The 123078-nt window shown below is 40.4% G+C and overlaps 9 protein-coding genes and 1 long non-coding RNA gene across 17 annotated transcripts in view; 6 read left to right on the forward strand and 4 right to left on the reverse strand.

The window, feature by feature from the left end:
- The first annotated feature begins 22299 nt into the window (after window positions 1-22299).
- Window positions 22300-24115, forward strand: LOC104936003 (transmembrane protein 69). Of its 4 annotated transcripts, XM_027290449.1 has the most exons (4): window positions 22441-22772; window positions 23157-23201; window positions 23309-23406; window positions 23503-24115. In XM_027290449.1, exons 1-4 carry the CDS (start codon window positions 22608-22610, stop codon window positions 24086-24088), a joined length of 894 nt encoding a protein of 297 aa, XP_027146250.1. In that variant the 5' UTR covers window positions 22441-22607; the 3' UTR covers window positions 24089-24115. The 4 variants fall into 4 exon arrangements, with proteins under 4 accessions (XP_010750237.3, XP_027146250.1, XP_019117331.2 ...); XM_010751935.3 differs by lacking the exon at window positions 22441-22772 and adding an exon at window positions 22300-22430 and having other exon boundaries at window positions 23309-24113; XM_019261786.2 differs by having other exon boundaries at window positions 22442-22772; window positions 23309-24115.
- An 858-nt stretch (window positions 24116-24973) lies between these two features.
- On the reverse strand, window positions 24974-35875 carry slc25a24 (solute carrier family 25 member 24). Its single transcript, XM_010751926.3, has 10 exons — window positions 35381-35875; window positions 33848-33974; window positions 33621-33708; window positions 31076-31187; window positions 28328-28486; window positions 27948-28100; window positions 27647-27754; window positions 26944-27111; window positions 26701-26851; window positions 24974-26081 (listed from the first exon to the last, which is right to left on the reverse strand). Exons 1-10 carry the CDS (start codon window positions 35561-35563, stop codon window positions 25900-25902), a joined length of 1431 nt encoding a protein of 476 aa, XP_010750228.1. The 5' UTR covers window positions 35564-35875; the 3' UTR covers window positions 24974-25899.
- A 2072-nt stretch (window positions 35876-37947) lies between these two features.
- Window positions 37948-54820, forward strand: LOC104935996 (protein FAM102B). 2 transcript variants are annotated; one of them, XM_010751927.3, is made up of 11 exons: window positions 37948-38248; window positions 42145-42265; window positions 42931-42960; window positions 43354-43470; window positions 43936-43982; window positions 44970-45064; window positions 47333-47434; window positions 48825-49056; window positions 50209-50345; window positions 50872-50941; window positions 52882-54820. In XM_010751927.3, the coding sequence occupies exons 1-11, from the start codon at window positions 38103-38105 to the stop codon at window positions 52922-52924; spliced, it is 1140 nt and encodes a 379-aa protein (XP_010750229.1). In that variant the 5' UTR covers window positions 37948-38102; the 3' UTR covers window positions 52925-54820. The 2 variants fall into 2 exon arrangements, with proteins under 2 accessions (XP_010750229.1, XP_019117336.1); XM_019261791.2 differs by having other exon boundaries at window positions 47336-47434.
- A 1370-nt stretch (window positions 54821-56190) lies between these two features.
- Window positions 56191-61463, reverse strand: henmt1 (HEN methyltransferase 1). Of its 3 annotated transcripts, none has more exons than XM_027290405.1 (9): window positions 61336-61463; window positions 60953-61065; window positions 60526-60660; window positions 60212-60394; window positions 59695-59881; window positions 58371-58488; window positions 58053-58188; window positions 57659-57810; window positions 56191-56483 (listed from the first exon to the last, which is right to left on the reverse strand). In XM_027290405.1, exons 1-9 carry the CDS (start codon window positions 61417-61419, stop codon window positions 56377-56379), a joined length of 1215 nt encoding a protein of 404 aa, XP_027146206.1. In that variant the 5' UTR covers window positions 61420-61463; the 3' UTR covers window positions 56191-56376. The 3 variants fall into 3 exon arrangements, with proteins under 3 accessions (XP_027146206.1, XP_027146205.1, XP_027146204.1); XM_027290404.1 differs by having other exon boundaries at window positions 58053-58185; window positions 58284-58488; XM_027290403.1 differs by having other exon boundaries at window positions 58284-58488.
- Window positions 61464-62424: 961 nt separating this feature from the next.
- tm4sf4 (transmembrane 4 L six family member 4) lies at window positions 62425-66485 on the reverse strand. The gene is made up of 5 exons (XM_027289921.1): window positions 65977-66485; window positions 64608-64697; window positions 63604-63749; window positions 63090-63276; window positions 62425-62926 (listed from the first exon to the last, which is right to left on the reverse strand). The coding sequence occupies exons 1-5, from the start codon at window positions 66148-66150 to the stop codon at window positions 62909-62911; spliced, it is 615 nt and encodes a 204-aa protein (XP_027145722.1). The 5' UTR covers window positions 66151-66485; the 3' UTR covers window positions 62425-62908.
- Window positions 66486-67623: 1138 nt separating this feature from the next.
- Window positions 67624-80595, forward strand: LOC104935999 (glutathione hydrolase-like YwrD proenzyme). The gene is made up of 12 exons (XM_027290377.1): window positions 67624-67873; window positions 69497-69650; window positions 69732-69885; window positions 71237-71443; window positions 72943-73095; window positions 73174-73261; window positions 74223-74394; window positions 75956-76112; window positions 76467-76649; window positions 76732-76816; window positions 77135-77230; window positions 78522-80595. The coding sequence occupies exons 1-12, from the start codon at window positions 67774-67776 to the stop codon at window positions 78665-78667; spliced, it is 1695 nt and encodes a 564-aa protein (XP_027146178.1). The 5' UTR covers window positions 67624-67773; the 3' UTR covers window positions 78668-80595.
- A 1241-nt stretch (window positions 80596-81836) lies between these two features.
- Window positions 81837-89695, forward strand: tm4sf18 (transmembrane 4 L six family member 18). The gene is made up of 4 exons (XM_010751933.3): window positions 81837-82205; window positions 86112-86180; window positions 87149-87291; window positions 88315-89695. The coding sequence occupies exons 1-4, from the start codon at window positions 82026-82028 to the stop codon at window positions 88511-88513; spliced, it is 591 nt and encodes a 196-aa protein (XP_010750235.1). The 5' UTR covers window positions 81837-82025; the 3' UTR covers window positions 88514-89695.
- Window positions 89696-90835: 1140 nt separating this feature from the next.
- Window positions 90836-101283, forward strand: cp (ceruloplasmin). The gene is made up of 24 exons (XM_019261795.2): window positions 90836-91145; window positions 92391-92635; window positions 92735-92947; window positions 93540-93713; window positions 93839-93930; window positions 94268-94430; window positions 94562-94700; window positions 94798-94937; window positions 95098-95238; window positions 95357-95401; window positions 95500-95714; window positions 96901-97051; window positions 97166-97378; window positions 97822-98026; window positions 99016-99155; window positions 99293-99421; window positions 99521-99627; window positions 99725-99780; window positions 99978-100049; window positions 100398-100489; window positions 100616-100755; window positions 100829-100885; window positions 101016-101121; window positions 101218-101283. Exons 1-24 carry the CDS (start codon window positions 90985-90987, stop codon window positions 101226-101228), a joined length of 3207 nt encoding a protein of 1068 aa, XP_019117340.2. The 5' UTR covers window positions 90836-90984; the 3' UTR covers window positions 101229-101283.
- Window positions 101284-109313: 8030 nt separating this feature from the next.
- Window positions 109314-111742, forward strand: LOC104927290 (cystinosin). Its single transcript, XM_027290207.1, is given in 11 exon segments — window positions 109314-109322; window positions 109516-109595; window positions 109597-109650; window positions 109997-110096; window positions 110333-110452; window positions 110635-110652; window positions 110654-110722; window positions 110725-110808; window positions 110934-111051; window positions 111380-111396; window positions 111398-111742. Coding segments are annotated over 11 exon segments (831 nt in total). The 3' UTR covers window positions 111560-111742.
- Window positions 111743-120068: 8326 nt separating this feature from the next.
- Window positions 120069-123078, reverse strand: part of LOC113747950 (uncharacterized) — a 7234-nt gene continuing 4224 nt past the window's right edge. The window contains exons 2-3 of one of the 2 annotated variants that reach the window (XR_003464015.1): window positions 122088-122249; window positions 120069-121969 (exon numbers count right to left, since the gene is read on the reverse strand). This is a non-coding gene — a long non-coding RNA (uncharacterized LOC113747950). Of the gene's footprint in view, window positions 122250-123078 lie in introns of both variants that reach the window. The other variant, XR_003464014.1, reaches the window with a different exon arrangement.

Below are 123078 nucleotides of genomic sequence, written 5' to 3' on the forward strand. Positions count from 1 at the left end.
AATTTATTAGGTGTTCCGTGACAATATGCGTGTGAACCCTGGCCTCCTGTTCTGACTGCGCCAGCAGGACCAGGTCCAGAATAGGGCGGATTCCTCTTCCCCCCCATTTGGGAACGAGGAAATATCTGGAGTAAAAACCTGACAGACACTGTTCGGGAGATACGACAGAAGTGGGTCTTCTTTCTAACAGAGAGAGGATTTCCTACTGTAAGATTCAAGCTAATTCTCCCTGTGCTCGTGACTGTATTACGCCGGAGAAACGGGGAGGGACAGCGGCGAATTGCGTAACACCCATGGTGAAGCTGCGGTTGTTTTCCAATCCTCCCACTTGAGAGAAAGAGGAAAAGCGCATTGCAGCCCCTGCTCTATCACGGGAGGTCCCGACAGCGGAGCTGTGGCGCCCCCTTGCGGTAGAGCGGGGAAATAACCCCTGGGCATCGCCGCCAGAGCGCCTGTCGCTCTGCTCCCTGGGAATGGTGATGCCCATCCCGGGGGCAGAGCCGCAGAGGGCTCGGTGGCCACACTGCTTATAGACATGGTATTTTTGTTCATTTTAGCTTTTTTTGCTATCTCCACCCTCGGCTCGTGGCCTGGCTGTGACAGATTTCTTTTTATTTTCACACGTTTGGGGACATGTGTGTATGTGTGTGCTTGTGGACATTTTGCTCGGGGCGCAACAGCGCAAACCTCCAAGGTGATGTCTCTCCTCCCACGGACCGGCTCTGGGGTGGGCAGCGGCGGCGTGGGACGCACACGAAAAAGCCAGAATGGATGCTGTACCCAGAGAGAGGAAGGCTGTCAGGCCGCTCTCTTCTTTTTCCTCCCTTGGGGGACCGAGGCCGCGGCGGCCGGGGGCGGTGGCGGGACTGCAGTCGGGGCGGGAGATTTTCTGTGCCAGCCGGCTCAGCTGGCTAGCCGGCACCTAGTCAAAGAAAACAATTAATACTGCCAAGGACCACAAGGCTCACACGTGACCTCAAGTAACCTAAGGATAGAAAATTCCATAACAGGGGTCCTGCTCGTCAGCGGATGCCCCAAACAGTTCTGCCTGATAGGCAGTGAGGATGGAGAGAGCGCTGAGAGCCCTGGCCGAAAGGGCGGCTGCCTTATACGCCCTCTCGGCCAGTGCAGACTGGAACCGCTCGGGCTTGGTTGGCAGCATTGGACGCCTGGAGGAGGCCGCAGATAGCTGGCTCGTGCTGCCCGGGCAGAGATGCGCAGCTACGGGGGCTTCCACCGGAGGCATCGAGAGGAGACCCTGGGCTTCCATTGCCTCGCAGTCGAGGGATGCTGCGCCCGGGATGGGGCTCCTCTTGCTGTACGGGCAGTTTTGGACGGCTCGGCCAGCAACTCGGGGAAGACAGGGAGAAGCTGTTTTACCATACTACGGCCCAGGGGGAGCCGCTTGCCTTCGTAGTGGGACCGGGTGGGCTCCGCTACTGCAACCGGCCAGGGGACCTCCAGCTTCTCTGTCGCATGTTTGCACGTACTGAGCAGGTCCACATGGAGGGAGGGAGCTGGAGAGCTCACCCCGCCTTCCTCCCTGTTGGTAGACTCGGGCAGCTTCGGCTTTTCAGCCAGGGCTGGGGCCACGAAGGTGTCGTCTTCCTCGTCTTCCTGGGCGGCCCAGTCGTAGCCAGTCTCCGAAACTTCCCCGGCCATGACCTCGTCTTGCTCCGCGGCTGCGCCTAGATCAGCGGTGGGGAGAAACGGGTCACGGTCCACGAGGCTAGCTTGGCGGGCTAGCCCGCGTCTGAGGCTCTTGACCGTGAACACTTTGCAGTGTCCACAGGACCTGGGAATTTCGAGGGCTAACCTGGCGTGGTCAACCTCCAGGCAGGTACTGTACACCGGGTGGGTGTCCCTCCCTGAAATTTTATTCCCGCAGCAACAGAGCCGAGAGTCTCCTCTGGTGTGAGGATTTTTAGTGGTCTCCATTTTTCTGTTTGCTAGTGGAGAAAAGGGTTGTGGCTAGCTGGTGTGCTAGCTTAGCTCGACCGACTCGAACATCCGTGGAGGGGAGCTGTTACGACCATAAAAGGGTATGAAAGAAGTAACATAGAACCCAGCTTTTTAAAGGTTATTAACAAAAGTAGTTTATTAAATGAAAGTTCAGATTGTCTTTTTAACAAAAGGAGGAGAGGCAAAAAGGGGAACGAAGGGCGAGCGGGTGCTGTCAAAAGAACAAACAAATATAACAAAAGGAGAACTCTAACAGAGGGCCTGTTACTTTTCTACAAGAACCAAAACGAAAAAAAGAAAAGCCTCACTATCTAACACTAATTTCCTAATAAAAAAACACACACCCAAACAGCACCCCTGAACTAATGTTACTAACAACCAAAATCCTCTAGGTGAGATCAGTGCTGCGACTAAACTAATCCCTGCCCAGTCCCAAACCAAAATTACCACCTCCTCACCAATTTCAAAACACACGGTTAACCAGTAGCACGGGGCGAGCTCATTCTATTGCACACACAATAAGCCGCCACGTGCTCTCGCCGCGGCTGCTTAAATGTCCTCGTGGGACTCGAGCATTGGTCTACTGGCCGAGGATGCGGAGGACGCTGCAGCCAATCCTGGTCCTCTCTGCTCGGAGGTCGGCGCCGTCAGGACCCAACCCCTCACCAGCGCCCGCCGACCTGCATTTACATAAAGCAAACACCCACACACCACCATATGGCCGGCGAAACGGTGGCGGCCGTAACACCCCTCCCCTTAAGACCAAAAAAATATACATTTTTTTTTTTTTTTTTGGTACACACAGAATAACATCTTTCTTTTCCCGAGATATTACTCGCTCCTGTTCAAAATCTCGACAACGTATCCGCCAACACGTTGTCCACCCCCTTTTTGTGTTGAATATCGATGTTAAATTCTTGCATAATTAGTGCCCATCTCATTAGCCGCTGGTTGTGGTTATACATGCTCGCCAGGAAAACCAGGGGATTATGATCGGTGAACACTAGCACTGGCAGCGGACTGGAACCAACGTAGACCTCAAAATGCTGGAGAGCCAATAACAACGCTAGGGTCTCTTTCTCGATGGTTGAATAACCTAGCTGGTGCTTCAGGAATTTGCGGGAAAAGTAGCACACCGGGTGATCCACCCCATCACTCCCTGACTGCAGCAGGACCGCCCCCACGCCCACCCCGCTAGCATCTACCTCGAGCTTAAACGGTTGAGAGGAGTCTGGGGCAGCGAGCACCGGGGCATGACTCAGAAGAGCCTTCACACTCTCAAACGCATGCTGACATTCAGGGGACCACACAAAGTTTACCTTTGGGCTAACTAGCCTAGTCAAAGGATGAGCAACTGACGAAAAGTTCCTACAGAAGCTTCTGTAGTATCCGGACATGCCTAAGAATCTGCGGAGGGCTTTTCGCGTGGTCGGGGCTGGACAGTCCAATATGGCCGAGACCTTGGCCTCTATGGGCCGTACCTGCCCCTGACCCACCTCCCTTCCCAAGTAGGTGACAGAAGCTTTCCCAAATTCACACTTGGCTAAGTTTAAGGTAAGCGTCGCTGCAGCCAGCCTGGTGAACACCTTTTCTAAAGTCAGTAGATGCTCCTCCCAAGTAACAGAATACACAATCAGGTCATCTAGATAGGCATTACAGTTTTCTACCCCGGCCAAAACAACATTAACCAGCCTCTGGAAAGTGGCGGGGGCGTTACACATGCCAAATGCCATCACGGTGTACTGCAGGAAGCGATCGGGAGTGACAAAAGCAGAGATTTCTGAAGCCCGTTTGGTTAACGGCACCTGCCAATAACCCTTGAGCAGATCCAGCTTGCTCACAAATCTCGAGGGACCCAGATTGTCAATACAATCCTCCATCCGGGGGAGAGGATATGAATCGGAGACAGTCACAGCATTGACTTTACGAAAGTCTGTGATGAAACGCGGGGACCCGTCAGATTTGGCCTCTAGTAAACAGGGGGAGCTCCAAGGACTTGAACTAGGCTTGGCTAACCCATGTTGTACCAAGTACTCTGTCTCTTTCCTCATTAACTCACGCTTTACCGGATTCGCACGATAGGGGTGTTGTTTTATCGGCCTGGCATCCTTCACCTCAATATCGTGCTCTAGAACAGTGGTTTGCGTGGGAACATCGCTAAACAGACAAGAGAACCGACCGATTAATTCAATTATGCCCTGTTGTTGTTCCCCCGACAAGTGAGCCAGGTGCACGGGTAATGCCTTCAACATTTCGGAGTTAGCTAAACGGGCACTTTGGTGAGAAGGAGGACACAGCTTTAATCCATCATCACAGTCAGAGTGACCCGGAGTTTCACTTACAATTACTGCCGAGATGCCAGCCACAGGTTTGGAGGGGCTCTCCGGAGTCGCAACCCCGGTCCTGCTGATATACTGTTTCAGCATGTTTACATGGCATACACGCGTTTTTCGCCGTCTCTCCGGAGTACCAATAACATAATCAGTATCACTTAGTCGCTTCTGTATTTCAAATGGCCCAGAAAATCTAGCGGACAAAGCCGAGCCAGGAATGGGCAACAACGCCAGGACTTTATCGCCTACTTGGAGCTGACGGGACACGGCCGAACGATCATACCGACGCTTCATCACAGACTGAGCGGTGGAGAGAGACTCCTTCGCCAGGGTATTAGCCCTGTGTAGCCGCTCACGGAATTGACTGACATACTCCAACACATTTTCTTCGTGTGAGTCTTCGGGAGACATAAACTTTTCCTGCAGCAGCTTAAGTGGGCCGCGGAGCGTGTGCCCAAAGACGAGCTCTGCCGGACTAAACCCCAAAGACTCCTGAATAGCCTCCCTCGCTGCAAAAAGTACAAAAGGAATCCCCTCATCCCAACTTTTGTCAGTTTCAAGGCAGTATTTACCAAGCATGGATTTAAGTGTCTGATGCCACCGCTCCAACGCGCCCTGACTCTCCGGATGATACGCGCTAGAGACTGCATGTTTTATATGTAGCGTTTTGAGCACCTGTCGGAACAGTTTGGACTGGAAGTTTGTACCTTGGTCGGACTGAACTACCCGCGGGAGACCAAAAGTAGAAAAAAACTTCGTTAGGGCCTTTACAACCGAACCCGCAGTTATTTTACGCAGCGGGATGGCCTCAGGGAAACGAGTGGCAGCGCACATCAGGGTGAGTAAATATTGATTTCCTCCCTTTGTTCGGGGCAAGGGGCCGACACAGTCTATTATTACACGTTCAAAAGGGGCACCTATGACGGGGATGGGATGCAGTGGTGCCGGAGGAATAGGCTGATTTGGCTTACCCGTAATTTGGCAGACGTGACAGCTGCGGCAATATTTACTGACATCAGTCTTCAAGCCTGGCCAAAAGAAATATTTCAAAATGAGGGAGTAGGTTTTAGTGATCCCTAAATGTCCCGACCATCGACTTTCATGGGCTACAGACAGTATGTGTGAGCGATAAGCGACAGGTACCACAATTTGAGACACACTATGCCACTCGGCACCGCTAGTGACAGGGGAGCACCATTTGCGCATGAGTACTCCGTTATCCACTACATAAGACACATTTACATCACCGGCTTCAGAGGCACTTTCCACCTTCGAGAAACATGTTTTAAGCGTTGGGTCAGCTCTTTGTGCGGCACTCAGACGCGCACGCGTAAAGGGAAGCGGCTGGCTCTCCGGATCCAGCTTGACCGGACCGGCAGAGCGCACCTGTTCAGGGCCACGTTCTGGGGGAGACGGAGCCGTTATCTCCGTCTCCTTTTGCCCACTACCTTCATCCGAAAAGGCTGACATAAGAAAACTATCTGATAATCCCACCTCCGGATTTTTAAGCGCCTGCGCCCGCGTAACTACACAGACCGGGAACACATCACAATCAGTGTGTGTTTGCACTTCACCGGCCGCTGGACTAGTGAGGGAATCCAGCACCTCTAAAGCAGGCATCACTTTTCCCCCAGCTATGTCATTTCCCAGCAAAAACTCAATACCATCAATGGGTAATTCGGTACATACCGCAACAGAAAAGAAACCCGTCACCAACTCAGACTTCAGGTGCACGCGGTGCACCGGTCGGGGCGCATATCCCATTTCAATTCCCCGCAGCACAGTACCGTACCCGCAGGATGATTTATCAGTAAAAGGGAGAGCCGAAGCGAGGATCACTGACTGCGAACCACCCGTATCTCGCAGTATACGGACAGGGCGCTGATCCGCCGGCTCGCCACTTAATGAGACCAAACCCTCGAATATAAACGGCGTGAAACAGCCATCACAGTCCTTTTTCTCTGATACTACACCCGTCCTCCCCTCCTGCCGAATTAAACCCACTCCTTTCGGCTGGGGTTTACCTTGAGGACCCGGCTGCTGTTCCTTCCTTTTTAACATTATACAATTAGCTATGATGTGGCCCGGCTTTCGGCAATAAAAACATTCCCGGTCCTCCTTTTTGGTACCTGGCCCCTCAGATGCACCATTCGGCCGGGGCCGAATAACGCGCGACACCTCTACTGGAGCAGACGAGTACAGAGTTTTATGTGTCAGCACAAACTCATCAGCTAGTACCGCCGCGGAGGACAACGAAATGGCTTTCTGTTCATTTAAGTACGTTACTATTCGCTCAGGCAGGCACTTCTTAAAGTCTTCCAGTAATAGTAACTCCCGTAATGAAGCGTAGTCATTAGCGTTACAGGCGGCAACCCATTTATCAAACAGCGTGCCCTTCTCACGGGCAAACTCCACAAATGTACTCTGTTTTGATTTCTGGAGGTTTCTGAATCGCTGGCGGTAGGCTTCAGGGACCAACTCGTAGGCTCTTAATATTGCAGACTTTACCGATTCATAACTCAAGCTCTCCTCTAAGGAGAGCGCCGACATAACCTCCTGTGCCTTGCCGTGTAACTTACACTGAAGCAACAGTGGCCACACATCAACGGGCCACTGCAGCGCAGAGGCTATCCGTTCAAAGGCACTAAAGTAGCTGTCCACTTCGGTTTCCCGAAAAAGAGGCACCAAAGCAATATGCTTACTCATATCAAATTGTCTTAGTGAACTGGTGGAGGGAGGGAACGTACCTGGCACAGCACCGGCGGCGTCACGCAGCGCGTGCGCCTCCAGCTCCAGCTGACGCAGCCTCACTGCTTTGTCAGCCTCGATTTCCAGCTTTCTTATTTCGAGCTGGTATTGCAGCTGAGCTTGTGCCTGTCGATCCTGGGCCTCTAGTTGGAGACGGGCAATGCGGACCTTCACCCTCGCCTCGTCCCTAGACCCCGAGCTAACCGAGGAGAGAGGATCATAGCGGGGCAGAGTTACACGGTTTCGTCCTTCAGCCGCGGCCACCTGGTCCTGCTCTCCTCCTCCCGCAGCTACAGCACCTGGGCTCAACCTCAGGCTTTGGGTCACCTCGTTACTGAGGGCGCCCTCCTCGACATAGCACGCAGTTCAGCCGTCTCTGGTGCCACCAGACTCCCCTTTCCACCAAGTTTCTGACGACAGCCTTTTAGCTCCTTTACCAACTGCTCCTCAATAAGGGAAAACCAAAGTGAGTGCATTTGTGCCAAATCACACTTCTTAAATATCATTTGGCTGAGCGACGGGTTGGTCAAAAAACCTCTATATACTAAAGGTCCGCCATCTTTTAAAAACACCACAAAAACCACAACAACATCTGAAAATTTCAAATAATATTCTTTTGTTTCTCGGGTAATTTTTAATAGATCCCGGCCGAGCCCCCATTTATGTTACGACCCATATCAAAGGGTATGAAGAAAGTAACATAGAACCCAGATTTTTAAAGGTTATTAACAAAAGTAGTTTATTAAATGAAAGTTCAGATTGTCTTTTTAACAAAAGGAGGAGAGGCAAAAAAGGGAACGAAGGGCGAGCGGGTGCTGTCAAAAGAACAAACAAATATAACAAAAGGAGAACTCTAACAGAGCCTATTACTTTCTAACAAGAACCAAAACGAAAAAAGAAAAGCCTCACTATCTAACACTAATTTCCTAATAACAAAACACACATCCAAACAGCACCCCTGAACTAATGTCGCTAACAGCCAAAATACTCTCGGTGTGATCAGTGCTACGACTAAACTAATCCCTGCCCAGTCCCAAACCAAAATTACAAACTCCTCACCAATTTCGAAATACACGGTTAACCAGAAAGAACGAGGCGAGCTCATCACTGCTACACACAAAATAAGCCGCCACGATGCTCTCGCTGCAGCTGTTTAAATGTCCTCTTGGGGCTCGAGCATTGGTCCACTGGCAGAGGATGCGGAGGACGCTGCAGCCAATCCTGGTCCTGGTCCTCACCAGCGCCCACCGACCTGCATTTACATAAAGGAGACACCCCCACACACACATATACGCCGGGGCGAAACGGTGGCGGCCGTAACAGGAGCCGAGAGGAATTCCGCCGTGGAGGGGTCGGAAAAGAATACCTAGAAATGCTTCAAGTGAATTCCTAAACACATATATAAATAACACAAATATCCTGGACATATGGAGGATGATGAACCCCTCAGGTCGGGACTATTCATTTTATTCACCTGTGCATAATTCTTACAGTTGGATAGACTACTTCCTAGTTGACGCCAAACTGACACCGTTTGTAGTGGATGTTCGGTATCACAGTATTGTGATCTCAGATCATAGCCCACTTTACTTTTCAGTATGTCACTATCACTGTATTTTGAGATGAATGATATTCCAGAGACCTCTCCCTCCACTCTTTGGGAGGTGTTTAAAGCCTATATTAGAGGTAGCATAATTTCATTTGAAGCATCAAGGAGAAAAGTGAACATGTCCAAATTTTAAGACCTGGAAGGACAGATCAAAGCACTGGATCAGGAAAATGCTCGATCCCCATCTACAACTCTACACAGAAAAATAACAACATTGAAATATGAATACAATCAAATCATGTCTGTGAAAATAAGTAAAGAATTCCTGTATACCAGACAAAGGTTCTTTGAATTTGGGGATAAAGCACATAAATTACTAGCTCGTCAGCTCAGAAAAATGGAGAATGATAGGACAATACATAAGGTAAAAGCTTCTGACAACACAATACTCACAAAATCTAAAGATATTAATAACAGGTGTAGGTTCCTACTTAGCGAAGCCATGAGCTTGACGCTCTCCTCCCACGTTATCCACTTTTACGGAAGAACAAGAAAAACTCCACATGATCCACTTCGTTTCTTTTAGCGTTTTACTCCAAAAAAATAAGGCAAGATACAACAATCCAACATTATGAAAAACAAAAAAGGCAAGAGCCAAAAAAGGGCAGAATGCAGAGTCTAAAACTGAGTGAGGGAGAGAGAGAGAGAGAGAGAGAGAGAGAGGTCAAAAAACTGTGTGGCTCCCCTCCAAGCTTCTGTTTGCAGCTGCTGCTCATATGACCGTGCTTTAAACATGCAAAACACAGACCTTTGCCCCTCAAGAAACCAATCTTGTCTTTATGTTGCTTGCTCTTAAATTTCTTGCAAACTGTGAGACTGTGTTGCTCTCCATTACAATAAACACAAGGTTTGCTGAAACCATCGACTGAGACAGGTTGTGTTTTTGCTGTCTGTTTTTCATTTTCTGTCTTGGGGGGGCTCAACAACTGTTGTGAACACTTTCCTTGACTTGAGTGTTTCTGCATATTGTGGTTTCGTTTTTTGTTTTACAGGCTCTTTCGTGTTTATCGTATTTTCTCTTATGGTTCCATAGATTGGGTGCAGAAGATACTTAACTTGCTGATTCACAAAGACCACAAGGTCCTTGAACTTGACTCTTTTCTTTGTTCTTTCTTGCAGGTCGCAAGCAAACTTCCTCCAAGATTCCTTGAGCTTGTATGGAAGTATATTTGCCAGTGCCTTTATGTTAGCTGTGTTGTCCAAGTCTTCCATGTAGCTGATATCTGTCATTGTGTTAGAGCAGCCTGTTAGGAATAGTGCAAAGGATTGAAGAGAAGCACCATCTTCTGGCTTAATTGTGGGCCAGTCCAAAGCTTCCTTTATGTATGCTTCTGCTATCTTGAAGTCGTCTCCAAAGAACTCTTTCAACATTTGTTTTGCTTTAGCATATCCTGCTGAAGACTCCATGTGCATGCAGCTCTTAACCAACTCGTGGTTGTCCTGTTGTGTACTGAAGCAAAAATTGAAGACGATCACGATTGTCACTTGTGCGGCCTTCAATTCCATGTTCAATGGCTCTAATAAAGGATTTGTATTCCAGTGGGTCTCCTTTAAATGTTGGGATGGTGAGATCAGGAAGTAGCGAAGCTTTGTGACTCCTCACAAGATACTCTGTGACGTTGGCTTGCTGAGAGATGGCTTGGCAAAGCCCATCAAGCACTGGTCCCTGTGGCTCTTTAATTTCAGTCTTTGGCGCGGATGTAGCCAGCTGAGCCGTTGCTGCTGAAGCATTTTGTTTAACCCTGGGCGTTGATAACGTGGGTCTTGGTGGTTGAAGAGTGGGTTTTGTGTCTGTTTGACCGTTATCATCAACCTTAACTGCGCTACCATTTGGTTGTGTGTTCTCATATTTTTGTAAAACCTCCATTTTAGCGTCAGACTCAGCCAGTGCGGTTTGCATAGCATGCATTTACTTTCTAGCCTTTATTGAAGCTTCCATTCTTTTTTGTTGGGCTTCAAACTCTGCTTGAAGTTGAACCTCTTCCTGTTCTATGGCCAGTTTCTCCCGTAACGCTGCAGCCTTTGCTCTTAATGATGCTTGTTCCATTTCCGCCTTTAATCTGACTGAAGACACTGATGAACGTGAACTTCCACTCCGTGATGTAACTTTACTTTGACCACTAGTGGACACTTTTGTGGATGTAGACCTGCTGTATGCAGGTGTAACCTGTCTGTCACACTCTTCAGCCTGCTCAACACACTTCAAAACCTCTTTCATCCAATCCTCACATTTCCAGAAAAAGTCATCCATTGATTTATTCTTTGGATCAAACCAGTTACTTTGATCTCCCACATATTCCTCCTCATTCATTAATTTCTGAATGCCAGAATTAAGCTCCAAAAATTCTTGATGCAAGCCACTGAAGTCAACACGGAGCTTATTTTTTACAGTGTCAACATTTGCATCATCTTCCATTAATTGTTCAATGTTATTTTTTAATCTAGTTATCTGGGAGAGCTTGTATCTGCGTGCCTGGAACTGTCTGGATATCTGTTCCTCTATGGCCATCTCAGTCATCTTTACTGTCCGCTTTCCACCATCTTGTTCATCCATAACAAAGTATTGTTTCCACTTTTAATCAAAAAAGAAGCCGAAGCACCATAGAGTCTGACTTCGTTATTCAACAACGATCCCTTTTTTTTTTACTCACGCGTCGGCGAGTAGACTCGCATCCATTTACGATCCGACGCCAGGCCGTTGATTTCCCTCTTCCGCTTGTCACTTGTTCCTTCTCAAAAGTCTCCGTGCCTTGTCAGGCTGTTCCACGTTCCATAAATCCACGAAGGGCAAGTTTTTTGACTAATGTAGGTTCCTACTTAGCGAAGCCATGAGCTTGATGCTCTCCTCCCACGTTATCCACTTTTACGGAAGAACAAGAAAAACTCCACACGATCCACTTCGTTTCTTTTAGCGTTTTACTCCAAAAAAAATAAGGCAAGATACAACAATCCAACATTATGAAAAACAAAAAAGGCAAGAGCCAAAAAAGGGCAGAATGCGGAGTCTAAAACTGAGTGAGGGAGAGAGAGAGAGAGAGAGAGAGAGGTCAAAAAACTGTGTGGCTCCCCTCCATGACACAGACCTGACTACCTGTTTTACGTCAGCAACGTAAACATACACCTACTCCTCCGCATTAAAGATTATATGTGTAATTTTTTAAGCCTACAAACATCCACGTATTTTTAAGTGAAACAAATTAAATACTAACTTATTAATATGAACTGTCCACCTGTAAATAATGTTCCTTTTATCAAAATTAACAACAATCTTTTTTCACATGTCAACTTAAATTATTATTCAAACATTTATCAACAAAAAACAGCATTCAGGCTCCTACAACAGGTTCCTTGAATTTTACAAAGGCTTGTATACTTCTAAATCTACCTCAGGGCCTGAGATTGTTAATACTTAATGGAGCTCACTATCAAAGAGGTTCAGTCTGCTATTGCCTCGTTAAAAGGTAATAAATCACCAGGTCCTGACGGACTCCCTGGAGAATTATATAAAACGTATGGTGAAAAGTTATCTCCTTATTTACTAAAGGTATACAAACACGCTCAGGAAAGCGGTGCTCTACCACCGACTTTAGCTGAGGCTGTGATCACGGTAATTCATAAGAAAGGGAAAGATCCACAGGAAGTAGGTGCCTATCGCCCTATTTCACCCCTGAATGTTGACGGGAAGCTATTTGCCAAAATACTTGCTAACAGACTGAGCCCCCTGCTGGAGAAGTTTGTTCACCCAAACCAGACGGGTTTTGTTCCTAACAGAAACTCTACTTTCAATCTGAGACGCCTCTTTAATATCATGTACACAAGAAGAGAACCGCACTCTAAATCTTGTCATACTCGCGCTTGATGCCGAAAAGGCGTTTGATCAGTTTAAGTGGCAATACTTATTTGAAGTTCTCAGTAGATTCAATCTCGGAGATGGTTTTTTGTCACTAATTAAACTTATCTACAGAAACCCTACAGCCCAAATTCTAACCAACCGAACACTATCCTCCCCGGTTAAGTTATGTAGGGGGACGAGGCAGGGATGCCTCCTCTCCACTTTAATCTTTGCTCTTGCTATTGAGCCGTTGGCTCAAAGTATCAGGCTCAACCCTCAGATACATGGATACACCACTAAAGAAACAATTAGTAAAATATCATTGTATGCAGATGATATTCTTCTTTATGTAACACGTCCACAAATGACTATTCCAGCACTTTTAGATAACTAAAAGATAACTGTCTTAATGCCAGTTTACACGGATGACCTGGCATTCTTGATTAACCTCCCATTTAAAATCTCCTCCAAAAAATGTACTTATCTAGGCATTGAAGTGACAAGACAGTATACTTCTCTCTTTCAGCAAAATTTTCCTCCTTTAATAGCAAAACTGCACTCTAGGTTAGTGTTTTGGGATGCTCTCCCAATCTCGATGATTGGAAGAATAAATGCGATTAAGATGGTCTTTCTCCCACAGTTATTATATCTGTTTCAAAATATCCCAATATTCCTTAGAAAAACATTTTTTAAACAATTAGCCCTTTTCTGTGGGGACATAAAGCTCCCAGAATAGGTAAGAAATATATCTGCAGGCCTGAATCTGCAGGAGGATTAGAACTACCAATTTTTTTGTTTTACTACTGGGCCTCGGCGATTAAGAATTTCATTTTCTGGCTAAATACCACAAAGTCTCCACCTAATTGGCTACTGATGTTTTCTCAATAACAGCAGAAATTTGGATTGGAAAATAATAACTTTTTTCAATATCTGCAAATCAGGGACTATATACGTAGTCATCAGGGGGATTTTCAGACTAAATCAAAAACTTTTATGGATGACTGCCTAAAGCTGTCAATAAATTAACCTAAGTTAATAACACGTATCTATAATATTCTCCTGTTATCAAGTCCCTTCCCTGCCGATATGCATAGACGCAAGTGGGAGAAAGAATTTGGCGAACCGATCACGGATGATCTATGGGACATGGGAGAGAGCCCTTGAGAAGATCAACACCTGTTCACACAGTGCAAGACACTGTCTTATTCAGTTTAAAATTATACATATGTTCCACTTCTCAAAGGAAAAATTACATAATATATATCCAGAAGTATCACCTCTATGCGATAAATGTAAATCTTCTATTGCAACCCATCTTCATAGCTATGCCCTATGCCCCAAAATCTACTCTTTCTGGTCTGGTGTTTTTAATATAATGTCCGAGGTTATGTTTGTGATAAAGCCAGAACCCTTACTTATTATTCTTGGGGTGTCTGAAGCCTTTAAAAAATTAAACAAAGCACAATATTGTCTTATAATAGCGAAGAAAATGATTCTTACGTTATGGAAGAGTGTAAACACACCAACATCTAAGATGTGGCTAGAAGAATTAACTAATACACTCCATCTGGAAAGAATAAGATATGTTCTAGAAGACAGACTCCAACATTTTGACGTAACTTGGCGACCTTTTTTACACTACCTTGCTAATACAAATCCAACTTAAAATTCGGTCTCATATATGTATAGCGGAGTTCCCGTGATATTTCTCAGGCGGGTCTTCTCTAGGGGAAGGGGGGGTGGTTTTCTGTCAACCTGCTATGTTCTGTTTCTGTTATTTCTGTGTATGTGTTCTGTAATTATTCTGTTCGTATGTTTGTATTATAAATGCCCAATAAAAATACATGGGATAAAAATATGGGTCACATGGCACTGTTTTTTAGCGTAATGGGTTATGTTATGGAATTTTCTATCCTTAGTAGTTGAGGCCACGTGTGAGCCTTAAGGTCCTCGGCAGTATTAATTGTTTGTCTTTGACTAGGTGCCACCATATCTCAACACTGTGGTGGCCAGGGTCGAAGAGGCCTGTTGCTGCCTTCCTAGTCATAATAGATAGCTTGTTGTTGCCGTTCCAATCTGCGTAAGCGGACATCTGTGTCCCCAGACTAGAATATGTTGACAATAACACCTCCAAGAGTAAAGACATTCTCTTTGACTAATTCGGGGGCGTATAGTATTTGGGGTGTGCTCTTTGGGTTTAAAGTATATCCACCATCATGAGTTCTTTAGAATGCGAGACCGACTCAAGCACTTCAGGTGTACTTTGAGAGTGTTTCTAGTTCTCCTTGGCCAAGCGTCAATAAATAATACAGCATGAGACATCAGAGGCTCCTGAACACTTTCTTCCCTCCTGACCTCACCATGGACCTTTGACTTCAGCAATTTCTCCACAACAGGTTAAGCGGCCACCCCGTGTGTAAGAGGCTATAGTCCTTGCTGCAGCTGGCCCCGGTTCGAATCCCGCATTGGACGGCCATTTACTGCGTGTCACTCCCCCTCTCTCTGCCCCCTGCTTCCTGCCTATCTTTAGCTGTACTATCATTAAAGGCATAAAAGGCCAAAAAATAATCTTTAAAAAAAAAAAGAAAAAAGAAGGGTTCAAGCTTTGACTGGCATAGATAATGGGCCTCACCTTTGGATCTTGTTCTTGTGACAATGTGGGTCACATGGCACTGTTTTTTAGCTTTGGTAACACTGAAGCTCAAGCCCCCCTGGCCTCCCCTGCTGCCTGTTTGCTGCTTCAGCAGCCCCGTGGGAAAACCAAGCCAAATAGGTTGCTGTCCACCAGCGGGTTCTTTATTTGTTGACATGACAGGTACCGAAGACCTTCTTACTACAACTCCTAGTCATCAGGTGACAGCTTTTGCCCATAGGTGTCCTGGTAAACATGAATCACCCTCTGTTTGAAAATGGTGTTTGCTTTAACCAATCTATGACAAGCACAAAGGTCTAATAACAAAGCACCACTCAGGTTTCATAGTCACATGAGGGAAATCATCTAATTTTGGGGGGAGCAATGGCAACAACCCAACACCTCTCACCATGGACAACTCTGGAAAAGGAGTGAGTCCTGCCCCTCTCCACGATTTTGCTTCTCAACCTAGTACCATGCATACAGGTGGTGTGGCACGGTGGTGCTGTGATGAGCTGGTGACTTGTCCAGACTGTACACCCCCCATGTCAGCTTTGATAGGCTCCAGCACCACCTTCACCTCATGAGGCTACAGATAATGGATGGATGTCTTGTTCTTGCTTTAAATTTTACTTTTTTTATACTGGTTGAAGTAATAGAATACCAGAGTCGACCACACATACAAGCTCACAGCACCCAAAAATTATACTTTGAGTTGTATCAAATACCATGCACAAAAGGAAAAATGTTCTCAGACATTCACGGGAGTAGCAGAAGTAGCATTTATGAACAGAAAGTCATCAGTGAAAGGTTGTATTATACGCTCAGTACATTACATTATAGTAAAACAAATACAAAGGAAAAATCCTAAACACGAGAATTGTAAGTATGTCAAAAATATTAGACAAAACTGATCTCTTCTGTTTTGTTTTATATTATTGATAGAAGGGACACTGACATGGAGAACAAGCCAGGAAATAAAGCACTGAGTACGAATTCTCAAGCTGTGTGCACAATCATTTTTCTTTCTCCATTACACCTCTCGGCCGTATTAGTTTTACCCTATGGTCTTGTGATGAAAGTATTCATTCGGCCTTTACAACAACAATTTCACAGCAGTGTTTTTAGCACTATATGCCTTGACCACTGAGAACAAAATAGAAATGTTATAATTTTACTGACAACAAATCTGCGGATGAGGACTAACGTCTCTTTTTTACATACAAAAAGGATGCCTCTGTGAATGTGCAGATTTAATAACTGTTCTAAAGTTATTGAATATGGAAAAAATTACTGCCAAAATTAATTTCAAATGTATAGTGTTTCACATGTGAATATATATATATTTTTACACATTACACTGTGCCTTAATTGTCTTTATTAAACCGAGTAGTTGACAAAAACAAATAAATAAATGTACAACATCGATTCGACTGAATTTACCTCCATAAAAGTCAGTACATCTGTACAGTACAGACGCTAATTATCTTGACATTACAGTAAGTTGGCCTCATGGGAACCTGGCTGCAGTATCTGAAGGGTGACAATGAGTTTAATCGCTTTTCTAAACCAGGGATAAAAAAAAGCATAAATCAGAGGATTAAAACTGGAGTTACAATAGAACAGCCAAATTTGAGCTGATGAAATTTCACCCGAGGTGTCCTGTCCTGCAAAAGAAGAACTGTAGTATGGACAGAGACAAAGTATAAATACAAGAAGGATAATACCAAGAGTTCTAGCAGCCCTTAGCTCAGATTTCTTTACAATCATAATATTTAATTTGACAGCTGAAATTTGAGACCGTGTGACACGTGCCTGTGACACAGCCACCACAAACACTCTCATATACATAAGTATGATCACAGTAACAGGTCCAAAAAAGGTTAGAACCAAATCTACGGCCCCTGAAATGTAGTTTATGATAAGATATGTACAGTCTTGATGGCAGGAATTAGACAAATCTATGTTAGACAAGTTATCTTTCAGTATTATAAAGTTGTAGACAACAGAACAGAACCAGCAGAGAGACACACAGACGTTAACTCTGTTTGGTGTTATCATGGTGGAATAGTGTAGAGGGTAACATATAGCCACATAGCGGTCCACTGATATGAGCACCATGTTCCCAACAGAGGCAGAGGTGAGGATGAAGCTCAGCAGGTATGAAAGAGCACATGTGATTTTACTCCACGGTCTGCAGAAATAAACAGCAAAACCTGGAAATGGCATCACTGTGAGGCCCACGAGCAAGTCTGACACAGCCAGGGAGAGGAGGATCAGATTTGTTGGGGTGTGAAGTTTCCTGGAGGGGGAGAATATGATCAGCACCACATATTCAGTACAAATGAGTACCAATAACAGCAATTATTGTGAGAATACACAACATGGAAAGAAACATTTAACCAAATAAAACTCAATCAATTACATCCACACTACAGTGTCATCATGACTACTGCTATTGTTTTTGCATAAAATAGCAAAGAACAAACATCCATGTATCAAACTCATACACACTATTAACTGTTTGTTAAAAAAAAAAAATGTCTGTGCCTGAAGTGAGAGATGGAGATGATGACCAACAAGTTGAGCATCACAGTGAGCACAGTGATGCAGTACAGCAGTGTTTTGATGAGTATGACCGTGGGAGTACCAGACTTTGAACTGCAGGTGTTGTTGAGTGGAGGGATGCAGTGATCGGCTGCTTCCCGCTTCTCTAACACCATCACAGATAGTGGTTGCAGATCTGAGAGCTACAGAGATCCAGTTGCCATCTATTCATCTTTCTTTAGAAGATGAGATTTATTTCTTATCTTCTCCATTTCCATCATCTTTCCTCTTGCTCTCCCCCTTCCTCCTCCTCTTGACCCTCTCCACACACCCTCCCATGAGCTTGTTTTTCCCCCAGCTCCTCATCAACCCTTACGTTTCATCATTCACTCCATTTTTATCACCCCTCTTGCTTTTGAGTATTTTAAATGTAATATTTCAGTGCTGTGAGAACATAAAGTTTTTAATTCACCTCCACTGTTTTGGTGTGGAGACAAAACTCTCAGAAACAACTCAACTCAACTTTATTTATTTATATAGCACCTTTCATACAGAATTGTAGCTCAAAGTGCTTCACAGAGCAGAGTAAAAACAGAAATAGACAACAACTAACAGTTCTTAAGGCAACTGAGCAGTTGCATGAAAAACTAGAGATTAGAAGAAGAGTAAAACGCATAAAACTACAACAATGAAACAAATAAGAAAGAAATTAAGACCTATAGGGTACAAAGCATAATTTAAGAACTGTTGCACTAAAAGTAGATACAACCTGTACAGTAAATAAGCACCAGAGATAAAAGTAACAGGGAATGATCAGCAGTGAAACAACTACCACAAACATGAGTTAAATAAAACCAGAATTATCTGTCATATATGGATGGATTCACTTGAATTAAAGCAGTTTCAATCAATATTTTTACGTAAACAAAAAATTGGCACTTCAAGAGAGACCCCAGAACTAACAGTGATGAGTGATGGGTGATGTCTTGGGGTCTGTTGAGATGGACTGTGTGTGGATATACAGTATGTGGTGCTATGCTTAAAAGGCTTTAGCATGGTCCAATAAACCTGCTGCCACTGGTTGGTCTCATGCAATAGTGCAACTGAATACACTACTCCACTTCTGGCAGGGTATATACACGGCTTGCAGTGTGTGTGTGTGTGTGTGTGTAACACAGGGGCCTTGGTGGGAGTGATCCTGAAGGTAGACCAGCTGGTGTTCTTCCAAGTGGTTATCTATCACCTTGGAATCATGTTTCTCCTTCTGTATTTGTATGTCTGTCTACGTCCTCTCCCTGGCACAGCTGGATGCTACCTGGGGGTGTCTCTGGTGCTCTTGGATCCACCAGTTGACTCCTGCTCCATCATATTCCTCAACATTGAAATCGGAGGAAGTCCAATGGACGCTGGGGCTCTGCTTATACAGAGACTCACCAGTTGAGAGATGGATGGTGGTATTATCATTGATGGAAAGTTTAGGAGGTCAATCCAGCCAGTTGCTCTTGACATCAGGCGGAAGAGTGTACAGCAGGTCATGCATAGTCCTGTTGAATTGTTCACTTTAGGCAATCAGGCAATGTTAGCTGCTGGACCATCTCTCTAGACCATCCGCAACATGAATATGATCCCACTGCACTGCTGCAATGTCCCTTGCTATAGGCATTAGCAAAGCCTCCTTGTCTTGTTGATGCTGCTGTCTTGGGAGCCTGCTGCAGAAAGAACTACAGTTCTGGGCAGAGCACACTCAAGGACATCATTGCACTGCTTGAAAAGGGCATCAACATTTTATTGAATCTGCACATTCACAGAGGCATCCTTTTTGTATGTAAAAAAGAGACGTTAGTCCTCATCCGCAACATTTTACAGTATAACTGAAGGCTGACAACTCTGCTACCCACTGCTGATCAGTGGTACCCAACTTAGCTGTGTCCAAATGACTTAGTGGATTGTTGTCAGTCCACACAATACAGCGTTGTTCTCACAGCAGGTCGAGATCACATTTTCTCAGAAAGGTTCAAGCTTTGACTGGCATAGGAAATGGGCCTCACCTTTGGATCTTGTTCTTGTGACAATGTGGGTCACATGGCACTGTTTTTTAGCTTTGGTAACACTGAAGCTCAAGCCCCCCTGGCCTCCCCTGCTGCCTGTTTGCTGCTTCAGCAGCCCCGTGGGAAAACCAAGCCAAAAAGGTTGCTGTCCACCAGCGGGTTCTTCGGTTGTTGACATGACAGGTACCGAAGACCTTCTTACTACAACTCCTAGTCATCAGGTGACAGCTTTTGCCCATAGGTGTCCTGGTAAACATGAATCACCCTCTGTTTGAAAATGGTGTTTGCTTTAACCAATCTATGACAAGCACAAAGGTCTAATAACAAAGCACCACTCAGGTTTCATAGTCACATGAGGGAAATCATCTAATTTTGGGGGGAGAGCAGTGGCAACAACCCAACACCTCTCAACACCCAACACAACTCTGGAAAAGGAGTGAGTCCTGCCCCTCTCCACAATTTTGCTTCTCAACCTAGTACCATGCATACAGGTGGTGTGGCACGGTGGTGCTGTGATGAGCTGGTGACTTGTCCAGACTGTACACCCCCCATGTCAGCTTTGATAGGCTCCAGCACCACCTTCACCTCATGAGGCTACAGATAATGGATGGATGTCTTGTTCTTGCTTTAAATTTTACTTTTTTGTACTGGTTGAAGTAATAGAATACCAGAGTCGACCACACATACAAGCTCACAGCACCCAAAAATTATACTGTGCAAATACCATGCACAAAAGGAAAAATGTTGCCCTCTTCTGCCCCACTTCTTTTGCTTTGATCAAAGATTTTGCATATTGTTTTTGAGATACAACCTTTCCAAACTATTACATCACATTTTGATGAAGAGCACTGTACGGTGTGTTTATGTTGAAAGGTGTTTTCTTAACACCTTTAATTGGAGACATGCCCCTGTGGTTTGAGACATTATTGTTTGTCAAGGTGTGAACAAGCTGGCCCATTATTTTTTAGTATAATGGCTGTTTCTCAGTTTAGGGAATATATACCCTCAGGTGTCTGTCAGTTTAGTCAGGGCAGCACAGTACTGATCAATGTACATCCAAATCTGTTTGTATCTCCTCTCTTGAAGGTAAATATAGGTTTTCTCAAGGTGCTCTGGCACATGTACATAGACGAAAAAAAGAAAAAAAAGAAAAGTCCCCTACATCATCAACATCAACCAAAAGAACGGGAAAAAAAAGAAAACAAGCATTAAAGTTCAGATATTGTTATATTTCATAGATTTTGTAGCTGTACAGTTCTTGGGCCTTTTTACAGAAACTTCCTCTGTCTGTGTCTTATTCTGATTTAGGATGACGTTACAGAAACATGTCTCCTAAAATTATCTCAGGATTTGAATTTAGCCGATAATATCCTAACTGAATATAAAAATAATTTGAATTTAGCCGATAATATCCTAACTGAATATAAAAATATGATATTTATTATGCTAAATTAATTTTTTGTCATTGGCAACTGAGAAATTCATGGATTCATGCATTCATTCTTTAAGCTACACTACAACTGGTTCACCCATTAACAATAAAAACTGATTAAAACATGAAATGAATACGTAGAATGCCTCAAAATCATATCAAATACACATATCAAACCTTAGTTATAGTTGTGGTGTTTCAAAGTGGGGTTGTAGCTGTACTTATAGTTACAGTAGAGAAGTAGAGGAAAAATATATTTTTGCCACATAAAAAGACTCATCTAAAAAAAATCAATATCTGTTTAAGTGTACACCATATTAAGAATATTTTCATGCTTAACTTTGCTGTCAGGCAACTGTTATGGAATTTTCTATCCTTAGGCTACACATGGTCACGTGTGGGCCTTGAGGTCCTCAGCAGTATTAATTGTTTGTCTTTGACTAGGTGCCACCATATCTCAACACTGTGGTGTCCAGGGTCGAGGAGACCTGTTGCTGCATTCCTAGTCATAATAGATAGCTAATTGTTGACGTTCCATTAGCATGAACAGACAACAGTGTCTCCAGACTAGAATATGCTGACAATAACACCTCCAAGGGTAAAGACATTCTCTGTGACTAATTCTGGGCGTATAGTATTTGTGGTGTTATCTTTGGGTTTAAAGTTTATCCACCATCATAAGTTCGTCAGAATGCGAGACCTACTCGGGCACTTCTGATGAACTTTGAGAGTGTCTCTAATTCTCCTTGGCCAAGCGTCAATAAATAATACAGCATGAGACATCAGAGGCTCCTGAACACTTTCTTCCCTCCTGGCCTCAAAATTGACCTCCACAACAATAATGAATATTTTATTCCATTCCTTGAAGAAAAATAGAATAATTAAATAATAATAAATAAATAGTAAACACATTTATATATATTAATATATATATATATATAATATATATTATATATATATAATATATATATATATATATATATAAATATATAATATATATAATATATATTATTAATATATATAATAAAATAAAAAAAAAAAAGAAAAAAAAAAAAAAAAAAAAAAAAAAAAAAAAAATCCACCTAATCATACATAATAGTATATAGATAGCTACTATGATGATGATGATGATGATTCTATTTGTTGTAGTGGAACTGTCGTTCAGGTCGCCTCTTGGCGAACACGGAAGGAATACGCTGCGCACCGACGTGTCTTGCAGCTCCTGCTGGGTGACCCCGGGATGAACTACAAAGTGTGTAGTCTGACGGGATCAGCCTGAAAACAGAGGTACTGACTGTGTCTGCGTTTCTCTGTAGCTAAGTGCTAAGACATGCTCAGCTGCTGTTGACTCAGTAACGGTCTGTTGTTGTAACATCGTCCTCAGTCTGTGCAGCATGAGACAAGCAGCCTGAGCTGTGCAGCTGTTTCTCTGTCTGCTGCAGAGACTGTCAGGTGTTGTTATAGATGCAGAGAGGAATCTTGAACATGAACCTAGTAAAGACAGGTTTGACTGGTTTGTGCTCCGGGTTCAAGATCCGCCTGCCCTGGTCCAGTCTAAACACTGACTGTACACCTGAGCAGGTTTCCTCTGAAGACTGGAGCTGCTGTTTGTTCCTGATGCATCTTCATGTGCGTTAGATTCAGTTTATTTGGGAGGTCAGCAGAGAAAATATTTGTCTAAAAACATTATCAGTTTCATCACCATTCACATTCAATTCCTTTATTATTGATTTTCAGTGCTGAGATGATCATCAAATGATTGATCAGTCAGTAGACAGAAAATCTGCTTTATCTGTGACTCTTCATTAACAGTTCGCCTTCTTATGTATAATAGGAAATGGAATATGTTTTACATTTCAGCCAAATGACTGATCAGAAAATAACCAGATGACTTATTTATTATGTCAGTAATCTTTAGATGCAGCTCTAATCCATATTTAAATTAGCTTTTCATGTCAGTTAACCTTTAAGTGATTTTGCTAACCTGATCTCTGCTTACTTTGTATTTATCAGATGCTCTCTGTTATATTCAGAAAAGGCAACTTTACAGCACAGAAGGTAACAACTTGCCATCTTTGAGAGCTCTTTTGCTCATATTGATTGGTATGAATTTATCATTTTAAGACTAGAATGTGTTTTAAATTTTCCTATGAATGTCTTTTTAGGTGTGCCATTGGGCAGCTCCTTCACAAAAATGCTGGACATCAGCCCTAACCGGAGCTTCTGATGGTGGATCCAGCTTCCTGCAGACCGGCTGGGCTACGACAGCTAAGCATCCGTCTTCAGAAAGGGCCGATGGACGAGTAAAACATCCTGCTGTCGTTGGTTTCAGGAGGATTGGCCTCCTCCAGAGGACCCAGACTCATGCAGCTCTAGTGAGGAACCAACACTTACACTCTTCTGCTGTCAGGCTGAAGAAGCGACCACAGGCTGAACCTCTTCCCAGAGAACTGGATCTGCTGCGCTATGACATGAAGGACTTGTGGAAAAGTCCCAAACCTGCTCTGTACCTGGGGTTTGCAGGACTTATCCCCTTTGTCACTCCCACTCTGTTCATGGCTCTGACTGAGAGCTACTGTCCAGAGTTGGCCTATGCTCAGTTAGCTTACAGCGCCTCCATTGTCTCCTTCCTGGGTGGTGCTCGTTGGGGATTCGCTCTTCCTGAGAGCAGCCCAGCAAAACCTGACTGGTTGAACCTAGCTAATAGTGTGGTTCCCTCCTTGTTAGCTTGGGTGACCATGCTGATGAGCGACAGCATCATCTCTGCAGGCACCATGGCTATCATGGCACATGGAATCGCGCTGCATTATGATCTGTCTCTGCTGCCCACTTACCCCAGCTGGTTGAAAGCCCTGCGAGCTGTCCTGACCATTGTGGCGTTCTTTTCTCTTCTTGGTACTCTCGCAATCCATGGAATATACCCAGAGAAGAAGATATTCGACTAATAAAATATTTGATAAAAAAAATAAAGACCCAAGTTTTTATTTTGATGATCATATTTTAACGATCATCAGATTAGAATTAACAACTAATGGGCACTTATGTTCCATAAACCGGGTACAAGAAGTTATAATACTGGCTCTATAGAAGTGCATAGTGTTTCTTCTTAAGGTATGGGAACTGACTTTGCAAGCTTCTCTGGCAGATTGTTCCAAAGTGTTGGGGCCTTGGTTTCATCCTAAACCCTAAAATGGCTTTTAACACGCTGCCAGAGGATCCCAGTGTGCATCCTGGCTCACAGGGAGATAAAGTCAGAAATATAGGGAGGGGTCTGGCCTTTAAAGTAAGTACAATAATTTTATTATCAATTAATTGATTTCTGGTTTATAGTCCACTTTGTCGACAATGTCACAAGAACCAAAAATGATTTTGATTTACCAAAAATCCAAAGGATTAACACTTATTATTACTTAGTATTTTTGCTTGACTTTAGTCATTTAGAATTCAAAATCATTATATAAAAATAATTTCGGAGTGATTCAGCAGGAACTAAGCAGGCGGAAAACAATGTTCTTTAAGCTCCTTGTTCAGTTCAACACTACAAATTAGCAGAGCCACTGTTACTGTGTCCTTTGACATGTCCAGGATCAGACAGTTCCAGTTAGGAGTATTAAACATCACTGGGGAAAAGGTATTACGTAAGATCTAAAGTGGAGTAATCTCTACTTAAAGCCTCCAGGGGTCAAATGCAACAGCACAGGCTCGAGTGAAAGCCTGTACATTGGTTTATAGAACAAGTTGTCAGGCTTTGGGATCACAACTGGCTCATTACACATACACATTTATAACAAATTGAATATATATTCAACCACAGTAAACACAAAAACATGTCACTTTTGTATTCAAATGTTTTATTATAGTAAACACCAGCATCTATTTAAACAAATATTGGAAAGAAAGGCAACAAACAGTGGAGGGTGGATAAGGCACATTACTCCCCAAAGTCACTGAAAAGGTGCATTAATTATGTCCTATGTAAATGAGACCCTTGTGGAAGCAACAACACTGCGGTGAAACCAAATTTCCAAAAGGACATACCGGTGTCAACAAAACAATGTGAATCACCTGAAGTATAAATTCAGTATTGCACTTCTAATTTCTAAGTGAAAAAGCTCCCCACTTACAAAGTGCATATTAATAATTTGTTATATTATTATATTTTATAAGTGGATTTTCTACTTTTGATAAAGGCGGCAAACAACATTTGTTATTCCACATGAACAGAACATGACATATTTCTGATGCAGTGACATAACAGAATCCATACTCGAAAAGCCTTGTATAAAAATGTTGACATTTCTTTCCAAAGCAACAATTAAACAAAACAAATCTGTTTTCAAATCAAAATGAACCTCTACAAGTGTTTTTGGTTTTCATACTCTTAGTTTGCATCTTTTTTGGTTGAATCATGTGACCCAACCTGGCCCTAACACTGAATGTGTACTTAAATCTGCGTGTGTATCCAAAAATGCAGGTTTGACAAACAACATGCAGTTGGAAACATCATAGAAGTCTGATTATCATGAGCCCTATGTGAGTACTGCAGAATTTTGTAAACTTTCTTTTTTATAATGGCTCGACAGTTAAGCCAAAGTCCTGCAGTCACTTCTACAATGGCTCCATCTGCACCGGTTTGAGTCCTGACTTTGGTGTCTCACAGGTAAACAAATTCTTTACAAGATAGTTTGAAATAGAACAAAATGTTGCACATCCTCTCACACTCTCGCAGACACGTACAGTCAGAGACAACTGCTGCCTACTTTTGAATACCCAAGCCAGACCGCATGTACTCATACACCACATAGCTGATGCTGACAGCCGGTATGACCTTCATGAAATTGGGCAGGATACCGCGGTAAAGTCCAAAAAAGCCTTCCTTTTCCACAATCTTCTTCACCATCAGGTTCATGGACAGCTGCTCTGAGCCCTCAATAGAAGCTGTGAAAAAAATAAATAAAAAATAAAAGCAATGTGAAAAGGCAAAAGAAAGTTGAACCACTAGATTCTTGACAAAAGGTGACACACCAGTGTCAGGGAATGATGTCAGTGCTTTAATGCTTACATTAAAGCATTCATTTGTCCTTGAGTAAACCCACAGGCGATGCCACATTTAATAATCATATTCACTAATACCTCTCTAGGTTTACGACCCATCTTTGAACCCATAATAAATGCAATAATGAAGCACACCCAGACTGCTGTTCCCAACACAACCAGAGGAAAATATGTGTCTTTGGCTTAAACATGCAATACCTGAGTTAGGTCGCTTGGTGGCAGCAGAAACAAACTGTAAAATTTCTATCAAACTTCTTTTTTATACATATAGCAATCATTTGGAGTCATGTTTCTGGCCACTTGATGAAAGTAAGTCCAATATTCACTCTTGAAGAATGTTTTTGATCTCCTGAGTAAAATTTAAAGCTCTTTTTGAGGAAAATCATTTACTAACTGTGAAAAATGCAGCAATGATTCACTACACTTCAAGTAAGTCCTGCTGGGTAAGATTTGTGTAAGTGCCAAGAGTGCCAAACTTTTAATGAGGTTTGGTTCACTGTACCTTGTGCCTGCATCCTGGTCCGAATCAAAGCCAGGGGGTAGCTGGCAAGTTGGCCACATGTGCTGGATATGGTACCACAGCCAAGAAGCACCAAAATGCCTGGGTTGGCGGTGTCTTTGGCGTAGCGGGACAACCAGAGGTTTTTCAAGCTCTGTTGAGGATAGCAGAGTGCTTTTGTGTGAGAAAGTGAGAATGTGACTATGTGACAATCTTTCCACATGAGACTGATTCGTCATCGCCTACCTCGTACACTGCCAGATCTATGCCAGCGTAGGGGATAATGCCCAGAATATTGGGGATGTAGCCCTTGTAAAATGCCTTCACCCCCTCCTTCTTCAGGATTTTCTTGACACAATCAAACATTCCCGAGTACTGTCCAGTCTTCCTCAGGGTCAGACGGGTTTTCATTACCTGCAAGGACAAAGACCATCAGTGAGGCCATTCTTTACCGCGTAGCACTTGCAGTGGTGCTTTGATAAAGTTTTTATGTATTCTTTGATATGCTGTGACAAATGTCTGTATTCAAATTCATTGTAACCTCACTGAATCTAAACTGACTGCAGCCTCTGTTCACTGTGACCAACCAAATTTTTTACAGCCATCTATCAAGCCTATGTGAATTTGATATTCAAAACCACTTTTTAGATGACGTATCACACCTAGGTTTTGTGAGTGTCAGTCCTGTAGTTCATGAAGGCTGTAGGTTTCTATTGAATTTTCAAATAATAGTGACAATATTAATACATTGACCGAAATGTGCAATACCCTCCGAAAAATGCTCTTTAATTTCAATTTAAACTGAAACTGGCAGGGTTTGGACTTAAACACTAGAGGTAACTATCATCATCAAGTTAGATTTTCTCTAACCTGATGGGATTCTTCATAGTCAGATATTTAACAAATCATACAGACAAATACACCTGTAAATGCCTCCACCTGTTCTCACCTCCATAGGGTAGATGGCAGTTTGTGCTGTAGCTCCAGCCAGCGATCCAGCCATGAACCTCTCGTGGGTCTTAACCTTCCCTGGTTCACTCGCCAGCAGCTTCTTGTACTGATGAAACACAGAGTGATGCATCAGAACTCAATGACTAAGGAGGGCCATCTAACAGTGACAAAAAGACTGTTGGTTTCAGCTGAAATTGCACCTCGGGGAGTAATTCTAAATTTTACTATACATCAAAACAGTGACATGCTCCACAGTTATAGCATATAAATATTTTTAAAGTGAAGTGAAATGGATTTACCTGCTCATAGGCCATAAACTTAATGGCGGTCTCTGGGGCAATCTTCAGCACGTTGATCCCGTTTCCTCTCCACAGAGATGTCAAGCCTCCTTCTTTTAACATTTGCTTAAAACCACCAACCAGGCTGATTTTGTTGCTCTTAGAGGCATGCACCTGCAAATAACAACATCTGAATGTAAGCCATTATTATTTAAATAGTAAATACATTAATGTCAGCATGGTAAAATACAGTATACAGTAGCATGATACTACTGTAAAGACATATCACCACTGTTCAGTCTGCTACCATGTTCGTGTTTAATCTGAAAGCTACATTAGAACGTTTCATGACCACTGTAACCAAAAATGTTTGTTGAGAAGGTCCAACAGTTTTCACGCACCTGCATGAACACCTTCATCCTGTCTAGCGGGGCAGTTCCTGTACGGGACACGGCTCCTGCCATGGCCCCCGCTGACAGCTGCTTCCACCACAGACCGGTCGTCTTCTCTTCCTCTGTGAACTCATCTGGGATGGCGAGGCTGTCCCCAATGTCCAGCACCTACACACAACACAATATGATTAAATCACAGCAAAAAACAGGATTTGAAAGGATCACTTTCACTGGAGCTTTGTATCTGTGGAAGTTTGATCACTGAGTATCTAAACCACACAATTCACTGCTTCACCTTGAGCTCAATGCTGGCTGGATCAGACAAAGGCCACGTCCTTATTCAAAATCTTACATAACCGCAGCTCCATGTGGTGAGATCAATAACGTCATTGCACGGCACTAACCTGTTGTTTCAGTGACATAAAATGCAGCCTTTTTTTCCTCACAAAACAGACACTTCAGTTAAAGACACAAATCATCATGTGGTATAACGGCATGTATCGATATTAGTGATTCATTTAAAGCAACATATTGTCTAATGAACAAATTCAGACTACTGATTTTCAGTCTTTTCTGTCACACAGCATCAGCAAACAACATTTTGAGGCAACATGGACAAGGTCACTTTACACTGAGCTATAACGGACTCAAATCTATCCTCATATAGACGCAGGACAAAACATCATGGACATCTGTACAATGTTCATGATGAGAAATAACATTCCATCAAGAAACACTGCCTTAAATGGTCTGTTTAATTGAGACTCAAGATGATTTTGTGGTTGTTATCGTAGAATTGTATTTTATGGTAGACTGGATATTTTGTACATTCATGTGAGTGAGGGGAGACTTAACAATATACTTTAATTCAATGCAACTGAAAAAGTGAACATCATAAGGTACTGTGTTGCATCACAACAGCTCAGGTGTTGGGTGTTATTGTTTTCACACCCAACATATCGACCTAAAAATTTTGCACATACAAGTTATTCTAGAACTTGTATGTGCGCTGACTCTAAAGTAATTGTTGCCTGATCTTTAAGGGCAATGATATCAACATCTGAAAGTTTAAAAAAAAACTAAATAAAAATATAGAAGACTAGACTATTTACAAGAAAAATAGACATAAATAATAATAATAATAGTTATAAATTGATACAGAATTTTAAGATGTGTACCGAACAAGACATTTTACACTTGAAAAACAAACCTGTAAGCACTCTCTTGTGTTTTAAAATTGACATACTGTTGGTATTTCTATACAGTAGTTTTTTGTTGCTTCTCTGCGTGGACATACTGTATACACTGATACCAAATTTAGCATCTGTCAAAGGATAATTTGGCTAAAAATCGAATGTATCAATTGGGTTCAACTATAGAGACATAAAACCAAGTTTTTATTCATGACGACAGGGACTGAGAGGCTAAATACACAAACCTACCACGTCCACTTCCATCTCATAGACCACCACATCATCTTCAAAGTCGATGAAAAACCAGTTTCCCTGTTGTTGCTGCTGCTGCTGGGACTGCAGCAGCAGGGCCATGGCTCAGATTGATCAGGATCCCTTATACAATTCTAATAATGTGCCCAGTCAGATGTCGAGGGTCTGCAGATCCAATCCAGCCTCTGAAGAGAAATGCTGAATCCCAAGTGGCCAGTAACCATTGGTGTGAATACTGGAGATGTTGGGAAGCTCTCACTGCCATAGATGTTGCCACCAATGCCTGATCAGAGCTACTCCTGCCTTGTTTTAGACTCTCCCAATCCCACTGACTAGCTAATCCTGCTTTAGGTTTAGTTTAAATGAGCTTATCTCAGCCTCAGTTTAGCAGCCACAGGTTTATTTAACCTCTGAGGTTGTGCCGGTGAACAGAGGCATAAAACGTCAGAGATTAGCCATTGACTGGAACTAGCTGTGTCTCTGTCAAGCAACCAGTGTGCAAGTATATTTTTTACAGCCAATAATCTAACAACTTTTTTCCCCACACCTATACCAAATCCTCTAAAACAAAGCATCACATTACATACTCTTCTTTCCTCCTAATGCTCTTTCTTCTCTTCCATCCATCCTTTTCTCCAACTCTTCTCTGGAAATGAATCAGCCTAATCTGTTGACGTGGAGGTGCTGATCTGTTGCCAAAGTCTTCACCCAAATCCAGTATCAGCTGTCAACTCTCTTTCACAACTTTCCTCTCTGGTACAATGGGTTCTGAACAGGATGAACGGAATGGGTTCTGGGACAGTCAAAGCACACTGAAGGTACAGATCAGACCGTTTTGCCTCCATGTCTATACCTAATTAAAATGAAGTTTATATGTAGTGGTTAATTGTTCGATGTGAGAGCATGCTTGATGTGCACAGGTTGGCCTTGGCGCGTTGTGCATGTTACTGTCTCTAGACAGGGAATGAAACAAACACCTATTCACCTCATCAAACCAAAAGAGACAACAATAATAATAATAATATTAAAATACTCAGCTTTCAAATTTTGCTCACACCATTCAAACAGATCTTTTCTTTGTAGTTTTTCATTTCTCTCTTTAATTAACTGACATTTACAATTTGTTCGAAATAATTTGCGATATAATGAGTTGAACCTTGATCTTTTTGGCTCCATCTTTGGTTGCAAATATTTGGTCTGTATCACTGAAGACATAAGTATGGTCACTGTTCTCTCCCACACACACACACATGCACACACCAACATATGGACACAGTATAGTAAACTGAGTCAAACTGAGCCCTCTCCTTACCGTGCTGTGCTTCCAATATCGGATAATCTCCTGCAGGCTGGTGGCTGGGTTGAACAGGAAATGCTCCCTCCATTCATTCCAGTCCAAAGTCATGGTGCCATCCACATCAATACTGTACAACAAGGGTACACATTGACAATTTGAAATCTGAACCTAAGAAACCATTAAGACTCAAATAACTGGGCCATTTATTGGCTCATATAGTCTAGAAATTATAATGATTTGCATTGGGACAAGCTACAACTGAATAATTAATCTAATTTATCAACTATGTAGCAGACATGAAACAAAAGCCTTCAGCTGGACTTAAACTAGAAACCTGGCACCTTAAACTCCTGGGCATCAGGACAAATTTTACACACAAACACATTGTCTGAATCCTGGACAAAATATGTCACAACCAGAAGTTTAACCCACAGCCCAGGATCTTAAACTGTCCATACCATAATTAATAGAACACAAGAAGTGAAAAAGTTGAGCAGTAATTTATATGTATTTTTGAAATAATTAACTCTGCAATTTCCAAGATAAAAGTCACAATTTATTCTGTATACTTCACGCCATATCATGGAACCCTTCACCAAAGGAAATTAACTACTGGATTAAGTGCTGATGCTCTACTATTCCAAATCCCATTCACTTTCTAGACCAATTAAGTTCCTCCTTACTTCTGCACAGTCAGAAAGAGCAAGAGAGAGAGAGAATTACATAACAACAATAGACAGCGGTGCAAGAGCATGCAAAGAAGAATTAGGTCACAAGTCATGAAGATTGAAGTCATCCTGCCACCAATTATAACACCAGAGAAGTTTCATAATAAAAGTCCATTTTCAGAATGAATTACCGGTAGCTTGTTTTTGTATATTTTATAACCATTTTATGAAAATAAGGAAAGCATGTGTCTCTTCCTCTGTTCTCTTCTATAATCTGTCTTTGTCATTTCCTTCCACCATGTCATGTTAAGCTGGCTGGCATACTCATCAATTATACTCTCTATGGTTTTCAAACAAATCTTTGTGTCTGATTCACAGTCATCTGATTCACATCCTGCATTACTTCTCTTTTTTGGTCTTTCTGTCACGTGCGCTCCTGTACGTCTACTTTATTTATGCAAACATACAGTAAAGCCTGCCATGCAAAGAAAAGAACAATATGCAGTGTGCAGACTGGTAAACACATATTAACAGGGTGTACACCTGTAGGACCCAGGACCATGTCCATGTTGGGAACAAAACACATGTTGTACAAAGTCTCTACAGGTATCCACAGAAAGTGACTTACTTTCCTATAAAATATCTGTCCCGTGTCTTATAACTTTTATATCCAGTTAATAGAAAACAGTTGAGACATACATATATATGTGTGTCTCAACTGTTTTCTATATGTAAAGGCACAAAACTGAGAGTCTATACACAGCCCTCTGTCCTCGTACGTGGGACATTGTAGAGGATATCAACTCCCCTATAGCCAGAGGTAAGCATTACTAGTTTTTCTACATTTTTAAAAAAGAGACAACCACTGAGAGTTCCAGAGCCACACTCTGAGCTTTAAAACAGCTTTTCTTTTCTAAACTCTTTGGTTTAGCCTCAGTGATTCTAGAGATTCTTCAAGACACCACAGGACCACATAAGCTTTAAGCCCCCACGCCACATCAAGGCAGAGCCCATGTGAGGGTTTTTTGTTTGTTTGCTTGTTTTGTTTTGTTTTGTTTTTTTCAATAAACTACTCTGTACTAATAAACAAAAATGTCATCAAATGTTGCAACATTGCAACAGCAAAACATATACATTTACACAAAGGTCTTTTTTGTTTAGTTTTTTCAATGAACAGAAAATAAATAAATAAATAAATAAATAAATAAATAAATAAATAGCATAACATAACATAACATAACATAACTAAGAAAAGTGTGCAAGGCCCTATCTATTTGTTTTGTCCATTGCTGTGGCAACACAGCAGTGCAACAGTGTATGTATGAAGGTGTATCTGCATCCTGGTAAAAATGCAGACGATATAAATCACCCAAATGAAATTTAGATGAACTTTTGCATTTTCAGGAAAATGTATTCACTGTATGTCCATAATACATACAATATGTGTGAAGCCAAATAAGCAGTTACTTTGTTTTTTCCCATTTTGTTATTAAAGTACAAAAAACAGGGAATTTAATTTTATATTTACAAAATCTTGATTAAATTAAACATTTTGGGTTCTAGGCTTGGGGGACAATGGGGCAATCCTTCTCTCTAGAGTTTTCAATTTTCTTGATTCTTAACCAAAGTCTTGAAGATAACAGACATAATAGTTTAATGGACAATTTGCAAGCCTAAGAAAAAAGTGCTCCCATTAATGAATTTATTTCTACATGTTTATATACTCTTTCCAACTCAGTCAGACATCTTGCTAGCCCATTATCATGTCTCTTCAGCCCAAAACACAGACTGAACTGGTTATCAGTCCTGCACACTCGGCCCCACCCTCTGAAAAGTGAACTTCTTAAATTATTAAGAGATATCAGAAGAAGCTACAAAATAAGCAGAAATACCTTTGAAGGATCTTCTCTGCTTCCTCTTTGCTGATGTCCAGTCCCAGATCGGCGAGCGACTGCTTTATCTCCATGAAGTCTACTCGACCTGTTGAAAATAAAAACACAGCAGTCCTGACATTTCTCACATGCTGATAGAGTTAAATCTCCTTCCACCGTAAATGTATATTGCTGTTTTATACAGTTAGAACCATAAACTTGAAGTCTGCAGGATAATTACAACACACCATCATTGTTTTTGTCCAAACTCTTGAAGGTAAGCCGCAACTTCTTCTCATGTTCCTTTAGATACTTGGTGAACTCGTTGAAGTCGAGCCCGTCATCCTTGTCTTGGTCTCCAGAGGAAATGATTTTCTAAAAAAAAAAAACAAAAAAAAACAAAAAAAAACAGAGAATATTAGTATCAGAGTCTGTTGGCTGTCTGACATCTTGGTGGAAAAGATGAAGTTTTGTTTCATTCTTGAATCTCCTCTTTATATAGCAGCCATATGCTTCCTCTCCTAATAATTTACACCTGAATCGTGTTCTATTCATTTGTAAAGTGCTATGTAAAGAGAAATCCTTGTTATTGTGTTGAATGAGACTGTTTGAAAAGCAGCCAGTGTGCATGTGAATGAGTTTGTTATCTTATCATTAATGCATAATTGCATGCATACGGGAAGTTTAACAACACCTGGCAGAAACAGCAGTGACCTCTCCTTACCTCTCTTCCTGACTCATACTTATAAAAGATATCAGTCGCACTGATGAGTGTGCATAGGTGGGACCTTCATCTTAATGATGCAGCTCACAATAAAAGCTCACCTACACCCACAGTTTGAACTTTGAGACACTTTCAGAATTTCTGGTGTGCCTTTTCTTCACCTGCTTCCGCACTTTACCATCGGAGAAGCCACCTGTATGCTGCAGTTGATTTATAGCATAAGATGTGTGAGAAAATCCTGTGGAAATGGGGAAGTGAGGCTCTGTCATGAAACTGAAGTCCTCGGTCCTTCCCCGGTTTTAGATTTAGGACTAGAGGTTGGTACCTGGAATAACTATCTCTTCTCTTCTCTTCTCATAGAGAAAGCATGATCAGAATCACTTTAATAAGAATCACTTTAACTGGCCAGGTGTGTACACACACACACACACACACACACACACACATAGCAAGGAATTTGACTCTAGTTATACTTGATGGAGTGGTTTGGGGTTGAGTGCCTTGCTTAAAGGCATCTCAGTGGAGGTAATGAGGGAGGGACACTGCTCAGGAAAAGTCAAGATTATTACTTAATGATGAAGGGACTATTTTGCTATTAGTCAGATAAATAATCTTATAAAAGTCCTAACTTCTCAAATGTTTAGATTTGCGGCTTTTCTCATGATGAACTGATTGTATGTAGGTTTGGACTGTAGATTGAACAGAACAACACATGTGAAGATCAGCTGGGAAACTATGGTGAGCCCTTTTCACTGTTTCCTCACATTTTCTAGACTAAATGATGAATCAATTAGATTAGAACCATATTTTACAGTCCTGAAGTAAACAATAAAGTTCTATATATTAAAACTACTTAGTAGTAGTACCTTTGTATTTGAATAAATAATAAAGTTACTCTCTCTGAGGCCTGTGATTTAGAACTGGGGTTATTTGAGGTTAATGCAGAGCAGCAACAGTCTGCCTACTTCATTCAGTAATACAGTACTACACAGTGCACAGTATCTGTGACAGCTTTATGTCTATGAGGTCTTTATATGTCCTGTTAACATGACTCTACCTGGGCTGCTCCTGCCGCAGTTTTGATGCGCATAGCAGCCAGGCCCGCCTTCAGCTCGGACACATCCACTTTTCCATCCTTGTTGGTGTCCAGTTTATCGAACAGTTCTTGGTACGTTTTCGACGATGCATCTTCAGCACACTTACAGTCCGTAAAAAACAGCTTCCTTACGACTTGATACATTGTTGAACAGAAAACTCACACACACACAAATTGGGCAATAAAACTGCCGTGGAAACACACACTCACACACACACAAACAGACTCCTGTGGTTGGCACTTCTGGTTTGAAGCAGTAGGATAGTCCCGTGTGAGATTTCCGCAGTGCAGCTCAGAGACGAAGCGGTAGAAAAGTCTTCATGAGTCGTTGTATAATCAGAAATCCGATATGTGCGCGATTTAGTGCAGATTTACAGAAAGCCGTGGATGAGGTAGTCTGCCAGCTCGGATCAGAAGGGTGGGGAGAGTTTTCCTGAGAAGACCTCCTTTTTTTATTGCGCACACACACACGCGCACTATAGAGACACACCCTTCATCAGGAACAACACTCATGGCGTATATTTCCATATATGAGGTACGCTGGAAAGCTGCTTTATTAATGCATTCATTTTAAAACTCATTAAAAAACAACTGTGCGTTTTCCCCCAAAGCGTTTCGCTTCTACTCCTTCAAACTTGGTCGTCTTTTATTGTGGTTCTACACCCCCAAACACACGCACGCAGAAATACATATTCATGTATACAGTGCCGTGTATAGTCCTTGTTGCCACAGTAGGCTTCATGGTCGATGTAGTCTGACTCAGTGAGTGAGTCATACCCACAGGAATCTGGAAGCTATTCCAGGCAAAACATGTCCCCCAAAACTTTTTAATTAAGGCGCCACTGCTTTGAAGGCGAAACAGACAAAGAGATCCTACCAACAATATTATACACTATTGTAAGAAATAATCATCACAGCAACAGATACAGTTAATTTGCATATTGTGTGAAACTACACAGCACATGAAGAAATCCGTCTGGATCTGTGTCTGTTGGCCCCTAGCCCCCCACCTCCACCTCCACCTCAGGGACTCCATGCATTTCTATTTTTAAAGCAGAAACAGTACACAAAAATATCAAGTCATAAAGAACAAATTGGTGGACAAAGCAAGTCAAAATCTGCAATGATAAAATAAAGAACCTGTGAGATATGACATAAAGTATATCTCAGTGTGTTTAGAATCATATGTTTAATGTTCAATAGAGTAAAAATAAATAAATAAGTGAATAAAATGAATGAATAAATAAATGAATAAATAACTAAATAAGTAAATAAATATGTTGTGGTGTTTTATTTCTAAAAAAGTAAATTCAAAAAAGTAAAATGAACTGTCGTGAGTGCAATACGAGTCGTTGCAGTGTTAAACTGTACCACGAGGTGTCGACAAACGTTATGTAACAACAACAACAGCTGGTTTCACTTTGCTGTCCAATCAGAGCTGCTGTTGTCCTGATTTACCGCCAGGAGGCGACAGAGAGAGGAGGCGGGCTTCTTTGAACCCCCGTCAAGATAAGAGCTGTCAATACTGTACATCCGTTTAATCCATATTTCAAAATAAGACACATAGTGGAAATGTAATAGATCTAATTTTAACTACACTGAAACTGTCCATCCATGGATATGTGTTTGTTGTTGTAGGGAGAACTTGAACACAATATGTTATACACGAGTAGGTACATTTATTTTTTATTTTTATTATTTTTATTTTTAAATTACTTTTTAATTCTCAGGTAGTATACAGTACATCTTTAAGTAAAATAGTAATAGCAAAAATACCATGTTTGTGTACAATAATAAATTGCCAAGGCATCAGCTTCAAGAGCTCATTATACGGAATAATACAGAATGCCCCTTTTGAGACTCATATTCTGCTATATTATGTTACAGGATTACAATTAATGGTGCATTAATGTGTACATCACTTTGATGCTTTAACTGGTAAAACGTGACTAATCACTTGATATACTATAACTACTATAATTCATTAGTGAATTTATATTTCGTATCTCAAATGTATATAAAATGTTTTGTTGTAGAAGTATAATGTGGCATATAATGCAACCAGTCATGTAGAAATACCTCAAAACTGTATTTAAGTCATAGTCAATAGTTAGTTTCGCTGCTGGTGTGTCCTATGGTAACATGGCAGTCATTAATATTAATCCACATGACCCAGAAGTACAGATCAGAATATACCAGATTCATTAATAATAACATCTAAGCATATATCTTAGGTGTAAAGAAAAAAACTACTTTGTCCAGATTTCAGGTAAATATAGATATAAATCACGTGACCACTTTCTATTGTGTTAAACTACAATTAAGGCTGATATTTGGTGCACAGCCTTCATGACTAGAAACTGTAGAATAAATGTATTTAAAATCTCTGTTTAATATCCAATATTGTTAAATATTAAATATATATACATATTTCATATCCAAATGGGCAACTGTTACTAAATGGTTTGCAAAGCAGATGCTTCTATTGTGAAAGCTCACAACAGGAAGTAGCTCTCCATCAGCTGCTCTCCCGGGTTGATTGTTGTCACCAGCAGCAGCAGCAGCAGCAGCTTCGCCATCCTCCCACAACACAACACTGTGTGTCTGTGCTACAACACAATGGGGCTGTAATGTCAGCGACGGGCGAGATTAGAGCATCTTCTCAGCAACACTAAATCTGTTTATGGATTTAATGATGATGAAAAAGAAGAAATTCAAGTTTAAGGTGGACTTCGAGCTGGACGAGCTCTCCTCGGTCCCCTTTGTCAACGGTGTCCTCTTTTGTAAAGTCAGACTGCTGGACGGGGGGTTCTCGGAGGAGTCTTCTCGGTGAGGATGTTTGCTCCTAATGCAGTCATAAAAATATAAAAACATATATAAAAAGCTGTTGCGGGTTGTTAAACTAGCTCTGGAGCTTTCGCTTTAAACGTTGTTGCGTTACAAGCTAACCAGCTAAGAAGCTACACAGACTGACGTCTAACGACACTCGCGGTGTTTTGGTTGCTTGAAATCAACATTTCCCTCCAAGTCAGAGCTGTTTCAACAGACTCCTGTTTGACAGAGTTATAAACCATATGGAGAGCACACACATTAGCATATGTGACAGCGTGTGCTCTGTAATATCCGTTCATTAGTAAGCATGTCTTCATGTTCAGGTTGTATTTCACAAGCTCACTTCCTCGCTGCTTGTGGACTTGATTTGTGTTTCCTCCGAGCAGCCAGCTGACTGACACACACAAGTGCCACAAAGCAAAGAAATACGACTGCTCTGTCGGTTGTTGCTTAATCAATAATCTCACTTAATGTCCCGAGGTTGTCCCTGTCCTCTGTTTGCTCGTAAAGTTATCATTGAAGTAGGTCGAAGGCGTCTTGATTGTAAGTGGTCAGGGACAGTGCACAGCTGTGAGAGTCAAAGTGTCATTTGTCACCTTCACTCTAAAGCTAGTTTAAATAATAGTGGAGATGAAATAGTTTGACATGGACCATAAATAACACATTATTTATGGTCCACAGCAGTGTCCAGATGTGACTGCTGTCACGTTAAGAAGCAGTGACAGACATCTGATTGTGCTTTCACTCATGAGTTACAGTTAAAATGGCTTTTATCGATAGTCACCATAAGTGCTGAATTGCTTTCATTTTGACTAATGTTCTGGTTATTTTCTAGAGTAATGGGTTATATGATCATGTGATCTGTAAGATTTCATGAAAATGATGTCTTCATATTAAATTTTTTGTTCTACGAACAACCTAAAATCTAAAGACGATTCATTTGAGTGAAATGAGCAAAGCAGCTGGAGTAAGGTAATATTTCCCCTTTAGCCATCTAGTAATCACAACTTTGGTCTGAAAGTGTGATGAATGAAAGTTTATTATATATTATTAAATATTCATATTTAGAATAAGAGTGGCAGCTGAAGCAACTGCATTTTTGGTTTGTTTGCTTAAAAAATACTTAAAGAATGAATGAATGGATAACTGGTTATAATTACATAATCTCAAGTTGGACATTCTGTGTAGCTAAATGGACATAGTGATAATGTAGTATCTTACAGAATCTGCTTTATGTTCACACTGATATGGTCGTTAAAGGTGACACGGACATGTGACACCAAAGAATTGGCCATTAAAAGATATCACTTTATTCAGAGTCATGAATTAGACTGGCCTCTAACGTTTGACTCACGGGAACGCGTTTGTTTCAGAGGGAGGCTGAGATCAGATGGCTTCACCCTGTTATATAACAAGCCCTGTGTTGGCTCTACAGTAAGAAAGGCCCAGTGTGTTGGACCTTTGTGAATCAGGATGCTGCTAAGGTCATGGCATTACGGTCATTTTGATATCGCCACAATTGTCTTTGTACATTTTTTTCGCACAGCAACAGCTAAATGAAAGTGTAGAAACACCCAGACAGTGAATACTGTCACACACACACAGTCATCCCAACTTTTAGTGTAAGGGAAGTGACGATTGTTGACCCTTTCTTTCCTTTTGGTGTGGCTCGTCACAAGGACTCCACCCTTGTTTTCAGCTTTCTTTGTTAGATCATTTTTTTGAAAATTGATCTAACTTATTCTTTTTATTGCTGCTTGACATCTGAACCCCCTTCCACCAAATGTGTTTTCTCTATGACAGCATGCTTGTCAGAGCTTGTTAAACCACACCTGCCTTTTAAAGGGGAAGCAGCAAGATATGAGCCATGTGTAGAGATAAGAGAGTGAGACAACCTCCGCTCATGCTTGAAAGCAGTCTTACTCACTCTCACTAATAGTATTTTGCTTCGCTCAGAAGTGCTGTGAGTTACAGTGCAGGCAATCTAGCAAGAATTCCCAAAGCACACAGCGTCCAGCTGGCTGGGAGTTCCCTCCCCGACTCAGGGAGTTCACTCGGAAATTCATCAAACTCTGGATGAAGTCAGCGTTTGTAAAACATTGGTCACGCATCTGCTGCTTTTTATTTATAGTGAAGCAGGGACACAGTGCACAACACAGGCCTGCGTATCCAGTCAGTCTTCTTTACAGGGATCTGCACACCCTATTAATGGTTTAAGTCTTATGTCATCGACACTCATTACACTGCAATGTTAACTGTCTGTGTCTGGCAGTATTTGTGTCTTTTGGTCACGATTGCAGATGCAAGATCTTGTTATTTTTGTACTTGATGCATCGTTGGACCATAATAGAGAGGAAAACCATCAGCTCTGCCTGCACAAATCCGATAAAGTTGATTAAAATGAATGGCATGTCGGCTGTCTTAACAGAAGGGAGTTGGTTAGGTGAGTGGGAGAGGAGAAGAGAGGATGCCAGTGAAAGAGAGGCCATCTGGGGTATCGTAATGCTGCCCACGCATGCACACTCTTTATTCTTTGACTTCATCACATCCTCTTGAGAGCAGGCTCCTCTTAACCTCTAGTTATTGGCTGAGGATGTGAGCACACGTGTTTCCCCACTACTATCGTGCTAAAACAAGCCACACCTGCCGCCGTAACCTTTTGGATTCATGCAGCCATATGAATCAATGGATGAAAAGAGGACGCTGATTAATTAGCTTGCTTATTAAGTGGCCCGAAAAATCTGGGGCTAAGCACATAAGCTTGTATTGGCAACTTGAATCGGTGTCATTAAGCGTTGAAGAATCGTTAATCCTAGTCCAGTAGTCATTCAACCTTAGTGGTTTTCGTTGTTATGTAACGGTGATATTCAAATTAATGAAATGAAGTTGTGCTCCCACAGATTAGGAATGTGATCAGCACAAGTGACAAAGTAGGAAATCAAGGGTCCAAAAAACTCTGGAATAGAAACAAATTGTTAATATTACATGAGTAAGGTTGGGCATTTGTTGATACTCTTTCCAGTACAATACATTTATCTGGTATGGATACAGATGTTTTAATAACTATTAATTAAATATTAATAACTATTTAATATCTGACCCATGTATAAAGAGAGAGACTTATAGATGAGATGAGATGTATGAAGGAGAGCGCGATTACCTCCGCTTATACTGAGAATCAGACCTACTCACACTGTTGTTGATACTCTAATACAATACCTTTTTGGTATTGATATAAAGTTACTTTGAAGGAGATGAATATTTCTTTCTAAAACAATTTTTTCACTTTGCAAAATAAGTTCTCAAATGATGGTGCTGAAACAGCCACACAAAAGCATCTTCAAAATAAAATACAGTTGAAAAACTGATATTACATGATTAAAGAATGAGGAGCAATATTATGAAAGTGTTTAGGTATTTGGTTTCCAATACACATTTTTGCAACAACTAAAAAAGTATTGTGGGATTTCTAAATGTTTTTTTAGTTTGTTTTGCTTTCATTTTAGTGTTTTATTGCATTTAATTTCAGTACCGCACCAAAAAGACCTAAATCCTGCAACTGTCTACGCTGGTCTCTACTCATTTAAATCCAAAAGCAGTGAGTCGCCCCGGTAGCTCATTTTGTCATTTTGTAGCATACGCCCCATGTATCAGGGCTAAAGTACCTACCATAGGGACCCAGGCCTCGCTTCAAGCCTGGGTCGTTTGCTTCATGTCGTCGCCTCATCTTTTTCCTGAATTTCCTGTTCATCTCTCCAGCTGTCACAAATCTAACATCCACTTGTAAATCTGCCTTTTAGACCCCGCCATGCAGCCCAAGCACAACAAATGCGTGAGTCTGACCTTACAGAGGGCTTAAAGATGGTCTAAGTCTTTGTGGTTTCCCCTCACAGGGAGCCAGTGCAGGCCAACTGTGTTCGATGGAGGAAACGGTTCTCTTTCCCCTGCAAGATGAGTGCCAACGCAGGGACAGGTGTACTGGATCCGTGTGTGTGTCGTGTCTCTGTCAGAAAGGTACAGTATGTAGTTACTGAGCTCCAGACATCAGATATAGATATACCTACACAGTGTCCATAAATCTGATGCTTTGCATGTGAACATGCAAAGTTCAGGAGAAGGTCTATTGTTCCTGTCAGGTTAGAAACAAAGCTGCAATAAAGAGGAGAGTCATCCTTGCTGACAGAATTGCTGTACCTGTGTTAAATTCTCATATTGGTTACGTAGACTTTTGTATTGCAAATTGAAACTTGAGATTGAAATGCAAGCTCTAAAAGAGCAGACGGCAGGCACAGCAACCTGAAGGAAACCGACTCATCACTGTCAAATCTTTTGTCACTCAACCTTTTGTTATCCTTTGGCCTTTTACCCGAGTGTGCTCTGTTCTCTAGTCGAATCATGTCACGTTACATATTTTTAAGGATACAAACAGCAGTAAAGTCAAGCAAATGAATAAGCCTTCCTGATGAAATGCATATTGTGTATCCACATTGTATCTGTAAGCTATTTCTGGTGTGTCCTGCCCTTTTTTGTACCAGCATGTCAAGCTGTGTTATTTTGCCTTCATTGGTTGCTCCTTTTACCAGTAATTTATTATTGAACATTTCAAGCGGTTGCCTCTTGCTACCATTTGGTCCCAACATTATTGTTTTAATTTCCCGGTTTATGCCTCTCTTCTGTAGGAGCTGAAAGGCGGGAAGGCGTATGCAAAGGTAATTCCCCACAAACTTCTGTTATCCAGCCCCCAACCCCACCCAGCGTCCAGGTCACCTACATTACAGTACACTACAGTAATCAGCCATATTTATGTAGATAGCTATGTGAGCCTGTAGCAAACAGACGGCCTTCTTTGCCTGCAGGTTGGCCCATGATGTCACGTGTTCTCACTGTTCACTGAAAGTCATTATTTAGTGAGCACGCTGAACCTCTTCTTGTGGACTTTCTAGATAAAAGCCTAAATATTAAAATTGCAGAAGAAAACACAAAGTTTGAAGTTTTTCTGTCATGCCCTGACCTCTGTCACTTAATATTCAGAGATCATCACAGTGCTGACTGGGCAAAACGTCAAAACCAAAGTTTATCCAGTGTCATTATTTCTCCTTCAGCTCGGTTTTGCAGATCTGAATTTAGCAGAGTTTGCCGGCTCAGGGAATACAACCCGCAGATGTCTGCTGGAAGGCTACGATACCAAAAATACCCGCCAGGATAACTCCATCCTCAAGGTAATGTTGAAGCTACGGTAAAGCAGCCGTTTGATTCAGTTGCTTTTGAAGGATATGTTGGTATTTGGAATACAGGCACAGTATTTTTCTCAACTAGGAACCAGGCACAGATAAGGTTTTTGAAAAACCATTACACTGTTGCCAGAAATAAACCATTGAAGAAGAAGAGTGGTATCAGCTGTGGGAAAATGCAGATTTTCCTCACCACAGCCATTAACTGCTTTATTTCATAACGACTTACTCATCCTAATTTAGGATGAAAAAAAAACACTAATCAGGGAGTGTAGATTTCACGTTTTTTTTTTCTCCAGTGACTTTTGAAATTCTTGTAAAGCTGTAATAAAACCCAGCTAAGCTTGAACAGAAATGCCTTTTCCATTTCTTTCTTTAAACTAAGAACCCATTCTAATAGAAACCTTGAAGTCAAACCTGAATCCATTAACACATCTCTTCTTCTTTTCATAGGTTATCATCAGTACACAGCTCATGTCAGGGGATCCCTGTTTTAAAACGTAAGTTGAAGTAATATTATTCAACTTTAATGTGGTTCTGAATCTGCTTTGGTTTGTAGTGTATGCTCTGTGTTCAGTCGGGGTGTCAATCAGCTGACTTCAGCAGTTCAGCCGTCTGATTGGATAACCATTTAATTCTGGTGAATTAAACTATTCCCGTGCTTATGCTCCACAAGGAACCTGCCCACATCTACAGTCCACAACACCTACCTACTGATGTTGAACCATCATGTTCAGCAATGCTCTCTTTGCCATAGTTTAAACATCAGTGTGTCAGTTACTTTTCTCTCCTCCTAGAAATTGGCCAGAGGACCTTTGTTGAATCATACCACTCTGGACTCTGTCCCCCCACATTTTCTGTCTCTACCTCTACTAACCTCCGACAAATAAAGGCAAAAACAAATATATAAAAACACCATACTCTATTATGTGTGACATCAAATCTGCTGCTTGCTGAATTTGTATTGGAGCCGTTCTAAGAATGCCGCTGTAGGTGTGGCACTGACATCTGTCAAAGCTGTGTTTGGCCAGGCTCGTAAAAGTTTCATGGGAACCAAATGAAACAGAATTATGCAAGCCTATATCAGTCATCATCATTTTCACATGTCAAAAGCTCTGATTGATTTGATCCTGCAAGTAACATGCTATGTGTTGTCGTACTAGTTCTTCTGAGTGAAACGTAATTTTCAAAGTATGTGTCACAGACACAGAGAGAAAATCTGTTTTACCTGAGGGCAAAGTGTGACCTAAAAAATGTTCAGTAGCCTGTATGTTTGTGCTAAAATGTGCATCTGTGTGTTCATCTGTATGAGTAAGATTTTATTACCTCCCCTGATAAATGTTTAATCCTCTCTCCCACATTCTTTGACACCTTGCTTTGTAGTTGTTGTTGTTTTTTTTAATTCTTAAGAAATGATTTGAATAATTAACACACTGAAACACAAGAAAGGAAAAAATAGGTCTTATTGTCTTTCCTCTCGTCATCAGGCCTCCCTCCACAGCCACCGTGATCGGAATCCAGGGTGATGGAGAGAGCCTGCTGGAGGAGAGGAGGGGAGGGGACTCACAGAAAGGCTCTTCTGGTGAGACCAATCACACCACATTACACTCTCTGCTCTGCTTAGTCATCCCAGTGGCTTTTCCAAACATTTACAGAGGCCTGATTGAGCACACAGTTTTGTTCTACTTTCTAACAGATACTGTAGCAACCTTACAGAGTTCTGACCTGCTCTCCTCTGATCTTATATGTGGCTGTTGATAGATTTAGAGTGAGTAGTTTGGCCACTTTTATGATTTTATGTTATAATCCAAGGAGAGGGCATCATTCATTGTTGGTAGTACTCTGATAGAATGCTCGGTTGTTTAAACCAAGTAAATGTACGTAATGGACAACATTTACTAGAGAATATCGTCTGATTTACCTGTTACCTTGACATATTCCACCCTAACCTTTTTCCCTTTAAGTACCAACATTAAATCCACACCTAGCCCTTTACACTATTAAAAGTTTCACACAGGTAAATGAACCAACCACAAGAACGAAAGTCTTGTTTTTCATAAGGTTTGACAACTTTCTTGTACAGTAGTAGTAGAAGTTCAGACTATATTTGTGCACATTTTCTGCACTTCTTTGTTGACATACAGTATCGGTTAGGTTAGGTAAACTTGAGCAGGTTTGGCAGGCAAGCAAGCATGAATTTTCCCATACTATCCTGTTATACTGAAACTTGTGCATTACATGCTGTAACCACAGTGCCGTTATTCAAATTTAATGAACATTAGCCCCTCATTTTGTTTCCCACTTCCTACTCCTACTATTGAAAAGTTGAAATAAAATGCAGATATTGATTTGATAACTTGTGGCAGATTCTTCTCAAACTCACGTCTCTACTGCATGATGTATTCATAAACCCGCTATTTATCTCCCATCCAACGCTATGAAAATATTTCTCTTGCAGCTGCCCCTTTCTGCTACATTTCACTCCACTGTTTCACCTCCCCTTACTCTTGTTCTGTGTGTGTATTCATGCGTGAGCGCATCGCAGTGTTGAACCTTCCTCGTGGAAGCTTCAGAGTGTAGCGCAGCTCTTTCATGTATAATTTAAACTAGTTCTCGCTTAGATTAGCTACAATCTGCTGTACGTAGACCCTGTAGGCTCTTACATGGTTAAAAATAGGACTGTGTGTGAGTCCGTCTAGGGGGGGTTGTGTGTTTAAATGTGCACGCCACATGTATCTGTCTGCATCATCATGTCTTGGCTGTGCATATTTGCAGGTGTGTTTCATGTTTGAGCAGTATCAGATAGATTTTTTTTTTTGTTAGAATATATTCACAATTTCTTGATTACATGTGACATCCTTTTCTTTTCGATTTTTTGAAATGTGATATTCTAAAATAATCATGGCACCAGAATATTGGAGAAAAAAAACACATTACCGGGTTATTTTGATCCACCTAGGCGTCTCAGGATTCATCTCTGTTGAAATGGTGTCTACTTTCTGTTGTGCTGCTGAGCCAGAGGCCTTTCCTGCAGACATGTGAACTCTCTTTCTGGCAGCTCAGCCTTTTGCCAGTCTGGCTTCTTGACATTAAAATTGTGCCTCTTGTTCATTTTGCTTTTGCTTCCTGATAAGCTGCGTACTGTTCCATTTCAGTTGTCAAACTGTCACCAAACTTCACTTTTAACAGTTATATTTTAGGGTCAGAGTAATTTTGCATAGTGCAAATGATTACTTTAGATTCAAAAACCACCACAGCTCTGATACTGTTGTCATTATAGGCAAGATATTACCATATTATTGAATAAGGAATTACCCTGTGATTCCCAGCCAGTCCTCTAAATGTGCTTATCTGCTGTGTCCTGATACTTGCCAACGTGGTCACTCGCTCATTAACTCAGGGATGCTGGGCAGTGTGTGGGAGGCAGAGAGGAGTTTTCTCTCTTGTTGTCACTGTTGTCTGCTGGCAGAAAGGAGCTAAGCAACAGCCAGTAACACAAGTCAGGCTGTGTAGAACATGTAACAGGGCAGAAACTGGGTCTGTGGTCTCAATCGAAACCTATCTGGCAGACAACCGAGCAGATCTCTTTCATATGAACAAGTGCTTTATAGAGTATCTGAGGCTGGCATTGAATCTTTCACTTGAGACATACACTGGATCTCTTTGTTCCTGCTTTCATACACAATCAATCAATGTATACCAGACACAAATCTAGTGTAGTATTTCATGCGTGTTTGGTACCAGAGGCATAAGAAAAGCTGTACATGTAGGGTTTTTATGGTAATTTAACTTAATTATGGTAGTGTTCATCATCTCCTGTATGCTTCCTGTTCTGTTCTTTCTAATCTAGCAGAGAGTCGAGAAGGGAAGTGTCCTGTTGTTTCGGATGATCTTGTGGGATGCGGCCACTCCCGAACGTCCAGCTACGCCAGCCAACAGTCCAAACTCTCAGGTAGGGGCACATCAAGTTTCTGATTTGCGTTTCATGACCTGCACTGACATGGAGGGCAGGCAATCATTCAGATATAATGTACAGCAGCTGTCCAGCCTTGCTTGTTGAGTGACAGCGGGCCTCAACTACATAATGCTGATCTTTTGCTCGCCTAATCCTTTTACTAAAGAAAATGTGTGTGTGTAAAGTCAAACTGAGAAATGTTTTTGACTCTGGTGAAGGGAAGTGATAAAATAATTTTCCAGTGACACCAGTTCAAACCTCGAGGCTCGAGTTTCCATTAGAGGCAGATCAGATGACGATGATGCTGATGTGATAAAAGATCAGAGGAAGTACAGAGATGCACTGAGAACAGCTCTAATGACCGTCTAATTTTGAATTTGAAAACGTATTTCCTGCCACGTATAACTCTCGATAGATTTATTTGAAGCTCACCGTGTGTGGGAAGTGTGCTCTTCCATGGCTGCAGTGAAAGGATGCCCTGAGATGTGTTTTGTTTGAAATGGCTTCCTGCAGTCATGAAGAGCACGTGAGTGTGTGGGTGTCGCTGCGACTGCAGCGACTGCTAAATCTTTTAACACACTGTAAGTTGTAAATCCGTTCTACAGCACAGCGAAATGTGTAAAAAAGAAAGTTAAAAAAGTATTAATATGAAATAACATTCATTGATTTTTTTAATTAATGTTTCAGTTCTGATGTCAGGCGGTATGGCTGTATCTTCTACATTTGTCTTTCATTAGTGAAGCAATTATTGGACTCCAGTCTGCATATATTAAATGAATCCTCTGTCATTAATATTTAAATTAGACCACTGGTGCTATTATTACCAATATTACAATAAATGTACCTTAGAAAGATAATATACCGTGCAGGATTGTTGTATTAACCTGTTGAAATGGTCAAATGGTCATTTATATTAGTGAATTCAGCTCATTATTTAGCTTTCCAGCCCACAGCTTTACTGGTTCACTCTCGCCACTCTCATAGTGTCGTTTTAGGGCAAAGCAGGCAGCTGTTTTCATCTGAAAAGCTTAAAAAAGCTCAAAGCACCAAAGACACACAGACAGACACTATTACTAACTAGCTGGTGAATGTAGTGGAGAATTTAGCAGCTAAAGAGCCTAATATTTGCTAGAGAATAGAGCTAAAAGAAAGTGATTATTATACTCACATTCAAAAAATGGACAGTAACAGCTTCAAATGAGTGATAACTGAGTTGCCTCGTAACTGCTGGATGTGAAAATAAACGGTTTGCTGACAAGTTTGCAGCATAAAAAGTTACAATGTGTTAATGTGTGATCACAATTTGTTTCTCCTTGCTGCAAGCATCCAGAAATATGCTACTGTACTGTATTATTATATTATAAAACTTATTGCCGCTCTCTCTCAGGCTACAGCACAGGTCACTCCCGCTCCTCCAGCATGTCGGAGTTCAGTCACCGGAGAAACCACTCAGTGGGCAGCGCCTCAACGGGTATCGGCAGCATCCCGGAGCCCAGCGAGGACCGGGACAGGGAGTCCAGACCGTGTCCTGCACTACCTGAACACCCAGTCCCCACTAGCACTAGCAACACACCGGGCACACCAGTCCGGAGCGCCTCGTCCTGTGAACGACTCAACAGGTGAAACTTCATTCACTGGCAAGAAGGGAGCACGAGGGCATGTCACTTACAAAAAGTCCAAACTAACTTCTTTTAGGTGGTGATGAGTAGTAGGAAGTTATTTTAAAGAAGTTAACAAACCGTAGATAAAATAACACCTGAGAGCTGTGTTGCATTTCAGGAAGCAGCTGTAAAAGAGCAGCGGAAGAGTATCTGTGGTTTCATTGACATGGGGTGTCAATAAGAGCTCACCGCATTTAGAAAAAGTCAAGTGTCCAACCACAAAGCAAGCTTCTGAAACTCCAGCATTGGTTCATGTACTTCTCATATCAGTATAACCTCAGACAGTGCAGCATGTGTTACTTTACAGAGATATTAATTTCGAGGTTTTTTGAAGGAATACTTCAACATTTAGGGAATTTAGATGAGAAAACCGATACCACTTTTATATCTGCGCATGTAAATATGAAACTACCACTTGCTGCCTTGTATAGTCACAGTGAAAACAAGACTTGAGGAAGTAACTTCGTCAGCCAAGAAATCATCTGGCACATACCCTTGCTGTAAAACCAACATGTGTCAATTATACACTTCTTTATTAAATGGATTAAACAAATGAGATGTAATATTGTGTTAAATAGTGCGCTGATATGCAGATTTTGTTGCCTTCAGACTAAGACAGGCCAGCTGTTTCCCCTGTTCCAGTCTTTCTGATAAGCTACCCTAACCAGCTGCAGGATGTAGCTTGTTATTTACCCATAGACCAGCTCTTGGCAAGAATGTGAATAAGCATATTTCCGTAATATCGAACTGTTCCTTTAAACCTCCTGGGTGTTGGCTGCTCAAACAATATGCAGAAAATGATGTTTTCTCATCGTAAAACATATTTGAGTTGTTGTTATGAAGTAAGAAGCAGGGGTTAAAAACAGCCACAAATGTTTGCAGTAGTATTACTGTATTAGCAGTAAGCAGCACTATCAAGTGTGTGGCTGCTACCAAAAACATGTTTGATAAGAATGAGTCATCTAAAACTAAGCATCATTTCCAGCTGCTTCCCCTCTTGAGCACTTAATGAAATGTAGATTCAGTATGAAACAAACAACATTCTCAGTTTGTGGTGGAAACCATTAGTGGCCAAATGGACACAAGATGACTCCTATATCCTCCCCTCAGACACCCAGTGAAACAGGACTCCATGGAGTCTCAGCTGAAGAGGATGGACGATACGCGGGTGGATGCTGACGACGTCGTGGAAAAGATTCTCCAGAGTCAAGACTTCACACCCAGCTTACTGGACTCCAGTGCTGAAGGTAGGCTACACATTTAGAGAGACAGAATAAGGTGAATCCATGATAAATTTAAGTTAAGATTCGTATTTTTCATTTTCTCTGACGAACAGATTTTCAAATTAAAATGATGAGAAAATCAAAAGACGCTCATTTAGGAAGCTGATACCAGAACATTTTTTTTGACCATGAATTAATCAAATAATCTTCTAATCATGTCAGCTCTACAATTAACCACAACATATTCAGTTTGGATCAATCAATCATCAGTTGCAGCCCTACACTGAAATGCACCGCTACACTTCATAACACAATTAACTTGACAGTATTGTGTTACTCCATGAGTCAGGGTGTGCACTTTGAGGAGCAGGGCATTGTTTTTCTTTCCAAGGTCTCATCCAGCTCAAAGCTAGGAAAAGAAAGCTGCTGTCAATACATGATTATTTTTAGATTGCCTAGCAACTGGCTGCTCCTCATGACAAGAATTTTACAGGAGGGTGTGGGTGCTCTCTGTGCTGACCGAATGTTAATACGACTGTGTCTGTTTCAGAGGAAGGCTTGCGTCTGTTTGTCGGCCCAGGGGGAAGCACAGCCCTTGGAAGCCATCACCTTCCCACTAGGTGAGCTGGGGATATTCACTGAACTGAACTCATTATAGTAAATGATTTGTTGTAGATGGAGAGGCTGGAGGTGGTGATTCCAGCTTTTCCTGACAACACTGACTCAGCGGTTCTAACAGCATGACAGATGAATGGTCAGCCCACCACTTTTGTTCAGACTGACACATCAACAACTACTGGATGGTTTGATATATTCGGTGCAAACATTTCTCTAGAACCACCATGAGATTGACGGATGCATAACTTGCCCATTACTCTGGTTTATAATAAAATACTTTTAAAACTAATACTATTAACATTAGGCTCGGTTGTAATTTGTGGTCAGTGCAAATTGGCAAATGTTAAAATGCTAAACTAAGATGGCTGTGTGACATGCTTTCATTTTTAATTATTTTTGTGCGCCACCATTCTTTCCTACCAACATCTATGATGAATTTTAGACAAATAGTGCCCATATGTGGCGTCATCTATGGGAAGGATTGCATACTTGGTTGTTTTTGTTCCAACTGGTGGTTGAAGCTGTATGCCAATTAGCTCAGCAAACTGTTAGCATAGCTGACTAGTAAATTTAGGTTGTTTGGTGGGTTAATAGAATAGGCATGCTGGTTATCCCAGTGTGACATAGATATAGATAGAGTACTTTATTTATCCCTGAAAGGAAATTCTTTTGTTGCAGCAGCATTATAAAATGAAATATACATACAGAATGAGTCTCCTCTCTCTGCACAGACTGAGTCATTATGCAGAGTTATGGCAGTTGGTAGTAATGACCTCCTGTAGCGGTCTTTCTTACAGTGGAGCTGCAGGAGTCTCCGACTGAAACTGCTCTGTTGTTTAAGCAGGGGGTCATGTAGTGGATGGGAGTTGTTGTCCATAATACTGAGCAGTTTGTGGAGCATCCTTTTTTTCCCCCCACAACCAGCTGCAGGGGCTCCAGAGCAGTCCCCAGCACAGAGCCAGCCTTCTTGATCAGATTGTTCAGTTTTTTTGTGTCGCTGGCTCTGATGCTGCTGCCCCAGCAGATGGCCACAGACTGGTGAAACATCTGCAAAATCTTACTGCACACATTAAAGGACCGGAGCTTCCTCAGGAAGTAGAGTTTGCTCTGTCCCTTCCTGTAGACAGCCTCAGTGTTGCATCTCCAGTCCAGTCTGTTATTCAGGTGCATACGCAAGTACTTGTAGTCCTGCACTACCTCCACCTCCTCACCCATGATGGAAACTGTGCTCAGGTCAGACCTAGTCCTCCTGAAGTCCAGATAGTAGATAGGAGTGTATGCTTGGTGGATTGAGCAACATGTTGGCCAGCTTAAAATGCTGTTAGTTGGTTAGCATGCTGTTAGCTGATAATACACCAGACGGTCTACTATGGAGAGTTGCATTAAACCTGTGGGTGCAGTCTTCTTATGTGACGTGGGCCCAACTCAATTTGTTGACTCATAAAGCAGTAAACATTTCTCGTACCATAGGGGTTTCATTTACTGGTGGTTGGACAACTGAAAGCGACATGACATTCAGATGTTCAGTTCCCTAAAGATGGTGTGGCGAGACACAGCAGTTCTTCCTGAATGGGTACAAGCTGCAGAGTATCTACTCTTGGCTTCAGTCAGAGTTAAGAATCCTTAATGCAGCTTAAAAGTAAGTTAGGTCAAGGATAGAAAATGGTGCCACCGAACGTGGGACTCTAACAACCACTGCAGGGCCATGCGATAGGTCAAAACATCATTCAACATGAATTACTGAGCTTCCACAAGAACGCTCAGCTGTCTTTTGGCAAACTGTTTGTCGAAAACTGTCCTGTATTTAAATAGTGACTTGGTTTGGTGCAGAGACATTTGAATATTAAAAAAAGAAGGAAGGAAGTTGTAGCTGCTCTGCTGTGTCACGTATGAGTTAGATTTTACATTGGGTTAATAATTTTGTCTTTTCCTATCATTGCAGGGTTGGTGCTGGAGCGTACGAGCAGGTGGTGATAAAGCGTTAGGCCCGCAGCCTCTCATAGGCCTCGCTTACGTTAAAAAAAGACAAGGAAAAAAAAGGATGCAAGGTTGTGTCCATTTTAATCTGCATTCCTACAGCACACACACGTTACCTGATCAGCAGTGTCTGACCTGATCATTCTGTGAACATTTGACGTTACAACAGTGCCCTCCTGTGTTCATATCTCCTACATGACACTGTAGCTCCCAGATAGATTTCTGAGAGCGAGAGGTTAACATATCATCAGTGTTAACATACAGATGTGAATGAACCAAAACCAATCATTGACCGGTTGAAACGTCAACGTGTATGCAACTGGCCATTGGTAATTTTCTAGGAGCCCAAACCCACTCAACCTAAAGTGTTAGGAACTGGGAGAAAATGACTCAACATATTTTCTGTAATGAAGGACACCAGGACAGGTTCTGTGTGCGCATCATCGGAACCAACTGAAATCTACAGGAGGAGTATGCGACGCATTTTCGATACATTCCCTTTGTCTCTGTTTGTTTTGAACTTCCTTTTCAAATAGGACGTTCTGTTTAATATTCGCCTATAAGCTGCTAAAAAGCTCTTGTTGGCACTCAACCGTTGGTGTTGTGAAGGTGAGAATATTTTAGTACATAGAGGGGGCATCAGACTTGAGCTATTTGACGCGTGAACGCGTTTGTCTGCCGCGTAGTAAGACCACTTTGATTCATAGTAACAGCTCTCCTGTTACCTTGGATGAGTGGAAGGGTGTGACACGAGGAATGCTATATTGATACTTGCAAAGACAGAATGGGAGAACATGGCATGTTTGTTTAGTTGATATCACAGAGGTCCTTCTTCTTATTTGTCTGGCACACTGCTAAGAATCTGCTCTACGAAGGCAAAACGCAGTAACATATCTGTTCAGGACTGAGTAAATACTGAACTCTGCGACTTTCTGACATTTGCTTCACCTTATAATGAAAAATAATGCTGCAGTTACCAGAACATTGAGCTTAAACCTAATCCAAACCACAGTAACCAAGCTACAGACCATGTTGCAGCAACCACACTTTGTTTTGACCTCAAGAAGCCGCTAGAGCTAAAGGTAAAACCTACTCACTGATAATACTTTTTTAAATGATTTGATTACCTGAGTCATTGGTAATTCAGTTTCTTATTTCACATAACTAAATAAGGCAGTAGTTAGATCCAATCCCGTCAATAACCCAGCTAAGCCCTGCTTAAGAGGGACTGTCTTTGCACACCTTTAACTGACTCTAGGAAAATCTGTGTGCTTTTTACCTTCAAATCACATATTTCAATGTATTAAAATGTAAATGATTATATTGATTTTAATATAAATGTATTCATAATAGATGTATAGACATCTAGTAAACAGATACAACATATACATTCCTATAATCTGTAGACTATAATCAAAAATTATTTTATTAAACTTGTTTTAAAAAGGACAAAAAAAGCTAAGAGGACATTTCCCCTCAAATTCCCTAAAGATCCAAACAGAGAGTGCAGTTTCAGCCTGCAATATAAAAATGACAGGTTGCTGTCTGCTCTGCAGTTTGTCAGCTCTTTTTTTTGTCTCCACTTCACTGAGCTGCAAGTTTCTGCCCTCTGCCTTTGTACAGCAGTTAAACACCAAAAATAATAGGGGCTTCTATGATGAATATCACTATAGAAGGACATACTGTACCTAATGTTCAGCCTTTCAGCTACGTATATATTGTATACCTACGCTTTGCAACTCAGCTATATCCGAGCTGTCCTGTTGACCAGGGAGCCTACATAAGTGAACAAATGGAATATCCTGTGACATTCGAACAATTTCATTCATGTGTAACTGACGCATACTGTAGTTTGTTTCACTTGAGGATTGTACAGTGAAGGACTAGTTAAGTAATCCACTGCCATGAAGAAAATACTAGAACAGCACCTGTCTTTAAAAAGACCCGAGGTAACAGTTTTGTGTGTGTGTGTGTGTGTGTGTGTGTATGTGTGTGTGTGTGTATGTATGTATGTATGTATATCTCCTAACATCAAATCAACTGTTAGAATTGAGAAGTCAGTCTAATAATCAATGCAGTCAATACAAGGTAAGTGCTACAAACAGAAATTTAATCGAACAGTTTAAATCTGCTGAGAATTTTCAAATCCTGATAGTGTCATGCATGTTGACTAATCGCATTAAGTGCATAACGTATTCAGTTAATTAGCCAAAGTACACAACACACTGTTATTACCTGGGAACTGTCAGGCCTATGCATAAGGAGGATATTACACGCATTATAACTAGTGAAAACAGACTGTACAGTATCTGTAATCTTCTGTCTCCCATCATAAGCCATAGTAGAGGTAGGATGCTACCTCTCCTAGATGAACTATATACGTTTTATCAGTATCTGCACAAGTGTCATCAGTGTATGGGTTTTAACTATACGTTAGTGTTCTATTTTTATGTTTGTACGTTCTGCATGATTACAATGTCCTTTTTGTCCGCTTGCAGAACTTAACACGTCTTCATGTTTTTCCTCATTTTGATATCGTGCCATCGTTTAATTGGAATATTTCCACACTGAAGGAACTATTTCACTTGCCTATTTTTAGCATGTAGGAATCATTTTGTTCTCATTACTTCATGTTAAAAGCAGATATCTGCACAGTGTATGATGTAACTGTAAGCCCATTTTCTCATTTTGTGTGTGTTTTTTTAAAATTTTTCGGCACGGTTCAAGTGTCTGACGTTAAATCACACCTGGAAGATTTCATCTTCGTCTTTGTTCTGGATTCTTTCATTGCTGATATTGTGCCATATTTTTGCTAAATATTTTATCGTAAAGGACAAAAAAAGTGTTCGCACTACATAGTTAAGACAGTGTTAGTGTTTGATTTATGGGTACCAAATTGCAACTTTTTGTTTGTTTGTTTTGGGGATAAAAATCACTTGTTTTACCTGTGTGACACAGGTATGTTCATCTTGGTACCTAACATGTTGTTACAAACATGGTTTCTTCTTCTCTTCTGTGAAGCTGTTGTCTATATAAAAACTGTAAAATGTATTCTCCTGTAAAGTGATGTTCTGCGCTGTTCTGACGCTGTCCAGTGTTTCCTGTTACAGACTTGTTCTTTTGACCAACATTTGCTTCCTTAACAAGTGTACTGGATGCTTCAAATGTGTACCTTGCACTGTTGAATAAAACAGTTAAAACCTCAAGTGTGTGTGTAGACTGAGCGTCAATCTGTAATTCACAACAATAATATGTCAGTAAACACTTTAGAGGCCAACATTTTAGATATTTTATTTTCATTGACCTGCCTTGTGACACTCCAAACAAACCATCTAATAAATCCAAAAATCAAAGTTTCCACAGTACAGTTTGGGAATTAGTACTCGCACTGTCCAGTTGATTTCCCTTAGTAAATCTGAACAAGCAGCATAGTTGTCCCAACAAGGCTGTATCTTCTAAATCAATCACTTGCCTCCCAGTTTTCTCTTTCCTCCTCAGCACTATAGGAGCACTGACTGGCCTCTGCATAGCCACTGTCCTCCAAATCATGACTCTCCTCTTCAAGCTCTGAAAACACAGATTAAGGACTAGTGACACAAACCAGAGAAAACCATTAAAGCTTCTAGAAATGTGGCTTGAAACTGTAAAAGTGCAGATATAATATCAAAGGCGAGTGTCTCATTAAGCATCCAGAAAACCTGAGAAAATTAATGTTCATGACTACTAAAAAACTTCATAAACAAAAACAGCTCATTTTGCCATTAAGACTATTTCTGTCCAGATAGTCACCAGACCAGACTAATTTTAAAAAGAACAGTAATTTAACTGGAATAGTCACATCTCATTGGATGAATTCAAGATTTATCGAGCAAATCGAGCATTTGTCGAGCAAACTCAAGTTTGTGATTGTTGGAACAGAGGAAAGACTAACCAAAATGTTTTATTTTGATTCTCTTTGAATGAAGTCTGTCTTACAATGAGTTAACACAGTAATTAAGCTCTTAATTCAGTAAAAAATATTTCCTTTGACGTTCATGAGTTCATTTATTTCCATTAAATGTAGTAATGAATGTCTGAACATGACCACACCCAATTCAAAGCCAATATCAGGAAAGTTTACAGAAATTCAAACAACAATATTTTGAAATCTTGATCAAAACTAATTCCTAGAGATTGTAGATGCTTACAATTATGTAAATAAGACCCTGAATTACAAAGTCAGAAGGCTGTTATGGATTCGGGTTTCCATCCAAATTCACGGGATAAGCAGAAGAGCAGGAAATGCACATTGCAAAGTCAGCTGATGATGCATCGTTTTCATAAGTGCAATAAGCTGAGTTGTGAAAAGTGGTGATTGTGGAAACTAAGCTTTGTGAACAACTTAACCACGATGAAGCTACTGTGCTGAAAATTGTCTATTGTTATGAAGCATTGGTGACATCTGCCGGGCAACCTCTGGTAGTGCATTCATTATTTAAAGGATCAAATCAAAGACGATGAAGAAGCAGCATGTGAGAATAGAAATGGTGTTACTGCTGCCATCGCTACTTTGGCATGTTGCAGAAAGGAACCACAGAGTCTACAGTCATGCTTGTGGTAGATTGCCAAGAACACATCAACAGCCCACACCTATGATTTTCTGCCACACATCTTGAAGTAATAATATCTTCTTCCTCTTCTCACTATAATTGTTTACATTTCATACATATGAATCATAACAGATGTAAATGCGTTAACAGTACCTTGCTCCTGCACAAGCACAGCAGAGCTGTCCTGGCTCAGTTGAACTTCTGGGTTGTCCATCAGGAGACGTCTGAGATTAGTGAGACTTCCACTCAGAGCACTGATTTTGGGGCAAGAGGACCACAGCACAGCCAGGGGTACAGACACACACCTACCAGCACACACAAGGACATCTGTGAGAGCTGGGGTTTTTTAAATAAGAAATATGCACAAACAGAGACAAATAAGAAGCAGCTAACCTAAGTATCTACCTACTGAATGTCATGAGACAACAACAGGAGGAAAGCCAGCATCTTCACAGCCACTCAGAGGTACAGATGCCACAGAAATAAGGCCAAAAACTGCCGTCTCACTCTCCGTGCCCTTACTCATCTTCCTTAAGTTGATACATACCTGTTCGGTTTGCAAGAGGACTCCTGTTGTCCCTGACTGTTTCTCCGAAACAACTCTTCCTTCTCTCCACCCTGATCCTCTGACACACGTCTGCCACACTGCTCCACTGAACTGTTTATCTCTGCTCCACAGGCTGCTGTGGGTTCACTCGGTTAGAAAAAAAACACACCAAAGGAACTGATAAAAATAACCTCAATGATTTTCAGGAATCTCAGCTGTCGGGACAGTCACCTGTTTTTTGCTTTTCCACCTCCATGTATCGCTCTGACCAGCTGACACACTCCTCTGCTCCTCCCTCAGTCTGGAAAAGTGTCTCACCAGTCTTCTCCTCCGTGCATCTTCTCTTCAGCTTTTCTGCCCAGTACAACACCTCACACACCAGGACCCTCCGCAAGATGTTGTTGTCACGCAGGCTGGGGTAGTTTATGCTGTACAGCTGGTACAGAAACAGATAACAAGACACAGATCACAACATCAGATCATCATAGACACCTATATTGATCATGAGACCTGATTTTAAACAGCACACAACATATCTCAGGAGCTTGATATGGCTGCTAATAAATGACAGTAACTGAATTATTATTTAGCTAGACATACATCTGACTTCATAAACTTATTTTCTGTACAAGTTTATGCATTATGTTTATACATTTGCAGACAACCAAGACTACCAATGTAGTTGTGGATGGTCACCAGCAGAGGCTGGCAAAAGTAATAGATTACTTCATGTCCCATTTTGGTTATCACATTGTGTTCTTATCAGTCGCTCATGTCTTCCCTCTTGATCTCTTCACTTAACACTTGTATGAGGGAAATCTGTTCACTTGTTTAGTCATTAGTTTCACAAAATGATTCAGAAAACATAGGTGACTTGCACATTTATGGTCATATTAATATCCCCTTTCTTTCTGTGTTCGGTAAAACAGAATAATTTAGTCATAGCACTGTTTTCTAACAATTTGCCCCGTGTGGGCATCGCCGTGGACTGGGCACATTACATCCAGACTGCTCAAATAAAGAATTTGCTGAGGATGGATGTGTTGAGGTCAGCTGCAGAATCATTTTTAAATGAGTTACGTTAGTTATCCATAGTGTGAAGAGATGAAAGAGATTTCAGTATAATGTGTTCAGGGAAAAAAAAAAGCAGAACTTGTTGCTTTGTATTGAAAATTTGATATTTGACTTTTTGAGGCACTGATGTGTTTAAATAAAAGACTATTTGCTTAAATTCAGAAAGGATCATTGTAATAATATACATTGTATATTTATGGTTGTTGATATTTAACAAGGAGTTGTTGTTTTTTTAAGATTATGATAATGTTTTGTGTACTCAGGATCTATGATGATCTGTTAGTAAGATGACTAAATTGAATAACACTAGAAAATACTGACTAAAGGAAGAGAAAGCTGTGCTATGTTTAAGAAATTATTATTATTATTATTATTATTATTATTATTAACCTAAAAGCCTGTCTTTGACAGTAAAGGTTGAGAGCAAGAGGAAACATGGAGAGAAAGAAAGAGGGGAGTGAAGGAGATACCCATGAATACTATGCATTTTTATGCATATTATGCATCTTAAAGATCAGGCCAACATGATGCCAGACTCAGACATGACTGACATGACTAATCTGCTTACCAGTTTGTATGAAAACACATCCTCTGCATCATCATCAAACAACAGGTTGCAGCAATTTCTCCCCCCGAGCCGGTGGAACACACCAATCTGGGAGCAGAAACCGACTCTCTCTTGCTGGCCTGGCGGTGCCTTTCCAACACCAGTGAACTCCACATCATAACCGTACTCCAAACACACCTTCAGAGCCCTGAGGAGGGGTGTAACGTTCACAGAATTCAGCGGAAATCTTTTTTTATTCACTGGGAAACAGCACCGACGTGTTTCGCTACAATGTTCGTTAACGCTCCACTTTGTGCTGCCTGCTAAACTCAAACAGCCAGCATACCAACTGAGGAAGAGTGAAATAGGGTTAGAATTTTAGAAGGTGCATGGGCTAAATGTCTTCACAGCACACACGCTTGTCAATTAAACTTAGGACATCAGTTAATCCAGTATCAGGTCTTGCATAAACATCATTATTTGTGTGACAATGGAGAAAAAAGTAATAAATAAAACATTCAAAAGAAAAACCACATACCAGGAGTGAAACTCAGCTCTGGTCCACTCAAACTTGTGGTCAATGTGTCTGAAACCGGTCAGTCCAGAGAACAGAGGGTTGAATTCAGAGTTCGGGGTGCTGATGATAACGGCCACTGGGTTCATGTAACCAAACACCACCTCAGAGAAATGCTCCAAATCGGCAAGAGTGAGATGCTCTATCCTGCAGACAGCAAGCGAGGAAACACGGTGATGAAGAACGTCACAGAGAAAGATGAAAGACAGAGAGGAAGACAGGGAAAGGTTACGAAACGTGAAGACGTTGAACCTTAACATCTAAAAACAGCCCCTTACAGCTCTATACCGGTGACCAGATCAAACCCTCTGAGGCGGCCGTCTTTTTGTGTGACTGAGCCCTGGTAGAGCTCGACACGCAGCTGATCGTAGGTTGGCTGCAGATAGTCGGTTGACATAGGACCCAATCCATGCCTGAAGGAACACACAGCATGCATGCACACAGAGTGACTGACGGGTCAAAGGTGAAATGATATAACGATATAAAATGTACATTTGAGCTGCAACAAAACAGTGAATATTTGCCATTTTGCTTGATTAAACCAGCCAAACAATATTTATTATCACTAACTATTAGTGTTAATGTTGATGGAGGGTTATGGTTATAGATTAATAGACCAGATTGTGCCATGTATTGATATTTCACTATGATTGCACCTGTGTGATCACATGTGACTTATCTTTAGTTATCTCTGGACATACGTACATCTTCTTCTTTACTTTGGCACCGTCGATGTCAACGCCAACCAGCAGTTCAATTTCACGGTGAAACTTGAGTTTCTGCAGCAGACTGCACTCACCGCAGCCCAGGTCCACCACCTGAGGAGGAGGGGGGAGGTGTGCGAGGAGTAAAGTCAAGTTAGAGAGGGAGAGGGCGTGAAACAGGCTGGATTCATGTCACAGTTATCACCAACATGAAGAACAATTCATGCTCATGTGTTGGTTTCGCCGGTGGCTAACGTTAGCCGTGTGAGGCTAATTGGTGACTGCGTTAGCTTCTGAATGAACGTCAGCAAATGTCGCTCGAACAAACTTTGAAGCCCAAGCGGTGAACTCATTTGTTTCTCATTAAGCTGGGAGCTCGTTTACTTTTCGGGGCTTGTTCCTCTTCACAAAGTCGATGACAAACTGATGCCTCTGCCTGTGAAGCGGCGGGCTGAACACCGGGTCCATCTTCCGATCGTTCAGGTAACGGTACGGCCTGTAGCACCGCCCGACCACAGGGGGCGCTGCTGTTATGCCGTGTTGGCGCGGGAATTTTATTATTGTTGTTATAATAATAATAATAATTATTATTATTGTCATTATTGTTGTTGTTGTCGTTATAATTGTTATTATTATTATCTGAATAGAGGACGATGCTAGCAAACTAAAAACCCATTAGTGTAGTTACAGGCTTGGTGGTAAAGACTCATTTTCTTCCTACTTCTGAAAAATCCAAACAACTTTCAAGCTAACGCTAGTTCGGTGCAGTGGTATTAAATATGAATTTATAGCTGCAGTTAAGAAAGGTAACGAAACCTCCCTGGCTCCTGGTTAATGTACGTGCATTTTAGACTTCATACAGTCTGTTTTGTTTTTAATGCCACACACCTCACAGCAAGAAGGTTCTGGTTCGTTCTCCCTGTGTCTGTTCTCTCTGGCTGCTCACGCTTCCTTACACAGTCCCAAAACATACAACATTTTATACAACAGACCAAGAAATTTGATTAGACAAGAAGCATTTTTATGACTGCTAATACAGAGCCCAACCTCACTGAGACTTTTAACTATGAATGGTTATCAGATGACAGGGGCGCCGCCAGGAATTTTGGGCCCCATGGCAAAAAAATCAAATTGGGCCCCCTCTTTTTTGGGGCCCCTGTCAGTCGTGGGCACTTGCAATTGTCCTAACGTTTCCCCTGTCAGAAGAGGACAAAGGGAAGCCTGGATACTTAAGTGCAAAGCTCCATGTGTGCTAATATAACATCAGCTGATCTAGCAAAAATAGAACTAACAAGGCAAAAAAACATGGGCTTTGAGCTGCTTTCAGACTTGGCTAAGATTAAAATATTCTACCATTGACTGGGCTGTTGTCCACAACCAAATCACAGCTGCACCGATATTGCTACAACATCCTTCCCTCTCATGTGATATTGCTCAAACAACATATTTGTTATGACAAATGATAACAAGGCACAAGATGTATGAGTTTATTGATGGCGTAGATACATGTAGGTCCATCTCTATGACCTTTTAACCCCCATAAGACTCAGGCTTACAACACTAAAATGCCCAGAAGGGGGCAGACTTGCAACAGAAATATCTCAATGGAAATATATTTAAACAGGTTGCCATTTTTGTATAAGTTTGACTGGACACAAACAAAAACAACATAAAAAGCAGAACATAAATGCTCTCATCAGTTTTTCATACTAAAATAGGATATTTACTTTCTGTTTTAGCTGAATAGCCAAAAGTTAATAATACAACAGAGCAGAGGAAAATCAGTGTATTCCGCATATAGAGTAAATTAGAGCTCTGTCATTTCACCAATGTTGTTAGTACACACAATGTAATCAATGAGCTCTTATGCAAAAAATTATAGCTATGGAACAAAGCAAGACAGCACTTTGATCCTCAAAATGAATACAGGAAACAGCCATCTTCAGGCAGGAAGTGCTCAGACGGCTCCATCGCTCTGAAAGACAAACATTATCAATATTTTAACCAGTCCTAAAGTTATGAGCAGTTACAGAGAAAGTGTTGCATCATAAAAGTGGATTCAATTCAGATTAAATTGATCAGGTTCTTTTTATAAATAGACTCAACTGAGCTCCTCTCATGTCAGACTAGATACTAACCCCTCCACAGCAGCCACAGCAATCCCCACACAGACATCCAAGCAGACCGTTCACCACCTGCACAGCACACAGTGCCACCTGGATCAAACCCATGACCAGCAGCACAGAGAATAGACCGAGATGCCAGGACACCGCATTTTCCGGCTCCAAACAAACCGTCCAGCTAGTTGTGTTGGACAGGTATTCACTGGAAAACAAGAACAACAAGTTTATGCCTGTTGATGCTTAACATCAATTTTGATTTTACACATACAAAGAATTTGTTCTGGTGTCGTTAGTGCTTTACAAACATTCTCTAAATATAAACAATTCAAAATATAACAATATTAATATATATATATACCAAAGCTAACCTATGCTAAGCTAAGCTAAAAGACCTCCAACTTCTGAGAGAAACTACATCTCCCATACACCACTGCATTTGTGATCATGCTGGTAATTTTAAAATAAAAGATAAATAATAAAATAAAAACTTAAAACTTGTTTTAATACTTAACAGCGGTGTGTGTCATACCTTCCTAAGAAGGGATTGTCCCACGTTATGTTGCCTCCAACATTATTCTTACATATAGGTCCGTGGTTTATGGCCACTGCAGAAACTATTACCGAGTACCCAGCCCCCACAACACCCACAGCTGCAAACAGTATGGAACTCAGCATCTACAGAAAGAGAGCAAGAACAGTTACTCATATTTATATTTATATTATACCTTTAACAACCTCGCTTTGAACGTCTGTGACAACAATGAAGTTATTCTTTCAGTGTGCAGAGATCAGGCTGAGGGTCACCAACAGAACACGGCCAACACTGACAGACTTTTGTTTCCTGATTCTTTGCTGGACTCCACACACACTCACACACCTCCACATTCCTGAAGTATTGATCAGTATGTGTGTCCGAACCAGAACAATACACACTCTGTGTGATAAAGTCATGTGAAACTCCCATCGGAGGAATTTCTTGTTACAGTTATTGAAATCTCATCAATTTGCGTGAGTGAGTGAGGGTGTGGGTGGGTGGGTGGGTGGATTAGTGTCTGTGTGTGTTTATCATTTATAGCTGTATAAATCATGGAGGGTGTGTACATAGTGCCATACTGTTTATTTTACATGTTCAGAATGATTAGACTGTCTGTGATTAGAAGTCGTTTTTTTTTTTCTGTTAGGTCAATCATAAAGCTCATCATTTAAAAAAAAAAACTATTGTAACTAAACTATGTCTTGTTTTCTAGTGTACATTATAAAATCAATGATAGCTGAATTCCATTTAGATGTTTAATTTAAGTAAACTTAAATGTTCTTAATCCTCGGTGTTTCTACCTGGATTACTGAAATACTCCAGTGTTTAACTTTAAGGTTTTGTTTCTGCAGAATAAATATGGGAGCCGGCCTAACCTTCTAATGGCACTCTCATGACTTTTGCAAGCCACAGCTGTGAATAATTATTTCATTATTGTGTTATGGTAAGATACAAGTTATACTTATACATATAAGTTGAACAGTGAAACATCTCCTCACCGCAAATCTCCGTCCGCAGCTTTCGTTACCACAGCAACCGCAGCAGTCATTGTTCTTCAGACCCAGGAAGACCAGAGCTGGGAAGATCATCTGTCGTCCAAGTTCACACACACACACACGCACGCACACACACACAGATATGACAGTTGATGAATTATTTGTTCCTCTGCTGTTTGCAGAAGAAAATTAAACTTTTTATTGCCCCACCGTAATCATTAATCATTAAGTTTAACAGTCTCAACTCAACTCAAAGTTTATTTATAAAGCACATGTACATGTTAGGTTAATACATATAATTAACATAAAATACCATGATTACAAAAGGTTAAGATAAATGCTAAAATATTTAAGCTTGATTAAAAGCCAGGGAGAAAAGGTGCGTTTTTAAGGAGGATTTAAAAACCTCAAATGATCCAGCAGATCGGATGTGCCAGGGCAAATTATTCCAGAGCCTAGGGGCCACCGCCACCTTTGATTTTCATTTTTGTTTTAGGGGCGACCAGTAGCAGCTGACTCATGGATCTCAAAACTATTATATAACTAGTACCTTAATGTGCCATTTGTTAAAGCTACACCAATTTTCACCAGGATTGACCTTTTTTTTTATTGATTTAGTATGCCATCAGAATAAAAGAAGCTAAAATCACATCTATAATTCTACACATAGTGGCTGATTCATAGATTCAAGGAGCATTTCTATTATAATGTTCCCATTTCTTGTGAACTAGCTGTACTTTAAAAATAAATAAATACATATCTCAGGAGACCATTAACTCTTCCGGGTGACAACAACAATTATATGTAAAATACATAAAATTTTAGAACTGATTAATTAATCAGTTAATTAATTTCTTTTTTTTCTTTGTTTCTTTTTCTTTTCTTTTTTTTAAAGAAATGCTGAACACATTCAGTCTTCAATTACAGCTTCTTTATTGTTAGGGCTTGCTTTCTTTTTAGTGACAGTTAACTAAATATATCTTTAGGTTCTGGAATGTTCATCACACAAAAAAAGCAATCTTAAAATGGCACCTTTTAGACTAAAATATTGATCAATTAAAGAAATAATTGGCAAAATTAACCTAGAATCAAAATAATCAAGCATTACAGACCTAATAAATTAAATTTGTATTCATAATCTACTGTTTTCAGGAGTCTGCACAGACACAAGGGTGACATCGTGATGACAAAATGCCCTTTGTATGTGTTATAGCTGTTTAAAATGAGAAAAACCACACACAAAAACAGAAGAAAAGTTATAACAGCTGGTCATGCAGTGCACATCTTCTCCTCTGTAATAAATGTTATCCGATAGTGATATTGTGAATTCTATTAGATATTACTGTCAGTGTTGTAATTTTAATGTACTCACCAGCATTCCAGATCCCAGAATACCTCCAAAGTACCAGACTTCGTTTGTGATATGGTCTTTGTTAGTCGCAGGTTTTCCACCAGGGAAGAAGAGCAGGATGTTACACAGCAAGCACACAATCGACAGAGGTATCAGCGTGATCCCCAGACACTTGGCAAAGCTGCCTGAACACATTTTGACACCGATGTTTCAGTCGGCTGTACTAGAACAAACTCCTTGGTTGTTGGATGTATTTTGTGAGTTTTGATCAAATTTGACAAAGCAACAGTGTCTTGTTTCCAAAATTGAAATTTAGACTCAAATCTTGTCCGATCTATGTCCACTCCACAACGATCAGAGATTAGTATTTAAACTGCCACCCCACTTGTTGACTTTATATTTATCTCCAACTGCAGCTTCTACACCCTTTAAACTTGATTGTTTCTTCAAAATAGCTCTGTCCACTTTACTGAATCCTCCGAACGACCCTGTCTGCCTCACCTGTCCTGTTTGTGAGGATGTTTGATGCTTGATGCCTTTATACCCCCACCCCACCCACCTGTCTCTCTGTGTGCTCTCACTGCTTCAGTTTTACAACAGCCAGCTTCAGTATGGCAGGATCACACACACACACAGACACACACACACACACACACTGAAAGTCATTAATGTAGGATTACATACCTGTGTGTGCACACAGACACACGTTAATGTTCTACCAATGTTTTGTGTACATGGAGACAGAAGGGTAAGTGACAGATAGTTGGTCGATATAGCCAAGCCCTCATGGCTGATGTACATCTACTGCTGGATTAGTGAGTAACAAGAAAGACTTCTTCACTAGTTAAAAATATCTAATCCAACAAAGAGTTCAACTCTGTATAAGCTGTCATAAATAAATAATTCATCTTCATTTTTTAGGCTGACAGATGCCTGAAAGTGAAACATGATGATTTTTAGCAATGATTTTCACTCATCACAATAAAACACAAAAAGTAATGTGACAAACTGATGTGTGTGACTAACTAATCAATGAGCCCATCATAAAATCATTAATTGTGGATTTTTTTTTATTATTTATTTGCCCTGTAATAAAAAGAGAAACACACACACACAAATGAGTCATTAATATGTGAACATTTAAAGTTGCAAAATTTAATTTGGATTAAATCCTGGCCTGTGGTCTTAAAAAGTATTATTTATATGTATATGTATTTTTACTTTGTCCTAAAGAAATTAAATCTAATTTCACCTATATTTTTATGGATGGAATGGCCCAACTTGAAGTGAATTTAAACTTGGAATTGAAATTGAAATGTGAGTTTCCCAAGAACTTCTGCTATCCTAAACTTATTAGATTATTTCCAGCCAGCTTTAAGTGAAGATCATCCAATTGAAACAACGCTGATAGTTATTCTTATTTTATTAGAAAACCATAAGCATTGTCTATTTTATTCTATTTAAGTTTCTTAATTCTTAATTCCTTATTAATGTATCACTGTTACAGGGACATTTTGGTTTTCCATTTGACACCTTTGGTAGTAGTTGTTAGTGTCTTACAATAGAGTAATAATAATAATAATAATAATAATACAATTTTCATTGAATTGTTGCTGCTGACCCATAATTATATTCAATCAACGTACATCCTCCATCGATGTCATCTGTCATCCTATCCCCTGAGCCACAATCAATCGACACCGAGTAACCGAGCAGAAGTTGAAAGTCTAAAACAGCGGGCACTGTGAGGTGTGACCTGTTGGTTTGTCCTGTTGTTGTCAGTGGTTGTTGTCAACACCTGCCTCTAGTTAAGGCGGGATGGATACCGACTTGACCTTCTCTTCTCGTCGGTCACCTGTGGTGTGTTTACACGGCTGTGTGGCGTCGAACCAGCCGCTAGCTTCAAATGTAGGACTGGGTGAGTGGAAAACTACGGAAGCGCATTGCATTCAGTGGATAAAAAAACACCTTATCTTTATAATTACGAGATAAGAAAAGGTGCCTGATTGGCCACTGCACTTCGGTAAAGTCATAGACATATATACGTACGACGCCGCATTGAGCGCTGAGTCGTACGTCGACGTCGTCGCCATTTTGGATGTGGCAAAGTGGAGCGCAACCTTTAAGTTGCAGAGTGGCAACACACGGAAAAAGCTGTGCAAGAGTATTCTTTACCAAGGTTTTTAACTTGGAAACACACACACAGACTGCAATTGTATAGCTGTATAGATATGTATGTTCATCAGTGCCCCCCTGTATATATGTTCATCAATGTGTACCCCCCTTCGTGTGTATTTCTGATATATTCACACTGTTTATACTGCTACATCTACACTGTGAATATCTTTTTATATTTGTCATATTTATACTGTTTATATTTGCTGTATTTAGATCTGTTTAAATTTGTATATATTTTTTATTTTGTATTTCATGTTTATTGAAACAGCAGGGATACACACACACACACACACACATATCTATATATATATATATACACACACATTAGTAGCTGTAAACACTCACAGCATTAGAAAAATACATACCTTGATTTGGTGCTGACATAAGGAGTAAACATTTATAATCATCACTTTAAAAGTTACATACGTTGTATTTGGTGCCTATTTGTTTCCCAGATAGTGTGTGTGTGAATGGGTGTATAAGAGGCATTAACTTAAAGAACTTTGTAGAAAGGCGCTTTATGAAGTTCAGTCCATTTCCTTTTATTAGTTTACGGGCAGATCTGCCACATCCAATATGGCGGACACGTTCATGTAACGCAGCAACGGACCAACCTGCTCAGTGAGGCGTCTATGTATATGTCTATGGGTAAAGTTAGAAAGATATTGGCACTTCCGGGATCAATAACCTTAAGTGAAACATTGTCAAAACACAAAACATGCATATTTTCATATTTTCAACCCTAGTAAGACAGACAACGAGCTGCAACATGTCCCCAGCTACTTCTGGGGTGATTTTCAGGTTCTTTTACTGCACCATTTTCTAATAAAGTGATGTTTTCTGACAACTCCAGTACATTCATTTGGGCCGTTGTCCAGTGACATCCCCTCTCCATCTCTCACTCTCTTTCCTTCCTTTTTTTAGAATGGGGTCTTCTGATTGGTGAACGACCTCTGCCTCTGAGCCACAGCACAGAGTAGATCTGTCATTAAAATAGTTGCAGAATAATTTTCTGACAGTAGATTATCATTTCAACTCTATATATACTGCATATATCTTATATGTGGCCACCATCTTTTTTATGTATATATGCTCAACTCATATATTTCCCCTGCATTCACAGCAGCCATTGGTTCTCTTTGCATGTCATATTGGCATGAAAATCAATGTGCATTTGCTCAGGTAATGTAATTAAAATACAGAGTGGTTTTTAAAATGGCTCCACTGCACAAGCAGTCAATTTCATATTCATGGTTATATTTAGGCCTGTACTGTAGTGTTTGCAGAGACACGCACTACTAGGTGAGAAGTGATAAGATATGTTCTGTTTGTTGACCATACATGGATACGTATTTCTGTCCAGACATCCTGAAGCGTGGTGGTAATGCGGCAGATGCTGCAGTCGCCATAGCAGCAGCACTCGCGGTAACAGAGCCGTGCAGCACCGGTCCTGGTGGAGACGCCTTCTGCTTGTTCTATGACGCAAACACTGGAGAGATCAGAGGAATCAACGGCAGGTGGACACTCTTCCCTCACACTGTGGTTGTTGTCTTCATAATACAGATTGCATAGCTGAGCCTCTCTCTCTGTGTCCTCAGTGGTCGTTCGCCCAGAGCTCAGACTCTGGACTTCCTCAAAGGACGTGGTTACACTGCAGAAGCCCCTCCTTCACCTTTTGATGCCGTGTATGTCACAGTACCAGGGGCCCCTGCATGCTGGTGTGATGCAATACAGCTGTTTGGTAGTCACAAGGTCTGACTGTGTGTGTGTTTGTGTATCCGTCTGTATGGAATTATGTGTACTGGTATGTGTTTATTGCAACACTCAGGTAGCCCATCAAGCCCATCTAATATAATCATTTACTTGACATAAACACCCTAATTATAAACACTGCAAGGGAAACCACCAACACACACAAACATACCAGGAAGTATACTGTGTTCTAAACAGTGGTGTAGCAGGTGTATCAAGGCAATATAAACAAGGAGTGGACAAACTTTCATTGCGCTCTGTGTATATGCACTTTTTTTGGTCAAAGCGACAGTAACAGCCATATATGGTAGGGTTTTTACAGGCTGATGAAAACAAGGTCCTCAAACTTAAATTACATAGTGTATTTTTTGTCAATGACACATTTAAGCTATATTAATTCAAAAACTTGTCTTACAAAAATACATCTCCTGCTGTTCATCCCACAGAAACACGTTGATGGCTTTGCACTGTGCTAAACGAGTGCAGCTTACTAAGGCAAAGTATTTTAATGGTCTAATTTTGACGTCTTGATAAAACTTTAAAAATTGGAAAAAAAACTTAATTTTCTGCCAGAATTTATATATAAACTCAGGAAAAAAATCACAGGCTTCATGTGGTAACAGCAGCTATAGTTTGAGCTCCTGTTTTAGACTAAGTATTAAGGTGTTACATTACACTACACATCTACACAATCTTATACTGTGTAACTAAATATCCCCCAAAGATTCTTTCAGAATTTTTTTCCTGAAAGGCTTTTCCTATACACAATTACATAACTTTCCTTAGCTGTGTAAATTTACAAATATAAATAGTATTACCAGGTATTTTTATTATTATGGTGTTTTTATCGTGATTTAAACTAGGTGGCATTTATTAATGGAGAGGTAAGAAAAATGTTGATTTGTGGAAAGCAAAAGATTAAAACTGTTAGAGATTGAGAAACTGTGTATTCGTGCTTAAGCAACTTTAGTGTTGGACATTTGTAGTTTTCTAATTCCCATGAATGTTTAAAATGTAAAAATACATGTGACTGTTATAATATCAGTTCAGCACCAATTGGATTTTGGTAACAGATGTTCAGTTGTCTTAAACATTAGCACTTTCAGCTCTAGTACCAGTTACTCCAAATCAGAAAGTTTCATTCCTGACTCACAGTTGCAATCAGTCATGAGCATAGAGTCCTCTTATTTGCACAGATTAATAATAAGATCAATATTTCTGGGAATCCCTCAGGGGAAATTATAAACCAGTCTTAGTATCCACATATTTCATCTCAAAACAATGACTCACACTTCCTGCTCAGGTTTCCTGTGAGGTAATGAGCGTGTGTTTCCTCTCCCTGTTTCCCTAGCTGTCCTTGCAGGAGGTGCTAAGGGGGGCGGTAGAGCTTGCAGAGGTGGGGTTTCCTGTTGGCGAGGTAGCGGCTCACCACTGGGCGAACTGGGTGGCTGCTCTGAGAGATGCTGGGAAGGAACTAGGTGGGGACCTGCTAATTGATGGTCACACACCCAGATGTGGACAAGTGTTCAGAAATCCTGCCCTGGCTCAGACCCTGAAGGTAAATCCTTGAAAAGAACAAACAGAAAGAACATGTTCATAGGTCACGTGAAGATTTTTTAAAATTTATCTTATTTAGACAAGAAGAAACAGAACAATGTAGAGCCCCAGAGAAAACACCGCACTGGTTCCATGTGCTCATAGAGCTTGTTTGCTTTTGCTAAACTTTATCCTTCTAGTGAGCATCGTCAGACCTTGGATGAACCCATTAGTGTGTTAGACTCAGTATGAAAGGAAAACAAGGCAGATAGAGGGAGGGATGAGTGGAGGGCAAAGTAAATGGACAGTAAATTAGGGAACTAAAGAGAAATGGAAGCGAGGTAGAAGAAGGACAAGGTAAGGAAATGATGGAAATACAAAGGTGAGATGGTTTCAGGCGAACGGTAAATTAATGGACTATTTTTACATGAAAAACAGAAATTTGCAGCACAGGTACACACAGAAACAGAAACAGTGCATAAAACAGTTCACTCACTCTTATGCAGTGGTTGAAACGTAACTATGGACATTTACTCAATTATTGTACTTTTGTGTACATGTTCCTGATGGGGAACACAACACATGGGCCAGAAACTGGAGATTAAAAATATAACTGAAGATATAATTTGAGGAACTGCAGTTTTTGACACTTGAGCTTTGGCTTCACTTCACACTTGGTTCAAACAGATGATCATCTGTGGTTCATGAACAGTTCATAATGAGTGCTTCTGCCTTGTTATTGTAAATTAACTTGAGAAATCTCACGCTCAGAGTTTGCAGCTCTGCTCTAAATAATTACTTGAGTCAGCTAAAGTGGAATATAATTAAAAAAAAACTTGTTAAAGTATAATAACTCTGACATATAATGCACACATGTAAATTCAAGAACATGATATGTGACACTTTAATCATTTTAAGTGAGGTAGCACATTTTTTTCTGACTCTTCTACTTTCCTGTCCATTATGTGAATGTGTGACCATGATTGTGTGGACAATGTGATATTCATAAAACCACACTCATTCTGTAGTTTCCTGTCTGTGACACTAGTCTAGAACCACGGCTGACCCCACTGTGTGAGTGTGTTTGTCTGCTTGTGTGTCACCAATAAAGAGCTCATTGACTGATGCTCTTTTCTCTTTATTATTACATCAAACACTCAGTCTTTAGTAATGCAATAATGCAGGAACACAGCCAAGTACGCCTATGATAACTCCCTGCAAGAACACACGTTCTTGAGACAGTAGAAACAATAGCAGTGACCTCAGCCTCATAGATGAATGGTTTCCATGGAATCATACTGTGCCATTCCTAAGCAGTGACAGTGTCGTCACTTCCTTATGGTGTATAATCACTCACTCACACACCCCATGTGGTCCATTTGATAGCTTTGATTGGGCTGGTACTGGATTGGTATACACAATAGTGGATACGTCACTCACAAATCTTTAGAATTAGACTTGTGTGGCGTTACATCATGCAAAACATCTGTTTGACTAAATGATCAATTGATATTTTAACAGGAGCTTGGAGAGCGTGGCAAACCAGCTTTCTACCAGGGCAGAGTGGCACAAGCCATCATCGATGTCATCAACCGAAATGGAGGAGTCATGACCCTGGATGACCTCAGCAGCCATGACAGTGAAGTCATCACCCCCATAAGCACAGAATTCAAAGTGAGCTCATAAATGCTTGATCGTATCTGTATTTTGATAACCTGGTCAGTGGAGGGAATGACTCCATTGTGTGTTCAGGGTGTGCGTCTGTGGGAGCCTCCTCCTAACAGTCAGGGATTGGCTGCCCTGCTGCTACTCAACATCCTGGACAGTTTCCCCCTCAAAGGTATTCACTGGCAAAATTCCATTCATTGAAAAAAAATAAAGCATAAACCTACAAAAAAACTCCAAAAATGCCTTGAGCACCACAAGCAAAATTTCTGTCACCTCATTGTGTTTGTGCGGTGACAGAAATCTGAAGCTACTGAGCTAAATTTGTCATTGTGATGTTCATTCATCTCATTACAACAGTGACAGTGGCTTTTTTTTTAACAGCAGACATCTTGCGTTGTCACGGTAGGAAAGCACAGGTGTTACCAGAACCATAAATAATGGCTCTCTATGTGACCAGTACTGGTCCGCGGCCTGGTTACTGGGGACCGCTGATTTACACCTTTTCTTTTCCTAAATTGATGTGTTTTTCTGCCACAAAAAAATCTCTTTATTGTCACTAATATCAAATATAGTTGAGTTTGGTGCAATGGCTCCATTTGAAGTGGCTTTCACCCTCAATCAGAAACAGTGACAACCTAGTGCCAGTGACTGCTGACTCACTCGACATGAATCAGTAGACGGCTCACACTCATCTGACTCATCTTGGAAAGCCAACTCACAGACTGGTCAGAGCACAAATCAAACTAGTGTCTACCGCAACCACGTATACGTATATTTGAACACTCTTATTGAAACACTCTTATTGAAAATTGGCACTGGCAAGTGCAGTGATAGCCAACAAAGCATTTAGAGTTTAGCATTAAAATGTAATATCTAAAAGTAAAAAAAAAATTGATTGATGGTATGTTGATTTTTTTTCCTTGATGTAATCATGTAATGATAATATAATGTAATACTAATAATGGTTCTTCAAGTAGACAAAACCAAAAGTGACATGAAAAATTAAATATTTGTGGATCATAGAATTTGATTTTTCGCTGCTCTGCCAATTTATTATCATTCTGTGGTTTTGTGTGTGTGTGTGTGTGTGTGTGTGTGTGTGTGTGTGTGTGTGTGTGTGTGTGTGTGTGTAGCCATGGGCCACAACAGCTCTGACTACATCCATGTACTGGTGGAGGCTGTGCGCTTGGCAATGACAGACGCTCAGCGTTACCTGGGCGATCCAGACCATGTGACCATCCCTTTGGACACCTTACTGGACAAGGGTTACAGCAACCAGCAAGTGCAGCGCATCAGCATGGACAGGTGTGTGTGTGTGTGTGTGTATCTATCGGCACCAGTGTGTACCAGTCGCGCTCTGTTGACTTTAGATAGGACTGTAGACTTTTACTTCCCCAGACCTTAACGTTCATCCCTTCATGCCATGGTCCCACCTCTACTGCTCTGTCAGCTCTGTGTGTGAGTGTATAGGTGTGTGTTTCTGCATGTGAGTTTTTATGTCTTTATCAGTTGTAAGACAAATAGACAAACAGGCTATTAAAGTATAAAACAACATAATGATCTTTCCTGCACACACCCACCAACATATTCTGTGGTACGGAGTCCTGCTGTTGTTGCTGTTTTAAAATAGAATCATATACTGTTTATTATTTATATTACTTATAATAACCATGATTCACTGAGGGTGTGATGATGTACCATCCATGCATTATTGAATAAACACAACCTTAATGATTTAACCAGCCCTAAATGAAATGTGAATTGGAGCTAAATGTCTCTGATTAGCACAAATATGAAAAAAAAAATGGTGTTGTGTAAAAGCGTCTTCAGAGGCATCATGTTTACATGCACATAAGAAACCAAGAAACCAGATAACCAGGGCAAATACAATGAAAACAGGATATTACAGGTCATGTTTACCTGCAGTGCCATAACTTGGTTACCGTAAAACCTGTGTTTACATGCAAAAAATTCTCAGTCAACGCCCTAGGATCATTTTGAACCATGGCTGGTTTATGGTTTATTAGTGACATTTACTGAAGAGTTTTTTGCTCTTCCTGGAACATTCAGTCTGACAGTGCTGAGAGGACAGGTTGTGACAAAGCATGTCATTAGAGTTGTTCAGTTCAGGCCCTGTGCTCTTACTTATGTCCTTTATTTTTCTGACATTTGGTAACAATTATTGTATTTACTGTAACACATGTATATTAGAAAATAATTGCCACTTTTAACTCATTATTTATCTGCCAGTACATTTAATAACTGCTCAAGTTTTTTCTGTGCCACTGCCGCTCATGTTGCTAAGTGCATGCTCATGGTGGGAATTTTTGATACTCCATAAATCATATTATAAAGAGTACAGTTTAGACCTGCTCTATATGGAAAGTGTCATGAAATAACTAAACATGACCAATAGTGGTTTTGTAGTTTCCCCCCGCTTCTATTTGTTACGTTAAGGTAAGCTAACTGGCTGTAGCTTTATATTTACTATACAGACGGTGGTGTGGTGTAGTGGTGTCACTCTTCATATGTAACTCTAGTCAAAATACATATTTCCACAAAATGTCAAACTCCTTATCCTGCTTCCGTTAAAATATCCTCGATCCTCGTTTTTTTCATGTACAAACAGAATGAAAGGTGCCAAGAAAAGTGCTTTGTCATGGAAAATGCTGTTTGTATTTTATCTTATCCATTCTTTACTGTGCGAATTTCTTTTTGCATGTTCTTTGACCAACACTTGTTGTCCTTAGTCGAGTTCGGCCAGATTTTCTGGATATGATACATGTTAATGTTGACATGATAAAAACAGCAACAAAAATAATGATGTATGCACGTTTTTTATATTTGTGTGTGTGTGTGTGTGTAGGGCCATGGAACACGTGGAGCCCGGCCTGATGACAGGAAGCGACACCGTCTATTTCTGTGTGATTGACAGTCAGGGCAACGCCTGCTCATTTGTCAACAGCAACTATATGGGCTTTGGAAGTGGGCTGGTTCCTAAGGATTGTGGATTCTCACTACAGGTCTGAGGGGTCAGAAAGATAGCATGAGTGTGTGTTTGATGAGATGAGCAGCATAAGTGTGAGAGTTTCATGATACCAAGACTCAAAAATAACAAACACCACGCATAAATTAAGGCTGCTAATTTTCATATTTTATGATCTTGTTTTGCATGCTAATGTTAACCTACAAGAGCAGGAATGTGTACTGTGCTTGTGCTTTTTGTGTGTCTATGTAAATATGTATGCAGTAATCATGGGTCGGACCTGTGAAGACATTGCTGGGGTAGCATGATGCCATGCAGTGAACATCATTTACAAAAACATAGAACTAAATGAGAAGACTAAAAAGCTTGGTTCATGGTGTTCATCTCATAGAATCGCGGTGCCAACTTCACTCTGTGTCCTAACCACGTTAACTGTGTTGATGGGAGTAAGCGGCCATATCACACCATAATACCTGCACTTCTCACGGACTGTGCAACCGAGTCACAAAAGCCACGACTCCTTGCTGCACTGGGGGTGATGGGTGGTTTTATGCAACCACAAGGACACGTCCAGGTACGCTGTAATCAAGGCTGGACTGGTGAAGCATGAATTGCAGAAAACTTTATTTAGTTAATTTTGAATCTCCTGTGTTTAGGTGTTGTTGAACATGATGGAGTTTGGGATGAATCCTCAACGAGCTCTGGACGCACCAAGAGTCTATGTACACTATGACCACAAAAGTATGCCCTCAGTACACACACACAGATTCTGCATACATACAGACAGCAGTGTGCTCGCTTAAACATTATTTATATTCATACAAAGGTCATCAAATTAATGTTTTATTAGTCATAAAAGATGTAGCTTTGTATTCGTCGTATGGTTGAGTGGTAATCAGGTGATACTCTCTCTTCTGTGTTATGACATTGTAAACTGTAACTTCATTTGTATACGAGATGAGAATTTATTTTGAAAGAAGATAGTATGTGTGTCAGGCTTTTGTCCTGCTCATGTAAAGCACAGCATCATATTCTAAATAAAACATCCTGTGTGTGCAGCTGATCAGTGGTTGGTTAACCTGGAGGAGGGTGTCGACAAGGAGGTAGCCGAGGAGCTGAGAAGAAGAGGCCACAAAGTCAACTGGCCAGTCACAGGTACCTATTTTTTTTATTGAGATAATTATTGTTTGCAGTGGATGAATGGTATTTTTTACATGACAAGTGTACCGTGCGTTCGGAAAATAGACAAAATGGAAATGGAAAACAAAGTGAAACAAAAAGACATTTGCAAGAAAGACGTCACTGAGAGTGTCATGTTTGCATTCAAATTTCAAGGTCAAGTCAAGGTTTTCCGTTGATATATAAAAAGGTGCTACATTGAGCTGATATGAAAGTTAATGTGTTACATAAATTATTATATTGGTGTTTATTAACAGCCATAAACAAATGAGCCCATGGCTGAAAAAAATAAATGATGGTGCTTCCTGTTGCAAACAAGATGTTTTAATTCATTCCACTTCCCTCCCCGGCATCGTTCTCAGTGAGTGTGTGAACATGTGAACCTTCCTTCACCTCATTTGTGTATGGACTGTAAAAATGTGTGATTCACACATTTTTGTGTGAAATGTGTGATTCACATTTTTATATATATATATATATATAATATATATATCTCTCTATATATATATATAAAAAACCAAATCCCTGTACACTTTCAGCCCTAACAGCACTCAGAGGCAAAAGCTTGTCCAATCCAAGAACAGAACCCTCAGACACTATTATTGTCCAACAAAACTCAGTCCATCTGTGTGAACTTGTGGATGTACAGTATGCAGAATCGTACATGGTATACCATTAATTGTCTGAGATTTTACAATTAACTTTAAAATGCTGTGGAGAGCTATTTCTAGATTTCATTCCTATTTTTGACAAACTTTCTCAAACGGACGCTTCTCATGTCTCAAAATGAATGTTGCAATGAAATACAGATTTTCCAGAGAACGTGTAGCACCTTTAATGAAATGCTGAATTCCCGAAATGAATTCTTGTTCTTAATTCACCTTTCTATTTTACTACCTTTTATTCTCAAAGTAAGTGAAGCCAGTGTGAGTGTTCTACACACTCCTGGCCTGTGTGTGGAGGATTTATGGTCTCATGTTTGATTAAAGTTATGACACTTGGTCATTCATTAACAAAAAATCCAATTTAAGGAAACACTGCTCATCACTATGCTGTTCATCGCTTGAGGAAAAAACACAAGTATCTTCCTCACTGTCTAACTGTCACCTTTACCACCTCAGATAAACACGTTATAACTACTGAACAGCACAAACTGGACATTCTGTTGCCGCCGTTCATTTATCCATTAAACCAGAATTACGGTGCATAGCAGTAATTAAAGATGAGCTCATGGTTTTCATGTATGCTTTCATTCAAAAACACACAGGCCACAAGAGGTCTCAGTTTGGACGGGGACAGATCATCACAGTGGGGGATTGGTGGAACCCTTCTGTCAATCAAGCTGATTATCCATCCAGGGTGCTGTGGGCAGGATCAGACCCTAGAGGGGATGGCTGTGCTCAGGGATACTAGACACACATGACCTCCTCTTCTATGTAGATACATTGATCACAAAGCTTATTGATGACAAAACAAAGTGTTTATTTTGGAGCAGAAATACTATATATTTTAATTATATTATAAATCATATATATTTTTAACTAGCTGATTGATGTTACTATGTAGGAAGTGGATAACGACTCAGGTTTATGACATAGCATAGCATCATAGCAACATATTGTACCTCCATAAAGATGTTGCTGTTTGCAGTTCAATTCCATTCAGTTTTATTTATATAGCCTCAAATCAGGACAGAAGTTATCTCATGACACTTTCCATATAGAGCAGGTCGAGACATCAGTTCATAAGTCAAAATGAATAACTCATAATGTCTCCTAACAGTTTCAATTTATATATTTCATAATTTGTGATGGAGTCATTGGTGCCATGTCTCTCCACATCTTGATTTTAAGCTGCATTTATAAGCTTGAGCAGATTTCTGTCTGCTCTTAAACGCAGAACAACAAATAAGAAAACAAATCTGTGTATAGCATTAAATTAAATACCAGACATGCCTTTCCTCAACTCTGTGTTTTTAATGAGGTAATTATCTGTTTCAGTCTCTTTAACCAGTCTCTGCTGATCTGGTGTTTGCTAAAGGTGAGAACAATATGATTACACGTATATAGATTTAGATAATAATGTGATGTCAATCAAGTCAATCAGTGTTATATGAGTGTTATATTCAATTGTTTCTATACTGTATTTCCAACGATTTATGAAATATGCTGGATTTATTCATGATTTTGTACTTTTTTTAGAAATGACAAACAAATGTGACTTATTGATTGTACTTACTGATTTTGCACCTGATGAAGATTTGGGATTAAAATATCTTCATCATTACATAAATAAAATGCAATGTCCTTTTAGATATTAAAAAATAAGTTGTTGTTTTTTGACTCAGCACCTGGACAAGATAGATGTGCATGAGCGCTAGTTTCTGAACCTCTTTTCTAATCCAGAGTGTAGATATTGCTGAGTTGTTTCTAATATTGAATGTTAGTGTACTGCAGCTGTTCAACATAATGTGGTGTTCAAAATAGTGTTCTGTTGTACCAATTGTGGTTTTTCATAATTTTCACCACTATCAAAAATCAGATTCTAATTAATAGTCTATTTCTATTAAATCGAGTTTCAGTTTATTATGCAGATTAGTTAGCTGAGTGAACTCCCCAACTGTTTGTTCTTTTGATGACCTTTCCATCATGATGTGATGTAGCACATGATGCATCTGTTTTATTGCACGATGATTTACCTTTGTGTGTGTGTGTATGAACTTTATCTTTAAGTACATTTTTAGCTATGAGGAGACGCCCTGCTGCCCATCAACGTTCCACACAGACAGACAGATAATAGAGACAAATAGACAGGATGTGTGTGAATTATGTGAGTGGTTTGGGTTGTGTGAAAAAGGGTGTTGAAGTTGGTAAACAACTTGTAAACCTCTTGCACCCTGGAGCAGGAAGCTCAAACATGATTCTACTTCAGCATAAATCTTTTGTCGCAGAAACATGATTGGTTCAGACTTTCACAGTTGATCTCCTTACAACTCCAAACTCCAGCCGGTACCAACCATTTCTTCCTATAAAGAGCCATGTGTTCTGTCACCTAGACACACTATATTTTATGTAATCTGCCTTAAATAACAGTGGTTGCAACAGCTTACAGCACAGTTTATCTGGATGTGCTGCATTCCAGCTGGATTATAAAGCAGCTCACAATATGCTGGGCCCCTGAAACACATATATGCACACATAAGCAGTTTTTCTGACGCAGTAATATTAGGAGTTATCTTGTGCCCTATTGCCCTACATTGATTTGCTGAGTTGCTATCATCCTGACCTAGAAAAAGTTAGCCTCGTCTGTATAATGAATTTGGAAAGATCTATGAAAGATTCTAGATCAGTTTGGTACTTTTTTTTTTTTTTTACAGTATTGCTAACAACTATTAACTAACTGTTTAATTAACGTAAATCCTTTAATTCAGTTTTAATACCATATAAAATATTTTTTATATATTTTTGCAAGTGTTGGAAAGTAACATATTACATATTGTATACTCAAGTACTCAGATATTCTGTGGTAGTTCTACTTTTTTATTATGTATTTCCATTACCTTTAGACGTCTGCTCCATATTCAGAGGGAAATATTTTACTTTATACTTACTATATTACTATTACTATTACAGAGTCCCTAAAGTCCCAAAGGCTGCTATTTTTTTATCCTGCGCACACAAGTTGTTATTTATCTTGTGTGCACACGATAAAAAAAAATAGCAATCCCTTTGGGACTTTGGGGGCTCCGTAAACTATACTTATCTGACAGCTATTTATTTCCTAGTTAGTTTACAAATTTTAGACATTACACATGAAACTTATGATTGGTTTATAAAATATGATGTATTGTCAGAGATTTTACTACTGCACATTGGCTGCATCATTAATAATCATCCAGTGCAATAAATAATGGCTTTGGTGACTTTTTCTGCAAAAGGAGTACTTTTACTTTCGATACTTTAACTACATTTTGTTGCTAATACTCTCATAAAAGTAACATTTTAGATTAATATCTTTAACAGAGTCTTTTCATGATCTGGGATTGCTACTTTTAATAGTAAACAATGAAAACGAATACCTCCTCTATCCCTGCTTCATGCATAAAGTCTTGACAGATGCATACGTAGGACCAAAATCTGTAGGATGAGTAAAATGCTGGATTTCTGTCCTATAATATAAATACAATAAGCTATAAAAAGAAAACAAGCTAACTGAAGCTGTCACCTGGAGCTTATAGACAAAATAATCAATAATTAATAACAGCCCTGTTAGTGTACAAATGTGCAAAAACACTGATTATGTATTTAAACATGTCGACCTGTTGTAGTGACTCAGTCATCCTGAAGGAAACTAATTGTTCAGAGTGCTGTGAGGCCTTGCTGGCTAAGAGGCTGTGGGAAACACACACACACACACACACACACACACACACACACACACTCACTCTCTCTCTTGTGGGATTTTTCATTTCTGGCTGAGCTCTGTGCACCCACTGATCAGCCCCCTTCCTGTGAATGCGTTTCCTGGCGCACGTTGTGTCATTGCAGAACTCCCTCTGTAACTAAGGAGAATCTGTTCTTACACACTAACACACACATACACTAACACACACACTTGAACAGCAGGCTCTCGTCACTTGTTTTTGTTTCCTGGCTCCCCAGCTGCTCTGACCCTTCCCTCCCCTCTTTCTCTTTTTATCCGCTCTCCCTCTTGGTCCATTCCAGTTCTCTTCTCTCCTCCCTGCGGTTGTGAGTGTGTTTTTGGGTGAGCGATGTGTTGTTCGGTGGGTTTTGCCAGGTCTCTGGGCCTGGCCCTGCTGCCTCTGGCCCTCTGCTGTATCGTGGCCAACCTACTACTGCTGTTTCCTATGGGAGAAATCGATTACGTCCAGCAGGATCGTCTTGCCAGCTACATCTGGTACTTTGGTGGACTAGGAGGAGGGGGACTGCTGGTGAGTAAAAAACTGGATTTATGTTCTAATTGGAAAATGAAGACCTCTGTTAGTCTGGTTAGATTAGTCAAGATTTCTGGATGTGGTGGCATCTCAACAGGTGTCATATTTAAAAAGAAAGACAACCAAAAAACACCTAAAAAAGACACCACAAAGACAACATTGAATCCAACTGTTTTTAGTTTTTTTTTTATCATAATCAGTCATCAAGAAGTAGATTTTAGACAAAACTCTGATAATCATTGGTACATATGTGGTACACATCTCCATCCATTTTCTGCCTGGGGTGGGATGGGATCACCATTGCTACAGTGTGAGCTTGGTGTACGGACTTGGCATTTTACAAATTAAAATATTGAATAAAGTTCACAATCTGTATTCATGTCAGGATTTGAACATTTATTTCTACATGACGTAAGTGTTGAACATTCATAAAGAAAAATGTGTATATGCTGTTATTGAAGTCATTTTTCATGTGTCTGTTTAACTAGACCATAACTTTCATGTGTATTTCCTCATGTCATACAATGTATAATTTCTCTCAATGTATATAAAGTATTTTATGATACTTGACTGATCATAAAATATCACCAAAATAACGAATAAAGGGAAGTTGTGTTTACAAGAATGGAAAGCATCGGTGCAATGTGGCAGCATCTTTCCAAATAAGTTATCTGATTGGATTATCTTGCCTGGCAGAGGAGGATAAAACAATGTGGATGTAGGTTTAACTGAGGTCGCTGGCACCACGTGGTGGAGAGAAATTCACTGAAACGAAAAGTAATGAGATTCACTTTCCATCTGAAACCAAAGCTAATTGTTTTAACCAGATTTTTCCCATTTAAACTAAAATGAATGAGATCCTTTGACTCTATTTGAGCCATGTGACACTAAAACTCTGCAGTGAAAGTTACTTTTAAAGCCACATTCACTCAAGACTCGTATCACTCCCCTTCGTCCCTTATTCAGTGGTGGTGCCTGCTGGTACATGTGTGTGCTATTATTTAGACTAAAGTCTTTTTTTCTTCAGTTCGTGTTTGCTATATTGGGCTGATGCTGATCCAGACTCATTTCTGCTTTAACTAATCCATTTGATTTCTTGATATCTGCACGCAGCATAACATTTTGACTCCCAAAAACACAAATTAAGACCCAAAAGATTATTAAAAGTCACTTGTTTCCCCTTCAGCACCATTCATTCTAAGTGTGTTTGCGGTTGTTCATTGAGAACAATGGAGTGTAGTGTTGAATTCGCAGTTAATCCGTCTGCTCTACATGCTGCTGATCTGATGGGTTAATGCTCTGACAGCAGAAAGGAGCTGTTCTTTTAGTTTGGTTTGCAGGAGGAACAGAGCAGTGTTTTCCCAGACAAGATTAAGCTTATCGACTAGAGGAGCACTTGTGTTGGATACATAAATCTTCACTCTTTAAAATATTTAGATTATTTTGTAGTTTGTTTTTAACATGTACAGGTGAGAGGAAAAGGTTTCTATGACTGTGCTAGAAAAATAAATTAGTAAAAATGTGTCTTTTTCCACAATAACAGTGAAAGCAGTTCTCTGCTGCTCATTTTAGAGTTTCTCATTGAGAAGAAAAACAATGTTATTATCAATGTGTGCATACATTTGGTGCAAAGCTGTTAAAACGATCAAAAGGTACACCATTGTTAGAAAATCTTTATTTATAGAGCTGATGAATCAGCTGGGGAGAGACGGGGACCAAGGCGAGCATTTAAAAACCGGAAGAGGATGCAGAACAATGATGTGAGGAATTATGAAGTCGTTGTTGAGTTATGAAGTTGATTTATGAGAGAGACGTCTGAGCCTTAAAATGTTCCTTTCACATCCTCTAAATCCTGGGACTTCAACAGAAGGTATGCGACCCCTAGGGGGTCCTCAGAGTTACTGCAGTGGGGCTGCACTGTTAAGTGTTTTTTGGGGAGTTTTTTTAATTGAATACACATTAACATGAATCAAACATATCATTGAATAAACTAGCCTATGCGTCACAAAAATCTAAAAATACAATATCGATACGTTACACTGATGATTGGCTATCAATGAATTTTGTGCAATCATCTGAGCTAGCATAGAGCTAGCATAGATCATTTCCTGCCGATGTTTCACAATAAAAGTGAGGGGATCGTGCCTGATGTGAACTATGAAGGAACTTTGTATTAACAAAGTGGAGCAGCTCACAGAACAGGGAGGCTTGATGGTACAATGATATCAGAGATAAAGGCCCCCTGTCTCAAATAATGGCTTAGAGGTTGCTCTAGTTGAATTAATGAGGAATAAACAGTAGTTATTTTGTGTTGAGGTTAGTCTGTACATGATCGCGTTGAGCCTCTCTGCAGGCATGTAGAGCTACCATGGAACTGTGTTCATCCTGGAGATTTTCATACATGAATTCAATCAAATGAAATGTTTTCTTTTGTCTGAGATTACATGAGATTACTCCATACTGTCCATAGTTTTTCCACTTTGCGCTTTTCCTTACTTTGTGCGACGACACCTCAGAGTCAAAAAGCAAACTGAACTCCTCTGAGAGAAATCTATCTTTAGCTCCCTCCCTTCCTCTTTCTCGCTCTTCCTCCCTCCTCTTTCCTCTTTTCCTTTCTCACTGTGCACTTCCCTTGTCAGTCCCTTCTGTGCCTCTACTAAAAGATAGCATTTTTAAGAGGACATCCAGGATGTGTATGTTACTTTGCCTGTGATCTTTGTCTGCGTGTGTGTGTATGTGTATGTGTGTGAGTGTGTAAGACCTTGGGAACTTCCTCCCCTCTGTTAGGATGTCATTTAAAGTCCTTGACCACTTGGAGAGAGACGAGAGCAGAGGAAAGAAAAAAAGAGGAAAAAGGAAGGGAGGGAGGGAGGGATAGTAAAACAGTATAATCCTGAAACTGCGCTGTACTTAAGCTGCTGATACACAGTACAGACTGCACTGTTTTGTGACCAGTGCTCTTGTTTGACCACTTGTATTGTCAGGATTTATTGATATATCTTTCATAAATGATATTTAATCTGCTCAATCTATATGCTATTTGTTGACTGTTTATTATACAGTATTTAGAAGATTTAAGCAAAGTAAAAGTTTATGGTTCCAGGAGGATAAATGAATTTGGTGATCTTTTTATGCAGTTTAGGATATCTTTAAATCTCATTTCTGTGTTAATGTGAACATATTTAAAGAGGGCTGAGCATAGCTGTGTCAAAAAAACAACTTCCTGTTTACTGTACTGTGGACTATATTTACCCTCCGCTGTGTTATTTGATATGCTACATACTACATTAACATGTGTTAGCATTCCATTCAAAGCACAGCTAAGTCCAGTAAAAGTCTGAGTACAGCTGATGCTGCCTGCTGGAAGTCGAGACACACTGTGAAGCTGAACCTGGCTGAGTCTAAAATGTCCCAAAATGTCCCCACCCAGACATGACAGCCACTGACCAGATATGATAACAATGTGGCCTTTACACTGGCAACGCTCTCAGTCCAAAGTTGACTTTTTGTGCGCCACTAGTGGTAAAATATCAACTAACGAAGTTGTTTTTCCTGTTTTAATTGATCCAACATGTGATTCTTGTGTGCAGTGAGCATTCAGGCCTCATGTTTCGTGTATTCTAACACTTTTAACAGGGGCGATGATTGACAAAATGGATAGTAGGTGCTGTATGTCGAAGACTTGACCTAGTGATACAGATGGGGTACAGGCACAGATGGTCATATTAAGTGGGAAATAACTGTATTAATATTAAATATCCCCATTAACTGCCAGCAAAGATAAATCAATAAGTCCTTGTACTAAAATGTGACGTAGCTTTACCGTCTACATTTCAATATGCATAATTTCCCTAAAATAATTATTGGAATAATTTTGGATAATTTCATTTTCTGTGCTTCCAGATGCTGATTCCAAGTGTGGTCTTCATCACTTTGGGAAAATGTGACTGCTGCTGGAATGAGAGCTTGATGGTAAGAGACTTACCAATCAGTAACACTCAACATCACAACACAAAGTCCTATACTATGCTGTTGGATACTATACTATGTTGGATTAGTGCAGTGCTTTCACAATGATCTTTCCCTTCAGGTAATAAACAGATAATTGTATTTAAAGGGTAAGTGTGTAGGAATTATTGACTTCTAACGATGAAGTTGCAGATTGCAACCAACTGAATAGTACCCGCCTCACCCTTCCTGTCCAAGCGTGTATAGGTGAAACTATGGTGGCTGCGAAACATGTGAACAAGACGAAAGGCTCCTTAAGAGCCACTGTTGGCTGCTTTAGACCCACTCCCTCTGTAGATAAAGGCTAATTTATCATTTATTATCATTTTAAGGTAACAAAAACATAACAAGGTCATCATACACTAATGAAAATGTAGCTTTTCCTTTAATATTAAATTCCATTTCTTCCATATTAATAAACCTCTCTAAATCTTACACACTGGGAAAGTCCTTCCTGTTTGCGACACACACACACACACACACACACACACACACACACACAAACATGCTCTATTTTTCAGTTTCAGTTGCTCTTAAATCAAAATATCAGGCTTTTTTTGGCCAGAAATATATTTCACTTTCTGTAACTCTTTATAGTGTTTCTATTTTTTTCTCATTACTTGGAGAATAATACTGTACAGTTGTCATTATGCCAGCTAACACTGTGTCCTTATGAGGTGGAATGCTAATGCTAATCCAGCTGACAATTCAACAAGGGCCCCTTTGTTGGTTAACACTCAACACAGTAAGCTTGGCTCACACCACTCGAGCAGCATGCACAGCTGCAGTCTTGTATGTGTGTGTGTGTGTGTGTGTGTCTGTGCATCTCTAGCAGCTGTCTCTGTAACTCCGCTTACATTTATACAGTCACAAAGACACCCGAACACATGCACATTCTTTAAAATCTCTTGTGTTTGTGTGTTGCTCTCCAGATGTGCGGGTCAGTGTTGGCAGCTGTCGTCGGCCTGCTGGGGTCTGCCTACTGCTTCGTCATATCAGGGTTTATCTTGGTGCAGGGTCCCCAGTGCTTCACCTCTAAGGGATGGTCGTATCCCTTTGCAAACCAGGGGGGCAGGTAAGGAGATGTGTAATGTGTGTTTGGTGGCATGAGGGCATAAATGTAAATTTATTCAAATTTAATTAATTTAGTCTAGTCCACATGAGACATCTTGAAATGGCTTTTTTTGTCCAACCAACAGTCCAAAATTCAAATTTACAGTTATGTAAACAGAGAAAAAATAGTACATTTTTCGTATTGTACATAAATGACAAATTATTAAAACTGGTGGTGACTGATCAATAAGTCAGTTGTAGAACTTACTACACTTGTTTGTTCTAGTGTTTTCTGTTGTGCAATTTGTGTAACACTAGTGCCACCTCAGGTACAATCACAACAGGCTGATTCAGGAAAATTAAAAGTTTGGTGTGTGTGTTTTTTTTTAATCAAACGTGCTTCATGTATCAAGTAACATCACCGCTTCATGCTGTGTGCTATTTAACATTCACCAATGAAACAGATCTAACCATGGGTCAAAATCTGTGATGCACAACACATCGGCATCAGCTGCTTAAGGCTTTAAAATTAAATATTTAAATAAAGTAAATTTCAAATATGACGTGCACATGCATTGTCATTGTCACATGCAGGTCTGAAACTCTCGCAAAGTTACTATTTTTCAATAATCGCTCAGTGTTTGTTATGCGAACCAAATCACACTCCTTCAACACTACAAATTTAAATACACATCTTTTAGAGCAACTATCTTTTTTTATATATATTAATATATATAATATATATATTATATATATATATATATATATAGGAAATAGTAAGTGATCTCTATATCGATATAGTCTATAAGAATACGTCATAATAGGCGAGGATAATACACAACAAGGTTCCCTAACATGGTAAACAACAGACTTTGCTTCCACCTTATTTGTTATTTTTATATATCATCAGACTTGTTCTGTGTTATTATGTCATTTAAGTTATCAGTGTGGACAGACAGCTCCTTCATTATTATTTCTGCACAGATTATATCTCACTCTGTCTGTGACTGACTCTTTATTGATCTGATATCTCTCTGCGTTCCAGGTATCTCTTACAGCCAGATACTTGGTCAGGCTGTCTTCAGCCAGTTCATATTGTGGAGTGGAACGTGACTCTGCTGTGTCTGTTACTGGGCTTGGCTGTGCTGGAGTTCATCATCTGTCTCTTGCAGCTGGGAAACGGTTTAGTCAATGCTGTCTGTCGGCCCTGTTGCTATAAGCAGGAGTATAGTCTTAATGCTTAGATAAACACAGATGTATGTAGACTCACCTGCAGAGACACAAGAGCATGAGCAAAGTCACACATTCAACACAGGACATTAACTGCCACATACATATGGGGAAGTTTGCACACACCATTGTTTGTGTGTGTGTGCATGAATACAATGCAACCTTTCTACTTAACACATGCAGCCTCATGGACAGCCACGTCAATGTAACCAATATATTCTAAAGCTTTTAGTTTTCCCTGTTAAAGTGGCAAAACTTACGACTCAGTCATCGATGATGATTAGTTTTTCTGGTGCAGCAAGTCTCAACATTTCACAGCCAACAGATTCGATTAGTCCATAATACTGTGGGTGGTGTGTGTGTGTGTGTGTGTGTGTGTGTGTGTGTGTGTGTGTTCTAAATACTTTCTACCTGGTGAAAGGAGGCTAAGTGAACCAACTTGTACACATGATAAAGACAAAGTAGAGCAATAATAATAATACAATAATAATAATGATGATGATGTATATGGGATAGTAGATTTCACTGAAGTAATTGCACAGCTGTCACACAACATTGTGAACGAAATGAAGTGTTCATGTGCCTGTTTGCTTTTTTTAAGAGGATAAAGACACGTGTTTTTATACTTGAGAGACAACTGTTCACTTACTTTATGAAATCTGCATTCTTAATATCAAGGTGGCTCATTTTCTATTCAACATTATTACCTTATATACCTTCATAAAGCCAACAACTACACTGCATTTGCATTGCATAAACAGAGGATATTTACAGAAATTAAATCAATGTATACTTACTGTAAGATGATAGCCATGTATTGTTTGATAATGTTGGAAATTGCATAAGCTCACTGTTGATGGTGTCCTTGCAAGAAGTGATTACTTTATGTTAGTTGTTCGTCAGCATCTTGGCTGACGGGATTCTCTTGATACAGCAGGAAGTGTCTATTCTGTCCTTTTCTTGTGGTTCCAACATTTATACACTGTGTTGTATCACATAACGGTTACAAACAGATTTGTGTGTGTTTGTACATTTGTTTTTTCATTTTCAGCGCATTCTGTTGTAAATTGTTTTCTTTGCGTCTATCAGATGCCAGATCAGTGTTAACAGACATTTTATATATATTTTAGTGACATATTTTTATAATGTATGTTTGTTTGTGCTGCCTTGAATAAAAGAAATGTTTCCACAAAGAAGCTGATTGTACAGTTGATCTTTGTTCGACCATAAACAGGTTCAAAGTTTTAGTCAGGACTTTCAGCAACAATACTGTGAAATCCCCAAAGATGAGTTGGTCAGAGGCAAACAGATGGGTCCACCTCCTCCAAACTGTTCCAGTAAATCAAATGTTTACATGAACTTATCTGCTGTTTAACCCTTCTGAAGGGTTCACACCCCTCCGCCGTGCAACCAGTTCTTTATTCCAGAGTTTGTCTGACATAAGAAAAAAAAAAGGTTTGTAGAAGTTGTCTCTCAGCCAAACATCACGTCACCAGCTCTTGTCCTGATGTCTCTGCCTCTCTTTGGGTTCTTTGCCTTACTAAAACTAACATCAGTCTTCCTAAATAATAACCTGTATCATGAAGTTGGTTACCATTACAACCGGCCTCTGTTAACACCGGGGTTCCCGTTTCGTTAGGACATTACAAGACACAGAATCAGAACCATGAAGTATTGAGAAATAACGCTCAGGTGATAGCACCCACAGGAAAAATCAATTACAGCGATTTTACAGAACACTTATAAATAAGTGTGGATAGCCTGGCTATAGTATATCTATATAATTTGTTTTGTAAACTCAGGAGGACTGTGACTGTGACTGTTTTATCAGTGATTAACTGATTGACGTATTTTTATTAGCTGACGTGACAGGTCAAAATGTTGCTATATACATGCCGACTCAGTGTGTTGTAATCAATTCCCGGATAAAAGGTTAGTCTTGGAGTTTCCATAGTTGCTATCTTTTGGGCAATATCAGGACCTAAATGAGCAAATGTGGCCTCTGACCCTGAGAAAATCAGTAGTCTTTCAATGATTGGCTAAACATGACTGCCCTAGATTTTTGGTTACATTTACACAATAACAGAAAATAGGATCATAGTACATACAGTATGTGTTTTTTTATATTTCAAATAAAAGTACAAAAGGACATGAACTCTGATGTGAATGTGATCTTCATCATATATCATATTTGGACATTCAATGGTGTGGATGATACGGAGTAAAATTTGGTTGGCTTACACCCTGTCTGCTGTCTGGTCAGTGACCCCTCTTTCCAGCTTGGCTGTACCCACCTAGTCTGTCAGCTGAGGGAGTATAAAGACAGACAGACAGATTTAAGTCACACAGGCTGACTGTCGCATCTGTCAGTTGTCTGCACTGTTTGTCTTCATCTTCATCTTCTGGATCATTGAAAAGAAATAAAGGTTCTTCTCCCTCTTTGGCACTTCTGCTGTGGACCTATTTGCAGCACTGTATCTTCAAAATGCATCGGCTGGGGTTAAAGGGAGCATTGCTGCTGTGTTGTGCAGCAGTATGCGTGTCTGGGATGACAAGAGAGTACTTCCTCAGGATAGAGGAAGTGTCTTGGAATTATGCCCCAAGTGGGATGAACGTCATTCAAAATCGCACACTGGATGAGGATGAGTAAGTAGAAGCACAGTATTGTCTTGATTATGTTGGTGTCAGGCAGGGAGTCTTAACTGTCCTGGAGGTTATCTAAAATTGTTACCAAGAAGAGACACCATATCTCTCCTGTGTTGGTCTATACTATAATCTCAGCCCCAGCCTCTACTTCACCTTTCTCAGTTTCAAGTTGCTACTCCACTACCATCAGAAGTCATCAGTCATACTGACCAATTACAGCTTTCCGATACAGTCTCGCCATTAAAATGCCTGGATGTTTATGTAATTTAGGTCCAATTTTTTTTTACAGTTGCTTTTTCCACTAATCCTTTTTATTAATATTATTAGAACTACAATCAGTGCTGTTGGGTTTTAAAAAAACATGTCCAAAATGTCTTTTTACTACAAGAACAATAGCCTTATTTTTAGGTTTATAGATCAAAGAGTTTTCAAATGGTTTATGTAACGTTTCTGTGTATTGTATTTAATGCACATTTTGTGCAAAGTACTTTTGGATTTTCACCAATTTAATCAGTATTTATGTTTTGTTTGATTTGTTTTGTTTTTTTAAGTTTTCTATTATATTTCTATTTTTATATTTATGTCTGTAAAAGTGTTATTAATAATAACACCAATAGTTTGACTTGATTTGAAACATGCATATATGAATATTTAGAATAGATTCTTTGCACAATCACTATATATACTCTCATTTCTATATTACAAATATAGAAATCGGATTAAGATAGCAGTGTTTCTCATTTTGTTTGCATATCTTATTACGCATTATTATTATAAGTCCTTAGATACAGTTATGAATGTGTGCGTGTCTCCTGATGACTGCCTGATCTAAATCATCAAGTCAATAAAAATGTTTCCCCCATAGACATGTTAATGAATAACTCACATGACATTTTGACATGTCACAGGAGGAAAAAGCGCAGATGGAATTCTATTGACCTTCTTGGTAAAGCCCTATTTCACACCAGACCTGCCATGGCACGTCACAGCAGGAAAAGCACAGGTTTAGTTGTTATTTGGCTTGTTCCATAGTCCTCGTATTGTGTATGCTGGCTCACTGTCAAGATGTCTTGGGACACTTAATGGAACTGAGCTGCTGTTGACAACTTATGCTGTCTTTTTCTTTTTTTTTGTTATGTTCTGCACAGCAAGTAACTAGATATACTTTACCAAATACAGGAATTTAAAATATTTTCATCTATAATAGACACACACACATATCTCATTCTCTCACTCTGTCTCTAGGCATGCCTCAGTCTATTTAAAAAGAGGGCTCCAGCGAATCGGCCCCACCTACAAGAAAGCTGTGTATAAGCAGTACAGTGACGGCACCTACAGGACAGAGGTGACTAAGCCGGACTGGCTGGGCTACCTGGGGCCGCTGTTGATGGCTGAGCAGGGAGACACAGTTATTGTCTACCTGAGGAACGCGGCATCCAGACCTTACAGCATCCACCCACATGGACTGAACTACAGCAAGGGCCATGAGGGTGAGGAATTAATGAACTGAAGCATTAATCGGTGCATTAGACTTCAAAGTCTGATAGATTTGTGACTTTGTGTTTGTTTGCTTTTGACTGTCTCTCCAGGAGCATTATACCCAGATGGTACTGGTCCAGAGCTGAAGCGTGATGACTCAGTGGCTCCTGGTGCAACAGTGAGATATGAGTGGACCCTCGCAGACAGCCACAGCCCAACAGCAGAGGACAGCAACTGCATGACCAGATTCTACCACTCCCACGTCAGACCAGTAAAAGACATCAACTCAGGGCTGATAGGACCCCTCATTGTCTGCAAGAGAGGTACTGGACATTGTTTATTGACCACAGTAATGCTTTCTATGATGACCACCGATTCATAGTGAATTATAATGCATTTATAATGCTTTATGACAACACTCATGAACACACAATGCTTTCTGATGCACTATATGAACAATCATGAAGTATTATAGATGTGACTTATAACTTCAGGTCTCCTATAGATGCTCTTGAGTAGTTATAAATTAGAGGTTGACTGATGGAGCTTATAACACACTATGATAACCTATACTCACCTATACACACATCTCAACAATCAAGGCATAAGTCATTAAGCATTATGGATCCATTATAATTTTTTATGAATGCCCCTGAAACACACAATATATAGATATGGTCCTTACTGAGAAAAAATTATAATTTTAACATTCAAAAACTGTGTGGGTCTTGTTTGATTAGATTTGATTGTCACTGATGTGATGTTGCTAAATCCTGATTGGTGCATTAAATTCAAGTATGTGACATCCCCTTTTCCTAACTGACGCCCACCCCACCAGTTTGGGATGTTTATGTGGATTAACCTGTCAGTACATCAATGCACAAATCCTAAAATGTCTTCTCCTCTCACCTGTAGGAACTCTGGACATACATGGAGACAGTTCAGGAGACTATCTGTATGCTCTGCTGTTCATAGTGTCAGATGAGAACTTCAGCTGGTACCTGGATGAAAACATCAGGACGTACATCACATATCCTGCCAGAGGCTTGAAAGAAGATGAAGATTTCATTGAGAGCAACAAAATGCATGGTCAGAGGGAGCATCCACATCCACATACACATCCACATCCACATCCACATACACATACACATACACATACACATACACATACACATCGATGTACAAAAACCATTAACTTTGAGTGTGCGTTGCAGGTATAAATGGTTTCCTGTACGGTAACCTGCCCGGACTGAGCATGTGTCAAGGCAACAAGATCCACTGGCATATGTTTGGCTTAGGCAATGAGGTAAACATTATTATTATTACTAATTAGAATATCTGGCGGAATATGCATACTTTAAAATAGTTTTTGCAATACATGTCTCACATTTTAGAAAAGTCTCTTTCCTTTTTTGAGTGTGCAGAGAGTCTAAGTTAAAGAACATAACTAACATAGAATAGCCTGTTGATTAAACAGTTTAAGGAATTAGATAATGAACTCAAGAGTAAATTTAGGGGGGTGAGGGGGTGCCTCGTCCCAACCTTGTCGAAGCAGAGGGCCACAATCTCAAACTAGTCATGTCTTGGTGTGAGCTACAAACACAGAGGGTAAACCCAGCTTGAATGTTATCTATCTACAACAGGTGGACATGCATTCAGTTCATTTCCATGGCCAGATCCTGACCACGCTGAACCACCACACAGACACAATCAGTCTTTTCCCCGGCACCAGCGCTACAGCTGAAATGGTGGCTGACAATGTCGGACACTGGCTGCTGACGTGCACTGTCAACGACCATTTGATGGGTGAGCTCACATCCTCCATTCTTGATAAAAGGCTGATGATTTCACAGAGATCATGGAGTTTGATCTAAGACTTTCTGTCGCTGGATAATTATTTAATTGGTTTAATATGATTTTTTCATGGATTTGCCCAGCTGGAATGCAGGCTATATTTGAGATCAAGAAGTGTTTCCCCAACGTCCACAAACCCCGGCCACACGGGGCGGTCAGACAGTACTTCATTGCTGCAGAAGAAGAAGTCTGGGACTACGCTCCTACCCTGCCTAGTGATGGGTTGGTTACTCTATACACACACACTCACACACACACAATCGTTTTGATGTTCCTATAAGAGAACTATTCCATTAATAAGTTGTATTTGTGTGTCTAGTGAGGCAGACTTATTTGTGACCAGAGGTCGAAACCGTATTGGAAGCCGCTATAAGAAGGCTCGTTATGTGGAATACACTGACAACACCTTCATGACAAAGATGCTGCGCTCCCAAGAGGAGCAACACCTTGGAATTCTGGGTAAGCCTTTTTTTAGTTAGAGATGCTCTGGGTGCAGGAATAAAGTCATATCTGTACACCCAAAATATTCTGTATCAATACAGATTTGCTCATAGTCCTTTGAAATAAATTCACAACTCTGTCTGTGCTTGTGTTTATTTATGTCCATCCATGTCTCCAGGTCCTGTGCTGCGAGCTGAAGAGAAGGATACTATCAGGGTGGTGTTCAAGAACAAAGCCAGCCGTCCGTACAGCATACAACCACACGGTGTTCAGTACAGTATAGAACAAGATGGGACAGTCTATCACAATGAACTAGAAGGTTAATACATGCACATAAAACACATACTCTTATCAGTGTCCTTGATTATGCATGAAGAGCTCCATCATGGTTTTTTTTATGTCTCCATCTTTCCTCCTCTACACTTCTCTCTCCTCAGAGACCTACACGGAAAAGAAACTGCGGGAGCTAAAAAAGCAGCCAAGTGAGTTAAACCCTGAATTACTGTCTAAGTTAACACACATCAAAGTAAATCTCCCTATCACAATAATGCTGTTTCTTTATATAAATGTTTGTATTCAGGAGTGGTGACCCCTCCGCCAGCTGCTCTGGTCAGACCTGGGACTGTGCACACCTATGAGTGGACAGTGCCAGTGGGTGCTGGTCCAGTCCGGGGGGAGGCTGACTGCCTGACCTATCTGTATTACTCTGGAGTGGACCCTGTTAAAGACACTAACTCTGGACTGGTTGGACCACTCCTTGTCTGTCGACTTAGCTCTCTGAAGAAAGGCGAACAGGTGAGAAGAGAGTGTTGGAAACTAAATGTAAACTTTGTCGATGTAAACAAATTATTATTTGTGACTTGGATTAATATGACAGATGATCACATGATAAAAAAAATCAGGTTCCGCCCCATTGAATCTGATATTTTTAGTTCGGATTTGTGGGATATTTTAATTATATGTGGTCCTAAATCTGATACACATCCGGTTTGTGGTAAAATGATCTCAATATAAACAGTGATATCAGAAATATTGAGACATTTTATCACTTAAATGTAACAAATGTGAAGGAGGACAGCCACTAAGGAGATCTGTGATGGCTGGATGGGCCACAGAGGAATCTTAATGGAAAAGATGAATCTGACAACTCAAGAAGTGATCATGGCTACATATTGGGTGCATATACATAACTGTAATTAAAGTGGATGTAATCAATATTGTTTTTATTAACAATGGATCACATGACTACATGAGGAATGCCTGCACACTTACTTCATGCCACTTAAGTCTTTGTCAGATCAAAATGTTTGAAATACATAATATATATAATTGAATTTATATAGCCTACTCATTTTTTCTTCGACCTCAACACACTTATTTGTCCATCCATCCATTTTCCACAACAGCTTATTCTTATTAGGGTTGGACTCATCCCAGCTGACATTGGGCGTGAAGCGGGGTACACCCTGAAGTTCATTACAGGGCAACTGGACAGCTGTTCATGCTCACATTCACACCTACGGGCAATTTAAAGTCACCAGCTAACACACATGTCTTCGGCTGTGGGAGGAAGCTGGAGTACCTGGAGAGAACACACTCAGACATGAACACTCAGAACATGCAAACTCCACACAGGTTCATACCAGGAACCTTCCTGCTGTGAGGCGACAGTGCTAACCACCCACACATATTATATATATATAACATTTTATGAAAAAAGAGGTGTAGACCTTATTTTTGAACATAATTTCGAGATTTATTCCATAATTATATTGTGTATAGTATAGTAATAGTTGTGGTATATATGATATAATGTGTATATTGATATTTTGAAGTGTGGCTTTTCTCTTCAGTATAAAGGCTATAGATTGTGTGTATAGATCCTGATATCACAGAGGAAGAACTTTAACCAGCTTCTAGTTGTATCAGTACATCGTGGCTTACAATGTCCTCTCCTTTTGTCTCCTTTCTCCACATGTAGAAAAACTACAACAAAGAGTTCCACCTCATGGCCACAGTGTTTGATGAGAATCTGAGTTGGTATCTGGATGACAACATCAGGACCTTCACCACTGCTCCCACCACTGTTAACAAGGAGGACGAGGGCTTTATGGAGAGCAACAAGATGCACGGTGCGTAAAAAATACACATCCACACACTGATCACTGATCACAAAGCTTTGAAGTCACAGAGCTGTGTGATTCCTCCTTCAAATTTTTGAGATATTATTTATTTCTCTCTTTCAGCCATCAATGGGTTTGTGTATAGGAACCTCCCAGGCCTGACCATGTGTAAGGCGGATAAAGTGACATGGCACCTGTCAGGAATGGGTTCAGAGTCAGACATCAACAGCCTTTACTTCCAGGGAAACCGCTTCATCTACCGCCAGAACAGACGTGACTCCATCAGCGTCTTCCCTCACATTTCACACACTGTCACTATGGAGCCAGACAGCATGGGTATGCATCCGTCTCTAAAGCCGCCAAGTGTTGCTTTGACTTATTGGCAAAATTCTAACATATGAGTAGAGTAAGGATATCATATTTTGTTAGGAATGGCAAAGTCTTTTTCATATTTCTGTTCTTGTCTCTGATGCCTGAAGAAATACAAGTTAGAAGATTGTAATGGCCCTTTTATATAGGATGGTGGGGCTCTACTTGCTCAGGGACTGTAGATGTAAATGAAACAGTAGCTAAATCTATCGAACATTAAACCCTTTACCGTAACCATGATATCTTTACCATAAAACCAAGTCTTCAAAATGTTCTGTGAAGAACTTGAAAAGCTTGCACAGTCTAAAACTTCATTGATTTAAATATATATATAGATTTTCATGAAATTTACCACAGACCTTCAATATTAAGCCTGGTGTGTCTATCGTACATGTCTGTGTGTGTTGCAGGTCAGTTTGAAGTGGTGTCACCTACAGTGAACAATTATCGCGGTGGGATGAGAGCCAACTACACGGTACAGAAGTGCAGCATGTTTCAGCGTCAGGGCGAGATCATGCTCCATTCAAAAACATACTACATCGCTGCCATGGAAGTAAACTGGGACTACTCACCAAACCGCACCTGGGAGGCCGAGATGTTCCGAGGTCATGACAGGTACAGGACTACGGCCACTTGAACAGCATGAGCTGTATAGAGTAACACGGAGCTGATTCACCTGTTTTCTGATACAGTATGTTGTTCTAAAACCAAAACCTATAATGAATTAACGCTTTTATTAACAAGTATTGCCTGTGTAGACAAACCTTGATATACTTCAGTTTGTATCTAAAAACTATTAACAACACACCAATGAGCAACACTGTTGCACCAGGTGACACGCTCCTTTACCACCATGATACAACTGTATTTTATTTTTAATTCATCCATCATGCACTGTCAGCAGCTGTAAATACGCACTAGAGCACAAAATGTGGATTCATCCACAGCTAAAAGTAGTCATCAACAAGTCCACAATTACATCTACATTTCCCAGCTCTAATAATATAATATATACTGAAAAATGAAACTGAATGACAAAGTGCTGTGGAAACAGACAAAATCATCAGTTTGTGTGGAGTGATGAGGAGGTGACTTTCCTGAAACAATGAAATGAAACAAACGAACAAGTGTTGTATTTCCATCGTGTTTTCTACATTGCCTCAACGTTGCCAGTTTAACTAACACTTTTAACTGCACCCTCTTCTTATGGAGTGGTTTAATGGCAACCAAATGGAAAATGAATGAAACGCCCTAAATCCTATTTTTATGCATAACAGTAGTGGATGGAAATGTGAATTAATTTGCATTTTCTTTTGACGATTTTCTTGAAAATTATTGATATTGTTGGTATTGTATGGTTTGTATTTTTTCCATGGGATTCGTTGACAATCACAAAAATGTACTTACTTAACTTGAATCTACTCTCTGTCTTATTTTCAGTGATTATGTTTTTTTACTTTTATTTTTTTAACAAAACAGATTCATGGACATACACATTTAGATACAGATGAAAGCTCTACGTACTCAAACACATCCACATGTTGTTGCAGGGTAAACACGACATAGCCGCAAAAATAAGCCTGTCTCTCTCTCTCCCTCTGCAGTCCTGCTCCTGTCTTCCTGGATAAGCAGGGTGGGTTTATAGGCTCCCGTTACAAGAAAGTGGTCTACCGCCAGTTCACCAATGACAAGTTCACCACACAGGTGATAAGAACACCAGATATGGAGCACCTCGGCATTATGGGTAGGCTTTCAGAAATATACAAGGTGTGACTGTTAAGTAAATTTATATTATTATATTATTATTTATATTATATTATTTATGTTTGATGTAACTTTTTATTAAGCTTGATTGATCAAAAACACTTTACCCTTACCCAGGTCCAATGATCCATGCTAGTGTTGGTGACAAGGTGACGGTGGTTTTCAGAAACATGGCGTCCAGGCCTTATTCTATCCATGCTCATGGAGTCAAGACAGACACCCCTGATGTTCACCTCACAGCACCAGGTACAGGGACACAAGATATCAGAAGACAGGGAGGCAGACAATCAAGACCAAAATCCAAAATACTTCCTTTTAATTGTGCAACTAAAATGTCTTTCCCAGGTCAGACTCACACCTACACCTGGTTTGTTACAAAGAATACAGGACCAACCACAGAGCAAGAGGAGTGCTCTGTGTCAGCGTACTACTCCACTGCTGATGTTACCAAGGTATGCTAATACACACAATACACACACATGCACGTTCCCACACAAACACACACACACAAAAGCATTCACAAACTGATGTTGTCTCTCTGCCTGCTAGGACCTGTACAGCGGTCTGATTGGTCCGTTGGTGATCTGTCGTCGTAGCTGGAGCAGGTGAGCGTTTCCACACCTGCATATTACTACAGAACTGTATGAACCAGTTATTCAGTTCATGCAGTGCGTAGATGGCTTTTGATGTGTTTTTGTGCTGAATCACAAGTCTACTCACAAGTAGTACTGTAATACAATACAGTATGCAGTACGACATAACATAAATGCTAATGTGGCATACAATAAACTTCTAATTCCAGGACTTTTGGTGTGAATAAGGAAGTTGAAGAGTTTGCACTGCTTTTCCTGGTTTTTGATGAGAATGAGAGCTGGTAAGTAAAGAGTCCCTATACTCAACAGTTCAATCCACAAACCTTTGTGTTAGTATTTTACAGTTCCTACAAAAATGTTGACTGTGAAGTGTGCAACCAGAGACAGTTATACATTCACAGGGTCAAACCTCATTCTCCAATTTCTGTTCTTCTTATGCCTCGTTTTTCTAGTTTGGTTGAATAAGAGCACCATCTTTGTCCTCATACTGTACACAACACTGTCAGAATACACCGTAGAGTACTGTGTGTAGTGTTGATAACGTTTTGTAGTAATACCAGGAACAAAAGCTGCTGTAAATTTATGATTTTGGCAATATTTACACATTATTATTGATGCTATTATTCCAGGTATCTGGATGAAAACATCAGAACCCATATCCCTAACCCTCGTACAGACTTGAAGGATGAAGAAGCCTTTATAGAGAGCAACAAGATGCACGGTGAGATAAACACACACAAAATGAACTCATCGTTTTGACAGATGGGATCATTTTTGTGTTGCTTCATCTAAAGAAATGTCCTTAAATTCTCTTTCCAATATATATTTGTGTTTGTGTGCTTTTCAGCCATAAATGGTTATATGTATGGAAATCTGAATGGTTTGAACATGGAGGTGGGTACTAAGGTGTACTGGTACCTCATTGGAATGGGCACTGATGTGGACATACACACTGTACACTGGCATGGACACAGTGTGGAATACAAGGTAAATTACCTGCACAGCAACGCATACAAACACACTCTGATACACACAAATACCAACTCTTTTTTCTCTGCAGCTGGGTGGAGGTCCTCATCGGACTGATGTGTATGAGCTGTTTCCAGCCACCTTCCAGGTAAAACATAAAAACACTTAGCTTCAACTGATTTCAGTCGCCTTTTGCAACATTAAAGATGCTGCATGTTGCCTTTTTTTCGACTTGTGACCAGAGAATAATGTGATGTTCTTCGGTACTTCCTGTTCAGACGGTAAAGATGCGTCCTCAGTTTCCCGGTACCTGGCTGCTCCACTGTCACGTCACTGACCACATTAAAGCTGGCATGGAGGCGATGTATACTGTTACTGAGAAACGTAAGGGAACAAATGAAACAAATTCAGACAAAGAGAAATAGTCATGGAGGATAATGAGAATGCTGTTGGCGTAACATTTTTATTTCTCTTTGACAGCAAAGAAGTAAGGAATCTTTGGCTGAACACGTGAGGAAAACGGGACAGAAAACAGCAGAGACCGGATAAAACCTCAGTTTAATTGCAATTTCCCAATTCACTAAACTCTTACTTTGCAGGGATGATACAATTACAACTCAGAATAAAACATCACAGCCCAGGAGTCATTTTATATTAAAATATGCTTTTTTATAACTGTTCTTTGATATTTTCTAAATGGCATTGATTATGACTACTACAGAAAATAAAGAATTAAATTTAAAAGTTTCATATGACTCTTATGTGTGCCATGTAATGACAGCATTCAGGCATCAGGGTGCGCTATAGCCTGGCAATACAAGTTCATTGCACCTTGAGCAGAACTGCTGAATTTTGAAGAAACATAAAATCGATTATCACACTTACAAGTATGAACCCAAGAGTTCTGTAGTAGAAACCTGTTTCCACTGGCAGGTTACAGTCAGGGAGGGATGTCCTGATCAAGTCTTTATTGTCTGGAGTCCTGATTTCACTTGGTGAAGTGCCATATTGTCAACATCTGAGTTCATATGCATGTTGTCATGAAATGAAGTTGACCTTGAAAAAAAACTTTTTTAAAGCAAAGCAAAGTTATCACAAAGACAATCATGCATGGAATCATTTCAAATATTAGATTTTCCTGCTGTTTCCTTATAGAACTCTACCCACAAATCCAAAAACGCTCCCACAAGGGGCAAGACAATACTCTGCATTCAAAGCATTCTTTTCAAAATAGTATTTTGGATCCATCATTATTCATCATATGACACAACTTGTGTGCTCAATTTAAAACACTATAGAATGCATCAAAGTCCCTCGCTAGAGGAGAGGGAATATGTGCCCAGCCATAACCACCACAGTGTCGTTCATAACCATGCCACAACACCACCTGTCTCTGTACACACTACACAACACCCTCATTCCACCAAACCAGATAGACAGCCCAGAGCAGCCTCGGTGTGTTGGAACAACATCATTTTCCACCAGGCTGCCACAACTGGTTAAGCTAACACCCATGCTTTTCAGTAGTTTGTCTTCCACCATGTTTCTTTATTTCTCAAACCTGTGGAGTATTTTTCTGCCTGGAGATAGAAGGTAGATGAACTCAATCCCCATCTGGTATACCTCTTCTGCAAGCTATGGAAGATACGTGTGCATATATTAAAAGTAGAAACTTTTCTGGGCTGTATTCGCCATGCCTGGCAATATGTCACTACTGCTTTTCTTTCTATTATTTGCTGTTTATTCACACATATTCTACTTTGTGTTTGTTGCAGTGCATCTAGTACTTTGCGTCTAAAAAAAGAGATTTGACTCACATGATATACTTCTGTGACATATCAGCCTCTTGTCAGCACTGATGTGTGTATATAGATATAATTTTGTGAGGAGCTACTGTGCAGGTCAGCAACCTTCACCCTGTATGTTCGCATATGGCGTTGCACAGGTGAAGATTTCTTTCTGCAACCTTTTTTCATCTGTCTGAGTCCATATTTTCTACTAGTGCAACGTCCATTGAATACAAGCACAGCTGCTACAGCTACAAATATGTTCTGTTGTAAAAGTGCTGAGAGGTTTTCTACAGCAATATACCTTCATACTGCACAGTTCAGTCACAGTTATCCACACGTTTGTGTATTTTCTTGTGGTTTCTGTTAAATGAATTAAATATCTTGTGTTTTATCTATTTGCTTTGCTATTTGAGGTTGCAGTGCATTGCATGGCCACCTAATATTTTCAAAATATATCAGTGAAATGCACTGTTTTACTCTTTACAGTCCCTCTTGAGTTTGTTCTTTGTAGAAAGTGCAGCTACAATAAATGTGATAGACGAGCTCTCCTGGCCAATCAAAGAGCAGGATGTTGCTCTAACTAATGTAATGACTACCTTTAGTTCTGGCTGAATTGGTGCAAAGTGCATCCTAAACCAAGAAATCAGTGACTAATTTGTACCTTTTTATGGTGGATTTGAAGGTACGCTCTCATGAGAGCTTAAAAAGCGCATGTTACACTACATCTGTGAATCTATTTTTGAGTTTGACACAGACATCCCAGTTTCAGGCCCTGAATCAGCCGTGCAGTGTGCTGCTGAAACTAAATGCTTGTTCTGCTTCTGCCTGGACAGATGTATGTATACTCATCATCACAATATCATCCACTGTGCTCAGTAACAACAGAATCTCACCATCGTGTAAGTGAGCCATATTCTTCAGTTTATCCTCCTCTCAGCACATCCTTACTCACTCAAACAAGAGTTTAACGGTATTACAATATGCAAACATATCGGGTTATAGCATTAAACCTTTCACATTAAAACCTTTTATTTTTTCTTGTGTGGCAGCAACATGCTTCCGTAGTCTTGTACCCAATGACAGTAAAAAGAATGGACAGTGCTTAAGTGACACTGAAAATATGCACTGCTGGCTGCCTCCATGTTCTTCCGCTTCCCGGTCTAATCTAAAAATTGGCAAAGATGTGGATTCGACAGACCTGGGCTGGCCGAAGACGCCTGGGTGCTCTAATAGGCCATCTGTCATCTGCCTTAATATAATTTGAACAGGTGAGTTCTATAAATTCACCCTCACGTACAGTTGTTATGATCGTGGACATTACCTACAGAGACCAAAACTGTTTTTTGTACCAGGCTGTAAACATGTTTATTTCTGCTGTGAAGCTGGACACAGGGTTCCCACACCTTTTTCATGAACAAATTCAAGCACTTTTCAAGCACCTTCAAGCACCAGTTTTTCCATTTTCCAGCACCTTTAAATAGGTAGCCTACTAGTTGTTTTGCCATGATGGGAAGCGCAGCGGCCACTGTATGGCGATAATATATGGGTCTAATTAGCATTATTTCATATGGTGGTAGATTGACTGTTTTGATTTTTAACTCATTGTGAATTGGCTTGTATTCTCAGCTTGTGAGCGGTGTATTGTGTAACTACCATAGCGCAATAACAGTGACAAATAGACATCACACAAATTTCAAGCATTTTCAAGCACTTCACACAAAAATTCAAGCATTTTCACAACCTTGAAAACACTGAATTGAAATTCAAGCATTTTCAAGGAATTCAAGCACCCGTGGGAACCCTGTGGACATTTTAATATTCTGCAGCCAACCTCAAGTGGTCACTTGAGGTATTACAGTTTGTGGCACTTCCTTTCCCAGCCACTGAGGTTGCAGCTTGCACCAGAGATAGTACACATGAGGAGAGTAACTGTGCTGCTGCTGAGACAAGAGACAGGTCTCGACAAAGTTCATTTCCTCCTGCTTTATCTGAAAAACGTCTTTAGGTATGTATCATGTGAAAAATGAGTCCAGTCTTTTCTTCAGTGCCTCTGAGGAGAAATAATAAATAATAATCTCTCATAATCTGAGCTCACGGCTCAGCCACGTGACACAGAAACAGGAAGTGATGCTCTCTCATGTAAACAGTCTCTGTTGGTCTTGTGACCTGCAGATGAGGAAGCGGCGGAAACAACACAGCTGCTGTAAGTTCAATACTTTTCTTTTCTTTTCTTTTTTTTTTTTAACTTTTTGGAATAAAATAAATGCATCGATCTTCTTCCGTCGACAACTTCCTGTAACACTGCGTGAAAACTCGGACGACACACGTGTGGACAAAGACTCATCTTCTCTGCTTACTCAGGTGAGCTCTGTTGTCTCACAGTTACTGAGAGACACCTGACGTTGAACGGAGTTGCTCTCTCTGGAGATGTTGATAGATCACATCAGCTGATCTGCAACCATGCAAAGGCAGACTCACCTCTAGTCATGAGACTGTGAAATGATGGTGTATGTGTGATATGATTTTTGGGAAAAACGAGAGAGAAGAGAGAAAAGAGAAGTACTACACTACCCACAATCCAGTGATGTTTGTGCCATGGACGTATGAACAGTTCTTCATACACAGGGTTCCCACAGGTGCTTGAATTCCTTGAAAATGCTTGAATTTCAATTCAGTGTTTCAAGGTTTGAAAATGCTTGATTTTTTTGTGAAATGCTGAAATTTGTGTGATGTCATCTCAATAAACCAAGAGAAAACAAAAATGTTTCCTAAGCGGCTACGCGCTTGATCCGATGCCTTTACATGCAGAACTCAGTTATCATACTCGCTTGGTGTTCTGCCGAGAAATAACAGTAGACTACTATCAAAGCATACTGGTTGATCATCAAGCAGCACTAGCATGTATCTTGTTAATGGACAGGGGCAGTAAGTGTGGATCGGGTCTGTGTGATGGTCCTTGCTGTGAAAGGTTCCACACTGAAAGAAATACTCGTCTGCTGATAGACATGCTTTAGCCCCCCCATCATGGCAACACAACTGTAGCTACCTATTTAAAGGTGCTGGAAAAATGGAAAAACTGGTGCTTGAAGGTGCTTGAAAAGTGCTTGAATTTGTTCATGAAAAAGGTGTGGGAACCCTGCATACAGATACAGCATGAGGGAGGGCAGGGCTCTGTTCATTCTTGTGAAAGCTGCTCAGTGACAAACGAAGACAGACAAAAAGTCAGATTTCAGGACATAAAGTGACCCGAATCCAAAAGATATCAATAGCAATGTCTCACTGTTTGAAGGCGCCTCTGCTTGGCTTGAAATTCAAAGAGGAACCAGACAGGAATGCTGCAGAACTTCTTGATTCATGCTGTTTACTGTTCAGATATCACCTCCTATTTTTAGCCTGATCAGACGTTTACTGTCTAATGCATGAGGGCATTTTCCAGCATTATCTTTTGATGTTGAACACCAACATGTGCAACCATTATATTCATTTAGATTTAGATTATTCAGAGAATAAGACAGTCCCTGAAAACACTCAGAAGGCGTCTTCAAGCTTTGGATTACAACACTGTTAATAACCTCTTCAAAATCATCTGGATAAATCACAAAGCATAAAGCGGTGGATTGAAATGATAGTTTGTCCCTCAAACTACGACATTTCCCCAAACTAGAAACCAGACTACATTTTGTAAGACTTGTATGGACGAATTCTCAGGGTGAACTTTACGTGGACATTATCCTCCTATTTGAAATGTTAATCAAAGAGTGTATTCACAAGATGAATCCATCTTTAGAGCTCCTTTACTTTATGACCATCTTTCTGGAGAATACAAATTCTATTTTACGTAATACCTATCAAATGAAATGTAAGGTGTGAATCCAACCTGATACGTGATAAAGTCATAATAAAGTAATGCAGTTTGCTTAAAGGAGCTCCATAAATAATAATAATGCAAATATCAACAGAATGATCATTGTAACACAGAAGAAGAGATTAGTTCACACTTATTTTTTTAAACTGAAGGTATAGACAGTTTTAGCTTACTCATACTCTATTATTTGTGCCCTCTGAGGTTGGGCTATCCATCATTTTACAAGACAATGTCTGGTCTGCGACTTGGCAAAGCGTGGCTTCCCGCACTTTTTTTCAGTGTGGGGGCTTATCTGACCAACATCTCTGGCTGACTGTCACGATTGTTTTATCATATTCTGTTTTAAACTGTTAACCCACCAGTGGTCACAGTGGGTGCTGACACTGAGGAAAAATTAACCTGGCTGTATTTTGACATGGATTTGTTGTACAGGTTTTGAAAACGTTAAACAGGTTTAGTCTGCATTGAAGCAGTGACCTGATAATTATGAGAAGGGTTAAATTATGAAGAAATATGCTCTATGATTACATATGTGTGTACTCTTTGTTTCTGTGATCGTCTTGGATTGATGGTCCAGGTCTTTTTATATTCTCTCTCTGCCTTCAGAATCCGCAGTGTCTCTGTCTGCTCCTGATGCTGTCACACTCGAGGAACACTCTAAAGCCAACATCACCATAACTTCCAGGTGAGACTTTCAAAAACACTCTGGTCAGTATTCTTGGGGCAGTGGGAGCTTCCCTCCCTTGTGGCAGCTAACTTAGTGGAAATTTTGAAACTAGCTTCTAGTTATTTCCACTTTGTTTAACTTCATATCATCATGATCTGTTATTAACAGGTGAACTTATTTTTTTCAAAAACCGGTAGGCCACACATGTATGAATATAACAATTCTAGCATTAGTCCGCAGTGTCAGTATGTTGCATCGTACGGTTGTGACATGATAAAGCACTTGAGAGTTCGTGTCTCATCATCACGTGGTCCCAGGAGCAACTTTCTAAAAAAGTAGTATAAGCAGTATAAAGAATGGACAGCGAATGCGTGACCTCACCCACACTGTAGGTTTCTGAAGCATCATTATGAAGCCCCAAATATGCACCGCTGGCAGGCGTCATGTTTGCTGTACTGCCTCTTCCGCCTCCGGGCTAAATTAAAAATCGGCAAAGATGTGGATCACCTGCAGACCTGAAGCGGGTCGAATGACGTTTGGGTGCTCAAACAAGCCATCTGTAATAGCACCTACCTGTCAATCAAAGCGTCCATGCAGTATTTATGCATAACTTTAAGCTTTAACATGATTTGTGAGTTTAAAAAAAAAAAATCACCCTCAGTACAGTTTTCATGGACAGGAAAATATGCCATAGAGACCAAAACAGTTTGTTTTTGTGAAGTTGGACATTTTAACATGGGGGCTTATGGAGTTTGACTTGTTCTTTAGCCAGCCTCAAGTGGTCACTTGAGGAATTTCAGTTTTTGGCACTTCCGCATTGGCTTCATTTGCTTAATCCCCCTATCCACACCAGCTCCATTCTAACCTCTCTTGGTCCCTATGCCAACTGTGTAACACCCACTGCCCATGATTTAGATGAGTATTTTTTGATTCAAACCTCAGCTTCGAAAAACATATCAATAAAGTAGTTCAGTCTTGTTTCCTTCAATTCAAAACCATCTCCAGAATCCCAAAAAATCATTTCCCGCTCCGATTTAGAAAAAGTTATACATGCACTAATATTCTCCAGACTAGACTATTGCAACTCACTTCTCTCTGGCATAACTCAGAAATCACTTTCTCGCATCCAACTTGTGCAAAATGCAGCAGCGAGGCTTCTTACTGTTTTTAACAGACGACAGCGCATTACACTGATTTTAGCTTTCCGTCACTGGCTCCCTGTTCGTTTCAGAATTGATTTTAAGATTTTACTGATTACTTTTAAGTCCAAGTTACATATCAGAGATATTGACACCTTACGAGCCAGCCCGCAGCCTTAGGTTCTCAGGTGGTTCCCTTCTGGCTGTTCCAAAGTCGAGGCTCAAAACTAAAGGTGACCGGGCGTTTGCCATCAGGGGCCCCTTGACTTTAGAAACGCCCTGCCTGAGGACATAAGGCTCGCAGAATCAGTGAATTCTTAAAAAACATTTTTATAGACTTGCTTTTATGTGATGTTTGTCTTTTTAACTTTCTTTTTTTTAACTTTTAACTTAAATTAAATCATTCTATTTCACTGTGTTTTATTTCATTTTATTTTTGTTACGTGGTTGTATGTAATTTACGCTTTTCTTTCTTTTTTCTTTTTTTAAATTGCTTTTTATTGTCTTCTAAATGTTGTTCTTCCTATTTTGCCTGAGTATTTTGTTCATGCTTGTCTGTCAAAGCACTTTGTAAACACTGTTTTTAAAATGTGCTATATAAATACAGGTATTATTATTATTATTATTAGGGCTATTATTATCTTATTATTAGTCTAAATAACCATGGTTTGGTCTGTTGTAATGAATAATTGAGTGTCACGCTTAGTTTTCAACCCGCTCTAACAGCTGTACCAGCTTTATCAACAGAACAGAGAAAACTAAAAATGCAGCTGTCAGGATCTGTGTTTTTCTGTGTCCTTTTCCAACCCAGGTGATTGAAAGCCCTAAACAAAAGTATCTGCACTTTGAGGATGACTTCATCCATTGTTATAAAATAAACATAAATAAAAGAAAAACAGAGTAACTGCACCCTGTCCAGTAATCTAATCTGCCCTGCTAACTCGTTCCCTATTCCTGTGTAGCAGCTGTGATTTGTTATGTAACCACACCCATATTCACATCCATACATCTGCTTCTGCATCACCAAAGCAACTTATTTCTCTGTGCCATTGTTGTTCTTGTTTAGGTGTTGCTGCCAGTGGAGGCAACCTCAGTCACTTTCAATGTGACAAGCCATGACGTGGGTCAGGTGACCACATACCTGGTTAGCAACAACACAGACTTCAGTAGGTGGGTAGCAGCACAGACGCTACACACGCTGACTTAAAGCTAAACTTCCCCTCTCTTTATTAAGCTTATTCACATCCACAAATAATGGGCTTGTCTTGTGATGTTTTCAACTCTCGATTGCATTAACGAGCCATCTCTTTCTTCTAGTTTTCCTGTCCGGATCGCTTTCTGTCGTCCATAGCAACGCTTGTGTCAATAATCAGTCAGGTGATTGGTGGATTTACTTTCTGGCTGGTCAGTGTCCTTCTATCCACAAGTCTGGGAGAACTGGAGAAGGAAAAGGTAGTTTTCTGTCTGACCTCCACCCTTCTCTTCATTCAGCTAGGTTTTTGGACAGGTTTTGGTCAAGTCAGATATGAAAATAATGATGTTTGATTTATTATCAAGACACTACTACAGTTGTTAATGCCTGCTAAAGCAAATACATAATTAGTATTTCCTTGGGTTTAAATAGAGTATCAGGCTGAGCCCCTCTAAGTCTTGCTTCCACCGGATGGTGGACAACTGTTATTCATAGTATAGATCTATGTAACTGTGTAATAAAATACTAAAATGACTCAGTGTTTAGCTCTTTAGAAAAAGAGAACACTGAACTCAGACAAATGATACCTAATAAGTTTGTTTTCAGTGTTATAGGTCTCAACTTTGACTTCCTGGCTCTCAACCTGACTGGCTTCATCGCTTACAGTGTCTTCAATATAGGGCTGTTCTGGGTGCCTTATATAAAGGTAACTTCATCATTTAAAGGGCCACTGTGCATGAAGGTCAGTCTACCACTAATGGCACCGCATTAATCGAGCGTACAGTCATAGACTCAACTGTACTTCAGTGGGTAGCTATAGAAGTCTTCTACAATCCAGAGGACAAACCAACAGAAATGATATCAGATTTATTTTTTGCCTCTGTTCAGAGCTACTGTGAAATATGTATTGTATGTGTTGACTGCTGTGTGTCTGCTCTATAGGAGGAGTTCCTGAAGAGGAACCCACATGGAATCAACCCTGTCAATGCTAACGATGTCTTCTTCAGTCTCCATGCTGTCCTGCTCTGTTTGATCTACATTATCCAGGCTGCAATGTATGAGGTGAGCTCACAGTCTGGGCAGCCTGGCTAACAAACGGAGCTACCATTGGCTAACAGCAGCTACAGTTGCAGCAGTTTACTTTACTTTAGTTCTGTTTAAAAGATATGTATTGAATAAATGTGTGAACAATGTCAGTGTTTTCTGACAGGATCTCCTAATCCTCTCTTTCCTCTGTCTTCCAGAGGGGCGGTCAAAAGGTTCTCTTGGATGGCCTTGTTCTTGTTGATCATTGGCTGGACATTTGCCTTGATCAGCTTATTCCTTGACGGTAAGCCAAACAGATCACCTGGTTGGATTACCTTTACTATTTCTCCTATATTAAACTAGCAGTCACTCTGATCAAATACGTGCCGCAGGTAAGCTGTACACACCCACAATGATATATTATAGTATTCTGTTTTCTGTATTTTTGTTGTGCATGTTTATATAAATGATCTGGCAGACGATTACAGTGTTGGTGGCTCGTCTGGCTGTTTTCCAGGCGTACATGAACTACAGAAGGAAGAGCACTGAGGGGTGGAGTATCGGCAACGTGTTGCTGGACTTCACTGGTGGAGTCCTCAGTATTCTGCAGATGATCTTGCAGTCTTACAATAATGGTAACTACTACACTTATTCTATTTTATTCTTTCTCTGTATCATTTGTAGCATTTAGGAGCAATGAAACTGAAAATTAAAGAAGATTTTCCCTTTGACAAAATGTAAATCGAGTTTCTGTAGTTGATTAATGTGGGACTAAGGTGGTAGTAGTTAATGGGAGCGTTGGTGTGTCTCTCCCTATCGGCTGCTTGCACCATGCATGACATGTGAAATAATGAATAAAATACTTTGAACATCCGTTGGTGATAACGCACACACATCACACACTTTATATCTGACTGACAGAGCTTGCTGTTTGTACTAACTGTAAGGTGTGTCTCTCCTCAGATGAGTGGGGGCTGGTATTTCGGTGATCCTACAAAGTTTGGTCTTGGTCTGTTCTCTGTGGTGTTTGACATCCTCTTCATCACTCAACACTACTGCCTCTACCAAAAGCCACCACAGTACGAAGTAATTTCGAGCAACGGGAAGACTGACGCTGATCAGTGCAGTGTGGGTGAAACTTAACAAACACACGGGTACGCACGATTGATTACATCGTCAGTTGTCACCTGATTGACCAAGAAATTGAAGCTGCTGAGGAGAGGTTATGGTTGCCATCACCTACACCAGTGATCATCAAGTTCAGCACTTTTTTTTTTTTACCACTGTATGAAAATTTTGATTGATAAAATGGATGAGAAAGATTGATCTAATGCTGTCACACGTTTTTTTTTTTTTTTTATTAAATACAACGTCACAGAGCAAGAGAAGTCTAAGATTTGTGAGAGAAAGTGTCTCTGTTACATTATTTGTCCACCAGAGTTTCCAAGTTTACCTTTCTAATGTGTATAGAGTTAATCTGGTGATCTTCTCTGGCTTATTGACCAATATGCATAATGCAGCTTTCACATTTAGTATAAAAAATATAAAGAAAGAGAGAAAAAGAATTGCAAACATAAAATAAATTAATAAAGTTATTAGTATAATATTATAGGCTCTTTCTGTGCACTTCAGAAACACCTAGAAGCAGCAGGTACAGTCGTCTCCATGCACCATCACCCACTCAGACTCCATTACTGAAGACGAGGTACGTTGAAGTCTGCTACACAGCATTGTAGCATCATATCAGGTTGTGGATACACAAAGTTGCTAGAAGGATCACTTCATTGCTCATTTGTTGATATTAAGGAAAGTATACAATCTGACCGGACTGATCCAGACCCCCAGAGTTCCATCACTGACATGTCTCGTGTGTTTCTTTTCCTCTTCAAATCATCATTGTCAGTTCAGCGGGGAAACCGTTCTAATGAACGGCCCTCACCATTGACCAGTGGCTGTGTGTGCACATTTATAGGTGTGGGAGAGCTGCTGTGGGGCAGGTGGGACCAAAACCAGAAACCAGAAGTGTTTTGTTCTGAAAAAAATCAAAAAAAAAATACCATTAATGCCCCTCCCGGAGCTGCCACCTTACCACAGTGGAGGGGTTTGCGTGTTCCAATGATCCCAGGAGCTATGTTGTCGGGGGCTTCATGCCCCTGGTAGGGTCACCCAAGGCAATCAGGTCCTATGTGAGGGCGTGCAAACGAGAGTTGGGGCAGTCGGGGGGGGGACCCTGGCGGTCCGACCCCCGGTTGCAGAATGCCAAATTTGTTCAACCAAAAACTGAACTTTATAACATTTCTTGCAGGACTGCTGTTTAAAAATGCATTAGTTTTAGGTATTTACCTAAACAAACAAGCCAGCGAACGAAACACTTGACAGGAGTCTCCCATGGCACTATCTGAACTTTTGATGAATCATGTGCTTTTGTTTGTGTGTGTGTGCTACTCATCATGTGTATTTGAAACCTACGTTTGCTGTGTGTTACTTGTATTATATGCTCTGTTCACCTGTAAATTTGAAATTTCAATGAAGTTTCTACAGGTGTGCAGGAGCCCTGGGGAGAGTTTAAAACAGTGGCCGAGCGGAGAGTAGAAAAGGGCAACACTCACAATCTATAGCACACATCAAAATTGGCTACAACAGGATGTCCAAAGTCCTGCACGGGGGCCAATCATGGCCCACGGTCAGATTTAATGCGGCCGAAGCTTCATTTTTATAATATATTATTTATGGCCTGGATTGTCAGATACTGCATGGCTGGAAGATTTGGCTTTTGTGATTGACATAATGAAACATTTGAACCTTTAAGTACATACAACTGCTGGTGTTATATATCTGTAGATGTGGCACAAAATATTACTTTGTTAAAGAGAAAACATGAGTGATATGTTTTAAACTTAAATGTTAACAGACTTTGCATTACTCATAATAAGTAGAGAGATTTGTATCAACTTCATGCAAGTTTAACATATTCTATACAATTTATTCCAGATGTGAAAGAAAGGAAGAGCTGGGTTTTTTTTTTAGATTTGTTCACACCTGATTGGATTAGATTTGGTTACATTGTCATAAAAAAATGCATGTAACTTTTATTGGTATAGTTTGTGTCAGTCTGGCCCTTTATAAAAAAAAAAAAAAAAAAAAAGTAGTTAGTTTTGGAATATCTCAAAGTTGCGGTCAGCCGGTGATATACACCGCTCTGCAGTATGAGCATGACAAACAAGTGCCATTCTTTCCATAGTGTTTCTGGTCTGCTGGTTCGCCTCCCGCTCTGTCACCGCCTGCCGCTGCATTGCGTGGCCGACAAGGCCGGAGCCCGGTTCGCTGGGGCGCGGGACTCCAGTTCATGGATGAGGCGGTTGTGTACTGTGGCATGTTGTTAATTAATAGGCAATATGAGGGGGAGCCGAGACGACGACCAAAATGTTGTACACTTGTTCTATTTGTCCTAACTGCACCGAGGTGGCTGCGTGCGGTTGCAAACAGTACTATGGTATTTAACCAAACTATTGACTGACAGTGGGACATGGTAACAAAAACTGGAGAAGAACACGGAGCTTCCGTGACCTTATTTGGACGTTTGAATCAGGTCGTCATCGCTCCGTCGGACAGTTGCGTAACCTGGTAACGAGGTGGGGCGGGGCGAATCGAATGCGCCTTTGATGTTCGAAGGGGGCGGAGCCTCAGGGCGGGCCAATCATATAAATAGCAGACAGACCAGGTTGTTTGAAAACCCTCACTGTTACTGGAAACATTTGTTATTCGGAGAAGCTATTTTAACAGCAACATTAACATTAACAACGTTAATTACTACATCACTAAATTTACTATGTCTCAATTGGAGGAAGGCGATTCTATATTTGACTACGTTGACAGTGAAGAGATGGAAGAGCTAGAGCTAGATGATGAGCTTAAAATACTCTCTATATATGAAGCGGGTACACTTCAGTCGGAGTTAAATGATGATGGGATTGAAAACAACAGCCTGCAGGAGTCTCAATTGGAGGAAGGCGATTCTATATTTGACTACGTTGACAGTGAAGAGATGGAAGAGCTAGAGCTAGATGATGAGCTTAAAATACTCTCTATTATGAAGGCGGTACACTTCAGTCGGAGTTAAATGATGATGGGATTAAAGAAACGCCTGCGGAGCACCTGCAATCTCAGTGACTGCTCTGCAGTCTGAGTTAGAAATGAAGGACTGAGAAACCGGATGGAAGGGCATTCAAATCCCATGTTAGTGAACAGCAGACTGAATTACTAGATATGAGGACTCGGCTAAGGACGGTGCTGTTTTCACTCCGATCTGGCGAGAGTGCACCTCAGACAGAGTTAGAAAATGAGACGAATGATACAGCCAGACTGCAGGAGTCACTGCACTCTCAAGTGACTGCTCTGCAGTCTGAGTTAGAAAATGAGAGGACTGAGAAAACCAGGATAGAGAAGGCATTCGAATCCCGAGTGAGTGAACAGCAGACTGAATTACAAGATCTGAAGACTCAGCAATGACGCTGCTTGGTTTCCACTCCATCTGACGAGAGTGACCTCAGACAGGGTTAGAAAATGAGACGAATGATACAGCCAGACTGCAGGAGTCACTGCAATCTCAAGTGACTGCTCTGCAGTCTGAGTTAGAAAATGAGAGGACTGAGAAAACCAGGATAGAGAAGGCATTCGAATCCCGAGTGAGTGAACAGCAGACTGAATTACAAGATCTGAAGACTCAGCTAATGAACGCTTGCTGTTCACTCCAATCTGACGAGAGTGCACCTCAGACAGAGTTTAGAAAAATGAGACGATGATACAGCCAGACTGCAGGAGTCACTGCCATTCTCAAGTGACTGCTCTGCAGTCTGAGTTAGAAAATGAGAGGACTGAGAAAACAGGATGGAGAAGCATTCGATCCCCAAGTGACTGCTCGCAGTCTGATCGAATCCCAAGTGACTGCTCTGCAGTCTGGAATTAGAAAATGAGAGGACTGAAGAAACCAGGATAGAGACAGGCCTTCGAATCCCAATGTTGAGTGAATTCAGTCTGAATTTCGAATCCAAGTGACTGCTCCTGGCAGTCTGAATTAGTAAATGAGAGGACTGAGAACCAGGAGTGGAGAAGGCATTCGAATCCCAAGTGACTGCCTGCAGTCTGAATTCAATCCCAAGTGACTGCTCTGCAGTTGATTAGAAAATTAGAAAACACACATTTCAGCAGCATTTCATCTATTGATATCAGTTTCAAGCAACATACAGGGGTTTTCTCCGGGTGCTCCGGTTCGCCCAAAATGTTCATGCTTGCATGTAAAAAAAAAAAAAAAAGAGGGTCGCAATTTGTATCACTTTTGCCATTCCCAAGTTCGAGTAGAGGAGGAGGGTTGGAGGGTGATGGTGATGTTGATGGTGGTGGTGGTGAAGGGGGTGAATGATGAGATGAAGAATTTTTATTCCTTGAGGTGGGTTATGAAAAGTGGAGTTTCAACAACCTCCTGCTCCTAGGGCTCAGACTAGAAGTTCCTCTCTCGCTGTGTTCGTGGACTGGCAGTAGGTTCAGTTGCCTCTGCAGGTATTCTAAGCTCATTAATTCTCACCAACATGATACAACCCTACCACCAACCTACTACTGTGCATCCGTTACTGTAAACAACCATTTCAGCAGCATTTTCATCTCGATATAAGTTTCAAGCACTACATACAGGGGTTTTCTCCGGGTGTCTGGTTCGCCCAAAATGTTCCATGCTTGCATGTAAAAAAAAAAAAAAAAAGAGGGTCGCAATTTGTATCACTTTTGCTATTCCCAAGTTCGAGTAGGGAGGAGGGTGGAGGGTGGTGGTGTGTGGTGGTGGTTGGTGAAGGGGGTGATAATTGTGTGATGATGAATTTATTCCTGTGAGGGATGGTTATGAAAGTGGAGATTCAACAACCTCCTGCTCCTAGGGCTCAGACTAGAAGTTTTCTCTCTCGCTGTATTTGTGGACTAGGCAGTAGGTTCAGTTGCCTCTGCAGGTATTCTAAGCTATTTAATCTCACCAACATGATACAACCTCTCCACCAACCTACGTTGCATCGTTATGCTACACAACAGTTCACAGCATTTTCATCTCTGATATAAGTTTCAAGCATACATACAGGGGTTTTCTCCGGTGCTCCGGTTCGCCCAAAATGTTCATGCTTGCCTGTAAAATAACAACAACAACAACACAAAAAAAAGACGGTAGCAATTGTATAAGTTTGCCATTCCCACTTTCGAGTATTTCGGAATAGGTGTGGAATTGTGAACAATTTTTTTTTATAAAACAAAACAAACAAGAATGTCAGTAGAGAAAGTTGATTGTGGTTCTAAACATCGAGTTTTTACTCACCTTTTGTTCCCCCAAGACTTATTCCTCCTCCTGCCACGTGTGATGTTATTTATTGCTTTTTTCTTTATTTGACTGTATCCATATATATTTTTTCACAATGCAATCAAGCACCAAAAGACCAAATTGTAGGCCCTAAATAACTTACCTATCTATGTTCTATTGATGAGACATGATATAGTAAGGCAAATGCAGGTGCTACCTATGGCATTAAAGAGCTTTTCGTGTCAGCATGACTGTTGTGGAAACGGTCTACACATAAACCGAGTTAGTTATCCAAGTTATCCACTCTTAGCCATAGTACTTAATCTTGTATTTCAGTATTTAATCCCTTGCGATGTGTGTCCATAACTACTTAATAATGTAAAATGATATGGTTTTTATAGGCTTTGAATAGGTACATACAGTATATACATTTTGGACATTTTATGTTAAATAAACTCCAAAGTATTTAATTCACTAATCTCCTGTATGCTGTATGAGTTTTACTAAAATATTTAATGTATTTATTAAATATAAAGAAGGGGACCCATGTCTTGCTGATGACTACTATTATGACACAATAGTGTGTGCGTTGTATACATCAAAGGTGCTATTCATTTTCCTCCTCCTCCTCATCTTGCTTGTCATCTCCTTGTCCTCCTCCTTCTTGTTCTCCTCCTACTTATCTTCTTCTCTGCCTGTCTTTGTCCTCCTGTGTCCTACTCGTCTTCGGCATCCTCCTCTTCTTCAGTGTCGTTGTCGTCCTACTCCTACTCCTCCTCCTTCTCCTTCTCCTCAGCGTTGTCCTCTACTCCTTGGCCTTGTCCTCATCCTTCTCATCCGCTTGGTCCTCTCCACCCTCCTTGTCTTTGCTGTCCTTTAGTTGCTCCTCCTCCTTCTTGTCCACGTCCCCTCTATGTTATGGAATAAAACGCGTGGGCCTTGAGGTTCTAGGCAGTAGTGTTGTTTAAGGAATATTTGTCAAAAATGTTCCAAAATCGATTTTTAAATACCATACAAAAACCAGAGAGAGATTTGTAAACAAATGTAATAAAACAAATGTGATTTTCAGACAAATAAAAAGAGAGTCAATATTATTACAGGAAACACTTGCATGAACCGATGCATGGGCGGTACTAATCGATTCTCCTGACTCTGATCTTCCCACACTTTGAAAACCCTGATCTATATGAATATTGGCTGTGGCCTTAAAAAATGTCATGCAATGCGACTGACAAGTTCTCAGTTATTTAAAGTGTTTAGAAACAAAGTATTTGAATTTCTTTTGATTTTTGTCCAATAATGATTTCATCTTTTGTTCCATAATGTTATAGTCCCTTTCATATTGTACTGACTCAGCTGTATTTCTCCTAAATTACATTACACTGATTAAAAAAAACTTAAGTCACAGTATAGTAAAGTCACTTAAGTATACTGTATCAGTGATTAATGTTTCAGCTAGAGAAACTATTATTATATATTATTTTATATTTTGAATTCAATACACCAAGTTACTACTTTATTTGCGCGCCACATGATGAGTGGTTGCACCAAATGACATGAAGATATTATAATAAATATGGTCAATAAACAATACTTTTAATACAAAACATAGGAATTACATCCAATAATAATAAAATTACAATAATGACAATACAAATGGGGGGTTGCACAAATCTCGTTACATCCTTGTTTTGAATAAGCCTCTCCACATCTTCTTTGGTTTTGAAGCATCAAGCTGTAACTTTATGGCTTTATCTTTGGTTTTGGATTTTCCTTAATGTATTTGAATAGACATGCTGTTTGTGGCCAAGTGGGTATCTGTGACAAACTGCGCAAAGAAAGGTAACTTTGGTCATTGGCAAACCGTGTATCTGCACTAGAAGTCTAGAATTAAAGTACTTGTTGGATACACAGCGACAGTTCTGGTTTCATCCAGTGTGTTTTCCCCTGTTGGAAATTGCACAGGAAGGCCATGGTTCCTAGTTTGGTTTTAGCAATGAGCTGCCTTACGAGCACATTAGTGCAACAGTTCTGGAGGGATGGGTGCCAATTCCAGGTTGTTTGCTACCGCAATGGTTGGCATTTTGCCTCCGGTCAAATGGTTGTCACGTGGTGGCAGATCCACTCTTCAAGTCTCTCTGGTGGAACAGAGCAAGGGGACGAGCAGTGTTGTCACAGAAATTACCTAGTTTCCTGTCAAGCATACTGCTGGCACTTTGGTGTTTTTGCTATATTTTCCTCTCTTGCATAGCTTCACCTGACTGGGAAACAGTGCTCTGTTACAGATGTGCAAATGATGTTGGGTCCTTGTCTAATGGTTTCACAGGATGATGCTATGGCTGCTTCCATCACAGGACTCATCAGGGGCTGGGAGTTGCCAATCAATCTGTACTTTCTTTTAATTCCCGTGCTCTCTTCAACTTATAATATATGTAATTTATGCGAAAGGCAGCATTTGTGGCCAATTTGGTTATCTGTGCTGGCTGACAGCAGTTGTATACAACCAGGGCTCTAAATTAACACCCGTCAAACAGGCTTCCCGGCGCGTTGCTAGCGTGGTGTATTTGGTCCGTCCTGCACGCGACTTCAAACCCCACCAGGAGTGTTTCAGAAGCGAGCGCTTAGCCCGCCAGACTTGTTTACTTGCTCCAGATTTCGCGATTTTCCCGGTGTATATTCTTCCAAACAGCTTCTACATGTGTAATATGCTACGTAGTTAATTAGTTTAGCTTTTGTCTGTTTTTTTACGACCGGCAGTGTGCACGGAGTATTTTATTTTGAAAATCCACCGTTCTCTTTGCTTTTCTGCTGTCTTGCTTCCGCCCGCTCGAGGTGCTCTGTGGAAATTGAAGTTTTAATGTTTTTTTTTTATTATTATGTACAAAAAAAAAGGGTCATATTGACCTGAATAGTATGTAAGGGTTAATGAGTAATGAAATGTTAGGATCATTTTGTATGTACTTAAGTTCCCAACTTCATTGTAAGATTAATTTAAAGCTTAGTTATAAAATGATCAAATTATTCAGTTGCTTCATAATCTGTCTTTTTTGCACAGGAAAAAATGTGGCTAGTGGAAATTCTGATTGGCTGGTAACTTCAGAAACTTACCAGCCACATTGGCTGGTGATCAAAAAAGTTCATTTAGAGCCCTGTATACAACGTAGTCTGAATTCGGGATCATTGTGATATTTAGTGTTGAAGTTTTCCTTTAGCGTATGCCTGTAGGTCTGGTTGCATGCATATTTAGTTGTCATATACATTTTTCAGTTTTCTCTAACTTCAAGATTGGTGTTGTATTTCTGGGACATGTAGGTTTTCTGTATACTCCGAAAAGCGAGAACTGCCTTGTACCTCTGGGTCAGGTACTTTTTCTTTCTGCTCCTGAAAGCAGGATTTGTCATGTACCGTCTTTTGATTTCTTCCTTCTTTTTAACCTAAACTTTGGGATCTGCATAGTAGCATTTAAATGACAGTAGCCTTTGTTTGTGGTGATTGTCAAATTTTGTTTTCACTGCCTTATTTTTTTCCCCTCTAAAATCTGGACAGTTGGCATACCTGTTTTTTTTTCATGATGGATTTTTCTTTTCCTTTTTAGTTCTTTTACTTGAGACACTAGTGCACATTGCCCTTTGCCATCACGTGCTCTCTGCCTGGCTTTTAGACGCTGTTGTTTGCTCAGCTTGACCAAATTAGTTGTTGCTTGGGGGACCGCTGAAGAGATGTCATGGGCGTTCAGATCTCTGTCAAGGACTTCAGCTCTCACAACCTCTTCTTGCAATGGGCAGAAGGCAGTTTCAGATTGGTTTTCTTGGGTTTGGGCTACTGATTGTGGCGGACCTTCACTGGAACCAACAGCTTCAAATGAAATGGGCACAAACTCATAGCTTGCATAATCTCCACGTTTTCCAAACAGTTTGTGCAGGTGGTCAGCCAGATCACTGAGTTTGGGGAAGGTCATTGTGATTGCAGTTCCGAAGTGGTATAGTAAGCCTGCTGCATTTCTGGAGTGTGAATCGAAGACTCCATACCTGCCCGATTTGTCACGGAAAACTGCAATGCACTCTGCACTGCTGACTTCTGTGACCCTAGCTGTGTGACGAGGGGCACCCACCCCTGCTCTCCTCCAGGGCTGGATGCTTGGGCTTTCAGTAAGCCACATCTGACATCAGGAATATGCACATTGTAGAGATTTGTGTCTGTTGGGACTTGTTTGGGCATTTCCTTGACTGTCAAAAACCAAAATCTTTTCTCCTGAATTAGCTGTTTTTTAATTCTAACATAGAGTGAGTCCCCCTGTGCCAGCACTCTACCGAGGGCAGCCATGTTGAACTGACAGCCCTCATTCTGGTAAGCCAGAAAAGTCAAGGACATGCAGGTGGTTTCTGGAGAAGTGCTTGTATCTACTGTCACTCTGACTATGACTGGCTCTTGCCATTTGAACACACTTACCTTGTTCCCTGAAATTGTGTTATAAAAGGATTCCTTATCACTATCATCATTACTATGTTTTCATCATTCATCACTATTATTACTAGTAGTAGTTGCTGTGGGGGGTCTTGGTGCTGGGGCACTTGGCTGCCGCTGAGAAAAGCACCTGCACTATTAAATACAAAAAATATTACCAATTCAACCTAAATAATAGACTACTATTAGTAGTAATGACTTTTAAGGAGGTAAGGTGGAGGATAAGGTGACACATTTTATAGTGCCTAATGTAAAAAAGGAAATCTCAGTCAGTCAAATTACCCTCTTGGGCTTTGGAGAGGACTGGCAGTCCCCATGGCAGGAGAGATTCGAAGGGGGTGTAGGAGCCACATTGAAGTTGGTTTGAATTGAATTATTTACATTGTTTTGTGAGTGTGCACCCTCTACAGGTGAGGGTGGTGGTGCAACCGTTTGAAGCTGTGTGGTCCTGCTACAAGATTTAAAAGACCTATGCAAACAATGCGTTTTTTATGTGTTTATTTAAGTTACAATAAATTATCGGCTTCATTCATCAATCGGCTCTCACTGGATTGTTTTTGGTCACAAACTGCGAGTCTGACACTGCACGACTGCTTTCTCCAAGTGGTGAAACAAAGGAACCTGGAAAACTGGATACAAAGGGTTACAAGAAAAACCCAAACAAAGTTTTGCCACTACAGGGGGACTTCATCCATAGTATGCAAGGTTGCGCTGCTGAACCAGACCAGGTTCAGCGGGAAGGAGCACTCGTCCTCCTGTGAAACATAAAGTACAAAGACCACTGATGAGTTGTCTCATCAAATACACAAGGTATAAAATAATAACCAATTAACATGAACATTGTTGTTGCTGGGGGGCCAGCAGACAAACTACCTCAGGGATCCGAGGAAGCACAGCTTATTGCACCTTGGTCCACGGCTCAGAGGCAGGGGCCCCCGGGGTTGACATGAAACCAAAGGAAAGGCATCCCACTGACATGACGATTAAACCATCTACAAGGGCACGTAGATGGGAGTCTCCGACAATCGGAACAAACTGCAAAAACAAAGATAATTTCTTTAGCATTTCTTTTTTTTTTTTTTACTTTCTGTTTATTAAATTTTTACATTTTTGAGAAAACAACAGTATTCAGGTTACAAATCTGAATTCAGCATACCCCAGAACAAATACCAACCCCCACCCCTATCCCTCTGGCACCCAGCCCCAACAGATAGACAAGTGTAATGAAAAATAAATTAAGGATAATCAAATAAAAGAGAAGAAAATAAATAAATAAATAAAAAGCCATCGCCCCAGGCCGGAACCCATTTTAGGCCAAAATCTAAGAGCCGTCAAGCATGTTGTCAAAGCTACAGACCTCGTCACTACTGTTGAGTAGCAGGAATGTTTGAGAGACACTATGGTTCCAGTAATTTCTGATTACATTATTACATTTTCAGAAAAGCAGATGCTCTTTCTTGTTAATGGATCATCATTATGATGATTAGCGCATGTGGCAAAACCAAATTACACAGAAGATGATGTAGTTCGACCATGGAGAGAAAATATCTGCCATTTTACTAGAACAAGGGTTGCTGGTGTTTGTTCGGTTACTGCCTCGAGGCAGATAATACCGGGTTTTTCAAAAGCAGGGATACATATTTTTAATAATCATAAACAAACCTGTACAAGTAGTCATTTTAGCAATTTAACAATAATATTCCTGGAAACAGGACAAATGAAAAACTATGTATTGCTAATGTTTGTAAAAATGTATCCCTGCTTTTAAAATAGGCTGCTAGGATTTGAGATACAGCATATTTTGTTTTCCTGTACATATGTGGTTGATAGACAGAAACTAATAAAAAAATATTCTCTTTGTGTT

Source organism: Larimichthys crocea, chromosome XVII (assembly GCF_000972845.2).
Source record: "Larimichthys crocea isolate SSNF chromosome XVII, L_crocea_2.0, whole genome shotgun sequence".
In the NCBI taxonomy this organism is placed as follows: Eukaryota; Metazoa; Chordata; class Actinopteri; family Sciaenidae; genus Larimichthys; species Larimichthys crocea.

What these genes read in the sequence shown, in the direction of transcription:
- LOC104935999 (XM_027290377.1), top strand. Translation starts at nt 67,774, where the DNA reads ATGGATACCGACTTGACCTTCTCTTCTCGTCGGTCACCTGTGGTGTGT. An exon ending in AGCTTCAAATGTAGGACTGG is followed by an intron (nt 67,874 to 69,496) that starts GTGAGTGGAAAA and finishes ATTTCTGTCCAG; the next exon opens with ACATCCTGAAGCGTGGTGGT. An exon ending in TGTACACTATGACCACAAAA is followed by an intron (nt 76,817 to 77,134) that starts GTATGCCCTCAG and finishes CTGTGTGTGCAG; the next exon opens with CTGATCAGTGGTTGGTTAAC.
- LOC104935996 (XM_010751927.3), top strand. Translation starts at nt 38,103, where the DNA reads ATGGATTTAATGATGATGAAAAAGAAGAAATTCAAGTTTAAGGTGGAC. An exon ending in TTCTCGGAGGAGTCTTCTCG is followed by an intron (nt 38,249 to 42,144) that starts GTGAGGATGTTT and finishes TTCCCCTCACAG; the next exon opens with GGAGCCAGTGCAGGCCAACT. An exon ending in GTCGTGTCTCTGTCAGAAAG is followed by an intron (nt 42,266 to 42,930) that starts GTACAGTATGTA and finishes TCTCTTCTGTAG; the next exon opens with GAGCTGAAAGGCGGGAAGGC.
- henmt1 (XM_027290403.1), bottom strand. Translation starts at nt 61,419, where the DNA reads ATGGACCCGGTGTTCAGCCCGCCGCTTCACAGGCAGAGGCATCAGTTT. An exon ending in AGAGGAACAAGCCCCGAAAA is followed by an intron (nt 61,066 to 61,335) that starts GTAAACGAGCTC and finishes CCTCCTCCTCAG; the next exon opens with GTGGTGGACCTGGGCTGCGG. An exon ending in GCCAAAGTAAAGAAGAAGAT is followed by an intron (nt 60,661 to 60,952) that starts GTACGTATGTCC and finishes GTGTTCCTTCAG; the next exon opens with GCATGGATTGGGTCCTATGT.
- tm4sf18 (XM_010751933.3), top strand. Translation starts at nt 82,026, where the DNA reads ATGTGTTGTTCGGTGGGTTTTGCCAGGTCTCTGGGCCTGGCCCTGCTG. An exon ending in TAGGAGGAGGGGGACTGCTG is followed by an intron (nt 82,206 to 86,111) that starts GTGAGTAAAAAA and finishes CTGTGCTTCCAG; the next exon opens with ATGCTGATTCCAAGTGTGGT. An exon ending in GCTGGAATGAGAGCTTGATG is followed by an intron (nt 86,181 to 87,148) that starts GTAAGAGACTTA and finishes GTTGCTCTCCAG; the next exon opens with ATGTGCGGGTCAGTGTTGGC.
- slc25a24 (XM_010751926.3), bottom strand. Translation starts at nt 35,563, where the DNA reads ATGTATCAAGTCGTAAGGAAGCTGTTTTTTACGGACTGTAAGTGTGCT. An exon ending in CTGCGGCAGGAGCAGCCCAG is followed by an intron (nt 33,975 to 35,380) that starts GTAGAGTCATGT and finishes TTTTTTTTTTAG; the next exon opens with AAAATCATTTCCTCTGGAGA. An exon ending in TAGATCTGGCAGTGTACGAG is followed by an intron (nt 26,852 to 26,943) that starts GTAGGCGATGAC and finishes TATCCTCAACAG; the next exon opens with AGCTTGAAAAACCTCTGGTT.
- LOC104936003 (XM_019261786.2), top strand. Translation starts at nt 22,608, where the DNA reads ATGCAGAGAGGAATCTTGAACATGAACCTAGTAAAGACAGGTTTGACT. An exon ending in TGTTCCTGATGCATCTTCAT is followed by an intron (nt 22,773 to 23,156) that starts GTGCGTTAGATT and finishes TGTATTTATCAG; the next exon opens with ATGCTCTCTGTTATATTCAG. An exon ending in GCAACTTTACAGCACAGAAG is followed by an intron (nt 23,202 to 23,308) that starts GTAACAACTTGC and finishes ATGTCTTTTTAG; the next exon opens with GTGTGCCATTGGGCAGCTCC.
- tm4sf4 (XM_027289921.1), bottom strand. Translation starts at nt 66,150, where the DNA reads ATGTGTTCAGGCAGCTTTGCCAAGTGTCTGGGGATCACGCTGATACCT. An exon ending in TTCTGGGATCTGGAATGCTG is followed by an intron (nt 64,698 to 65,976) that starts GTGAGTACATTA and finishes CTTGGACGACAG; the next exon opens with ATGATCTTCCCAGCTCTGGT. An exon ending in GCTGCGGACGGAGATTTGCG is followed by an intron (nt 63,750 to 64,607) that starts GTGAGGAGATGT and finishes CTCTTTCTGTAG; the next exon opens with ATGCTGAGTTCCATACTGTT.
- cp (XM_019261795.2), top strand. Translation starts at nt 90,985, where the DNA reads ATGCATCGGCTGGGGTTAAAGGGAGCATTGCTGCTGTGTTGTGCAGCA. An exon ending in TGTCAACGACCATTTGATGG is followed by an intron (nt 94,431 to 94,561) that starts GTGAGCTCACAT and finishes GGATTTGCCCAG; the next exon opens with CTGGAATGCAGGCTATATTT. An exon ending in TGTCGTCGTAGCTGGAGCAG is followed by an intron (nt 99,781 to 99,977) that starts GTGAGCGTTTCC and finishes TTCTAATTCCAG; the next exon opens with GACTTTTGGTGTGAATAAGG.